The 121,896-nt window shown below is 45.4% G+C and overlaps 1 protein-coding gene across 3 annotated transcripts; it reads left to right on the top strand.

Annotated features, from left to right (window-relative positions):
* Positions 1–2,452: 2,452 nt before the first annotated feature.
* RASSF2 (Ras association domain family member 2) lies at positions 2,453–95,596 on the top strand. Of its 3 annotated transcripts, none has more exons than XM_077263033.1 (11): positions 2,453–2,711; positions 29,259–29,349; positions 47,491–47,566; positions 49,978–50,129; positions 56,515–56,603; positions 64,988–65,151; positions 84,666–84,767; positions 85,816–85,867; positions 86,021–86,142; positions 87,430–87,527; positions 92,997–95,596. In XM_077263033.1, the coding sequence occupies exons 2-11, from the start codon at positions 29,291–29,293 to the stop codon at positions 93,064–93,066; spliced, it is 984 nt and encodes a 327-aa protein (XP_077119148.1). In that variant the 5' UTR covers positions 2,453–2,711; positions 29,259–29,290; the 3' UTR covers positions 93,067–95,596. The 3 variants fall into 3 exon arrangements, with proteins under 3 accessions (XP_077119148.1, XP_077119150.1, XP_077119149.1); XM_077263035.1 differs by lacking the exon at positions 2,453–2,711 and adding an exon at positions 14,138–14,158 and having other exon boundaries at positions 92,997–93,536; XM_077263034.1 differs by lacking the exon at positions 2,453–2,711 and adding an exon at positions 23,021–23,119 and having other exon boundaries at positions 92,997–93,536.
* Positions 95,597–121,896: the final 26,300 nt, after the last annotated feature.

Genomic DNA, 121,896 nt, shown 5'->3' with positions numbered 1-121,896 from the left:
TTATATCAGTATAGCCAGGGTCACACTGTATACAGGCTCCGGAGCGATATAACAGATTACAGGTCAGGGGGAGGTGGTAACCTTATATCAGTATAGCTTGGGTCACATTGTACACAGACTCTGGAGCGATATAACATATAACAGGTCGGGGCGGAGGGTGATAACATGATATCAATATAGCCGTGGTCACACTGTAACATGCTCTGGAGTGATATAACATATTACAGGTCGGGATGGGGGGAGGTGATAACTTTATATTAGTATAGTTGGGGTCACACTGTACACAAGCTCTGGAGCGCTATAACATATTACAGGTGGGGATGTTACAACGTTATATCAGTATTGCCGGGGTCACACTCTACACAAGCACTGGAGCAACATAATATATTACAAGTCGGGGGGAGGTGATAATGTTATATTAGTATAGCCGGGGTTACACTGTATACAGGCTCCGGAGCGATATAATAGGTTACAAGTTTGATGGGAGGTGATAACGTTATATCAGTATAGCCGAGGTAACATATTACCGGTTGGGGGGGGAGTTGTTATAATGTTATATCAGTATAGCTGGGGTCACACTGTACACAGGCTCTGGAGTGATATAACATATTACCGGTTGGGGGGGGGAGTTGTTATAATGTTATATCAGTATAGCTGGGGTCACACTGTACACAGGCTCTGGATCGATATAACATATTACCGGTTGGGGGAGGAGTTGTTATAATGTTATATCAGTATAGCTGGGGTCACACTGTACACAGGCTCTGGAGTGATATAACATATTACTGGTTAGGGGGGGGGGGTTGTTATAATGTTATACCAGTATAGCTTGGGTCACACTGTACACAGGCTCTGGATCGATATAACATATTACCGGTTGGGGGGGGAGTTGTTATAATGTTATATCAGTATAGCTGGGGTCACACTGTACACAGGCTCTGGATCGATATAACATATTACTGGTTGGGGGGGTTGTTATAATGTTATACCAGTATAGCTTGGGTCACACTGTACACAGGCTCTGGATCGATATAACATATTACCGGTTGGGGGGGGAGTTGTTATAATGTTATATCAGTATAGCTGGGGTCACACTGTACACAGGCTCTGGAGTGATATAACATATTACCGGTTGGGGGGGGGGGGGTTTATAATGTTATACCAGTATAGCTGGGGTCACACTGTACACAGGCTCTGGATCGATATAACATATTACCGGTTGGGGGGGGGGGGGGGAGTTGTTATAATGGTATATCAGTATAGCTGGGGTCACACTGTACACAGGCTCTGGATCGATATAACATATTACCGGTTGGGGGGGGGGGAGTTGTTATAATGTTATATCAGTATAGCTGGGGTCACACTGTACGCAGGCTCTGGATCGATATAACATATTACCGGTTGGGGGGGGGGGGGGGTTATTATAATGTTATACCAGTAGAGCTGGGGTCACACTGTACACAGGCTCTGGATCGATATAACATTACCGGTTGGGGGGGGGGGAGTTGTTATAATGTTATATCAGTATAGCTGGGGTCACACTGTACGCAGGCTCTGGATCGATATAACATATTACCGGTTGGGGGGGGGGGTTATCATAATGTTATACCAGTAGAGCTGGGGTCACACTGTACACAGGCTCTGGATCGATATAACATATTACCGGTTGGGGGGGGGTTATTATAATGTTATACCAGTATAGCTGGGGTCACACTGTACGCAGGCTCTGGATCGATATAACATATTACCGGTTGGGGGGGGGTTGTTATAATGTTATACCAGTATAGCTGGGGTCACACTGTACGCAGGCTCTGGATCGATATAACATATTACCGGTTGGGGGGGGGGTTGTTATAATGTTATATCAGTATAGCTGGGGTCACACTGTACACAGGCTCTGGATCGATATAACATATTACCGGTTGGGGGGGGGTTGTTATAATGTTATACCAGTATAGCTGGGGTCACACTGTACACAGGCTCTGGATCGATATAACATATTACCGGTTGGGGGGGGGTTGTTATAATGTTATACCAGTATAGCTGGGGTCACACTGTACACAGGCTCTGGAGTGATATAACATATTACAGGTCGGGGGCAGGGAGGTGATAGCTGTAGTTTTTTTTTCCATGTGGGCAATTTTCGGGGGCATTCATGGCCGAGGGCTTTTTTCTGTGGGCATTTTCGTGTCACCGTGTGGATCAGCCCTTAGTAGGACACCATTAGCCATTTCTTTGATTCCATGGCTGCTCTAAGTCTGTATAATGGCATCTTCTGTGTGAGCTGCTGGTGGGCTTCACTTCTTGGCTGGGTCCATGTTTCTTGGACTCGCACCATATCGGATGGCCTGTGTATCACTTAGCAACTTTCCCACGTCCCTAGAAGTATGACAAAGGCGGTCGCCCCCTCCATCTCCTCCTGCCTTGCACCAGTATTTTGGGCTGCCTCCTCAGACAGATGCTGTGACCAGCACACCCCCTCCCTTTCTTAGCATTGTCTGGGAGAGTGTACGCCCAATTGAGGCCAGGCTCTCCAATGACTGCCAGGCCCAGGCACCACCACCAGCTGTCATTGGGCAGCAGGAGGGAGCACTGAGCCATCTATCACAGTGCTCTATACTCACTGCTCCACCATACACTCACTTCCCTATATTGATGGGGAGAGGGGCAGAGGCTGCACCCTGGGAGGTCACAGCGGAGGACACTATAAGGTGAGAATACACGAATTCTCCTAATTTCTCTGTTACCCCATGTTCTTATTGTCTGCCGTTAACCCTATTTTTTTTTTAACCTATTCCGCTCTATTATCTCCTATTATACTGTACAAACATACGGATGTAGCAGGGCTGAGTTTGTCACTTGCGCGTTTCACCGCTGCGATAATGCATTTGGTTTACCATCAATCTTCCATAAATCCGCCGATCACAAGCCACGACATAAGACGATTTGTGCTGTATGACGTGCCCAGATGCACTGCCGTATATATCACTGGTATACAGCCAGTTCTTTGCGTCAATCATTTTACCCCGATGCTGGTAGAAAGGGTTAAACTTGCTTCCTTGGCTCGCAGGCTGTGTATGTGAGCAAAATGCATTCTGCTGGCAGGACAGCAACTTTCCTACATTCCCCAGCACTGCTCATTCTACGTTAACCCCTGTATTGATGTCCGCTGGAAGCTGCATAAGCGTCCATAAATGACGTCTAGATGTAGCAGGGGTGAGTTCTTCATCTGACGCACATCACATCAGGATTGCACATAAATAAGACCTAGTTCACACCTCTAATCGGACAGCCCATTATTGATCTGCTCCTGTCTAAGAAACACAAACGGAATTAATGTCCAAAACCGATTTGTTGCATAACTGATGCAGAGGGGATCAGAGGGGCTCCACGGACTATTTTGGGGTACGCTCGGGCTCCGTTATGTGTCACATGTTTACAATGGAAGAAAAAGCGCATAAAACACTATTTTGTTCTCGGTGTTAAAATCTGACACATTGTGTAACCCAGATGGACCCCCAAAGTGATCAATGTGGCCCCCCTGGTTCAGTTATGCATCGGATCCATTAATTCTGTCTGTGACCCCAGCCTAAGTTATGCTGACACCGTGATCCCCCTACAAAACTAATGACAGATCCGACTCTGCTACATGTGGGGATGTGAGATGTGCACATTCATTCACTGTGCTTCATGGCGCATAGGTGTCTTGATTGAGCACAAACAGGTGGGCAGGAGAGTTATTAGGTTTGCTGTCAGGTGGGTGAATGACGGCCTTGTGAAGCAGGGGGAACGCTTCACAAATAACCAGCCTGTGATGTGCCGCGACAGCCACACCTCCATTATGCTCCTTCCTACAAATCCAGATGAAAATGGTGCTATTACCTAAAAAATACGGTGAATATGTCACCGTCTTATGACATAATAAGTCTGTTTACCATCCGTAGGCCAAATGCACACATCCATGTAAAACACGGACGTGGAAAACTGGAACCAATGACCTGTGTGTGTCCGTTTTATCATCAGTGTACGGTCTGAGTGTCCGTTGTTACCATCAGTGTACGGTCCGATGTTACCATCAGTGTACGGTCTGAGTGTCCGTTGTTACCATCAGTGTACGGTCTGAGTGTCCGTTGTTACCATCAGTGTACGGTCTGAGTGTCCGTTGTTACCATCAGTGTACGGTCTGAGTGTCCGTTGTTACCATCAGTGTACGGTCTGAGTGTCCGTTGTTACCATCAGTGTACGGTCTGTGTGTCAGTTGTTACCATCAGTGTACGGTCCGTGTGTCAGTTGTTACCATCAGTGTACGGTCCGTGTGTCAGTTGTTACCATCAGTGTACGGTCCGTGTGTCAGTTGTTACCATCAGTGTACGGTCCGTGTGTCAGTTGTTACCATCAGTGTACGGTCCGTTGTTACCATCAGTGTACGGTCTATGTGTCCGTTGTTACCATCAGTGTACGGTCTGTTGTTACCATCAGTGTACGGTCTGTGTGTCAGTTGTTACCATCAGTGTACGGTCCGTGTGTCAGTTGTTACCATCAGTGTACGGTCCGTGTGTCAGTTGTTACCATCAGTGTACGGTCCGTGTGTCAGTTGTTACCATCAGTGTGTAGAGACCGCAGGTAAAGAAGGATGCAGGGACAAATAGGAGCCAGAAAGCAAATAGCGTTTTTAACTTTCTTTTTTAACTTCCAACCAAAAAGATAACAAACGTTTTCCACGCAGGGAACTTATATACAAGAACACAATCTCGCAGTAAATCCCAATTATTATATGGCCGCCCTGAACTACACCCGTAGAACGCGGCAGCGCCTCACTAGTGACTCCCTACTAAGATAAAGTCAACAACGGTCACTTATCAGTGCTGGTTCAGCGATGTAGTCCTGACGGGGAGGCTCCGACAACGCCGTAGTCCTGATGGCGGAGGAAGGAGGTGTCTTCTGGCGACGGGCCCAGGCGTAGAGTCGAGTCCAGAATGTCTTTTGCGGTGCTGCGTTCCCTCCTGCAGGCGGACGTTGATCCGAGGTAACAGCCTCCCAGTCCAGAGAAGAGTCTTTTTGAGGAGGATTAGGAGAATAATCAGTATCAGTCACAGCTGAGACGAAACCATGCGAGTCTGTAGCACTCTCTGGCAAGGTGTTCTCAGGGAGCGCGGTAATACTGTCCCTGAGCTGGTCAGCACTACCCCTCTGCCTGGGGGGTCGCTGACGACGAATGCGTCTCTTTTTGGGGGCTCCAGTAATTGCCCGCAGTGTCTGTTGCACGTTTTCCCCCTGCTTCCTGCAAGTCTCACTGCGGCCTGCACACTCACAGCAACTGCGCTGCAGTTTCCTCTCCTCAGAGATTTCCCGCGCTTCTCTGCCCCTGCTTTCGCGCGTTTTGCTTTTTATCCTCTCCTCTCCCTGCGTCACTCTGCCTCCTGTCACATGAGCCTGGCTTCCCATGCACCCCTCAAATCCGTCCCCCGGAACCCCGACTCCCGGCAACAATGGTTCCACCCGTCTGCACAGCTCACCAGGTCCCTGTCCCCTACATTCCCCCACCCTGTATGCTCGCCAGTCCCTGGGCGAGGCCTTCGCACTGACAGGTCGCCCACCTGACGGATTGTTCCACACTTGGGTCTGTCTAGTGTGTAAGTCAGGACTGTAGCGAGTTGGGGGTCTACCGGCAGTAGAACGTTCAGAACGTCGTGGCTCGGGTCCTTGTGTAGGGGGTGTTGGGGGAATGTCGTCAGCGGAAGGGTGACTGGTCAGGGGTAGTGTAGTAGTCGAGATAGGGGGAGTATTTTGACGCCATTCTTCTTCTTCATCATCTTCTTCATCCCACCAATGGTTGTTGAGGGACTCAGTCGTAGGTGGCTCTTCCCTGATTGCGGATTCCGGGGTGTCCGAGTCAACAGAGCGACACAACCGGAGCATGTTGCGATGAAGAATGCGAGTACCTGTACTTCCGAGGGCCTCAGACTGCACTTCATATACAGGTCCATGCGGGTCTATACGGCGAAGCACCCGATAGGGTGTTTTTTCCCAACGATGGTCTAACTTGTTTTGCGGTCTTTGCTCTCGAACGAGTACTCGATCACCTGGCCGGAACTCTGGGGGTTTTGCTGTAGGGGTGCTCCGATGCTCCACTTCCCGAATTCGAGTGTGTACCAGTCGGTGTAAGGTCTGCAGCCGATGCCGATGATCACGCACCCACGAAGCCATCCCTGTTCGGGGGCCTTCTTCCTCCGAAGACAGTTCCAGATCTGTCATGCCTTTTCCTGGGCGCCCAAAGACCACTTCATACGGGGTGCGTCCTGTGACTTGATGAACTCTATTGTTGTAGACCCACACTAGGTCAGACACGTACTCCGGCCAGCGGGCCTTCTGATCTTGTTCTAGCGCACGCAGCATTTGAAGCAAAGTCCGGTTAAACCGCTCACAAGCCCCATTTCCCTGGGGATGATACGGTGTGGTGTGTGACTTATCAATGCCGTAGAGGCGATGCAGCTCTTCCATGACCTTGCCCAAGAAACAGGCGCCTTGATCCGAATGTATTCGCCTCGGACAGCCGTAAACTTGAATAAAGTTCTTACAGATAGCGCTCGCCGCCGACTCAGCTGTCTGATCACGGGTAGGGATGACTACCGCGAATTTTGAAAAATGATCTACCATAACGAGGCAGTGTTCGTAGCCTTGATGCGCTGCTCCAATGGTAATGTAGTCTATCATTAATACTTCAAAAGGGGCAGACGTCGTGATGCTCTGCACAGGCACCCTTTCCTCCGGTGACTTGGTTAGCTCACATTGTCGACATTGTCTACAGGCAGTTTGTACTTCCGCAAGCAGCCGAGGATGATAGAACCGAGTTTGCAGCCACTTAAACGTCCTCTTCACTCTGAAGTGTGCCCCGGACTCATGAGCTTCTTTAGCAACTGCGGCCACCACAGGCCCTGGTAAGACCATCTGCCAGGTCGGCTCAGAATCTGCCAGAGCCATGGTTAAGTGGCATAAGAGCCCGTCCTGAAGAGTTAGGCGCTCCCACTGCCGCAGAAGAAGGTTCAGATCTGACGGGAGAATTTGTCCAGGGGTTCTCACGGGCAATAGACCATTCGTTATCCACTGTCGCAATGGAGCTAGTTCCTGGTCTTCCTGTTGTAGCCGTATCCATTCGTCCCGACTCTGAACCAACAGTCCTGCAGCCGTTCCGTTCCCGGTCTGTTCCAGGCTCACAGCCGTCTGAGCAGCGCCCCCGATGGCGTAGGGGATTTCTTCTCCCTCCAGCTCCTCATCTCGGTTAGTTCTTGGGGGATTTTTCCGCAGACGAGATAATGCGTCAGCATGAACATTCTCCGCTCCTCGCTTGTAAAGGATACGGTATCTGTACTTGGCCATCCGGGCTACCCAGCGCTGTTCTAGGGCACCCAATTTCGCATTTTCCAGATGTGCCAATGGGTTGTTATCCGTGCGTATCAGCACCTCGGAACCGGCCAGGTACTCAGCGAACCGCTCCGTCATAGCCCACACCACGGCCAGCAGCTCCACCTTGAAAGAACTGTAATTGTCTGGGTTCAACTCAGAGTCATGAAGAGACCGACTCGCATAGGCGATCACTCTCTCCCGCCCATCCTGAACCTGAGACAACACAGCCCCCAATCCCTGAGAGCTGCCGTCGGTGTGTAGGATGAACGGTTGCGAAAAGTCCGCATAAGCCAACACCGGCGGCTCCATGAGAGCAGTCTTCAAGTCCCGGAACGCTGCTTCTTGTGGCTCCTGCCATTGTATCTTCTTTCCCCGTTCCTTGGGGGAGCTTCCTTTCAGCAGGACTTGTAGATTGTGAGAACGGCGAGCAAAATTCTTCACGAAGCGCCGGTAGTACCCAGCGAGGCCCAAGAACGCCCGTACATCTTTAGCGGTCTCCGGTGTGGGCCACTCCTGGATTGCAGCAATCTTCTCCTGCGATGGCCGGACTCCTTCGGCGGACACCACATGCCCCAGGTACTCGATCTGTTCCCGGAACAAGTGACACTTCTGGGGCTTCACCTTAAGCCCGTATTTCAGCAACCGGTCTAGTACCTGTTCCAGTCGGCACAGATGTTCCTCGAATGTTGGGGCGTAGATGATGATGTCATCCAGATAAATGAGAGTGGCCTCGAAGTTCAAATCCCCCAGACACCGCTCCATTAATCGTTGGAAGGTGCCTGGAGCGTTGGCCAGCCCAAACGGCATTCGATTGAACTCAAATAGTCCCATGGGAAGGATGAACGCTGTCTTAGGACGATCTGCTTCTGTCATCGGGACCTGCCAGTATCCGCTGGCTAGGTCTAAGGTGGAAAAATATTTGGCCCGACCCAGCACGGAGAGAGACTCCTCGATACGGGGAAGTGGATAAGAGTCTCGGACGGTGCATGCATTTAGCTTACGATAGTCCACACAGAACCGGAGCGTGCCGTCCTTTTTCCGCACCAGCACGATCGGGGCAGCCCACGGGCTCTGACTCTCGCGGATCACTCCCTTTTGTAGCATCTGGCTTAACAACGTCTTTACTTCCTGGTACATCTGCGGGGGAATCTGTCTGTACCGCTCCCTGATGGGCACTGTATCTCCGGTCGGAATTCCATGTTCGATGGCCGTGGTACAGCCAAAATCATCTTCATGTTGCGCAAACACTTCAGCATAGTGTCCAAGGAGCCGCTGCACTCGCGAGACTTGTGATGGATCCAGACCCGGTAATTCTGCTCGCATATGTTCCAGAATAGTTTGACCTTTTCGTAACGCTATCAGCTCAGGATCCTGTGTAGACCGGACACTGACCATCCAGGGATCAGGGGAATCCACCTTTAACTGTAAAGTATCTGGAGGAGGCATCACTTCTAACGGTCGTAACACTTTGGCCATCTCACTTCGGACCCGTAGCACGACATCGTGTTCGTCCACATTCACACATCGCACTGGTATGGCCCCATTTTTAACAGTAGCCAGAGATCGGGCCACCAGCAGTCCTGTGGGCAAAGGGGACGTAAAGGTGGGCTCAACCTGCACTTGCACTCCTTCCAGAGGGATGCGAGCTCGGATGGGCAGGGATATAACAGTCTGTCCTGGGGGAAACGTCACTTCTGCTGTCGGGGAGGTGATTACTTTCCCTAGTATGTCTCCCTCCTGAAAGGTCTCTTGCACACGGACTTCCCTCACTAACTGTCTGAACACGGAGCCTTGAGGTGTACTGGTCCCCCACTGATTGAGTGTCTCTTGTGTGGTCTCCCCTAACAGCAAACTGCCAAAGTCCTTCAATACATTCATCCCCAAAGTCACGATATGTTGTGGGCTGGGATCCCCCCGTGTCAACACAACCCCCCGGCGGCCCAGGTCTTTCCCACATAAAGATATTTGCATCCAGGTGACCCCTTCCACTGGGATGGGCAGCTGATTGGCGGCCTGCAACCGGATTACGGGGCCCCATTGGGGTCTGACTGACACAGGGAAGTGTTTTCTAAAATAGGCCTCGGGCATAGTCGTGACTTGAGATCCGGTGTCCACCAGACAACGTACAGCCCGCCCTTCAAACTCTGCCCAAACCAGGGGGCAGCTGGCAACCAAATTTTCGGGACTTTCACCACCCATCCGCGGGGATTCTGACTCCGAGCGTCGTCCCCTTAGCTCGGAGTCCTCTAGTTTAACGCCCGCCGTGACGAGGCCCTCCCTCTCCGGGGGCACTCCCGTGCGAAATGTCCTGCCTCCCCGCAACCATAGCAAGCACCGGAGACCGGATAATATCCTGAACGAACGCCACGAGCTGGACTCCCAGACCCTTGCCCCCGGGGTAGCTCCCTTGGGCTTCGCGCATTTTTTTTTACTTCGGCCAGTTCGTCTCGGATTTGTTTGAGCTCCTGCCGCATCTCCTGAACCCACGACGGCTCACCCCCTCCTGGTGCAGCGGTCTGGATAACCCGAGCCTCTCCTGTCAGGACCGTCACCCCCCTCTCTTGCTCCCGGGTGCGGGCCTCATTGCCTATGTCGGAGAAAGTCAGGCGCGGGTCGACCCGCACTCGTTCACGTAGAGCCTGTTTGGTCAACTCATCCCGCAGTCCCGTCACCAGTTGGTCGCGCAGGGTCACGTCGACATGTCCCATCCCCATACCATCTTTCCGCACGATTGCAAGGTTTAGCTCTTGCAGAGCATTCATGTACTGAGTGACAGTCTCGCCCTCTTTTTGTCGCCGTCCAAACACCCGGGCCCGCAGCTCTCCCACGTCGGTGGGATCCCCGTGCGTCCCCTCTAACACATGTAACACCCCGGTAAAAGTATTCCGCTCTGTGGGGGGTCTCAACATCACTGAATCTCAGGCCTCTCCGTCTAATGCCATAATGGCTACCTCAGCTTCCAGGGCCGGGGTCATAGGATGCATTCTCAACAGCCCCCTCATCCTCTCAGTCCAGCTCCACAACAACATGTTGCTCCCATTAAACTTGGGCAAATTGTTTAACATGGCCCCCAATGAGAGAGAAGCTCTAGGCCCAGCCCCATCCTCCGTATCTTCTGGCTCCTTCTTTGGATCCTGCATCCTGCCAACTACGCCAAATGTAGAGACCGCAGGTAAAGAAGGATGCAGGGACAAATAGGAGCCAGAAAGCAAATAGCGTTTTTAACTTTCTTTTTTAACTTCCAACCAAAAAGATAACAAACGTTTTCCACGCAGGGAACTTATATACAAGAACACAATCTCGCAGTAAATCCCAATTATTATATGGCCGCCCTGAACTACACCCGTAGAACGCGGCAGCGCCTCACTAGTGACTCCCTACTAAGATAAAGTCAACAACGGTCACTTATCAGTGCTGGTTCAGCGATGTAGTCCTGACGGGGAGGCTCCGACAACGCCGTAGTCCTGATGGCGGAGGAAGGAGGTGTCTTCTGGCGACGGGCCCAGGCGTAGAGTCGAGTCCAGAATGTCTTTTGCGGTGCTGCGTTCCCTCCTGCAGGCGGACGTTGATCCGAGGTAACAGCCTCCCAGTCCAGAGAAGAGTCTTTTTGAGGAGGATTAGGAGAATAATCAGTATCAGTCACAGCTGAGACGAAACCATGCGAGTCTGTAGCACTCTCTGGCAAGGTGTTCTCAGGGAGCGCGGTAATACTGTCCCTGAGCTGGTCAGCACTACCCCTCTGCCTGGGGGGTCGCTGACGACGAATGCGTCTCTTTTTGGGGGCTCCAGTAATTGCCCGCAGTGTCTGTTGCACGTTTTCCCCCTGCTTCCTGCAAGTCTCACTGCGGCCTGCACACTCACAGCAACTGCGCTGCAGTTTCCTCTCCTCAGAGATTTCCCGCGCTTCTCTGCCCCTGCTTTCGCGCGTTTTGCTTTTTATCCTCTCCTCTCCCTGCGTCACTCTGCCTCCTGTCACATGAGCCTGGCTTCCCATGCACCCCTCAAATCCGTCCCCCGGAACCCCGACTCCCGGCAACAATGGTTCCACCCGTCTGCACAGCTCACCAGGTCCCTGTCCCCTACAAGTGTACGGTCTGAGTGTCCGTTGTTACCATCAGTGTACGGTCTGTTATTACCATCAGTGTACGGTCCGTTGTTACCATCAGTGTACGGTCTGTTATTACCATCAGTGTACGGTCTGTTATTACCATCAGTGTACGGTCCGTGTGTCCGTTGTTACCATCAGTGTACGGTCTGTTATTACCATCAGTGTACGGTCCGTTGTTACCATCAGTGTATGGTCTATGTGTCCGTTGTTACCATCAGTGTACGGTCTGAGTGTCCGTTGTTACCATCAGTGTACGGTCTGTTATTACCATCAGTGTACGGTCCGTTGTTACCATCAGTGTACGGTCTGTTATTACCATCAGTGTACGGTCTGTTATTACCATCAGTGTACGGTCCGTGTGTCCGTTGTTACCATCAGTGTACGGTCTGTTATTACCATCAGTGTACGGTCTGTTATTACCATCAGTGTACGGTCTGTTATTACCATCAGTGTACGGTCCGTGTGTCCGTTGTTACCATCAGTGTACGGTCTGTTATTACCATCAGTGTACGGTCCGTTGTTACCATCAGTGTATGGTCTATGTGTCCGTTGTTACCATCAGTGTACGGTCCGTGTGTCAGTTGTTACCATCAGTGTACGGTCCGTGTGTCCGTTGTTACCATCAGTGTAGTGTCTGTTATTACCATCAGTGTACGGTCTATGCGTCTGTTGTTACCATCAGTGTACGGTCCGTTGTTACCATCAGTGTACGGTCCGTTGTTACCATCAGTGTACGGTCCGTTGTAACCATCAGTGTACGGTCCGTGTGTCAGTTGTTACCATCAGTGTAGTGTCTGTTATTACCATCAGTGTATGGTCTGTTGTTATGGAATGGGTGCAGAAACGCAGCAGATCTGCAAAAAGAATTGACATGGTCCTTCTTTGAATCTGCTGCGTTTTCTGTGCAGATTTTTCCTCACCAGTAGCACAGCATTTTTTATTTTTTTTGCCATTGATTTACATTGTACTGTAAATCACTTGCAGATCTGCAGCGTTTCTGCGCGGAAAAAAACACTGCGGATCCGCAGGAAATCTGCAACCTGTGCACATAGCCTCCCGTGTGTCATCAGTGTTTTTCCAGTATGGATAAATAAACAAATGGCAGATCTTCTCCTATACTGCGCAATGTTAAGCACGGATGCCATCATTGTACTGTACATATTTTTCACGGCCCCATAGACTTGCATTGGCCTTTATCATCCGTGCTGCTGGAAAAAAAAGACATGCGTGCGTCCTGCTAGTCCGTAAACACACGGATGTGTTCATAGACCCTAGCTATAATGGATAGGTGTTTCTACTCTTTCTACCATCAGAGTTTGATCAGTTTCCTCAGTTTTTCTGTGATGATAAAAAAATAAACTAATGGAGGTTTCTCAAGCTTCTCTTATCAAATAATCCATGAGAAATGGCCGGCACATGGATGGTATCCTAATGGTGTCCAATTTTCCCGAATCCACAGACTTACATTGGCAAGTTTGAGCTGACACCATTCAGGTCAATACTGGAGAAGGCTCCATGCTTTTCTGAGGACCACTGCGACCGAAGGGGAAAAAAGTTATGCATCTGAACTACGCCATAGACCAGTCAGTGGTAAATCTGTGAAAAACATGAATGGCAGTCATATGAGGGAAAGCTGAGGTGTGGATGACTCCTGATGATCATGTATAGATATACAGATGTGAAACCAGGCGTTATATGGGAAAATAATACTATGGGTTCAATGCATCAAGACCACCGCTATTCACGAGGGTCTTGATGAAGAGATGTGCTGCAGTAGGACGCTCTAGATTCATGAAGAGGCATACAGACGAGTGGTGTACACCTCCATCTGCGCCTCGAGCTCTTCATTTCTTCACCATATTTCATGTGATTTAGGGTACATTCACTTGAATATTTTAGTTTTTTCACATGCTTACAGATTTTTTAGCTCGTGTGCTAATATACATAGGCAAATTTCTACACCGATCATCGTCAAAAAAATGTCAGCATGCCGCTGGTGAGGACCAATTGATAGACTAGTGCACACATCCGCTATGGTGAGGAGCACACAGAGACAGTCACGTCTGCAGCTGTGACAGGTCCGCAAAGTCTGTGGCTCCTCTGAAGTTAAGGGTTCGTTCTGATGTCCAGGATTCATGTACGTGTTCTATCCCTGTTTTTTACAGATACAACAGATTCCCATTATAATTTATGGGGGCTGCTCATGTGTGTATATATATTTTTTGTGATCCAAGTGGTCTGCAAAAAGATCTGAAACTTGTCTATTTTTGAGCTGCGTCCCCAGTCAAAATTTCCCATTCAAATCTATGGGTTTGTAAATATCACAGCCCACAAAAAGTGTGCAATTCGTAATTAACATTGCAATAAATAGGCGAAGCTTTGCAGGATTGTGTTCTGAGTGTCATCCGATTTTCTCATACATGGAAAAAAGAAAAAAAAAGTTTTCCACTTTCTTCCCTTTGACAGTCCATGAAAGTTGGACCCCACTCGGATTTCATCTAAGTGAAGTCCAATTTTATTTTATTTTTTCACAGACCCATTCATTTGCATTGTCGATTTTGATCTGACGTGTCTCCGCAATTTTCTGCAGACCTCTCGATCCACCGTGAATCATGGACATGTGAATGACCCCGTAGATTATCACAGGTAAGAGTGCTATCCATGAAAATCACAGATAGCACTCGTATGCAAAAATTGGACATCTGACTTATGCCTTATTGTCAGTGTTTGTTCATTATTTCGTCCATTTTTAACTTTCTTGCCTACTATGTTCAAACCTGTAAGTGCACTGGCGGACATACCATTGGTGCAACCTAAGAGGTGACGTGGCGCATAATTATAAATTATAGGACTGAAAAGGGCACATACGCACATCTCACAGGGGTCCTTTTCTGCCTCTGTCCGCCCGTGAGCAGGGGCTCTGTAAATCGTCATGTAATGAGAAAGGTTGCCTTTCTGAAAATGTTAGCATGTAGAAAAACTACTGTATGAAAAAAATGCTAATTTTTGTCCTTATGCTTTCTTATAATTTTTTTGTTAAACCGTCTTTATTGAGCAATAAAGGATAAAGGGTACATAAATTGTTCATGATCATTAGAGAAGTTCTGACAATAGTCTTACAGTACTTTGAACATTGGACAGTGCATTATAACTATAACCAACTTCCCCTTTCCCCTCCCCCGGGCACACATCCACACCTTCATAACATATCATCAATTAAGCCCAACAGGAATTCTGCCGCCCATTTGCTCTCTCATGTACCAGTCTGTAAAGTGGAAGCAACCATGAATCGCCTGGCGTATCAATAATGTCTGGGCATTAATAAAAGAAGACCATGTAAGGAAAAACGATCAGTGTATTTTTCTTTATTCAGTATGGACTCTATCCAGTCCATCTTGAAGAGATAGGCTACCTTCGTGGTAATTAAGCTCAAAGAAGGAGTATCATCCTGTGCCCATAGATGAAGAATACTTTTGCGGGTGGCTGCCGCCCAGATGAATAAAATGCGGCGCTGCTGAACAGAAAGCCGCACCAACTTGAGGGAGAAGGCTGAATATGGCCCACTCCGGAGAAAGAGAGCTAGATACACCAAAGGTATTAGTGAGATGTTCCAAGAGTGAATCCAAGAATTTTTGGACAGTCCCAGAGACAATGAAAAATATCAGCTGGAGAATGTAAGCATTTAGGGCAGGGAAAATCACCTGAGGGGGACATTTTAGATTTAACCTCTGGGGAGAAATACGCTCTATGGAATATCATGAGTCATGGTTGTGTAACTATCCTACGATAACATAGAGTTAATACGTAATGTGGCTTTTACCTCACAGTCGGTTAGTTGAGATACCCAGTGAAGAGTCTGGCCACTGTATGGAAGGTTTCAGTGACTTGTATATAAAACTCAAAGAATAATTCCCCTCATGATCTTTAATGGAGATTAAGTTTAGAGGACTCTAACGTTGTCCGGTATATCCCGCAGTACCGAGCCTACATAATGTCTAACTTAAGTAATAGTAAAGTTATCTCCCACCAGGATTGGGTATTTAAAGACAGTGTCTTCCAAAGTAATAGGACATTGATTGTCCGCCAACATGTCACAAACCAGTCTAAATTCATAATTCCCAAGCACACGATAGATGGGAGGTGGCCTGCATTGCAGAAAGGAGGGAAGGGAAGAAACACTGAAATTTGGGGGTCAAGTCCACTAATTCGTCTAGCATGACGCCATCCCAAGATTACTGACCATAGTAGGGATTATCCCTAACCTCCACTGGGACCTCAGCTTGTCGTAGGTGGAGCAAAGCAGGGAGACTAAATGGTCTACACATCGCCTCATCTATTGGAGTGTTAGTGATTACTGCAGTGCGTAGGCGCCGGGAAAGGTCAGAGAGGCCTGCGCACTGCAGTACTTTTCTCTGCCCTCAACAGAGCAGACAAAGTACGCCTGCGCCGGAGCGGGGGCAAGAAGACAAGAAGAGGACGTCATCGTATGAAGATGGGAGGTATCGGACCCGAACCGAACCTTGACCGCCCCTGGGTGAGTATAATCTAACCTGTTTTTCTTATCTTTCAGGGTACATCGGGGGCTTATCTACAGCATTACAGAATGCTGTAGATAAGCCCCTGATGCCGGTGGGCTTAGCTCACCCTCGATTTTGGGGATGACAGGTTCCCTTTAAGTGAATCTGTCAGCAGGCTTTTGCTATGTAATATGAGAGCAGCATGAAGCAGGGACAGAGACCCTGATTCCAGTCATGTGTCACTTACTAAACTGTGTGTTGCTGTTTTAATAAAATCAGTGTTTTATCAGCAGGAGATTACCACTCCAGGACTAGCTGCCTTTTGCCTCCTGGTCAACTTCTCTTTGTAACCCCACCCCCTCCTCTGATTATCAGCTTTCTGTAAATGCACGGTATACACAGAAGGCTTCCAATCACTGGTGGTGGGGGGGGTGGGACTTCATTGCTGTGCAGTCTGTTGTGCATGCTTCCCGAAATATGTTCACGCAAACGCAGCCTAAGACCTTATTCACACATTAGTATTTGCAAAAACAGGGTCCCAGAAAAAGCAAAACTACAATGCGATGATTTTTACATTTTCTACGTTTTGGTTTGCAAAATAAAAAAAGTGTAAAGGTGGTATAAAGCTTCAAGCACGTGAGAAAATGGACTGATTTCCATCAGAATTCAACCGATAGGAAAGTCCAGCAGGGAATCTATGTCCTGAGCCTATAAATGTCAGAAACAGACAGTACACAAATGGCATCTGTGTACCGGGCATGATTGTCATGGTCCCATAGACTTGGATGGGTGATCTTATCCATGATAAAAATGGACGCATCTCCGTAAATTTTTTTGTGGCAACAGTCCACAAAAAAGATATGGAATTGTGGGGAACCACAGAAAAAATAAAGTGTACGTGTTCTATCCATGAAAACCAAAAGTCTGAAGGAGTTGTAAGGCCGTTGTAAACACTTTTAGAGAATGTGAACACTACTTCTTTTTAGATGATTCCATAAAAGCCCCCATAAAATGAACATAGTGCACAACAATGTAAAACCGACTGTGTGCGCGTACCCTAAGGGTATAATGATACAGAGATATTTAGAGACAGAAATAAGCACCATTTTTTGAACAGGATTCCACTCCAGGAAAATTCTGTTTTGTTTTTTTTTTGTTTTTTTTTCCCCAATAAAACTACAGATAAAGCAGGTATTGGAAATGCAGTGTTCATGAGGAATTGTCATCTACGTTCCAAGGCCTGAAACTGCCAATCTGCCTTCTTATGCACATCCTTCCTTCATCAACAATATAAAAGTACTGGTAACCAACATTCCTAGGCACATTTTTCTGCAGGTAATGTGGTGACTGTTCACTGTAGTCCTACATAGCACCACAAATAACTCACATTAATACCTCTTTGAGTACAGATTATGTAGTAGGTGTTATACAAGTTTGTCTTACAGAATTTAAAAATATATTAAAACATCTGCACAGCAAACCAAGGTTGGACTCCCCATCTTTCTGCCCCCACCAAATACAAAGGTTTAATGCCCCTTGCGTAAATGTAGATGTATTAGTCCCTAAGTTTTCAGACACCACACTATTTTATTAACATAGCAAGTCATCTCACAAGATAAGAATTCTTACATTTACCACAAAATAAAAACCAGTGCATGAATACAGCACCAGAATCACCATCAGCACACTAATACAGCACCAGAACCACCATTAGCTCATGGACACAGCACCAGAACCACCATCCGTGCACAAACATAACACAATAACCGCCATCAGCACATGAATACAACACCAGAACCACCATCAGCACATGAACACAGCACGAGATCCACCATCAGTGCACGAATACAGCACGAGATCCACCATCAGTGCACGAATACAGCACCTGGCATAGTACAGTAATGAATTACAATATCAGGTCAGCCTCTTCCATTTATTCCATTTGTATTGCATGAACTTATAGCTCCTAGCAAGATCTTAACAATGGTAAAGAGATGCTGGGAGTTGTTGCTACCAGCGAGCCTCATCAGACTGTGGACTATTAAACATTTACCTGCAGATACCTTATAGGAGACATCTTCTGTTATTAGAGTTATTCTCATCCCTTTCTTGTTCATCTTATCCAGACGCCATCATGCAGACTACTATCTTCTCCGGCCTTCTGCAGAACATCTCAAGATAGTGTCCTTAAAAAGTGTCACAGTGTCATTATAGTGGCCCAAGAAAAAAATATCTACCCATATTGTACTGTAAAGAAGTCCTAAGCTATGACCCTTACAGACATGGATACCCAGTGGGAAACCAAATTGGATTTTGTATCTCCCCTAGTTTCCTGAGCTGGTTGTTAATTTAACATTTGAGTCAGGAGAACCTGGGTGACCATGGCTGAATCCCACCCCCGATGAGGCCTGGTTCACATGACCGTATTTTAATTCAGAGTAATAATGTACAGCTCTCAGACCAAAGTTAATTAAAGAGGCATGCCCACAAGATTTTTTATGTAATAAATGTGCGTATATATTCATATAGTATAGTATGAGTGCAGTAATATACTCGCCTATCACCGGGATCCAGCGCCATTCTTCTCCGCCTCTCATTGACGTCACTGCTCTGCAGACTGGCCAGGGTCACGCTGTGCTCTGCATCACTCGGAACTCTCTTTTGAAATACGGCTCGTCAGAACGAGGCTCCGCAGGCTTTCAATGTAACTTTGACTTCCAGGTCACGCGGAACGCAAAGAAGGAGCCAACTAGTCAGAATAGCAGTGATGTCAGTGAGCAGCTGAGAAGAAAGGCGGTGGATGCCAGTGTCCGCGGCGATAGGGGAGAATATTACTAAACTCATACTGATTTATTTATTTTCTTTTTATTTTTAATATATATATTTTTCACGTACCTTATCAGTGCTGCATGCATTTCTTCCGTGGTCGGATGACACTCGCCCATTCAAGTCTGAGTAAACAAAAAAAAATAATCGGATCCCAATCTCGGCCACCATGTACCATCCACTTTTTACGGATCCATTGCAGTTCTGTAATGTAGGAAACTGTATTTATTTAGTCCTGTAAATTTTTAATTGCCGCTGCTGTATTTAAACGATTTGCATACGGGTGACAAATTAGGACAAAAAATCGTCTGAGTTTTCTGAATTTTTCTTTATACGCTCGTGAAAATAGCCTGATAGTGAGGGCTACAATGGCTTTATAAAATGTTTCAATGCTTGACATAAGTAGATAACTTAACGCTTTTGAACCGTTTCACATTACGTTCAGGACTTCATCAGGGGTTTAGTGAGATCATTACCATATTGAGGCAGACAGTCATTTTGGACCTTATTTGGTCTCCATTCTCGTAATGTCCTTTTTTTTTTTAAAGGTGTTTACAATAGTGTCCAAGAGTACTCCTTTGTGTCTGCCTAAAAAGCATCCTGATTTTCTGGGATTCAGAGGAAGTCATGTATGGCCCAAATGCGATGAGGACCTTACTGGTATTTTTTTTCAAGTTTTAGAGTAAAGTATAATTCAGACTTTCGAGGTCAAACCGCAATGCACAGATTGGCCATTGGTCTCCAGACCCGAGTGTGACAGCTTCATAGAAATCCATGCACTAGCGGTCCATTTTTGGACCCATTTGCATGGACATCTGCATGAGCCCTTTGGCCACACAAAGGGGCAGTGATGAAAGGGTGATGTGGCCGACATGTGCTGAGCTTTGTTTTTTTTTCTTAAAGGATCTTTGTTTTGCATGAGAACAGATGTTTCATCCACAAAACAATGTGGAACCGTTATTCATGTGCCAAATCAACCATGAATGTAAAAAGAACACAAAAATAAAATGCTGCAGAGGATAAGGATGAATTCACGTCATGGTGCATATTTGCAACTGTCCCATTTGTGTGAAGCGGCCTCGTCCAGATGAATGGAGCTGATTTTCACTCACTAAATTTCTGGCATAAAATTTGCATTTACCCTTTCTGAACAGGCTCTTCTTATTTTATTTTTTGCTTCCCCACAGTCCATGTGATGGACAATGTCGGGTATTGTATACCAATCTCTTTCCTTTTAAAGAGGCTGAGCAGCAATACCTGTCAAAACCCATGGTAAAGAGTGGTGCTGTCTTTTTGGGACTGACCCTCTTTTTTTTTTTTTTTTCTTTATTCTACATCTACAGTCATGGCCAAAAGTATTCACACCCCTGCAATTCTGTCAGATAATACTCAGTTTCTTCCTGAAAATGATTGCAAACACAAATTCTTTGGTATTATTTTCTTCATTTAATTTGTCTTAAATGAAAAAACACAAAAGAGAATGAAGCAAAAAGCAAAACATTGATCATTTCACACAAAACTCCAAAAATGGGCCAGACAAAAGTATTGGCACCCTCAGCTTAAGGGCTCATTTCCACATGCGAGGCACACGTCCGTATCTCGCATGTGGAAACCAAGCTCTGGCGCCGGCACTTTGGAGCGGAGCTGTGCAGCTCCATGTGTTCCTATGCGGCCGCACGCTCCGCTCTGGAGTGCCGGCTCCACAGCTTGGTTTCCACATGCGAGATACGGACGTGTGCCTCGCATGTGGAAATGAGCCCTTATACTTGGTTGCACAACCTTTAGCCAAAATAACTGCGACCATCCGCTTCCGGTAACCATCAATGAGTTTCTTACAATGCTCTGCTGGAATTTTAGACCATTCTTCTTTGGCAAACTGCTCCAGGTCCCTGATATTTGAAGGGTGCCTTCTCCAAACTGCCATTTTTAGATCTCTCCACAGGTGTTCTATGGGATTCAGGTCTGGACTCATTGCTGGCCACCTTAGAAGTCTCCAGTGCTTTCTCTCAAACCATTTTCTAGTGCTTTTTGAAGTTTGTTTTGGGTCATTGTCCTGCTGGAAGACCCATGACCTCTGAAGGAGACGCAGCTTTCTCACACTGGGCCCTACATTATGCTGCAAAATTTGTTGGTAGTCTTCAGACTTCATAATGCCATGCACATGGTCAAGCAGTCCAGAGCCAGAGGCAGCAAAGCAACCCCAAAACATCAGGGAACCTCCGCCATGTTTGACTGTAGGGACCGTGTTCTTTTCTTTGAATGCCTCTTTTTTCTCCTGTAAGCTCTATGTTGATGCCTTTGCCCAAAAAGCTCTACTTTTGTCTCTTCTGACCAGAGAACATTCTTCCAAAACGTTTTAGGCTTTTTCAGGTAAGTTTTGGCAAACTCCAGCCTGGATTTTTTATGTCTCGGGGTAAGAAGTGGAGTCTTCCTGGGTCTCCTACCATACAGTGCCTTTTCATTCAGACGCCGACGGATAGTACGGGTTGACACTGTTGTACCCTCGGACTGCAGGGCAGCTTGAACTTGTTTGGATGTTAGTCGAGGTTCTTTATCCAACATCCGCACAATCTTGCGTTGAAATCTCTTGTCAATTTTTCTTTTCCGTCCACATCTAGGGAGGTTAGCCACAGTGCCATGGGCTTTAAACTTCTTGATGACATTGCGCACGGTAGACACAGGAACATTCAGGTCTTTGGAGATGGACTTGTAGCCTTGAGATTGCTCATGCTTCCTCACAATTTGGTTTCTCAAGTCCTCAGACAGTTCTTTGGTCTTCTTTCTTTTCTCCATGCTCAATGTGGTACACACAAGGACACAGGACAGAGGTTGAGTCAACTTTAATCCATGTCAACTGGCTGCCAGTGTGATTTAGTTATTGCCAACACCTGTTAGGTGCCACAGGTAAGTTACATCTGCTGTTAATTACACAAATTAGAGAAGCATCACATGATTTTTCGAACAGTGTCAATACTTTTGTCCACCCCCTTTTTTATGTTTGGTGTGGAATTATATCCAATTTGGCTTTAGGACAATTCTTTTTGTGTTTTTTCATTTAAGGCAAATTAAATGAAGATAATAATACCAAAGAATATGTGTTTGCAATCATTTTCAGGAAGAAACTGAGTATTATCTGACAGAATTGCAGGGGTGTCAATACTTTTGGCCATGACTGTACATGCAAAAACTCATGATCTTCACTATATAATGGAGACCGGCAGCAACTGCACTAAGTGGAGTTTTGTGAACGCTTCCTTTTTTTGCTCGCTGTGTGATGTGGTTTCCTGTCGACAGTTCACCGCTCTTACTGTCACTCCATGTTGTAACTCTCATTTCTTACTTACATGTATGTACTGAGAAGTTTTTATTATAATGTTCCCTGGTGAGCGCCACACTCCCGGTCTATCTGATTCCCGGAAGGAAGATGGAATTCCACTGCATCTATGATGTCGCTAGGGACTACACGGTGTCCATGGTGATCATTGAGACGCCCACAATTATTAAAAGCCATGACGTCCCTGTGGTCCTGGACTTGCCATAGCCTCTCATAATAGGCCCGGACTTTTTGGGACTTGTGGGAGGAGGTAGTGGCCCCTGAGGTCGATAGTCCAGAGTTAGGGGTGACCAGAAGAAAGTGTGGGTCTGACCAACTATGGGACTTAGCAGAGGTGACCAACAGTGTGACCGTTGATTTCTTGAAACCCCATCCACTATGCTGTAACATCTGGCCTCTGCAGATGTACGCAGCATCCAACCGCAGCGTTCACTGACCGTGGGAACATACCCTAAGAGATAACCCGCCACCAGGGATGTCTAGCAGTGAAAAACAAAGGAGTTCTCGGCAGGGTGAGTGCTCCTGTACACGGCAGAGTGGAGGAGATAGTTGGTAACCATTGAAGGGTCAACAGGTATCTAAAGTGTATGGTGGGCTTAAATGTGCCTATACTGACCATGACTTTTTGTACGTCATCTTACCCAGGTGGAAGGTGAGATGATGACATTGTGACAACTAACAACATTTTCACCCTTTTCTCTGTCATTTGCATGTAAGAAAGGAAGCTCTGTGACTTTAGGAAGGAAGTGACTATCACAGGACTCGATGACAGGCCACATCTATAGTTTCATGTCTGAAAACAGGAAGTGTAATACAATTTAGAAAAAAAAAGTCCAGAAATTCTAACCTCGTCGCTACACACTGCAGTCCGCACATCTGCGGAGGGTATTAGACCAAGGCTTTCCAATCAGCCACATGATCTTGGGACAGGTAATTGCATTAGGATTTCTGGAAATTTCTACAATAGCATTGTTTTTTAGTTTATTAGTACTTTTTACATTTTTTCTATATCTATGGTACGTTAAAGCTTTGGAACTTTTGCAATATATTCTCTTTCATCTCCTTCCTATTCTTAAAGATGCTGCCTGGGACTAAACTATTGATGACTTATTTGTAGAATAATCAATATGAGATCGATGGGGATCAGCCGATATCTTCTCTGGCAGCGGCTAAATGTAAGCAAAGGACCGACTGATCATCGCAGCGCCATACATTGATGAGTATGGGAGATAAACTGCTGTGATCAGCAATAAATAATTTCTGGAGCTGCGCGATCTTCTCCATACCTTGCTAACTGCTGAAAACAATACGCAGAAAGGATTGTCCAGTTATTGGAATGTACGTTCGTGTCTTAAAATGTGTTGTAGAATCTGAATAAGGGGCTGAAACACATAGAAGCTTATTGGGACCAGTAAAGTTGGACATGCAGTCCTATCTTTGGTCAGTTTGCTCTATAGCAGAGGGAGATGAACAGAATGATATGTGAGTTTGTAATAAAAGGTTCGGTGAAATTTTTCATGTTAATTCCATCTCACTCTGGGTTTAGGAGTCCATTGGGTGGTCTTATTGGTGATATTACTGTGCAAATGTTGTAGGAAGGCGTGGAAAAGTAATTCTGCTTTACAAAAATGCAAGTGTAGAAAGTTCATTTTTATCTATTAACAGTATGCAAAGGGAATGAAGAAAAGAGAAAAATAAATCAAATCAATTTTTTGTGTGACCACCCATAGCCTTTAATTCTTCTAGGTAGGAATGCACAGAGTGTTTGAAAGAACTTGGCAGGAAGGTTGTTCCAAATATCTTTAAGAACTAACCACAGATCTTTTGTAGATATCGATTGTGCAAATCGTTCTTTCTCTACATGTAATCCTAGACAGACTCCATGATGAAGAGTTCAGGGCTGTGTGGGGTCCATATAATCACTTCCGGGACACCTTGTTCTTCTTTACACTGAAGATGGTTCTTATAAGATTAGCTGGATGTTTGGGGTCATTAATCTGCTGTAGAATAAAGCCAATCAGACACCTCCTTGATGGTATTGCATGAGGGATAAGTATATTTGCCTGTATTTCTTAGCCTTGAGGACTTTATTAATCTTAACCAAATCCTCAACTCAGTATGTGGAAATGCAACCCCAAACTTGCAAGGAACTTCCACCATGCTTCACTGTTCCTACAGACACTCATTATTATATCGCTCTTCAGAGAACAAGCGTCTTCTGTTACAGGCAGATATTTCAAATTTTGACCCATCAGTCTAGAGCTCCTATTGACATTTTTCTGCACCCAGTTGTTGTGTTATCATTGTGAAATAGCACTCACTAACGGGTTGGGGAATACTCGCTTGGCAGCAGGATAAACAGGCACGGTTTTTCACATAAACAGTCCGTGTGATTTATTATACTGTACACTCAGCATCAACCACTGTAGGTCATGTTGCACATCACAGACCTCACATAGTCCTTAGCACTTCATAGTATACGGCTTCATCTCACAGACACTAAACATGCTGGACCTTACTCTGTTCAGTTGCCATGAGTGACCGCATACCGCACAGTTCATTAGTTCAAAGCATGGCTCTGCTCCATCAGGACTGTGAGCATACACTCTTGGTAGAGTCCAATATTCAGGCTCGCTCTGGAGCCAAACACACACAGTCTGGATTACCTGCTTGTCAGCGTTGCAGGTTTTCACTGGCTCGCATAACACGGGTCCTGTCCACTGGAGAAGCTGCCTACGGGGACCACCAACTTGCCTGGCAGGCACACATTAGTCAGTTCCAGACCCTCCGAAGGATGGTAGCTTCCCCCACACAGTAGCCTTCACCAGCTTGGCAGATCCCTGGCCTCACCTCGTGCTCTACAGGGATCCGATCCACACACAGTACCTCCCAACACAGAGGCCACTCAGGATCACGGCCTCACTTGGTGCTCTTCATGTATCCAGTCCACACTCTAGACCTCCCAACACCCAGGCCTTTCCTCTCACAGGACCTTCCAGCCAAGATCCATTCAGGCCCATACACAGGAACCACTACCGACCCACACCCTGGTCACATTACATACCTGTAACCACTCCCATAGATGGGAGGTGTGTGTGTGGCTAGTTCGACCCGCCCAGCTCTCAAACTAGCCCTGCCAGCCTCAGTCTAAAACAACACAATTACTTGTGAGACTACAAGTCCCAGAACAACCTTACTTCAGGCTGACAGCACAGAGTATCTTCCTCTGCAACACATATACCGGCCATTCACAATAATGCCGGACTTTGTCTCATCACCATAGTTAAGCCTGCGACTGCCATGCATTCCTATGGCCTCAAAACGCCTCCATGCATATTCTGGGAAGACCATGCAGCTCCCCCTACCTGTAACAGGGGTCCCTGCATCACATCATGCATAGTTGAGTCGCTTGGCTTTATTTCCATGTTAAAGTTTTTTGGCTGAAAATCTTCCATGAAGAGTAGACAACTTCTGACCAGACTCATCTGAACCATGGATGTATGGATGGGTGTAGCTGGGTACCACTGATTGCTGCCAGTTTTGAGCTAGTGTTGCTGCTGGACAGCTTCAGATTTCCAAGACAAGTAAGCATAATGTGACTTTCATCAGCTGCACTGTTTACTTGTGCGAGCACTGCATCTACAGTCCTCTACACTGCCGACTTGTTGGTGTCCACTAGTGAAGGTGTTATCAGAGCACGCTCGGGTGCTAACAGAGTATCTTCGGCGTGCTTGAATAATATGTTCGTGTCTCTGCGCCTGCATGTCTCGCAGTCGGTCAACAGCTGCAACACATGCATGAATTCCCTGTTTGTTAGGCAATCCCTGCATGTATTGCAGCTGTCAAACAGCCGCGAGACATGCAGGTGCAGGGACACGAACATATTATTCGAGCACGCCGAAGATGCTCAGCACCCAAGCATGCTTATCCCGAGCATGTTCGCTCATCACTAGTGTCCACAATGCACAGAAATATATAGACGTTTACCATATATACTTGAGTATAAGCCGACCCGAGTGTAAGGCAAAGCACCTAATTTCACCACAAAAACTGGGAAAACGTTTTGACACGAATATAAGCAGAGTATGCATTGCCCTCCTCATCTCCATCCTGGTCTGCACGACCCCTCCTCATCCCCTTTCCGGTCTGCACTGCCCCCTCATTCTCATCCTGGTCTGCATGACTCCTCAACCCTATCCTGGTCTACATGGCCCCCATCAGAAAAACATTAAAAAAATAAACTATCTTAATTACCGTCCCTATGCTCCCTTGCAGCGTCTTGTTCCGGTGCCAGCTGCTACTGCGGTCGTGTGCCCACTGCCAAAGTGAAATGAATATTCACTGCACTAACAGTGAATATTCATTTATCTGTGATAGCGCACAAAGTGGCATCCCCTGGCTTCCTGCAGCCGCCAGGCCCATGTGCCCACTATTTAAGGGAATGAATATTCACTGCCCTCCATGCCTATGGGAGTGGAGAGAAGTGAACATTCATTTCTCTTTAGCAGCGAGCACAGGCTTTAGCCGCAGCAGCTAGCTCCTGCAACCCGAGGCTCCGCCGCTGCTGCTCCTCCTCTGTCGTCTGGGACCCTCACTCAAGTATAAGCCGAGGAGGGTGTTTTCAGCACAAAAAAAGGTGCTGAAAAACTCAGCTTATATTCAAGTATATAGGGAAAATGTCCATCATGCAATACCATCAATGAGGTTTCTGTTAAAAAAACAAAAAAAAAATATTCTGCAACACAACAATGACAGTTCTTAAGGACATTGACCCCATAAAACAATCTCCATTGTTCAGAAGAACAAGGGTTCCTGAAATTGATGATACGGCCCATACAGAGCTCTGACCTCAAGATCATCGAGTTTGTCCAGGATTCCATGGAGAAATTTGTGCAAGCGACATCCACAGTAGATCTGTGGTTGGTTCCCCAAGATGCTTGCAACAACCTTCCTTCAAAAACTGTGCAACTTATCAAATATTGATTTGATTTAGTTTATTTTTTTAATTCATTTTGCATTTTGTTTGTTAATAAAAATAAACTATTAACACTTCTATTTTTTTTTAAAGCATTCTTACTTTGCTTTTTTTTTTCCACACCTGCCTAAAACTTTTGTACAGTATTGTATGTTAGAGAGAAGATCACCCACTGAACTGCTCGAAGTCCAATATAAATATGGATTAAAGGAGGAATAAAACAAAAACAAAAAAAAACAATGTATACAGTATCGTCTCCCGCTATATATCCTATAACCTGCTGTCCTCAGATTGGTCTTCAGTACAAGAGACAATTAGGTTGTAATCCTCACTAGGTACAATGACTATGAGAAGACATTAAAAATAGATAAGAGCAATAGTTCAAAACTAGTGTATTTGGCAGACTAGTGCGCTGATGCTCACAGCAGGACAACCCTTTAAGCATTTTACACCCAGTTTACCAGTACTATGTATATACTGGAAGTTGAGTATTCCGCTTTTGTCAAGACTACAAATATGGCTGTTCTTAGAGGATTCTATCCCAGTTTCAGACAATTTCACTTCATCCTAACTAGATTTTTTTGTTATCAACACTTATGCAGATACAGGGGTTGGACAAAATAATGGAAACACCTAACGTTTTGGCATCATAATCTTCAAACATGTGATAAACATGCAAACCGTGACATATGGTAATGTTTTGTAGTTGATTATTTGTGTTATGTGATATGTGTATGTAAATTAACTGTTTGTTTTGCATAATTGTAAGAACATTGATGAGAACCTGATACCAATGGCAGACCTCTCAGATTTTCAAAGAGGCCAAATTGTTGGTGCTCGTATGGCAGGCGCTAGTGTAACAGAAAGTGCCTGAATGCTTGGCGAGTCAAGAGATACTGTCTCCAAAGTAATGACTGCATTTGAAAGAGAAGGAAAAACGTCCGCAGCAAAGCACAGGTCCGGCCAAAAGTCAAAGTTGACTGAGAGAGACCGTCGGACTCTAAAGCGAATTGTGAGAGAGAATCGCAAGACCACGGCTCCAAAAATCACTGCTGAGCTCAATGAACACCTACAGAACCCAGTTTCCACAAAAACTGTTTGTTGGGAGCTGCACAAATCTGGATTCCACGGAAGAGCTGCAATTAGAAAACCGCTGCAAGTGTTTCCAAGCATTTAGAGTGGTGTAGAAACCTCCAGAATTGGTCCATCGAGCAGTGGAAACATGTGATATTCTCAGACGAATCATTGTTTACCCAATTTACGACCGAGTGTATGTTTGGAGACAGCCGAAAGACGCAATCCATCCAGACTACCTTCTCCCAACCGTAAAACATGGTGGAGGTTCTGTGATGATCTGGGGTGCTATTTCGTGGAGATCCACCGGGCCAATGATATCCTTTCATGGAAGAATTAACAGCCGAGATTATTTAGGCATTTTGGGCGACCAAGCGCATCCAATGGTTCAAGCACTGTTCCCAGAGGGGAACGCCATCTTTCAGGATTATAATGCACCAATTCATACAGCTAGAATTGTTAAAGCATGGCACGAGGAATATTCTAATGAAGTTGAGCATCTCATCTTGCCCCCACAATCCCCAGACCTCAACATTATTGAGCATTTATGGTCGATTTTAGAGATTCAAGTTAGACGTTGATTTCCGCCGCCATCGTCGCTCAAAGAACTGGAGGGTGTTTTAACTGCAGAATGGACTAAAATTCCTTTGGAAACAATTCACACCTTGTATGAATCCATACCTCGGAGAATTGAGGCTGTAATAGCAGCAAAAGGTGGACCTACACCATATTAAACTAACTTTTGTTGATGTTTCCAGGTGTTTCCATTATTTTGTCCAACCCCTGTATACGTATACTCATATGATTCACATGTGTAATAATGGTTTTCCAGTACTGACTTGTTATGGGGGCACTATGGAGACTCTGATAAATTGGGCCTAAATGCTTGTATCATGCGGCCAAACGACCATGATCCCTTTTCCTTTAACATCACTTGATATTACCAGTCTCTAATGATGAATGTTCCTGACCTAGGTTATACTGGAGTATTCATGGCTACCTGATACTTTTCTCTTTCAGGCTCTCCCTCCCGTAAACCAAGGGATGAACACATGGAGCATTTGCTTGACACATCACTAGTTCCCTGCGGGAAGGACAAGTACATTTCCAAGTGAGTTTTTCCTATTGAAACCTTCCGGCCTCATCATCTAACCTCAGTGTACTCTATTAATGCGCTAATAAATATTTTTTATCTTTTGCCCTTGGATGTTGTGGACAACAACTAGTGAATAGTGAAAAAAGTAGCAGCTTCTTTACAAAAAAAAAAAAACTTTTCCATTTTAAAGAGTAAATTCAATGGAAAATCATCTACGGTCCTAGACACATCTTAGAACATAAAATGGGGGAAAACTGTAAGCTAGCACGTTATAAATGGAAGGAGCTGCAATGCATTAGGATTATGTACACCTCCTAGCCTTAGCGTTTGCCGATTAGAAATCTCACCTGTGTTGGGTTGGATCCACACCTCCATATTTCGGGGTCCTATTACGGCCCATGATGCATGAACCAGTACAGGTCTCCTCACCTGAACTCAACAGCTTCATAGGCATACATGACAGATGGCTGTATTTCATGGTCCATGTATAGACTGCAATTCCTGGCCAAATTTATGGCCTCATATTTGCATATTTCTCCTTCAATGGAAGTCTTTAAACAGAGGCTCTATAAACATCTGTCTGAGATGGTTTAGTGAATCCTGCATTGCGTTAGACACGATGACCCTGGAGGTCCCTTCCAACCCTAACATTCTATGATATATGAGGCTATAAGTTAGGGTCTGGGCATTATGGTCTGTATACGATTGCCTGAATCCGGCCTTAAGCTGGCCATAAAGATATTTGTATGCAGATCATTGGCAGATTTTGTCAAGATCTGTTGAAAATCTGATGTCTGCGATGGTCACACATATGGGGAGAGACTTGTCAGTCAAAGAAATGGGGCAAGGAGAAGCCATGGGAGATCTACCATGATCTGGTCACCCTGGCCTTGATTCATTAAAATGTTTTCACCAGAAATCGGGCATAAAACACTTAAGAGTCTAAAACACAACTGAGGGTTGTGCAAAAATCTTGTGACTTTTGGCCTTGTATGCCATTTTTGCCCAGCCTTGCCAATTTCAACAGAGCTGAGAAGAATGGGGCCTGAACCGGGGCATGATGCCACAGCTCGTCTAATTCATGATGAGCTGCGCTATGCCTTATGCTAGATATCTTATTGAAGTCCCTGACTGGAGTAAGATTGAGGTGAGGGTGGACAGGGGCGTATGCCACTTTTCACAAGCTCCAAATTCATTATGAATTACAGAATCTGGCACGTCTAATTCTAGTATTATGCATGCAGTAACAGCAGGTGAAAAAGATGATTCTTAGCAATGAGATGTTCAGAGGGGTACGTGAGAAACTGGACAAGAGGAAAAAGGGAGAAGCTACATGTATAAGAGCTGGACTGCAGGGAGAGGATGCATGCATAAGAGCTGGACTGCAGGAGAGGTTACATGCATAAGAGCTGGACTACAGGGAAAGGTTACATGCCTAAGAGCTGGACTACAGGGAGAGGTTACATGCATAAGAGCTGGACTACAGGGAGAGGTTGCATGCATAAGGGCTGGACAACAGGGAGAGGTTACATGCATAAGAGCTGGACTACAGGGAGAGGTTGCATGCGTAAGAGCTGGACTGCAGGGAGAGGTTGCATGCATAAGAGCTGGACTGCAGGGAGAGGTTACATGCATAAGAGCTGGACTACAGGGAGAGGTTGCATGCGTAAGAGCTGGACTGCAGGAGAGGTTACATGCATAAGAGCTGGACTACAGGGAGAGGTTACATGCATAAGAACTGGACTACAGGGAGAGGTTACATGCATAAGAGTAGGACTACAGGGAGAGGTTACATGCATAAGAGCTGGACTACAGGGAGAGGTTACATGCATAAGAGCTGGACTACAGGGAGAGGTTGCATGCATAAGAGCTGGACTGCAGGGAGAGGTTGCATGCATAAGAGCTGGACAACAGGGAGAGGTTACATGCATAAGAGCTGGACTGCAGGGAGAGGTTGCATGCATAAGAGCTGGACTGCAGGGAGAGGTTACATGCATAAAAGCTGGACTGCAGGGAGAGGTTACATGCATAAGAGCTGGACTACAGGGAGAGGTTACATGCCTAAGAGCTGGACTACAGGGAGAGGTTACATGCATAAGAGCTGGACTACAGGGAGAGGTTGCATGCATAAGAGCTGGACTGCAGGGAGAGGTTGCATGCATAAGAGCTGGACAACAGGGAGAGGTTACATGCATAAGAGCTGGACTGCAGGGAGAGGTTGCATGCATAAGAGCTGGACTGCAGGGAGAGGTTACATGCATAAAAGCTGGACTGCAGGGAGAGGTTACATGCATAAGAGCTGGACTGCAAGGAGAGGTTACATGCATAAGAGCTGGACTGCAGGGAGAGGTTGCATGCATAAGAGCTGGACTGCAGGGAGAGGTTGCATGCATAAGAGCTGGACTGCAGGGAGAGGTTACATGCATAAAAGCTGGACTGCAGGGAGAGGTTACATGCATAAGAGCTGGACTGCAAGGAGAGGTTACATGCATAAGAGCTGGACTGCAGGAGAGGTTACATGTATAAGAGTAGGACTACATGGAGAGGTTACATGCATAGGAGCTGGACTACAGGGAGAGACAAAGGACAAACTTGAAAAATACAAACCTGATTGCATAACAGAATATCAGCAATAATACAATTATAGTACAATAGTGTATAATTCCCAAGTGGTCGGACATGTCAATGCTCAATGCATCCGTCCTACATTCCTTGTCAGAGATATAGGTTGTGTACCTAGAGTGATAGCAAGCCCTTCTGTACAGTTCATAGCCAGCCATGTAAATCTGTATGGTGCGGATTCACAGCCAAGTATTGAGGCGCTCGCGTGGCTTTGCAGGATGAGTGTGATTTTTAGCTCATGATGTCTCCGTTTTCAAATATAGCTAATAACAATTATATTAAACCACTGGTCAATGGCAAATATTCCTCTAAAAGAGAAAAGATTTCTAATTAGTGTGTGGTTTTAGGTACTTATGTGGTTAGTATTTTCTGCATTTTTAATCAATAGGAGAAAATGCAGCAAAACCACAGCTTTGCCTGAAAACCATGTGGCTATTAATACAGTTGCGTGAACAGTTCTTGCAACTTTCAGCAGAATTATCAGCTCGCAGACATTGTGGGCAAAGGAATTGTTTACTTGGGACACATATCATCCATTATCTGTAATATTACAAAATAGAAGATACAAGAAAGAACTGAGACAAACAAGGCTGAGAGGTCATACGGTACAGTGTTCAAAGGAACTGCAAATTAATAGTGATGAGCGAGTGTACTCGTTGCTCGGGTTATGAGTCTGACTGCTCGGAGATTTAGCTTTCATCACGGCAGCTGAATGATTTACAGCTACTAGCCAGGGTGAGTACATGTGGGGGTTGCCTGGTTGCTAGGCAATCCCCACATGTAATCAAGCAGGCTAGTAGCTGTAAATCATTCAGCTGCCAATGAAAACTAAATCTCCGAGCAGTCATAAATACTCGGAGGTCACCCGAGCGTGCTTGGGAAAATACGAGCAATGAGTACACTCACTCATCACTACACATTAAACAACTCTTAACAGTTAACACAGCGCCATCGGCTGTCAGCTCAACACAGTCTATAGCATAAGCCTGCAGCTGTTGTATGGTCCAACAAATATCACTGTCACGGGGTCCTACTCTGGTATCACACAATCAACAGAGCGAGAGATGAGTGAACAGTCCCAAGAACCTTTTCTTCCATTCAAACCAAAAGGTCCAAAAAACAATACACCACACAGAAGATACAATAGTCCAGGAAAATGGATACAGTCCAGTAACAGAATAAATGCCGCAGGAGATGAGTCACAATCCTCCAGCAGTATTTTCCAGGGTAATCAGGGTTTCTCCAAGTCTCTCTGGGGTGCTGGCCTTAGCATCAGCATCCATCAAAGGATCTATCTTACTGGTCTCTATGTCCTCTTCAGGCTCCCTCCTTATATCCAGGGGTAGGTAGACCCCTAGGTAGATGGTTGGCAGGCCCCCTAAACCTGGGAACAGTGCCTCAGAGATCAAGGCACTACAGGGTATGATTTACGGCATTTGGAGAGCAGAGGGTTCATGAATAGACAGTTCGGAACAGTCAGCAGGGTTCATCAAGAGGCATGGGCACATTCAGGCTGAAGATGGTAACTGAGCTAATTCAATTATTGAACCTTTTGGAAGGTAATTAAGACACTAGACCAAATGGGGAATACACAAAATGAAATAGAGTAAGAAGACAACACTCCTAAAAATACAAATATGAGCATAGACAGGATGATTCCCCACACACCATATCACAATCACATCTGGCTACTGTAGCTTTAGCAAATGTTGCAGATCTTTGGTAAGGGATAGCGAGGTCTACCCATTGTGGGTGCAGACGTAGTAGTTGTGCTTGGGCACTGGAATAAGAGGGACCCAAAAAGCTTCTCTGCTATATAAGGGGACACCAGTTTTGGCAACGGTACATAGTATGTAAGGGTCTGTTTTCAAATTTTGCATTATGGCTTAGGAGCTTGCAGTTTCACCTCTGTTTTGCTAGTCGAATTCCTAAGATTCTGTAGGAATATTCTAAGATATCTTGCTTGGTCCAGACTTTGGATAAAATCAAAATAACTTGGACACAAAGTTATGTACACAATATAGTAATTTATCCTGGGGTCTGTTCATTCGCAGTCTGTGGATAGGAAGGATTTTTTTCCTCTTTTTTTTTTTTAATTATTTTCTTTGACATCGTACAATTATAGTGTGATTTTGTAGAACATTCTTTTACTTGCTACAATGAAAGACAAGAAATATGCAGAATATTGTACACTGATAGAGTGTAATGTAACCATCCTTCAAGTCTGTTGTCATTTGTCTACAGTAAGACTGATGTGACCTAGATACTTCAGTACCCACTGTACGATATACTCTGTATTATAGTCCCATTAGTGAGTATAATATATTGAAGGGTCCTTTGTATAAGCTGAGGTGATAGGTTTATAAGGACAGAGATGTAGACAGATGATCAAATGATTCCATAGTGAACAGAATAACCTGTCTTCAGAATTCGACAATATAAAATAGCATGTAAAAGTTTGGCCCCTCCTGGTCAAAATTCCTGTTATTGTGAACAGTTAAGCAAGTTGAAGATTAAATTATCTCTAATTGGCCTAAAGTTAAAGATTACTCATTTCCTTTGTATTTTAGGCAAAAAAAATGTCAGTTTTTTTATTTTAAAAATTACAAAAAGGGAATTGGGCCAATTCAAAAGTTTGGGCACCGTTGGAGATTTGCGTGCTCAGAAAACCTTGGCCTGTCAGTGAACAAGCCATAGCACAATCGTTATCAGGAAAGGCCAGGTGATGCAAATTTCCCAGCTGAATAAAAATCCATTCTCCTCTAACCTTGTGCCAAAAAACAGCAGCCGTCCGTTCTTCTAAGCAGCTGCCTAGCACTCTGAAAATGAAAATGGTGGAGGTTCACAAAGCAGGAGAAGGCTATGAGAAGATAGCAAAGTGTTTTCAAGTTGCCTTTTTCTCAGTTTGAAATTTAATTATGAAATGGCAGCAGTTAACAGGAACAGTGGAGGTCAAGATAAGGTCTGGAAGACCAAGCAAAATTTCAGAGAGAGCTGCTCGCAGGATTACTAGAGACGCAAACTAGAACCCCCACTTCACTACAAAAGACCTTCAAAAGATTTAGCAGACTCTGGAGTTGTAGTACATTGTTCTACTGTTAATAGACACCTGTGCAAACATGGCCTTCATGGAAGAGTCATTAGAAGAAAACCTTTCCTGCGTCCTCACCATAAAATTCAGCGTCCGAAGTATGCAAAAAAAAAATCTAAACAAGCCTGGTACATTTTGGAAACAAGTCCTGTGGACCAATGAGGTTAAAATGCAACTATTTGGTTAGTGCAAGCTGTGTCTGGGCAGGCAGGAGGTCAGGGTAATCTATTACAGCAGTCCACCCTGTGTCCTGGTAAGCTGAAGGCCAGTATGGAGGAGAGCTGCGGGGGAGGTGCGGGCTGAGGATGGAAGTCCCACAGGAGAGATACTGTAGTGTGCACTCACTCAGATGTGACAGGTCTTATCTCCTGGGAGTATACCAGTGTTATCTACCATGCAAGCATATATGTCATCACACCTTCACAGAGGTGTATCATGGACATAGACTATAGTTTCCTTACAGAAGCAGCGCTAACAGGCCAGGACTGTCTGGAATAGATGAACAGCTGAAAACAGTTTATTAATCCAGAAACAACTGTACATAGCTTATCACATTCTGCATTCCTTTAGTGCCTTCTGCTGATCTCTGCTGCATATTACAAGCTTCTGTCGATTTTTACCTTAAATTCTATCTCCCAATACACGGCCTGCTACTGATGTGAACTTTCTATCTGTTGTTTCCGCTGGTAAACACCACGCAGTGATTATTGCTTGTTTATAACGGCACCTGCCTACACGCACTTGGATAAATAACGGATAAAGCCCCTTCCCATCGGGGCTCGCCTTCCGTATTGTGGTTGACCCTGGCCCTACCTGGGATAAATTTGTGCCTGTTTCTTGCTTGGCCCTACCTATTGTTCATATTTACTAAACAATTTGGATCTAATCCTACCCGGCTTTCTCTGATGTCTAAACCTATTACATAGACTATGTAAGCTGCTTCAGCTAAATCTCGACTGTAGTATCCACCTCTCCTTTTACATACATACCTTGTGACTACTGTACATGCTCCTCTCCATCTCCCATGGATAAATTTATGAACCGTGATAGCTCTAAATCTGTTAAAACCAGAGCTCAGGTTGCCAAATCTCCTTAAACACCAGACTCTAATACCGCCATGTCTGAGGAATCTCTGGAAGCCATTGCCGCTTTTATTACGATGAAACTCATGCCGGCGATTGACGCCAGACTTCAGTCTTTCCAGTCCTCGCTGGAAACAATCACATCCCATTTGACTGAACACACCAGTAAAATCTCAGCGTCAGAGCAGCGGATTTCCGATTTGGAGGATACTATACAATCCTACACTGCTCAAGTAAAGGACAGAGACCATACAATAGAGCAGCTCCAGGAAAAAGTCGATGACTTGGAGAATTGGAGTCGTCGAAACAATCTCCGGATCATTGGCGTCCCAGAGTTTAGTGAAAGGCCATCATCACTTTACTTCCTCTTAGCTCCCGCGGGCACTCAATTTGCCTGACCTGCCTGGCTCCATGGTAGTGGAATGAGCCCACAGGACTGGACCTGAGCGTTCCAATCCAAAAGCCCACCCACGCCCTGTTATTTTTAAGTTGCTCAACTACCAGGACAAAATGCAACTGCTCTGGGCCGTTTTGAGACACCTTCTCGTTGAAGTATGAGGGTCACTTCTTTCTCATGTTTTAGGACTTCTCCACTTTGGTAACGGCCAAGTGCCATGCTTTTTCATCAGTTTGTAGACTGTTACATGACAGGGGCACACATTTTGCCCTTCTATGCCCTGCACTCCTCCAGGGGGTGCTTCATGGAAAGCCGGTGTTTTTTGACGATCCTGATGCAGCCTTGGAGGAAATAGAGCGTTCCTACTGGGCATCTTCTTCAGTTACTTGACTTTGGTTTGTGATCATATGCTCTCTTATCTTTGAGTATTGGGATATGGGTGATGATGTGGTCTTATTGCACAATTATTACGTATGCTTTTTTTTCTTAGTTTGCACAATGTTTGTTCTTATCTTGTAAATTTCCTTTCTAAGGGTACAGTCACACAGTGAAATTTCCATCGCTACGACGGTACGATCCGTGACGTTCTAGCGATATCCATACGATATCGCTGTGTCTGACACGCTACTGCGATCAGGGATCCTGCTGAGAATCGTACGTCGTAGCAGATCGTTTGGAACTTTCTTTCGTCGCTTGATCACCCGCTGACATCGCTGGATCGTTGTGTGTGACAGCGATCCAGCGATATGTTCGCTTGTAACCAGGGTAAACATCGGGTAACTAAGCGCAGGGCCGCGCTTAGTAACCCGATGTTTACCCTGGTTACAAGCGTAAACGTAAAAAAAACAAACAGTACATACTCACATTCCGGTGTCTGTCCTCCGGCGTCTCAGCTTCTCTGCACTGTGTGAGCGCCTGCCGGCCGGAAAGCGAGCACAGCGGTGACGCGGTGACGTCACCGCTCTGCTTTCCGGCTATGGCGCTTACACAGTGGAGAGAAGCAGAACGCCGGAGGACAGACACCGGAATGTAAGTATGTACAGTTTTTTTTTTTTACGTTAACGCTGGTAACCAGGGTAAACATCGGGTTACTAAGCGCGGCCCTGCGCTTAGTAACCCGATGTTTACCCTGGTTACCCGGGGACTTCGGCATCGCTCCAGCGCCGTGATTGCAAAGTGTGACCGCAGTCTACGACGCTGGAGCGATATTCATACGACGCTGCGACGTCACGAATCGTGCCGTCGCAGCGATGGAAATTTCACTGTGTGACGGTACCCTAAGGGATGCTATTAGTCGGGATAATTTAATCTGATGTTTAGTATTTTGGTTTATATGTTGTTTTTCAGTTCGTTTGGGGATTGGGAGGTGGGTTCCCCTTCCTTGGGCACACTCTGTACTAAGTCTTTTTGGTTAATTTGGGTATTAAGGTTTGCTTGCTGGGACGGACCTTTGCCCATATGTTCTTTTTTTACTATTTCTACTTTTTGGCCTCCGTGTGGGATAGGCTAACATGGCTACTTTCGATGATATAGCTTCCTTTATTAATATTGACTCTTTCAAACTTTTATCCTGGAATGTGGCTGATCTGAATTGGCCAGTAAAGTGCAGAAAAGTTTTAGACCATATTACCCGCTTATGCCCGCATATCATCTTTTTTACAAGAAACTCACTGGCTTTGCAGAGGTCACCCAGCGCTGCGTAATAGACATTTTTTGGAGTGCTTGGAGGCTTCCTTTTCACAGAAGAAGCGTGGGGTAACCATTTTGTTTCATAAGGACCTCGAATACTCTATACAAGATGTAGTGAAAGATAAAACAGGACGATATTTACTAGTCAGAGTCCTTATCGAACAGCGGGAATATTGCCTCATTAATGTTTATGCGCCCAACTCTCCCAACCCTTCCTTTTTTGCTAGACTCTTGGAAGTTGTTCATGGCTGGCATCCCACTAATATATTAGCTGGAGATTTAAATACCCTTCATGACATCTTCTTTGATAGATCTACACCTCTGCCTGCATCTCATTCTTCAACTGGAGAGATTTCTACCCTACTAGATAGGCTTCATCTAGTTGATGCTTGGAGATGCTGCCACCCTACGGAGAGAGAATACACCTTTTATTCTAGAGTACATGACGTTCATACTCGTATTGATTATTGGTCTCTGCTCCTCTTCTTTCCTTCTTAAAAACAGTTGATATCCTCTCATCGGTTATTTTGGACCACTCTCCGTTTTTTCTTACTTTGGAACTCCCCACTAGTAGAACTGTATCTTATCTATCTGTATGGAGGATAACCTGGAACACCTAGACGATATCAACTTATTATGTGCCACTGCTAAGACAGTGCTTAGGGGACATATTATCTCCTTTGTGTACAAGAAAAAAAAAGAAATTGTTGTCCTCCTTGTGGCCTCTCTTAGACCGGCTTACTCAATCATATAGAGATTTTAAATTACATAATACTCCCTCCTTCAGAGAGGCTTACCTTATGGCTAAACAAAACTTAAATACACTACTGCATAAACAGGCACACAATCAGTTAGCTCATCACCATAATCAGTTTTCGGTGGGGTAATAAACCAGGCCTTCTTTTGGCATCCCTAACGAAGCCATTCAAAGCGGTTACTAGAGTCCCTAATATTGCATTACCCGATGGCTCTATCACCCGTGACCCCACTCATCTGTGCAGTTTTTAGAGATTTTTACGCAGACCTTTATGGCCCATCCCTAGAGTCCTGGGAGGATGGATACAAATTTTTACATAAGGTTGATCTGCCAAAACTTTTCGCTCCCCAAAGGGAAAATTTAAATCGGTCATCAAGTCTTCAAAGTTGCTTAAAGCACCTGGCCCGGATGGCTTTTGGTTGAATTTCATAAAATGCTACAACCAGTGGCGTAACTACAAAGGTATGGGCCCGAGTGCAAACTTTCAAATGGGCTTCCCCCATGCCAAAATAGTTTCCACCCAAATTCACATTTTCCCTATTCATTTTGCACACTTTAGTTTTGTTGCAATGTTGTATAGTCTGACCTAATACTGTCCTGTAGTCTCTGAGAAATATGATGTTATAACTTACATGTCCCTATGCTAATTAGGGTGATGTCTTTGGAAGTGCAGACACTTTGGGCGTTCATGTCCTCCCTCGCTGCAACTCCAAGCGCACTCCGAGCGTTTGAAATTTGTGTGCTGTTTCTTCCTGGTATGACGCTGCAGCCTGCCATTTCCGGTCCTGTGCAGTGTGGGGGTGTATTGGGTGTACTGGTCGGCTCCGGAGCATACGAACTGCACATTCTGAAGTTGGCGAGTACACCCAATACTCCCCCACAATGCACAGGACGGGAAATGACGCGGAGGCGCATCATACCAGGAAGAAACAGCACACAGATTTCAAATGCCAGGAATTGGAGCAAGGGAGGACATGAACAGAGCTGTATCTAGGTTTTCTGGCCCTTGGGGCAAGAATTCAGTTTGGCGCCCTGTTGTGAAATTGGATTTTGGGCTCCCCCGGTGGCCACTGGTGGAATTGAACTGGTGTGCATCATCCTCTCTGTTCACCTGTTTCCATCAGGATGTGGGAGTCGCTATTTAGCCTTGCTCCTCTGTCACTTCCATGCCGGTCAACATTGTAATCAGAAGCCTTTCTGTGCATGTTCCTGCTGCTAGACAACTCCCAGCTAAGTTGGACTTAGTCCTTGTTTGTTTTTGCATTTTGTTCCAGTTCACAGCTGTAGTTTCGTTTCTGTGTCTGGAAAGCTCTTGTGATCTGAAATTGCCACTCTGATGTTATGAGTTAATACTAGAGTCTTAAAGTAATTTCAGGATGGTATTTTGATAGGGTTTTCAGCTGACCATGAAAGTGCCCTTTCTGTCTTCCTGCTATCTAGTAAGCGGACCTCAATTTTGCTAAACCTATTTTCATACTACGTTTGTCATTTCATCTAAAATCACCGCCAATATTTGTGGGGGCCTCTGTCTGCCTTTCGGGGAAATTTCTCTAGAGGTGAGCCAGGACTATATTTTCCTCTGCCAGGATTAGTTAGTCCTCCGGCCGGCGCTGGGCGTCTAGGGATAAAACGCAGGCTACGCTACCCGGCTACTGTTAGTTGTGCGGCAGGTTTAGTTCATGGTCAGTTTAGTTTCCATCCTTCCAAGAGCTAGTTCTTATGTTTGCTGGGCTATGTTCTCTTGCCATTGAGAACCATAACAGTTTGACCGGCCTAAAAGGGTTAAATTAATTGACAGAGAAAGGAGAGAAAAGAGAAGTCTGCTGAAGATTTTTTTTTTTTTTTCTCAGTTCTGAGTGTGCTTGTAATTGAATCTCTTGCAAGTCTGCCTATATTGCAGCCTTTCTCTCTCTCTCTCCTTCTAATCCTGGAATGGCTCTGTGTTCACCTGTTTAAGATGGATATTCAGAGTTTAGCTGCAGGTTTGAATAATCTCACCACGAAAGTTCAAAACTTACAAGATTTTGTTGTTCATGTTCCTATATCTGAACCTAGAATTCCTTTGCCTGAATTTTTCTCGGGGAATAGATCTTGCTTTCAAAATTTCAAAAATAATTGCAAGTTGTTTTTGTCCCTGAAATCTCGCTCTGCTGGAGATCCTGCTCAGCAGGTCAGGATTGTGATTTCTTTGCTCCGGGGCGACCCTCAGGATTGGGCTTTTGCATTGGCTCCAGGGGATCCTGCGTTGCTCAATGTGGATGCGTTTTTTCTGGCCTTGGGGTTGCTTTATGAGGAACCTCAGTTAGAACTTCAGGCGGAAAAGGCCTTGATGTCCCTATCTCAGGGGCAAGACGAAGCTGAAATATACTGCCAGAAATTCCGTAAATGGGCTGTGCTTACTCAGTGGAATGAGTGCGCCCTGGCGGCGAATTTCAGAGAGGGTCTCTCTGATGCCATTAAGGATGTTATGGTGGGGTTCCCTGTGCCTGCGGGTCTGAATGAGTCCATGACAATGGCTATCCAGATCGATAGGCGTCTGCGGGAGCGCAAACCTGTGCACCATTTGGCGGTGTCTACTGAGAAGACGCCAGAGAATATGCAATGTGATAGAATTCTGTCCAGAAGTGAACGGCAGAATTTTAGACGAAAAAATGGGTTGTGCTTCTATTGCGGTGATTCAACTCATGTTATATCAGCATGCTCTAAGCGTACTAAGAAGCTTGATAAGTCTGTTTCAATTGGCACTTTACAGTCTAAGTTTATTCTATCTGTGACCCTGATTTGTTCTTTATCATCTATTACCGCGGATGCCTATGTCGACTCTGGCGCCGCTTTGAGTCTTATGGATTGGTCCTTTGCCAAACGCTGTGGGTATGATTTGGAGCCTCTTGAAACTCCTATACCCCTGAAGGGGATTGACTCCACCCCATTGGCTAGCAATAAACCACAATACTGGACACAAGTAACTATGCGGATTAATCCGGATCACCAGGAGATTATTCGCTTTCTTGTGCTGTTTAACCTACATGATGTGTTGGTGCTTGGATTGCCATGGCTGCAATCTCATAACCCAGTCCTTGACTGGAAAGCTATGTCTGTGTTAAGCTAGGGATGTAAGGGGACGCATGGGGATGTACCTGTGGTTTCCATTTCATCATCTATTCCCTCTGAGATTCCTGAATTCTTGACTGAATATCGTGACGTTTTTGAAGAACCTAAGCTTGGTTCATTACCTCCGCACCGGGAGTGCGATTGTGCCATAGATTTGATTCCGGGTAGTAAATACCCTAAGGGTCGTTTATTTAATCTGTCTGTGCCTGAACATGCTGCTATGCGAGAATATATAAAGGAGTCCTTGGAAAAGGGACATATTCGTCCTTCGTCATCTCCCTTAGGAGCCGTTTTTTTCTTTGTGGCTAAGAAAGATGGCTCTTTGAGGCCGTGCATTGATTATCGGCTTTTGAATAAAATCACGGTTAAATATCAATATCCGTTGCCACTGCTGACTGATTTGTTTGCTCGCATAAAGGGGGCCAAGTGGTTCTCTAAGATAGATCTTCGTGGGGCGTATAATTTGGTGCGAATTAAGCAGGGGGATGAGTGGAAAACCGCATTTAATACGCCCGAGGGCCACTTTGAGTATTTGGTGATGCCTTTTGGTCTTTCAAATACCCCTTCAGTCTTTCAGTCCTTTATGCATGACATTTTCCATGATTATTTGGATAAATTTATGATTGTGTATCTGGATGATATTTTGATTTTTTCGGATGACTGGGACTCTCATGTCCAGCAGGTCAGGAGGGTTTTTCAGGTTTTGCGGTCTAATTCCTTGTGTGTGAAGGGTTCTAAGTGCGTTTTTGGGGTTCAAAAGATTTCCTTTTTGGGATATATTTTTTCCCCCTCTTCCATCGAGATGGATCCTGTCAAGGTTCAGGCTATTTGTGATTGGACGCAACCCTCTTCTCTTAAGAGTCTTCAGAAATTTTTGGGCTTTGCTAACTTTTATCGTCGATTTATTGCTGGTTTTTCTGATGTTGTTAAACCATTGACTGATTTGACTAAGAAGGGTGCTGATGTTGCTGATTGGTCCCCTGCTGCTGTGGAGGCCTTTCGGGAGCTTAAGCGCCGCTTTTCTTCCGCCCCTGTGTTGCGTCAGCCTGATGTTGCTCTTCCTTTTCAGGTTGAGGTCGACGCTTCTGAAATCGGAGCTGGGGCGGTTTTGTCGCAGAGAAGTTCCGATTGCTCCGTGATGAGACCTTGTGCTTTTTTCTCGCGTAAATTTTCGCCCGCCGAGCGGAATTATGATGTTGGGAATCGGGAGCTTTTGGCCATGAAGTGGGCTTTTGAGGAGTGGCGTCATTGGCTTGAGGGGGCTAGACATCAGGTGGTGGTATTGACTGACCACAAAAATCTAATTTATCTTGAGTCCGCCAGACGCCTGAATCCTAGACAGGCGCGCTGGTCGTTGTTTTTCTCTCGGTTTAATTTTGTGGTGTCCTACCTGCCGGGTTCTAAGAATGTTAAGGCGGATGCCCTTTCTAGGAGTTTTGAGCCTGACTCCCCTGGTAATTCTGAACCTACAGGTATCCTTAAGGATGGAGTGATATTGTCTGCCGTTTCTCCAGACCTGCGGCGGGCCTTGCAGGAGTTTCAGGCGGATAGACCTGATCGTTGCCCACCTGGTAGACTGTTTGTTCCTGATGATTGGACCAGTAAAGTCATTTCTGAGGTTCATTCTTCTGCGTTGGCAGGTCATCCTGGAATCTTTGGTACCAGGGATTTGGTGGCAAGGTCCTTCTGGTGGCCTTCCCTGTCTCGAGATGTGCGAGGCTTCGTGCAGTCTTGTGACATTTGTGCTCGGGCCAAGCCTTGTTGTTCTCGGGCTAGTGGATTGTTGTTGCCCTTGCCTATCCCGAAGAGGCCCTGGACGCACATCTCGATGGATTTTATTTCGGATCTTCCTGTTTCTCAGAAGATGTCTGTCATCTGGGTGGTGTGTGATCGTTTCTCTAAGATGGTCCATTTGGTTCCCCTGCCTAAGTTGCCTTCTTCTTCCGAGTTGGTTCCTCTGTTTTTTCAAAATGTGGTCCGTTTGCATGGTATTCCGGAGAATATCGTTTCTGACAGAGGTACCCAATTCGTGTCTAGATTTTGGCAAGCATTCTGTGCTAGGATGGGCATAGATTTGTCTTTCTCGTCTGCTTTCCATCCTCAGACTAATGGCCAGACCGAGCGGACGAATCAGACCTTGGAGACATATTTGAGGTGTTTTGTGTCTGCAGATCAGGATGATTGGGTTGCTTTTTTGCCTTTAGCGGAGTTTGCCCTCAATAATCGGGCCAGTTCTGCCACCTTGGTGTCTCCCTTTTTCTGTAATTCGGGGTTTCATCCTCGATTTTCTTCTGGTCAGGTGGAATCTTCGGATTGACCTGGAGTGGATGCTGTGGTGGAGAGGTTGCATCAGATTTGGGGGCAGGTAGTGGACAATTTGAAGTTGTCCCAGGAGAAGACTCAGCTTTTTGCCAACCGCCGGCGTCGGGTTGGTCCTCGGCTTTGTGTTGGGGACTTGGTGTGGTTGTCTTCTCGTTTTGTCCCTATGAGGGTTTCTTCTCCCAAGTTTAAGCCTCGGTTCATCGGCCCGTACAAGATATTGGAGATTCTTAACCCTGTGTCCTTCCGTTTGGACCTCCCTGCATCTTTTTCTATTCATAATGTTTTTCATCGGTCATTATTGCGCAGGTATGAGGTACCGGTTGTGCCTTCCGTTGAGCCTCCTGCTCCGGTGTTGGTTGAGGGCGAGTTGGAGTACGTTGTGGAAAAAATCTTGGACTCCCGTGTTTCCAGACGGAAACTCCAGTATCTGGTCAAATGGAAGGGATACGGTCAGGAGGATAATTCTTGGGTGACTGCCTCTGATGTTCATGCCTCCGATTTGGTCCGTGCCTTTCATAGGGCTCATCCTGATCGCCCTGGTGGTTCTGGTGAGGGTTCGGTGCCCCCTCCTTGAGGGGGGGGTACTGTTGTGAAATTGGATTTTGGGCTCCCCCGGTGGCCACTGGTGGAATTGAACTGGTGTGCATCATCCTCTCTGTTCACCTGTTTCCATCAGGATGTGGGAGTCGCTATTTAGCCTTGCTCCTCTGTCACTTCCATGCCGGTCAACATTGTAATCAGAAGCCTTTCTGTGCATGTTCCTGCTGCTAGACAACTCCCAGCTAAGTTGGACTTAGTCCTTGTTTGTTTTTGCATTTTGTTCCAGTTCACAGCTGTAGTTTCGTTTCTGTGTCTGGAAAGCTCTTGTGATCTGAAATTGCCACTCTGATGTTATGAGTTAATACTAGAGTCTTAAAGTAATTTCAGGATGGTATTTTGATAGGGTTTTCAGCTGACCATGAAAGTGCCCTTTCTGTCTTCCTGCTATCTAGTAAGCGGACCTCAATTTTGCTAAACCTATTTTCATACTACGTTTGTCATTTCATCTAAAATCACCGCCAATATTTGTGGGGGCCTCTGTCTGCCTTTCGGGGAAATTTCTCTAGAGGTGAGCCAGGACTATATTTTCCTCTACCAGGATTAGTTAGTCCTCCGGCCGGCGCTGGGCGTCTAGGGATAAAACGCAGGCTACGCTACCCGGCTACTGTTAGTTGTGCGGCAGGTTTAGTTCATGGTCAGTTTAGTTTCCATCCTTCCAAGAGCTAGTTCTTATGTTTGCTGGGCTATGTTCTCTTGCCATTGAGAACCATAACAGCGCCCCCCCCCCAGCACACATACAATTTGCACATTTAGGCCGGGGTCACGCGAGTATGATGCGAGAAACTCACGCATGAATACCCGGAACTGCCGCCGGCTCTCGGGACCGGAGTGTGCGGCTACATGTATTTCTACAGTGGTCCATACAGTGTTCAGACAGTTCACCGGGTCCGGGGAGATGGGTATGTCAACTAACTGACTGTGAGGTAAAAGACCTCCTGAAAGCCACATTACGTATTAACTCTGTTACTGTATGATATTTACATAACCATGACTCTCATGATATTCCATAGAGCATATATCTCCCCAGAAGTTAAATCTAAAATGTCCCCTTCAGGTCATTTTCACTGCCCTAAATGCTTACATTCTCCAACTGATATTTTTCATTGTCTCTGGGACTGTCCAAAAATACGGGAGGTTTGGGATGCACTCTTGGAACATCTCACTAATACCTTTGGTGGATCTACTGTATTTCTCTTTCTTCGGAGTGGGCCATATTCAACATTCTCCCACAGATCAGTTGGTGAGGCTTTCTGTTCAGCAGTGCCGTATTCTGTTCATCTGGGCGGCAGCCACCCGCAAAAGTATTCTTCATCTATGGGCACAGGATGATACTCCTTCTTTGAGATTAATTACTACGAAGGTAGCCTATCTCTTCAAGATGGACTGGATAGAGTCCATACTGAATAAAGAAAAATACACTGGACAGTTTTTCCTTCATGGTCTTCTTTTTTTAATTATCTATACGCCAGGCGATTCATGGTTGCTTCCACTTTACAGACTGGTACATGAGAGAGCAAATTGACGGCAGAACTCCTGTTGGGCTTGATTGATGATATGTTATGAAGGTGTGGATGTGTGCCCGGGGGGAGGGGAAAGGGGAAGTTGGTTATAGTTATAATGCACTGTCCAATGTTCAAAGTACTGTAATACTATTGTCAGAACTTCTCTAATTCTTCTGAACAATTTATGTACCCTTTATTTATTGTTTATTAAAGAGGGTTTTATTGAAAAAAAAAAAAGATAATAGAACTCTTTGGCCACAATGATCAAAGGTGTGTGTGGAGAAAAAAGGGCACAGAATTTCACTACAAGAGCATATCGACTACCGTTAAACATGGGGGTAGATCAATCATGCTTTTGGGTTGTGTTGCAGCTGTTTTGTAGTAGCCAGGGTCTATATTGTTTAGTTAGCACCTAGACAATGCTAGGGATTTTATGTTTATGGTTTTGTTTTTGGTACTGTAAAACCTGTGGAAATAAACATGATTCCATTTATGATATAAAACCCTGTGGCGTCGTGTTCCAAGCGGCTACCCGAGAGCGAGTCCCTACAATACCCATGTGGATGAGGGTATTGGTCGTGTAATGGGTCCACACCGGTATCTTAGTGCTCCTGTGTGCCTTCCTGGGGTCCTGGGCCAATTAGTGCTCTTCTTTACTCATCATTCCGTTATGAGGCCGAATTTTCCGAGCAGTGATTCTACTTCTATAGCAGTGGGCTCTCTTCCTCTCTTCACATGTTACGTCTGCACTGGGCATAGAGAGAAAATGATTTCATGAAAATGAGGATCTGAGACCATCTACTCTGCCCAATGCATGGAGGGGGCTTGTAGCCATGATGTACTTTCCTCCCTTCCTCCATTGAGGGTATGCACATGACAGATTGTTCTATATATAGTTCTCCCAGATTTGACTACAGAGATCTGGGGATTTGCAGTATTTGGTATGCTCACACATTTATTAATGCAAAATCTGTCTCCTCTAGGAATGAGTTGCTGGCACATCTGAAGAATTACAATTTTTATTATGAAGGACAGAACCTACAGCTCCGACATCGAGAGGTAAAGAAATAATACACTCTGAAATGGATGTGTCTTCAACTAGAACGAATAATTTACTGTTCGTTAGCCGATTTACATGTAGAGAAGCGCTCGGACTGTGAAGAGGTTTTTTGATCACCATCTCTCCGAGGATCGGCACACCATTGACTTGTCACACTTCTGTTTTAGTAGAGATTTGTAATCTATATAAAATACTGGGGAATCTTGTCAAAGAACTCAACATTGTGATCTACATCTGTTATTCCTCTGAGAAATGTATGCACAGAGTGACAACTGGGTGTTTCCATTCACATTGTCAATAGAGTGTGTCCGTTTTCGGTGTAGTCTTGTCTATTCAGTCTTCACAATGTGTAATACTTCATTATCAATTCAATCATACATTTCGAGGAGGAGTACATATACAAATATACATACATTATAAGGACAGAAGTATTGGACACGTCTTAATCACTGAATACATTTTTTATTTTATTCAGTCCCATTTTTCCCAGTGTATAAATACAGCCACTTGCCATATAGTCTCCCTTTTCTAACTCATTCTGAAGATCTCACTGATGCCAGTGTGATCCTGTAATGGGATGTCTTTGATGTAACAAGTGAGTTCATGAAATTTCTTCCTTTCTAAATTTCCACAATAAACTGTGAGTGATATTATACATAAGTGGAAGGCCTTGAAAATGAAAGAAACTCAACCACAAAGTGGAGACCGCTTAATGTTACAGAGCAGGGTCATCTAGTGAGGTGCATAGTGGGAAGTCACAAACGCCCTGCTAACTCCATAACTGGTGAGTCTAAACCTTCTGTAGCATTTACACCAGCTCAAAATATATGTACCAGGAGCTTCTAGGCATGAGTTTCCTTTGCTGAGCAGCTGCATGTAAGCCTTACATCACCAAGCACAATGCCAAATGTAGGATGGAGCGGTATCGGACACACTTCACTTTCTGTCAGTCTGTTGGGCCAGTTTGAGTTTGAAGAATGCAAGGAAAAAGTTATCTAGCTGTCTGCATTGTGCCAACTGTAAAGTTTGGTGGAGGAGGAATAACAATATTGGGGTTGTTTTTTTCAGCCTCAAAATCTTAATGCTTCAGCATAATACCAAGACATTTTAGAAAAATACATTTAGAAAAATACATTGTGCCTACAGTGAAGCATGGTGGTGGCAGTGTCCTTATGTTGGGCTGCATGAGTGCTGCTGGTGTCAGGGAGCTACATTTCATTGATGGTATCATGAACTCACATACAGTATGTACTGCTCTATATATCGAAAGAGAAGAAGCCGTCATCACTCACTGTCCTGACGTGCATTTTTCCAACATGACTGATCCAAAACACACATCTGTTGCATTTCTGAAGAAAAGGGTTAGAGTGATTTAGTGGCAAAGTGTCTCCTGATCTGAACTCAATAAAACACCTATGTAGAAATCCAAATAGAAAAGATGACTATCACCTTCCATCCAGCATCCAGGCTCTAAAACAGTTCGTTCCTGAAGAGCAGGAAAAGACAGATGTTGTAATATGTTGCCAACTTCTTCATTTTATGCCTAGAAGACTTGGTGCTGTCCTTAAAAATCATGAAGATCATACATGTACTAGTTTTTGATGCGGGCTGTATTCATTTTTGCATCAACTAAAACTGAAGATTTTGTAAGGTAAGTTACGGTATATTATTAAGTTTACTTACATGTGTTAGGTTAAAAATGTTCTGCAAAACTTAGTCTTGAACAGTTTCCAAAAATTTTGACTTGTGTTCATTGATCTATTGATTAAAATCTTACTTTTCAAAGGAGCACTGTATATTAGTGTCAAATGGCCATCTTAGTTCGATCTTGGGGTTGTATAGATGCTTCATGTTGGGAATCACCAAGTTGCTTCCCTAATAAAGTTGAAGATTGTATTCCTGGAGCTCCAGAATCACTAGAAGTAATTTACAATGAAGTCATTTATATAGGAGGGAGGGTCGTCCACACCTCATGTCTACACTTTGTTAGAACTCTGCATTGTGTTGTTTTTTTTTATTCCTCCTAAACATCTCTATTTTTCCAAATCTACCATAGATGCTAATGGAAAGTAACCCTGATCCTAATGCCCTGACATATAAACATATTGTTCACGCCAGTCTGTGCAGACAAGGATATGTATTGCTCAGTGTGTGCTTTCTTCTGGACTGTATAGAATACAGGCAGCTTTACTTTTCCTGCACTGTTTCAATCAAGATTATAGCTTGGTCTGATGACTTAGGAGCCCATTGCAACATCCTTCTTCCTTTGCCAATGACAGTTGCTAAAGTTAGATCTTGGTCCATAAATCTGATTGTATGGCATCATGCTGTTTGACTGAATAGTAGATTATAAGGATTTTGCTGTATATTTCTATATATCCATAAATTTATGGGGTGATTACTTTCACAGGAAGAGGAGGAGTTGATCGTGGAAGGATTGCTAAATATCTTCTGGGGCTTGAGACGACCGATTCGGCTTCAGATGCAAGATGACAATGAACGAATTCGCCCTCCTCCGTCGTCTACATCTTGGCATTCAGGCTGTAACCTGCTCAGTCAAGGGTCAGTATAGCTTTATAGTCTGTTGTGCGTGTATAATAAGGGTATGAGGCTAGTTATCTGTATGTACACTGCTCAAAAAAAATAAAGGGAACACTTAAACAAAAGAATATCACTCCAAGTAAATCAAACTTCTGTGAAATCAAACTGTCCCTATAGGAAGCAACACTGTTTGACAATCAATTTCACATGCTGTTGTGCAAATGGAATAGACAACAGATGGAAATTATTGGCAATTATGAAGACACACTCAATAAAGGAGTGGTTCTGCAGGTGGGGACCACAGACCACATCTCCGTACCAATGGTTTCTGGCTGATGTTTTGGTCACTTTTTAATGTTGGTTGTGCTTTCACACTCGTGGTAGCATGAGACGGACTCTACAACCCACACAAGTGGCTCAGGTAGTGTAGCTCATCCAGGATGGCACATCAATGTGAGCTGTGGCAAGAAGGTTTGCTGTGTCTGTCAGCATTGTGTCCAGAGGCTGGAGCCACTACCAGGAGACAGGCCAGTACACCAGGAGATGTGGAGGGGGCCGTAGGAGGGCAACAACCCAGCAGGAGGACCGCTACATCAGTCTTTGTGCAAGGAGGAACAGGAGGAGCACTGCAAAATGACCTCCAGCAGGCCACAAATGTGCCTGTGTCTGCACAAATGGTTAGAAACCGACTCCATGAGGATGGTCTGAGTACCTGATGTCCACAGCCCAACACAATGCAGGATGCTCGGCACTTGCCACAGAACATCAGGATTGGCAAAATCGCCACTAGTGCCCTGTGGTCATCACAGATGAAGCAGGTTCACACTGAGAACATGTGACAGATGTGACAGAGTCTGGAGACGTCGTGGAGAGCGATCTGCCTGCAACATGTTTCAGCATGACGGGTTTGGAAGTGGGTCAGTAATGGTGTGGGGTGGCATTTTTTTGGAGGGCCGCACAGCCCTCCATGTGCTCGCCGGAGGTAGCCTGACTGCCATTAGGTACCGAGACATCAGACCCCTTGTGAGACCATATGCTGGTGCAGTTGGCCCTGGGTTCCTCCTAATGCAGGACAATGCCAGACCTCATGTGGCTGGAGTGTGTCAGCAGTTCCTGCAAGATGAAGGCATTGAAGCTATGGACTAGTCTGCCCATTCCCCAGACCTGAATCCGATTGAACCCATCTGGGACATCATGTGTCGCACCATCCACCAAAGTCACGTTGCACCACAGACTGTCCAGGAGTTAGCGGATGCTTTAGTCCCGGTCAGGGAGGAGATCCCTCAAGACACCATCCGCCGCCTCATCAGGAGCATGCCCAGGCTTTGTAGGGAGGTCATGAAGGCATGTGGAGGCCACACACACTACTGAGCATCATTTCCTTGTCTTGAGGCATTTCCACTGAAGTTGGATCAGCCTGTAACTTCATTTTCCACTTTGATTTTGAGTATCATTCCAACTCCAGACTTCCGTGGGATATTAGTTGTGATTTACGTTGTTAATTTTAGGTTTTATTGTTCTCAACACATTCCACTATGTAATGAATAAAGATTTACAACTGGAATATTCCATTCAGTGATATCTAGGATGTGGGATTTTAGTGTTCCCTTTATTTATTTGAGCAGTGTATATATTACAAGTCATGAAGTAATGCCCTTGTAGAAGCTTTATGGTGACTGCTTTACTCAGTCATGATAAATGTAAGATATTCCTATTTTTTGCCCATGTTTATTGCTGTTATTTTTCTAATGGCAGCAAAAATAATGTGCAAAGAACTTTGGTAAATGAGTCGTCAGTCTGGTTTTGTTAATCTGAATGAACATTTATAATGCTTCGTAGGTTAGGAGAGACGTTCCATGATTCTTTACTGCCATAAATTAACCTGAATGGTGAATCTATGAAGCTCGTCATCAACAGTGTGACATTTTAGGGACTTGTTACAGGAACCGTGTAACAATTAGGAACTAGTGACCACATAGAAAATGTTGGCCACTTCCATTTTTTCCTATTTGGTGAACATCAACATAAATCCTCCAGATTTTATGTTCTGCTTTGCGATGAAACTATAAGGCATATTTGTGACTACTCGTGGCCAAACTTGCTTATGTTTGTGTGTATATAGCAATTTTTAACTGAAAACTTTTCTGGTGTTTTGAAGTAGTTTCTTACATGCCGTTCAGCACAGTAATCGTACAGGATAATAATCTAAGAAGACCAAGGCCGCCATTACTGGATTGATTACTTAGATGCTTACACATGAATGCATACACATGACTGCATATTTATAGCATTTATGTTCTGATAAGTTAATGATGAAATGTGGTTCAAGACATCCAGTAAGTTTCCTCCAGACACTAAGCTCCCAGTTCATAAAATATCTGTCTGATTTCTACCTGAAGCGTCCTCTTCCTTTAACCAAGGGATTTGGCAAAAGCACACTTGCTGTTCTATGGCCGTACCGGGACAAAAAGTTAAAAGTACATGGTTTCCAAGCTTCTGTCAGTGGCCCAGATTGGCTATGTGGACATATCTTTTGCAAATTTCGATATGTATTTATAACCCATTAAATTTCACAGACTTATAAACATGTCGGGGAGGTGGGGGGGGGGGGCAAACTGAGGCGTTTACAGACAGATTGGTATCAACTGATGAGGGACCCTGTAACAATGACCCTTCTGGATGTTATGAAAGATTATGTTTTTATTTGCAAACCATGATTGTTCTTCCAAATGTTCTGAGTAAATGCCTTCTAAAATGTTACTTGAAAAAGGGCTCAGGATTTCTTCCACAAACTATGCCATGCACAGGGGCTGACATACCATTGGTCCAACCTGTGCCAAGAGGTAATGGGGCCCACTACCACCTCCAAAGCAATAAGCAGCTTCTGTCTCAAATGTATTATTGGACCTCAAAGGGTGAAAATATTGTTCTAGCACAGGGGCCCTCTTCTGTCTTTGTCTGCCCTTGGTCACACATGTGTAAAATGGCAAACAAAAATTACTACACCCTCTGCAGTCTGGCAGATTAACTTCTCTACAACAAGAGCCCAGTACAACCTGTAAGCTCCATAACTTCTGCATTATGTACAGTGTTACAATATCACAGTATTTTAGCTCATAATGTTTGAGCTACAGACTGTTCTTCTAACACACCTGGACTTGTGTTGTCACTGGGTAAAGCACCCACTCTGTCACAGGTAATGACCCGTCTCAAGTACCCATGAGGCCCGCACTCACGCCAGTCACTAAGGCAGCTGTACAATTATGAGTTAGGCCCTTGGCCTCTCTTGTGCCACTCGCGCACCTCATTGCTTGATGGTCCCCTCCTGAACATTCTGTCACCAGGCCCTCACCCACTTATTGCTCTAATATTTATGGAGTAACCTCCTGGTTCCCTGGCCTTGCACTTGTTGTAGCCTTTTATTCTTCCAACTAATGTATCCTGACGCTCCCTTTCTCCTGCCTGTACTTGACCCCCTCCAGCCGGTAGCAGTAGAGTGTAGTCATAGAAGAGCAGCTCCTCAGATGAGTGTTCATTGCTGGCTGGAGAATCGGGTCTGCGGCCTGTGGAGAGGGACAGACCAGCTCTCGATAACATTAGCAAGCAGAAGTTGCAGCACCAGCAACCTCTCCGGTGCCAGTATGGCTATAAAATAGAAAGTGTACTTTTGCCGTATTCCTTGATTAAAGGAAGACACTGCTTCTTACAGTAATGCACCCCACGTTCTACCCCTCTGTGTATTCATGAGACATTCACAGAGTTACAGTGGTAAAAGTCCTGGAAGTTGTTTTGGACTCACAGATCTAAGACTTTTGGCAAAAACTTTGCTGTATTCCAGATGCTTCCTCCAAACACAACAAAGAATAAGACCACGTGTTAGAAAACCTCTGAAGCATTGTCCATATTATTGTTCTTAGGAATGTCTTCCCGTGATCAGTTTAAGCTGAACAATGCACAAATCTCAAAGAACTAAAGCAAGTTTAGTACTTTTCATGTTGTTTAGCGGTATCCTGGCACTATATCGCTAGTAGTCGCTGGTGAGCAAGGACATGTTCCTTTTTGCTTTAGCTGCATTGTCCCTACGCGGTTAGTGCAGGATGAATCATTTTGTTTCTTAGTACATACCATTCTCATCAGATTCTCGCGTCAGATTCTCATCACGCGTCATGAATCACATTAGAATAGAATTTTAATTATGTGGCTGTGAGCGGGTTGCAGGATGCAGTGACGGACAGGAGGCAGAGCAAGGGTTAACAATTTTAATTAACACTGGATTACTCCTCCCAGGGAGATAAACGATTAACAGGGGGTAGACAGTTAAAAACGTGAATAGTATGCAGGGTTAAAGAACAGTGGAAAAGGTATTAACAGTTCTTGTTGGTTCTTCTTACCCTGTCAGTCATTTCCTAGGATGTGATGGAGCACAGAGCAGGTGTTGGCAATCCCAACGGCTGGAGCGGTGCTTGTCCGATGAAATCCTGAAGACAACGATGATCCGTCTTCTGGCGGCAGCGGTTGGTCTCCGGTACCTTCCGCTGAGCCCCTAGTCCATATACTGATGTGGCCGGGGAAGCGTGGGCCACTGCACTGTCTGAGCTCACCGTGGTCCGGCAGATATACACTGTATAGGGCACAGATGGCGGTCCTGCACTCGGTCTCTCTTAGGTGGCGCACGCACAGTATTTACGGGCCCGGAGCGTTTGGCACCTCGCTTCGTGGTGGCCAACGGGCACACTGCACGCCTCACCTCACAGTCTCTGTCAGACGGCCATGTTCGGGTGTGGGCCTGCGCTGTACCGATACTCGCAGGCTGGAGCACGCACTTGTCCCTGCTGTGCTCTGTCTGTTCCCGCCAAATCTGCCTGTTTCTGCGCGTGCTGAGGCTGTGTATCCTTAGCCACACCCCCTGCTCCCGCCTGCAAGGATTGATCCAGTCCCTTAAGCTTTCCCCCGGACAACAGAGGAGACGGCCCCGGTTCCTGGACCGATATGGAACAGGTATCCACGGCACGGTCCCTCTTCTTACATGGAATCACGAACTTATTGTCAAGTAATAAAAGCGCCATTGACCACCAGCTCTTAAGGGGAAGGACTTCGCCTAACAACATCTTCTCTGCTCTCAGTAAGATGTGGTCGAGAATTGGGCCTCTGAAGTAAATTGCAGTGACAAATAAATATTCAGGTTTTAGGAACATGGAGTCAGAGGAGTTCTAGGGTGTGGTGTGACATCCGGAAAGCAGATAACCCAGTACACCGGGCACGGGTTTGATCCTTCTTGCTGTCACATGGAGTGGGAGGAGTGGCCATACCCGTTGCCTGGTGCTCCGGTGCATTGAAACCGTGGCACATTACTGTGGATGCGCAGGGGGTTAATGCCGGCATTACAGTTCCCTCTTTAGTTGTGGTGGTTGGTGGTGTTTGTGTTGTGGAGGGAGACAGGAGAGTCAGGAGGCTGTTTAACAGTAAAATCAGTTGAACTTTACTATAATAGTAGCCAGACAGGTACACAGACAAAAAGGGCAAAGTCTCTTAAAGATTCATGGGACTGCTGTCTTTTCCCAAAGAACCGCATCTTTAACTCTGACATGGTTCTTGTTTTAAATGTAGCTCTTAACCCATCTAGTATGTGTTCAGCAGTTTTCTTTACACCAAGAGGCCAAGATTTATCTTCCCTTAGCGCAGCCTCATTGATAGCAGCCAAGTTGTGTAAGTGCCTGTATTTCTGCACGTGGCGTTCATTCTTGACACTGAATAAATCGAGATGCTTTTTAAAACTGTTGTTTCCATTTTTCATCATTTCCATACTATTAACACGTCTATTGCTCCTGTGATTTCTATCATTCCAACAAGTTCTCTTTCTCCGTGTTGCAGTTTAAGTGTTGAGGAGTGTATATCTAAAGATAACTCTTGGCCTACAGCTACTCCTCCCGACTCTCCATCATTCTTGGCCAAGTGAACATGTTTTTCTTCAGTGGGTAGAGAAAAATAAGCCTCTGCCAAATCATGCAGAAATAAAGGACCATTCTTTACGTTGACATCTGCTGTCGGGAGTCAATTAAGAGAACAGCATAGACATTTGGCAAAAAATTTGGTGAATTTGACCATCTGTCACACATGATATTCGTGGCTGATAGTAAAAGTTCAGATACAATATCTCTTGTGATATTCCTCTATGAAAATTTAGTGATAAGATGTGAAAAACTCCTGATTTGATTTTTTGGGACATGGGTTCTTTTCAGAGTGTATAAAATTAGAGATGCTACACCGACAAAATAAAAGTGAGTTGGGCTAAATGATATACTCAGCTAATGCTGCATTAATGGACTCTATAGTTTATAATTCTGTTTCCGGGAGTTTTATGCATTGCATATCGGCAATAAATTTGTTTACATTTGTTTTCTTCCAGAAAAGTCGCTCAGCCAGCCACCATCCCTGATATCCAGGTGACAGAGGTGGAGGACATCCAGGTGACAGAGGTGGACACCCCAACTGTTGGTAAGTTGAACATCCATGTGATGGGTGGCCAATATGCATCTCAAGATTTTACTAGGAGTCTAACTGTCTAGGGGGTCTAGAGGTTGAAATGTGTCCAAAGGGGCACCAGCTCGTTAAAGGGAACCTGTCACCCCCAAAATGGAAGTTGAGCTAAGCCCACCGGCATCAGGGGCTTATCTACAGCATTCTGTAATGCTGTAGATAAGCCCCCAATGTAACCTGAAAGATGAGAAAAAGAGGTTAGATTATACTCACCCAGGGGTGGTGCTGCTGCGGTGGGCGTCACGGTCCAGTCCGGGGCCTCCCATCTTCTTGTCTTCACGCTGCGGCTCCGGCGCAGGCATACTTTGTCTGCCCTGTTGATGGCAGAGCAAAGTACTGCAGTGCGCAGGCACTGGGCCTCTCTGACCTTTCCCGGCGCCTGCGCACTGCAGTACTTTGCTGCTGTCAATAGTGACAGTGACATCGAGGTGCTCCCTCTGTGCTCCCATCGGCACAATGCAATTGCGATCGCGTTGTGCCGATGCTCTCCATTGTGACCTCGGCCCGAAAGATAGCCGCTGTGTCCCCCAGGGATTGTGGCCTGAAAGCTCCCGCTCAGAGCAGGAGCTCACAATCCTTTTCCCTGCCTGTGATGCACTGTTCTAATACCCTGCAATGCAAACGCATTGCAGAGTATTACATATTCTTGAAAAAATGAAAAAAATTGGTGCTAAAACTTAATTTTTGTGGGAAAAATATGTATTTTTTTAATTTACACAGATCAACGTTGTAAAATTCTGAAATTCTGTGAACCACCTGTGTGTTTAAGGTGATCACCACACATGTAGATAAATTCCTTGCGGGGTCTAGTTTCCAAAATGGTGTCACCTGTGGGGTTTTTTCACTGTTTAGGCACATCAGGGGCTCTCCAAACGCAACATGGCATCCACTCATCATTCCAGCAAATTTTGCATTCAAAAAGTTAAATGGCGGCCCATCCCTTCTGAGTTCTGCTGTGCGCCCAAACAGTTTTCCTCCACATGTTTGGTATCGGCGTGCTCAGGAGAAATTGCACAACCAATTGTGTCGTGTACTTTCTCCTGTTACCCTTGTGAAAATAAAAAAAAAGAAAGTTAAATGTTATTTTTTTTCCTTCCACATTCCTTTAATTCCTGTGAAGCACCAGAAGGGTTAATCAACTTCTTGGATGTGGTTTTGAACACCTTGAGGGGTGCAGTTTTTAAAATTGTGTAACTTTTGGGTATTTTCTGTCAAAGTCACTTAAATTGTGAGGTGGTCCCTAAAAAAAATGGTTTTGTAAATTTTGTTGCAAAAAATGAGAAATCACTGGTGAACTTTTAACCCTTTTAACTCCCTAACAAAAAAAATATGTTTAAAAAATGTAAAGATAATGTAAAGTAGACATGTTTTGCGTGTTATAACTCCCCGATTTAAGGGAATAAAACTGAAAAGTTTTTGAAAATTGCAAATTTTTTTTTTTGCCAAATTTCTGATATTTTCACAAATAAATGCGAGTCCTATCGATCAAAGTTTTACCACTATGATGAAGTACAAAATGTCACGAGAAAAGAATCTCAGAATCGGTTATAATAATAAAATAATAATAATCTTTATTTTTATATAGCGCCAACATATTCCGCAGCGCTTTACACACATTATCATCGCTGTCCCCGATGGGGCTCACAATCTAAATTCCCTATCAGTATGTCTTTGGAATGTGAGAGGAAACCGGAGAACCCGGAGGAAACCCACGCAAACACAGGGAGAACATACAAACTCCTTGCAGATTATTACCTCATAAAGTGACACTGGTCAGAATTGAAAAAAATGGCCTGGAAGGTGAAAACCGGCTTTGAAATGAAGGGGTTTAAAAGCCAAATGGTGCAATTGTTTATGAAATCCAATTTAAAAAATTATTGTAGCCCAAAATACATTGCATATCATTGCCCCAGAAAATATCCAAGTCTTTTAACCAATATCGAGAGGGTCGGAATGCTATTAGCAGGTTTATCATGTGGAATATAACTGTGCACTATGTCTTTTTAGATCTTTTTTTGCAGACCAAGCCCAATTGTCTCACTTGCCAAATGCAGCAAACAAACTTAAGGCTGCAATCACATCCAGCAGTCATGCTGTTCCTTTTAACAACAGCAACTCTGTACCACTGTGTTTTCTTTTTTATGGTTCCCTTTACAATCACTTAATCATGCAGGGAAATGGCTGTATCACTTGAAAGACTATGGGCCTGATCATAATTGTTTTATGAAGTCACTCTGATCTTACTGAATATGATATCCCAATTTTTTGGGCTTGGGAAATTTGGTAGTTATTTGAAATCTTTTGAATGATGCAATTTAGTGTGCAATTCCTTGTACATCTTTTTTTATATTCCTCTGCATATTTATAGGCATTTACTATCTTTCCAATTGTCAAAAGAAAAGTTTAATAGAAACACATCACCACTTCTGTATTTATCACCCACTCCTGGTTTTGGCTTACAAATCCTGAGGTAAAAAAACTAACCAAATACTGAACGTGTGAACTTGGCCTTTAAAGCGAACCTTTTAGGTGATTCATTTCAGGCAGGCAGTGTCGCAGCCTGGTTGCGATTGCATCCAGGAATATTATTCTCCGAAATGCTACAGCGTTTCGAGAAAATCTACTTTGAAGATCAGTCTGGAACCCATAGCGAGAGAGGAGAGTAGTCCGACTCTGCCTCTGGCTGGCTCTTCCCAGCGCCGCTGCAGGTGATTGACAGGTCTCTTTTTATGTACATGTAGCGCCCCCACCGCCGCAGGGCCGAGGGGTACCCGGTACCGGGCCTCTGAGTCTCTGTTCTGGGGTAGTCACGGTGGCTAGACCCGGACCGTGACCCCGCTGAGGGGCGTACAATGTAGGTAGAGATATAGGAGGGTGTTATCGTGCAGGACGCAATCAATCACAAGGACACAGGGGTGCAGTCTCTTTACCTCTTTACTGAAGGTCTCAAAGTCCTCAATCCGGAATACGGTTAACCAGGCTACGCAAGTTCGGCCAGTCTGATGGCACCTCCAGAATTCCCTTTGCAGGTGGAAATCAGTGTCTACCTGCTAGCGCTTGTGTGTTGCGGTCCTCCCCTGCTGTGCTTACGGGATAGTCCCCACAACTGTTGTGTCTGTTTCTCGTGTTCCCTCACAACTCGATCGGATGATGTTCTTCTCCTCCGTCCCTTCCTGATGTTCTGGTTAGGATGCACCCGTATGACGGGTAGGCTCGGAGCTCTTCCGGGACCCTAGAGTCCCCCTCTCCTAGTGTGCCCCCTATGTCTGCTTAGGTGATGTAGGTGAGACAGCCCGCCTGTAACTGACTGTCCTGCCATAGGTTTGAAGTATGGCCTGGAGTTCTATACTTCCTCGACGTTCCGGCCACCGGTAAATTGCGCCTCAGTAGGATGTTGCCTCGGTCTAACAGCACGACTCCCACTGGTATTTCTCCTTCTTGGTTTGATATCGTTTCTCACTCAGCACAATAAATCTCGCTTCTTATCCTTTCTTGGGGCACCGCCGCAATGTCGTGCAGGCACGGTCCCGTAACGTTCTCTCTCGTTGCCAGGCCTCTGTCAGGATCCCACCCCTGACAGGGACCCTACCGAATCTTCCCCTGCAACACCCTCTGCCACAAGGTGTTGCTTGGTTCCAACCCAGTCAGCGTTCTCCCTAACTTCCTGCCAGACCCCCAGTTTTACCAAAGTGTGAGGAGTGGCCTAATGAATAGCGCCCTTAGCTCCCCCTGGAGGCCCGACTGTGAAATGTATTGGTGTATGTGATACCTGGTCAGATGAATCCCTTCAGTGCCATCAGACGTACCATAGCCCCCCATAGTGGCGGAGCAACAGTACTGCAACGACCAGGACTCTGGGGCGCTGCATACACACCAGGAGAGATCGGTCATTCACCTGGAGCAACGCTGGGAAGAGACGGCTGGGGGCGTAGTCAGAATAGTCTAGTCTTCGGCTATGGTCTTTTGCTGGATCTTCAAAGTATGTATTTTTCTGAAAAGCTTTTCAGAAAATTATATTTCTGGGTGCAATCTTTCAGCCAGGCTGTGATTTATGCTGCCTGTGGTTTGGGCTGTATGAATCGCCTGACAGGTTATTTTTTAAACATTCACTGGATTTTGTGGAGGAAGAGCTGATGTCCACAAAAACAAGTGCCACTAATTGTTTAAGGAGCAAATAAAAAACATTTCAGCTGATGGCTTCTGATTTCAGCTGCTTCGCAGCTTCTCCACCACTGCCGCTACATTTGGCCTCACTCTAACTCCAAAGCAATGGTCCCCAAAATTTCTGACCTCAAGAGCCATATTTAGCTCTGAGAGAAAGTCATGAGCCACATTCAGAGTCTCCGATTAGTGACACCCAGCTCCTGCCTCCTCCACAGTAGTGACACCCAGAGCCCCCAATACTGGCTTAATGATAGCCAAAGCTTCCTCATAGAAATTACATCTAGGCAGTATACTTATATCCATGGGTTCACACCTTGCCCCCATTTTGGTATTTGCACATTAGACCCTCCCACCATACTATCGCATCCAGCCTCAAGCACCCTTCTTTCTGGCAAAATTATCATATCTCCAAAAACATCATACCATATCTCTCTATCCCCGGAGCAAGAATATTCCCATCCAGATCTGCTCTTCTGTGTGGGGCTACTCACAAAAGTCACCACCTGGAGATCTGCTCTTCTGTGTGGGGCTACTCACAAAAGTCACCACCTGGAGATCAGCTCTTCTGTGTGGGGCTACTCACAAAAGTCACCATCTGGAGATCTACTCTTCTGTGTGGGGCTACTCACAAAAGTCACCCTCTAGAGATCTGCTCTTCTGTGTGGGGCTACTCACAAAAGGCACCATCTGGAGATCTGCTCTTCTGTGTGGGGCTACTCCCAAAAGTTACCACCTGGAGATCTGCTCTTCTGTGTGAGGCTACTCACAAAAGTCACCATCTAGAGATCTGCTCTTCTGTGTGGGGCTACTCACAAAAGTCACCATCTAGAGATCTGCTCTTCTGTGTGGGGCTACTCACAAAAGTCACCATCTAGAGATCTGCTCTTCTGTGTGGGGCTACTCACAAAAGTCAACACCTGGAAATCTGCTCATAACTGTTTGTTAGACCTGTTGCTAATGTACTAAGCTGCCACACATCATGGACCCGTAAGCCACATGTGTATCCAGAGCCATAGTTTGGGGACCCCTGGTCTAAGGTATTGAGAAATGTATTTACTTTTAGGAAATGGACCATCTGTGATTTTTTTTTTTTATTTAATAGAAATTTTATGAATACTATATACCGTATTTTTTATCCTATTTACGGCATATAAATTATGTATTTTAACTTAACTGTATATTCCAAATTGCAACAGACGAAACTAATACATTTTAAACTACAATTAAGTGGCTTGTCTAGTCTGCCAAGGCCGGCGGCAGTCAGGCAGTGTTGCTGTCACATGACACAAGCATTACTGGGATAACTCGTTCATTAGAAGGTCACACTGACAGCTGGGCCTTCTCATGAATTATGCATGGTATCAGCTGGTCATATCCTGGGCATGTGAATAATTCAGCAATGTGTTCTAGCATTGGCGCTGCTTGTCTGCTGAACCTGTGTGCTGATAGCAGCCTGAGGACATTCTCTAGACCTGGGACACGAATACAAAGTACACAAATGATGCCACGATCTGACACTGTCACTGCTTAGCTGCTGGTAGCCATACGCCCAGAATCCAGGGATAGGTTTAAGGTGGACACAGTACCAGGATACACCTCTAGTCCAATATGATCTCCGTGTCAGGCTGGGGTGCCAAGGGCCCACCAGTAACATCAACTCCAGGGCCCGACTTTTCAGCTACATGCAAATATGACTATCTTCATTCACAATTTTCTATAGCAATAAAATGAGTTGATTGTTGAATAAAAAAGATCCTGCTTTTGTCTGTACATAGTAAATCAAGTATATTAGGCTAAGTACTGCTCATATAAGAGGGTGGTGGCCACTCCTGCACAGGGGCAGCCCACTGGAGAATTCTCCTGTGGGCCAGTCCGAGCCTGGCAACAGCTTTGATTTTTAGAGCAACGTCTTGTCTGGATGTTACTGCTCAGGGTTAACTTAAATCTTGTTATATCAGTGAGGACATCCGAATATTAGCCAAAACCGAGAAATGTTGTTAAAGGGAACCTGTCACCCCCCCAGGTGTGATTGCTTTGTGTAAGAGTATTTTCTGTGGCACACTACACTGGTGGCACCCGTGGTCATGTTTGTTTAAAGGGAACCTTTCACCCCCCCAGGTGTTTGTAACTAAAAGAGCCACCTTGTGCTGCACTAATGCTGCATTTTGACAAGGTGGCTCTTTTAGTTCGGGTCCCTGGCACTGCTGAAAGAATCGTTTTTGAAATTTGTCCCTCATACCTTGAAATTGCCACGGGGGCAGGTCTTTCCCCTCTAATCCAAACGCCTCACATCCGTCACTCATGGCCTCTGCGCGCCGGGCGCCGCCTCCTCTTCCTTGTTGCTCCTCTTCATGTTGCTCTGTAGCAACCATACAAGGTGAGTGAATCCATTTCCTTGGCACCTTTTTTGTTACCGGTTAAGACCCTATTGCGCTTTCTTTCCTTCCCAGTTTAGTTGTTGGTTCAGCATCTTGACCGTGAAGGCTACTAGTCATGCAGGGTGGCAACTTCTTTTCCTCTTTGGTTTGGCCCTGATTCATCTACCCAAGACAGTCCAGAAATACTATCTCCTCTCTTTAAAGCTAGGACAACACACCAGTGGCAAATGTGCCTGTTTCACTACTAGTTGCAGAGTCTACCAAGCAGCATAACCCCTTAACGAACGCCAATATGCCTTTTAACAGCCACAGTTAAGGGCAGTTAAGCGCCGCTGAGAGATAAGTCAATAGCGCCCCCCCCAGCGTCTGAAAGTCTTCAGTGTTTCTGCTACCGGGGGTTGCTGAGACCCTGGAGAACATGATCAGGGCTGTTTTTTTTTCAGTCCTCTGTCATGTGATTGCCGCTATTTGCTGAATAATGGCAATTTTGTTAAAAAAAGGAAATTACGATTTAAAAATAATCTCTCTCTCCTCTGACATGATCTAACATGTCAGAGGATAGAGTAATGATGTCCCCAGGCCCCCAAAGGTAACTGAAGCAAAATAGCGGGTGCATGCGCAGTGCACCTGCCGAGATCTGCCGGCAAGGATTTTTTCTATTGGTCTCTGACTTTTGATCACTGTGATAGAATTTATTTAAAAAATCGCAATGAAACCCAATACCCATGGATAAAATCCTTGAGGGGTGTAGTTTCAAAAATGAGGTCAGCTGTGGGGGATTTCTGCCTCTTAGGCACTTTAGGGGCCCTGCAAACGCGACTTGATGCCCCCCATCTCTTTCAGCCAACTTTGTGTTCCAAAATTTCAAATATTGCTCCTTCCACTCTGAGCCATGCCGTTTGTCCAAAGAGAACTTTTTGACTACGACTACATGTTGGGTATTGCCCCATTTGTAAGAAAGTGGGTAACAAATGGTGGGGTCCGCTTTTGGAGTTTCCACTTGGAAAATTGAGAAATCTGGGGCTAAAACAATATTTTAAAGGTAAAATTTAATTTTTTTTTTGTTCTTTCCACTTTGCATTAATTTCTCTGTACCACTTGAAGGGTTAAAAAAATTCCCGACTGCAGCTGCAGCTTTGAAGTATTTGAGGGGTACAGGTTTTAAAATGGTATCACATGGTATCAGGTTGACACTTGCACTATATGTTTGTTTGTTGTCTTTGTGCCCAAGCTTGGGCTCTTTTTAAGAAGTATTTAATAAAAATTATTGTAATTTTAAACTAATCACACCCTGCTTAAATATCAGAATTCTAGTTTGGTGGTCATTGCTTTTTTTTGTTGCTTTTTACAGTACCAGCAAAGCCTATGAGATTTCAGAAATCTCATGCACACAAATTGTTTTTTTGTGTGATCAGTATTTTGTGCTTTGCTGCTTTTTTTGGACATAGAGCATGTCACTTCTTTCAGCGTTTTTGCTGTGTTTTTTCACCCATTGTTGAAAAGAACGCAGCAAAAAACGCACCAAATACGCAACAAAAAACGCACCTAATACGCAACAAAAAACGCACCTAAACCTGTGTTTTTGACACAGCTTCTTTCCTGCCAAGATGATCAGGTTTTGCTGCAGAAAAAAAAGCAGCAAAAACGCCCTGTGTGAACTTACCCTTATACTGAAAAATGTATGTGTATTTTTAATATACAAGGTATAAATTAAGCTTGATGATACTTGTGCAACCATTAAAGAACGAAGTCTACGCAGCAAGGTTGTGAGTGTAATCAAAACTTCATTTTACGTTCCAGATGATGAAGACGAAGACAAAGCCTCTCAGGAAGAAACTCCTCAGCTAATGCGCACAAGAAGTGATGTTGGGGTACGACGCAGGGGTAATCTCCGCACCCCAGGAGAGCAGAGACGGATCAAACGTCACAGGTTTTCAATAAATGGACACTTTTACAACCACAAGGTACAAGGTTAACTTTAATCTTTCATAAAACTTGATCTAATTTGATAGCTAATGTTTAATAGACAAATTAATATATCTTAAAATTGTTTTCTTACCCACAAAAAATCACTCGAAAGTCATCATGGCCATTAGGCGTCTTTTTCTTCTATTATTTGCTCTCCACTGCCTGTTGTCTAGATTAATCCATCTCTATAAGCAGAGAAGCCAAGATACATTTCAGAAAATGGGAGCGGAGCTTTGTCTCTGCTCCTGGTCTCCTGTCTGTCAGATTGTATATAAGGGTAAGAGTGGTAGGCTTTCACTTTATAACAGGCATGCCATTGAACAAGTGCAATGCGTCATGGGAAATGAAGAACAGGAAGTTACAGTTCACATAGTGCTGGCAGGATAATGATGGATTGGAACTGCTCACTGAAAAAAACTTAATGCCAAGTTACAGACCAGGAGAGATAAGACATATGTATCATATTAGACTGGTATGTGTGGATCGCCCCCAGGCGAAGGGCAGTGGGGTACTCGGTACCGGGTCTGTCTCTCTCAGTTCTGGGGATGTCACGGTGGCCCGACCCAGTTCGTGGCCCTTCTGAGGGGCGCCCAATTAAAGGTGTAGTTGTTTGTATGGTGTTCGTGACGCCACCTGTGGTATTCGGTCAGGATGACCGACGCTGCTAGGGGTCCGCTGGGGTGATGGAATGGCAGCTAGATGATGTACCTTCCCACAGGTGAAGTATGTCCCCAGGGCTTCCCAGATGTGTAGGTGGTGATGGTGGACGTCGTAAGGCGCAATGAATAACGAGGACACAAGGGTTGCAGTCTCTTTACCTTTTACTGAAGACTTCAGCGTCCACAGTCCAAAGTACCGCTCACAGGGCTGGCTGAGACCGGCCGGTCTGAAGGCACATCCAGAGTTCCCTTTGCAGGTGGAAATCAGTAGCCTTCCTACTAGCGCCTGTGTGTTGTAGTACCTCCCTGCTGAGCACCACAGGAAAGTCCTCACAACCATTGTAGATGTTTCTGATGTTCTCTCTCTCTGTCCCCCAGATGATATGGATAGGATGCACCCGTATGACGGGGTAGGCCTGGAGCTATTTTATAGGGACCCTAGAGACGCCCCTCTCCCACAATTTGCGTCCGTTGTCTTCATAGGTATTAAGGTTGGGCAGCCAACTTGGAATCGACTGTCCTGCCGGTCTCTGAAGTAATGCGTAGAGCCTATTACTCCCTCGGTGTTCCGGCCACCGGCTACGCGCCTCGGAAGGATGTTGCTGGTCTTAAGACAGAACTCCTCCCGGTGTTATCTGTTATGGTTTCCAATGGCAAGGAAACATCAGAAGCATAGAATAAACGGACAAGCTCTCGGGTGATGGAAACTAGAGCTGACCGCGATGCTAAACCTACACACCACACTAGAAGTAGCCAGGGGGCATTCCTGCGTTGTCTCTAGATGCCGCGCGCCAGCCGGAGAACTAACTACCCCTGGTAGAAGAAAACACAGTCCTGGCTTGCCTCCAGAGAATGTTCCCACAGGAGATAGCAGCCCCCCACATATAATAACGGTGAGAGCAGATGAAAAGACACACGTAGTATGAAAGCAGATTTAGCACAGAGAGGCCCGCTAACTAAATAGCAGAAAGATACAACAGAGGACTTCGCGGTCAGCTGCAAAACCCTTCAAAACACCATCCTGAAATTACCTTAACTCATGTGACAACTCATGCCACTGGAGTGGTAATTTCAGCCCAACAAGAGCTTCCAGCTGCAGAGATTCACATAAGTGCAAACTGGACAAAACATACAAAAATAGACTTAAGGACTAAAGTGTCCAACTTAGCTGAGCAGAAAACTGGGAGCAGGAACATGCAACAGAATCACTCTGGATACATTGATGGCCAGCATTAGAATGACTGAGGAGCAAGGTTAAATAGGATACTCCCACATCCTGATAGGAACAGGTGAACTGAGAAGGCAAAGCTTGCAGGACACCAGTACCACAAGAGACCACCGGGGGAGCCCACGAACCGAATCACAACAGTACCCCCCCATAAGGAGGGGGCACCGAACCCTCACAAGAACCACCAGGGCGATCTGGATGAGCCCTATGAAAGGCACGGACCAAATCAGAAGCATGAACATCAGAAGCTGTAACCCAAGAATTATCCTCTTGACCGTAGCCCTTCCATTTCACCAGATATTGAAGTCTCCGTCTGGAAACACGGGAGTCCAAGATTTTCTCCACCACGTACTCCAATTCACCCTCAACCAGCACAGGAGCAGGAGGCTCAACAGAAGGCACAAGTGGTACCTCATACCTCCGCAATAATGACCGATGGAAGACATTATGGATAGCAAAGGATGCTGGGAGGTCCAAACGAAAAGACACAGGGTTAAGAATTTCCAAAATCTTATAAGGACCGATGAACCGAGGCTTAAACTTAGGAGAAGAGACCCTCATAGGGACAAAACGGGAGGACAACCACACCCAGTCCCCAACACGAAGACGAGGACCAACACGACGATGGCGATTAGCAAAACGTTGAGTCCTCTCCTGGGACAACTCCAAATTGTCCACCACCTGCCCCCAAATACGATGCAACCTATCCACCATGGTATCCACTCCAGGACAATCCGAAGACTCCACCTGACCAGATGAAAAACGAGGATGGAACCCTGAATTGCAAAAGAAAGGGGAGACCAAAGTGGCAGAACTGGCCCGATTATTAAGGGCAAACTCAGCCAACGGCAAAAAGGAGACCCAGTCATCCTGATCAGCAGACACGAAACACCTCAAATAAGTCTCCAAGGTCTGATTAGTACGTTCCGTCTGGCCATTTGTCTGGGGATGAAATGCAGACGAAAAAGACAAATCAATGCCCATCCTGGCACAAAACGCCCGCCAAAATCTGGACACAAACTGGGATCCCCTGTCGGAAACGATATTCTCCGGAATACCATGCAGCCGAACCACATTCTGAAAAAACAGGGGCACCAACTCAGATGAGGAAGGCAGCTTGGGCAAGGGCACCAAATGAACCATCTTAGAAAAGCGGTCACACACCACCCAAATGACGGACATCTTCTGAGAAACAGGGAGATCAGAAATAAAATCCATAGAGATGTGTGTCCAAGGCCTCTTAGGAACAGGCAAGGGCAACAACAACCCACTAGCCCGAGAACAACAAGGCTTGGCCCGAGCACAAACATCGCAAGACTGCACAAAAGTACGCATGTCCCGAGACAGGGAAGGCCACCAGAAGGACCTAGCCACCAAATCTCTCGTACCAAAAATTCCCGGATGACCTGCCAACGCAGAAGAATGAACCTCCGAGATGACTCTATTGGTCCACTCATCCGGCACAAACAATCTACCAGGCGGACAACGATCAGGCCGATCCGCCTGAAACTCTTGTAAAGCACGTCGCAGGTCTGGGAAGACAGCAGACAATATCACCCCATCCTTAAGTATACCCGTAGGTTTAGAATCACCAGGGGAATCAGGTTCAAAACTCCTAGAAAGGGCATCCGCCTTCACATTCTTAGTACCTGGCAGATACGAAACCACAAAATTAAACCGGGAGAAAAACAACGACCAGCGCGCCTGTCTAGGATTCAGACGTCTGGCCGACTCAAGATAAATCAAATTTTTGTGATCAGTCAAGACCACCACCTGATGTTTAGCACCCTCAAGCCAATGACGCCACTCCTCGAATGCCCACTTCATCGCCAAAAGCTCCCGATTACCGACGTCATAATTTCGCTCGGCGGGCGAAAATTTTCGAGAAAAGAACGCACAAGGTCTCATCACAGAACAATCTGAACTTTTCTGCGACAAAACCGCCCCCGCTCCGATCTCGGAAGCATCAACTTCCACCTGAAAAGGAAGAGAAACATCAGGCTGGCACAACACCGGAGCAGAAGAAAAACGGCGCTTAAGCTCCCGAAAGGCCTCCACAGCAGCAGGAGACCAATCTGCAACATCAGCACCCTTTTTAGTCAAATCAGTCAAAGGCCTGACAACGCTAGAAAAACCAGTTATGAATCGACGATAAAAGTTAGCAAAGCCCAAAAATTTCTGAAGGCCCTTAAGAGAAGTCGGTTGCGTCCAGTCACAAATAGCCCGAACCTTCACAGGATCCATCTCAATAGAAGAGGGGGAAAAAATGTACCCCAAAAAAGAAATCTTCTGAACCCCAAAAACACACTTTGAACCTTTAACAAACAGAGAATTGGTCCGCAAAACCTGAAAAACCCTCCTAACTTGTTGAACATGAGATTCCCAGTCATCCGAAAAAATCAAGATATCGTCCAAATACACAATCATAAATTTATCCAGATATTCACGGAAAATATTGTGCATAAAAGACTGAAAGACCGAAGGGGCATTTGACAGACCAAAAGGCATCACCAAATACTCAAAATGGCCCTCGGGCGTATTAAATGTGGTTTTCCACTCATCCCCCTGCTTAATTCGCACCAAATTATACGCACCGCGAAGATCAATCTTAGAGAACCACTTCGCCCCCTCAATGCGAGCAAATAAATCTGTCAGCAATGGCAAAGGATACTGATACTTGACTGTGATCTTATTCAAGAGTCTATAATCAATACAAGGTCTCAAAGAACCATCGCTTTTAGCTACGAAAAAGAACCCCGCTCCAAGAGGAGACGAAGAAGGACGAATATGTCCCTTTTCCAAGGACTCCCTAATATACTCTCGCATGGCAGCATGTTCAGGTACAGACAGATTGAATAGACGACCCTTAGGAAATTTACTGCCAGGGATCAAATCTATGGCGCAATCGCAATCTCTGTGAGGAGGAAGAGAATTAAGAGTAGATTCCTCAAAAACCGGTTTTTACGTACCGGTAATAGGATTTTACAGAGTCCACGACAGCACCCACAACGAGAGAGAGGGGATCCGCCCACCTTCCGGACAGGAACCTACAGGTTAAAAAAGGGCGGCCCCCCCTCGCCCTCCAGTTTGTGTTCCAGAGTACAAGGGATACCGCCAATGAATCAGTACATGACAATATTATCTTAAACACTACTAAATACCACCACCTCTATAGAGTGATCTCTAAAGCACACCCTCAACAGAGTGCAGGAATAAGTAACTAATTACAGGGGGGGAATGTATGGGTGCTGTCGTGGACTCTGTAAAATCCTATTACCGGTACGTAAAAACCGGTTTTCCTATCGCCACGACAGCACCCACAACGAGAGACTTTCAAAGACTATTAACTGGGAGGGACCACAGCACTAAGCACTGAGCGGCCAAACTGTAAGGTGGAATTAGCAGATAGATCAAGGCGATAGTGCTTATAAAAGGTGGAAGGTGATGACCAAGTTGCCGCCTTACATATCATTTCAATGGGGACATCTGCCTTCTCCGCCCAGGATGATGCCATGGCCCGAGTGGAGTGCGCCCTGATGCCTTCAGGTGGTGTTACTCCCTTGGCAGAGTAGGCAAGACATATTGCTTCTCTAATCCATCTGGCGATAGAGCTTTTCGTGACACCAGAACCTTTTTTCCGATTCTGGAAAGAAATAAACAGAGCCCTACTCTGCCTCCAGCTTTGTGTCCTATTCAGGTATTCTAATATTACCCTCTTAACATCTAGTGTGTGATATTTTTTCTCCTCATCTGAACCCGGATTTTCATAGAAAGATGGTAAATAAATCTCCTGACTCCTATGAAATTTAGTTGCCACTTTTGGCAAGTACGCAGGATCAGGTTTTAAGACAATTTTATCTTGGAGAATTATCAAGTAGGGAGGATCTACTGACAAGGCATGAATATCACTGACCCTTCTGGCAGATGTTAACGCTAAGAGCAGGACTGTTTTTAAAGTGAGATTTTTAATCGAAATAGATTCTAAGGGCTCAAAGGGGGGTTCAGTCAATGCCTCAAGCACCAAGTTGAGGTCCCAAGGAGGTACCCTGGCAATATGGATTGGGTTAGAACGCTGACATGCTTTAATAAATCTAGCCACCCATCTATTACCAGCTATGTCACTGTTGTACAGAGCTCCTAGGGCTGATACATGAACTCTTAGAGTGTTGACCGCTAGACCCAACTCCCAGCCCTTTTGAAGGAATTCTAAAATGGCTGAGATCGGAGCATTATTCCCCAATGGTTTTTGGTAGAACATAAGGAATCTTTTCCAAATCTTTGAATAGATTTTTGTTGTAACCTCCTTCCTGCTTTTTAACAAGGTATTTACTAAAGCTTCGGAGAACCCCCTCTCCTTCAGAAGCTCCCTCTCAAGTTCCACGCTGTTAAGTGAAGAGTCTCCAAATCTGGATGACGGAATGGACCTTGAGAGAGGAGATCTGGAACTACTGGTAATACCCAGGGATCGGTGACAGACATTGTTTTGAGGAGAGAGAACCAAGGCCTCCTGGGCCAGAAGGGGGCGATTAAGATTACTCTGGCTCCTTCCTCCCGGATCTTCCTGAGAACTATCGGAATTAGACACATAGGAGGGAATGCATACGCTAGTCGGAAGTTCCAACGGACACGAAGGGAGTCTACTATGAGAGGATGGTCTGCCCTGTGTAAGGATGCGAACCTCCTGGTTTTCTTGTTCTCCCTCGTAGCAAACAGATCTATTGTCGGTGATCCCCATAGATTGACTATCTGATTGAATATGTGCTGGTTTAGGGACCACTCTCCCTGACGAAGGGAATGGCGACTGAGGTAGTCTGCTTCTATATTGAGTTTCCCTTCTATGTGAACCGCTGTCAGAGATTGTAAGTGATCTTCGGCCAGAGACAATATCTGTGCTGCAGTGGTCATTAGGGAACGTGACCTTGTCCCTCCCTGATGATTGATGTAGGATACTACAGTCATATTGTCTGACTGTATTTGAACATGTGAACTCTCCAGGGAAGGTAGCAGGGAAAGAAGAGCCTGGTTGACTGCTGACAGCTCTCTTAGGTTTGAAGAGTTCTGGGACTCTAGACTTGACCAACGCCCTTGGGTTAGAATATCTCCCATATGGGCTCCCCAACCGAACGGACTGGCATCTGTCGTGACTACGTTGTCCGGGGTGATGGTCCAGAGGACTCCTTTCGACAAATTTACTGGATTGAGCCACCATCTGAGATCGTGAAGAGTGGCAGGCGTTATACTGAACTTCTTGCTTAGAGCTCCGTGAAGATCTTTCTCTGCCTGAAGCACCTCGTACTGAAGCATTCGGGTGTGAGATTGAGCCCATCTCACCGCCGATATGCATGCCGTCAAAGAACCTAAAAGAGACATTGCGTCTCTTAAACTTAAGTTTGGAGCTTTCCTTACGGCCTTGATCTTCTGAATGATCCTTTGTTTCTTTTCTTCTGGTAGGAAGGATGCCTGCTTTTCTGAGTCTAAAAGAACTCCCAAGAATGATTGATGTCTTGTTGGTTCTAGTCTTGACTTTTTCCAGTTGATTATCCACCCGAGACCCTGTAGGGATGATATTATGGCATTTACCCTAGATGTACACTGAGCGATAGAATTTCCAATTATTAAAAAATCGTCTAGATAGGGCACCACCAGGGTTTCTCTTTCCCTGACATGGGCCATTGCTTCTGACACAACCTTTGTAAAAATTCTAGGAGCCATGGATAGGCCAAAGGGCATTGCTAAGAACTGGAAATGCTTAATCTGATGGTTTACCCATACAGCCATCCTGAGGAATTGCCGATGATCCCGGTGAACTGGAAGATGGTAATACGCATCTTTTAGATCCAACACAGACATGTAGCACCTAGGAAACAAAAGCTTAGTTGTTGATCTGATGGATTCCATTTTAAAGGCGCGGTACTGAAGATATTCATTCAATCTGCGTAAATTTATAATGGTCCTAAAGGACCCATCAGGCTTAGAGATTAAGAACAGCGGAGAATAAAAGCCAGTCTTCTCCTGATCTCTTGGTACTTCTTCAATGACTCGCTTTGTCAGTAATTGTTGAATCTCTAACTCTAAGGCCTGTTGTTGGGCCAGAGTATCTAGTGATGTTACAATAAAACGATCTGGGGGAGTCTTCAGAAATTCTAATCTTAAGCCTGCCCCGACTACCCCCATTATCCAGGCACTAGATGTTATCTTCTGCCACTCTGCTGAGAAGAACTTTAATCTTCCACCTACTGGCAGACCTGCTTTATCTGCGTCTCCGTCTTGAGAAAGATGAAGGGTTTTTATAGTATCCACCTTTCTTTTTCTGATCCGACGACTCCCAGTCACGATTATATCCCTGCTGGTCTGACTGGAACTTCCTGAAGGGCATGCGTCTCCGGAAGGCGTTCCTAAAAGTGGGATTAAATGCTTTAGGAAATCCCTTCTTTCTATCTTCCGCCTTTGCAAGTATGTCATCCAGCACCGAGCCGAACAGGTACTCACCCCTACACGGAATAGAGCACAACTTGGCTTTAGCCTGGGCATCTCCCTTCCAAGACTTTAGCCAAAGCGCCCTTCGGGCTGCGTTTGAGAGCCCCGCCGATCTCGCAGCTAATTTCAGGGAGTCGATTGAGGCATCTGCAAGGTAAGCCGCTCCTTCTCTGACCTGAGACAGGGAGTTCAACAACTTATCCCTAGGTGTTTTGATTTAAGTTGTTCTTCTAGCTGCGTCACCCAGACCATGATTGACCTTGCCGTACAGGTGCCTGCGATTGCAGGTTTAAAGGCTCCTGATGATGCTTCCCACACTTTTTTAAGAAGCATGTCAGCCTTTCTATCTGAGGGATCCTTAAGGAGTCCCACATCTTCTAATGGTAGTGAGGCAGTTTTTGAAGTAGAGGCTACTGCCGCATCCACTTTCGGGATTTTTACCCACTGAGACAAGGTGTCATCTTCAAAGGGATACCTCCTTTTTGCAGCCGAAGGTAAGAACCCCTTATCCAGTTTGTCCCATTCCCGTCTGACTAAATCTTTAATGGTCTCAACCACGGGGAAGGCTTTACGATTCCTCTGGTTTAGTCCTGCAAACATGATCTCCTGGGTGGTTTTTGGCTCTTTGCTCTCTGCCACCCCCATCGTTGTACGGACTGCTTTAATTAAAGCGTCCATATTTTCTGTGGAGAAACAAGGTCTTCCTTCCTCGTCCGAGGAGGCTGATGATGAGGTGTCCGAGCACTCGCCCTCTTGTAATGAAGGGCTGGAATCAGATATCACCTCCATGCTAATTTTCTCATGCCGCTTGGTTTTAAGGGATGATTTTATTTCCTCCCTAATTACTTCCCTTAAATCTGATACACGGAGGGGAGCTTCTTCCTCTAACGTGCGGCATATACACAACTGACATAGCTTTTTTAGATAGGTGTCAGGTAGTGGCTCCGTGCATAGCGCACATTGCTTATGTTTGGATTTTGAGGTCTTTTTTCCCTATAAGAAAACATAGTACAGGGGACAATCTGTATCAGTCAATGGTTCAATATAAAAACTCACCACTGCTGATGAAACAATAAAGTACCGGTTTTTGAGGGGGTGAGATGCGACGTGACGTGCCAGGGTCCTGCTGCCCGCGTGCCACATCTCCTGCGTGAGATCTGCTGCTGCTCCTTTGCTCACCTAACGGTCGGTGTTCGGCGTCTCCTGTAGAAGACATGCTGCCGCACACTACTCACCAAGCGCTGCCTTCTTTTCAAAGGTCCCGCGCTCTTCCTCCCGGCCTCCTCCGGAAGTCATTCATCTACTTCCGGGTCACAAGCGCCGACATGTTTCCAGCGTCCTGCGCGCGTGGTCGACCCGGGGCGGCGTGCCTTCCCCCGGGAACGCCACTACGACCGCTCTCTCCACCGAGCCGGTCCCTGCCAGACGAGGGGGGAGGCTGAACACAGAACCTCCCCCGACGCTGCTTCCAGGCCCCCGACTCTGCCGTTCTCACCCGGACACCGCACAGAGGCTTGGCGGACCTGGGTAAGCTGACCTGTAGGCTCCCGCCGTCCGGACAGGAACCCAAACTGGAGGGCGAGGGGGGGCCGCCCTTTTTTAACCTGTAGGTTCCTGTCCGGAAGGTGGGCGGATCCCCTCTCTCTCGTTGTGGGTGCTGTCGTGGCGATAGGAAAACCTCACGATAATCAGACAAAAACTCAGGAATTTCAGAGGGAATAGATGAAGCAATGGAGACCAAAGATGTGTCCCCATGATTTCCCTGACATCCCCAGCTTAGTACAGACATTGTTTTCCAGTCAAGGACTGGGTTATGAGTTTGCAACCATGGCAATCCCAGCACCAACACATCATGTAGATTATACAGTACAAGGAAGCAAATCACCTCTTGATGGTCTGGAGTCATACGCATAGTCACTTGTGTCCAGTATTGTGGTTTATTACTAGCCAATGGTGTAGAATCAATACCCTTTAAAGGTATAGGAACTTCAAGAGGCTCTAGATCAAACCCACAGCGCCTGGCAAAGGACCAATCCATAAGACTCAAAGCGGCGCCAGAATCCACATACGCATCCGCAACAATAGAAGATAACGAACAAATTAGAGTTACAGACAAAATAAACTTGGACTGCAAAGTGCCAATAGCAGAGGATTTATCAACTTTCTTTGTTCGTTTAGAGCATGCTGATATGACATGAGTAGAATTTCCACAATAGAAGCACAAATGATTTTTGCGCCTATAAATCTGTCGTTCGCTTCTGGACAGAAAGCTATCACATTGCATACTCTGTGGTGCCTCTTCAGAAGACACCGCCAACAGGTGCACAGGTTTGCGTTCCCGTAAACGCCGATCAATCTGAATTGCCATTGTCATGGACTCATTCAGACCAGTAGGCGCAGGAAACCCCACCATGACGTCTTTTACAGCATCAGAGAGACCTTCTCTGAAAATTGCCGCCAGAGCGCACTCATTCCACTGAGTAAGCACAGACCATTTTCGAAATTTTTGGCAATATATTTCGGCTTCATCTTGCCCCTGAGAGAGGGCTATTAGGGCTTTCTCAGCCTGAATCTCCAAATTTGGTTCCTCATAAAGCAACCCCAAAGCCAGAAAAAACGCATCCACATTGAGCAACGCAGGATCCCCTGGTGCCAATGAAAATGCCCAATTTTGGGGGTCACCCCGCAGTAAAGAAATAACAATTTTTACTTGCTGGGCAGGATCTCCAGCAGAATGAGATCTCAGCGAAAGAAACAATTTACAATTGTATTTAAAATTTAGAAAACAAGATCGATCTCCAGAAAAAAACTCCGGTATAGGAATTTTAGGTTCAGACCGAGGAGCATGTAACAAAAAATCTTGTATATTCTGAACTTTAGAGGCAAGATTATTCAAATTGGTAGCCAGACTCTGGGGATCCATATTTCAACAGATAAAGTCTGAGCCATTCAGGGGTTAAGAGGAGAGGAAAACAGGAGACTGCAATTAGAGCTGGAGTGCAACTTCAGAGGAAGGAAAAAAAAAAAAAAAAGGTTTCACACAGTTCCTTTTCTCTCCTGCTTCAGCCTATAGATTAAACATTTAGGCTGGCCATACTATTATGGTTTCCAATGGCAAGGAAACATCAGAAGCATAGAATAAACGGACAAGCTCTCGGGTGATGGAAACTAGAGCTGACCGCGATGCTAAACCTACACACCACACTAGAAGTAGCCAGGGGGCATTCCTGCGTTGTCTCTAGATGCCGCGCGCCAGCCGGAGAACTAACTACCCCTGGTAGAAGAAAACACAGTCCTGGCTTGCCTCCAGAGAATGTCCCCACAGGAGATAGCAGCCCCCCACATATAATAACGGTGAGAGCAGATGAAAAGACACACGTAGTATGAAAGCAGATTTAGCACAGAGAGGCCCGCTAACTAAATAGCAGAAAGATACAACAGAGGACTTCGCGGTCAGCTGCAAAACCCTTCAAAACACCATCCTGAAATTACCTTAACTCATGTGACAACTCATGCCACTGGAGTGGTAATTTCAGCCCAACAGGAGCTTCCAGCTGCAGAGATTCACATAAGTGCAAACTGGACAAAACTGTTATGACCCCAATGGCGAGGGTCTCAGAGGAACGTGGAAGTCTGCAGAATACAAAAATCCAGCTCATAGGGCAGTGGTAACTGGGTTGACCATATATCTACTCCTAACGCCAACACTAGAAGTAGCCGGGGATCATTCCTACGTTGATTCTAGATGACACGCGCCAGCCGGAGAATCTAGCTACCCCTAGTAGAGGAAAACAAAGACCTTTCTTGCCTCCAGAGAAGGGGACCCCAAAGCTGGATAGAAGCCTCCCACAAATAATGACGGTGAGGTAAGAGGAAATGACAAACACAGAAATGAACCAGGTTTAGCACAGAGAGGCCCGCTTACTGATAGCAGAATAAAGAAAGGTCACTTATATGGTCAACAAAAACCCTATCAAAATCCACACTGGAAATTCAAGAACCCCCGAACCGTCTAACGGTCCGGGGGGAGAACACCAGCCCCCTAGAGCTTCCAGCAAAGGTCAGGATATAGATTTGGAACAAGCTGGACAAAAATACAAAACCAAAACAAATAGCAAAAAGCAAAAGGCAGACTTAGCTGATATAACTGGAACCAGGATCAGTAGACAAGAGCACAGCAGACTAGCTCTGATAACTACGTTGCCAGGCATTGAACTGAAGGTCCAGGGAGCTTATATAGCAACACCCCTAACTAACGACCCAGGTGCGGATAAAAGGAATGACAGAAAAACCAGAGTCAAAAAACTAGTAACCACTAGAGGGAGCAAAAAGCAAATTCACAACAGTACCCCCCCCTTAGTGAGGGGTCACCGAACCCTCACCACGACCACCAGGGCGATCAGGATGAGCGGCATGAAAGGCACGAACTAAATCGGCCGCATGAACATCAGAGGCGACCACCCAGGAATTATCCTCCTGACCATAGCCCTTCCACTTGACCAGGTACTGAAGCCTCCGCCTGGAGAGGCGAGAATCCAAGATCTTCTCCACCACGTACTCCAACTCGCCCTCAACCAACACCGGAGCAGGAGGCTCAGCAGAAGGAACTACAGGCACAATGTACCGCCGCAACAAGGACCTATGAAATACATTGTGAATAGCAAACGACACAGGAAGATCCAGACGAAAAGATACAGGATTAAGGATTTCCAATATCTTGTAAGGCCCAATAAAACGAGGTTTAAATTTGGGAGAGGAGACCTTCATAGGAACAAAGCGGGAAGAAAGCCACACCAAATCCCCAACGCGTAGTCGGGGACCCACACCGCGGCGGCGGTTGGCAAAGCGCTGAGCCTTCTCCTGTGACAACTTCAAGTTGTCCACCACATGATTCCAGATCTGCTGCAACCTATCCACCACAGAATCCACCCCAGGACAGTCAGAAGGCTCCACATGACCCGAAGAAAAGCGAGGATGGAAACCAGAGTTGCAGAAAAAAGGCGAAACCAAGGTGGCGGAACTAGCCCGATTATTAAGGGCAAACTCAGCCAACGGCAAGAATGTCACCCAATCGTCCTGATCAGCAGAGACAAAACACCTCAAATAAGCCTCCAAAGTCTGATTGGTTCGCTCCGTCTGTCCATTAGTCTGAGGATGGAAAGCAGACGAAAACGACAAATCAATGCCCATCCTACTACAAAAGGATCGCCAGAACCTGGAAACGAACTGGGATCCTCTGTCTGACACAATATTCTCAGGGATGCCGTGCAAACGAACCACGTTCTGGAAAAACACAGGAACCAGATCGGAAGAGGAAGGCAGCTTAGGCAAAGGAACCAAATGGACCATCTTGGAGAAGCGATCACATATCACCCAGATAACGGACATGCCCTGAGATAGCGGAAGATCAGAAATGAAATCCATGGAGATATGTGTCCAAGGTCTCTTCGGGACAGGCAAGGGCAAGAGCAAACCGCTGGCACGAGAACAGCAAGGCTTAGCTCGAGCACAAGTCCCACAGGACTGCACAAATGACCGCACATCCCTTGACAAGGAAGGCCACCAAAAGGACCTGGCCACCAGATCTCTGGTGCCAAAAATTCCCGGGTGACCTGCCAACACCGAGGAATGAACCTCGGAAATGACTCTGCTGGTCCACTTATCCGGGACAAACAGTCTGTCAGGTGGACAAGACTCAGGCCTATCAGCCTGAAATCTCTGCAACACACGTCGCAGATCCGGAGAAATAGCTGACAAGATAACTCCATCTTTAAGAATACCAACAGGATCAGCGACTCCAGGAGCATCAGGCACAAAGCTCCTAGAAAGAGCATCGGCCTTCACATTCTTTGAACCTGGTAAATACGAGACAACAAAATCAAAGCGGGAGAAAAACAATGACCAGCGGGCCTGTCTCGGATTAAGGCGTTTAGCAGACTCGAGATACATCAGATTTTTGTGATCAGTCAAGACCACCACACGATGCTTAGCACCCTCGAGCCAATGACGCCACTCCTCAAATGCCCATTTCATGGCCAACAACTCCCGATTGCCCACATCATAATTTCGCTCGGCAGGCGAAAACTTCCTAGAGAAAAAGGCACAAGGTTTCATAACAGAGCAACCAGGGCCTCTCTGCGACAAAACGGCCCCTGCCCCAATCTCCGAAGCATCCACCTCAACCTGAAAGGGAAGTGAGACGTCAGGCTGGCACAAAACAGGCGCCGAAGTAAACCGGCGTTTCAACTCCTGGAAAGCCTCCACGGCAGCAGGAGCCCAGTTAGCTACATCGGAGCCCTTCTTGGTCATATCCGTCAAAGGTTTCACAATGCTAGAAAAATTAGCGATAAAACGACGGTAGAAGTTAGCGAAGCCCAAGAACTTCTGAAGACTCTTAACTGACGAGGGCTGAGTCCAATCAAGAATAGCTCGGACCTTGACTGGGTCCATCTCCACAGCAGAAGGGGAAAAAATGAACCCCAAAAAGGGAACCTTCTGTACACCAAAGAGACACTTTGAGCCCTTGACAAACAAAGAATTTTCACGCAAAATTTTAAAGACCAACCTGACCTGCTCCACATGCGAATCCCAATTATCAGAAAAAACCAAAATATCATCCAGATAAACAATCAAAAATTTATCCAGATACTTCCGGAAAATGTCATGCATAAAGGACTGAAAAACTGAAGGCGCATTGGAGAGCCCAAAAGGCATCACCAAGTACTCAAAATGACCTTCGGGCGTATTGAATGCGGTTTTCCATTCATCACCTTGCTTAATGCGCACAAGGTTGTACGCACCACGAAGGTCTATCTTGGTGAACCACTTGGCACCCTTAATCCGGGCAAACAAGTCAGACAACAGCGGTAAAGGATACTGAAATTTGACAGTGATCTTATTTAAAAGCCGATAATCAATACAAGGTCTCAAAGATCCGTCCTTTTTTGCCACAAAAAAGAATCCCGCACCAAGAGGGGAAGAAGACGGACGAATATGTCCTTTTTCCAGAGACTCCTTGATATATGAACGCATAGCGGTATGTTCAGGTACCGACAGATTAAACAGTCTTCCCTTAGGAAATTTACTGCCTGGGATCAAATCTATAGCACAGTCACAGTCCCTATGAGGAGGCAGTGCACTGGACTCAGACTCACTGAAGACATCCTGATAATCAGACAAATACTCCGGAACTTCCGAAGGCGTAGAAGAAGCAATAGACACAGGCAGGGAATCCTCATGAATACCACGACAGCCCCAACTTGAGACTGACATAGCCTTCCAGTCCAGGACTGGATTATGGGTCTGTAACCATGGCAGCCCTAAAACGACCAAATCATGCATTTTATGTAAAACCAGGAAACGTATCACCTCGCGGTGTTCAGGAGTCATGCACATGGTAACCTGAGTCCAATACTGCGGTTTATTTGCTGCCAATGGTGTAGCATCAATACCCCTAAGAGGAATAGGATTTTCTAATGGTTCAAGAGTAAATCCACAGCGCTTAGCAAATGAGAGATCCATGAGACTCAGGGCAGCACCTGAATCTACAAACGCCATGACAGGATAAGATGACAGTGAGCAAATCAAAGTTACAGACAGAATAAATGTAGGTTGCAAATTACCAACGGTGACAGGACTAACAACCTTAGCTATACGTTTAGAGCATGCTGAGATAACGTGTAGAATCACCACAGTAGTAGCACAAGCCATTCCGGCGTCTATGAATTTTCCGCTCATTTCTAGTCAGGATTCTATCACATTGCATTAAATCAGGTGTCTGTTCAGACAACACCATGAGGGAATTTGCGGTTTTTCTATCACATTGCACCGAATTAGGTGTCTGTTCAGACAACACCATGAGGGAATTTGCGGTTTTGCGCTCCCGCAACCGCCGGTCAATTTGAATAGCCAGTGCCATAGTATCATTCAGACCTGCGGGAATGGGAAAACCCACCATAACATTCTTAATGGTTTCAGAAAGGCCATTTCTAAAATTAGCGGCCAGTGCACACTCGTTCCAATGTGTCAGCACGGACCATTTCCGAAATTTTTGGCAATACACTTCAGCCTCGTCCTGCCCCTGAGACATAGACAGCAAGGCCTTTTCTGCCTGAATCTCAAGATTGGGTTCCTCATAAAGTAAACCGAGCGCCAGAAAAAACGCATCAAGATCAGCCAATGCCGGATCTCCTGGCGCCAGCGAAAAAGCCCAATCCTGAGGGTCGCCCCGTAAGAACGAAATAACAATTTTTACTTGCTGAGCAGAATCTCCTGATGAACAGGGTCTCAGAGACAAAAACAATTTACAATTATTCACGAAATTCCTAAACTTAAACCTGTCTCCGGAAAACAGTTCAGGAATCGGTATTTTAGGTTCTGACCTAGGATTTCTGATAACATAGTCTTGTATGCCCTGCACACGAGTAGCCAGCTGGTCCACACTTGTAATCAAGGTCTGGACATTCATGTCTGCAGCAAGCATAGCCACTCTGAGGTAAAGGGGAAGGAGAGAAAAAAAAAAACTCAGAATCTTCTTTCTTATAATCCCTCTTCTGCAATGCATTAAACATTTAATACTGGCCTGGCAAACTGTTATGACCCCAATGGCGAGGGTCTCAGAGGAACGTGGAAGTCTGCAGAATACAAAAATCCAGCTCATAGGGCAGTGGTAACTGGGTTGACCATATATCTACTCCTAACGCCAACACTAGAAGTAGCCGGGGATCATTCCTACGTTGATTCTAGATGACACGCGCCAGCCGGAGAATCTAGCTACCCCTAGTAGAGGAAAACAAAGACCTTTCTTGCCTCCAGAGAAGGGGACCCCAAAGCTGGATAGAAGCCTCCCACAAATAATGACGGTGAGGTAAGAGGAAATGACAAACACAGAAATGAACCAGGTTTAGCACAGAGAGGCCCGCTTACTGATAGCAGAATAAAGAAAGGTCACTTATATGGTCAACAAAAACCCTATCAAAATCCACACTGGAAATTCAAGAACCCCCGAACCGTCTAACGGTCCGGGGGGAGAACACCAGCCCCCTAGAGCTTCCAGCAAAGGTCAGGATATAGATTTGGAACAAGCTGGACAAAAATACAAAACCAAAACAAATAGCAAAAAGCAAAAGGCAGACTTAGCTGATATAACTGGAACCAGGATCAGTAGACAAGAGCACAGCAGACTAGCTCTGATAACTACGTTGCCAGGCATTGAACTGAAGGTCCAGGGAGCTTATATAGCAACACCCCTAACTAACGACCCAGGTGCGGATAAAAGGAATGACAGAAAAACCAGAGTCAAAAAACTAGTAACCACTAGAGGGAGCAAAAAGCAAATTCACAACACAAAACATACAAAAATAGACTTAAGGACTAAAGTGTCCAACTTAGCTGAGCAGAAAACTGGGAGCAGGAACATGCAACAGAATCACTCTGGATACATTGATGGCCAGCATTAGAATGACTGAGGAGCAAGGTTAAATAGGATACTCCCACATCCTGATAGGAACAGGTGAACTGAGAAGGCAAAGCTTGCAGGACACCAGTACCACAAGAGACCACCGGGGGAGCCCACGAACCGAATAACAACAGTTATCTCCTTGTGCTTTGATCTCATTTCTCACTCTCCACAATATACTTCGCTTCGTGTCCTTTCTTAGGATGCTGCCGCAATGAAGTGCAGGCGCAGCTCCGTAACGTTCTATCTCGTCAGGATCCCACCCCTGACAGGGACCCTCTGTCTGCAGCTCAGATGTTCCTCCTTCTCCCCCTGTCTGCCTGACAGGCCTTCTCTGGGTCAAACCCAGGCAGCTTCTGTCTAACTTCCTATCCAACCCCCAGTTTTACCCATCTGTGAGGAGTGGCCTAGTAAATAGAACCTTTGCTCCCCCTGGTGGACTGGAGTGTGAAGTGTAGTGTGTGACTGTGATACCTGGTCAGGTGAACTCCTTTAGTACCATCAGACGTACCATCACTCCCCCTGGTGGGAGAGCGACATTACTGCAACGACCAGGACTCTGGGGCGCTGCATGTGCACTAGAAGAGGTTTAACGTATGGTGGAAAGGGGGGGGAGGAAAGACCATGCAAAACAATAATGCAAAACCTATAGGTCTGTAATAGAGTGAAAGTGAGAGGTTAGATCTGTAAATTATATGGCATGTTCCTTTTTCTATTGGATAAGGCTGTGAAGCACACTAGATTTGGGTCACTTATTTTATCTGGGACATTATCACTTGTGCATTTAAATCCAAGCACAGAGATACAGAAATGTCAGCCATTTGTGAAGCCAGATTAGTTGTCCCCTTTTGAATTAACCTCTCAATGATTTGTTCCTTCAGTCATCAGCATGTTCAATCAGTACAGATAATGTAATGAGTTTCCTAAAAACTAATTATAAAATGAAATGAGTGATCTTCCTGTACAATTCTTTTTACCTATGAACATTTCAACAAAGTTGAAAAAAAACAAAACAAAAAAAAGTAAATGGCCCCGATTCCTTAAGACCATTATTGATCATAGCCTTGTTGAGGTGTGATGATAGGCACAGGAGCCCTCAGACGGCTCTTGGCTGTCATAGTACCATGCCATAGCGTTCCCAGGGGAGCAGTAGGTGCCCAAGCAGATGGTCTGGCCAGATTGGTGGGCTTAAATACCGCTGTCTGTTACTGACATTGAATTTAAGAGGTTGACGGCTGCAGTCGGCAGTAGCGCCTGTGTAACATGGCCGACATCTGCCCCATGTGGAGTGCTCTGCTCCTGAGCCTACTCCAAGGACCCTGACGGGCTCTGCGATGGGATAGTATTTCATAGTGCATTAAGGGGTTAACAACCTGATCTTAACAATGGGTAATGTTTTCCTTTAAGGATCTAGCATGAGGAGGGCCCAATACCCATTACCAGCACACAGCGAATGTCCCACTGCCCACGGTGTACGCCATTATATGACCGACACTCCACCAGACCTGGAATATGTCGGGGCCACTGGCGCCTGTAGTTTTATGGATTTCTTACACATTTTTGGCTTCTGTAATAAATAGAAGCCACAATGCAGATGTGAACGGAGCCGTACACTCGGCATTTCTTGAGATAGAGCTCTATTCCATAATATTTCTAGACCCGCTGACCTCTCAATCTTTTTCCTTGTAGACATCAGTGTTCACTCCAGCTTACGGCTCTGTAACAAATGTTCGGATAAACAGCACCATGTCCACCCCACAGGTCCTGAAACTGCTTCTCAACAAGTTCAAGGTGAGCCGCTCGGTGTCCCAATACTTGCTTGTTGGGGGGGGTGCGCTCCTGATTGATTGACAGCTCGGTCCGGTGGTATGGACACTGAGCTGAACTTTACACTGAAGATAGCTGGATCTATAGAAAGGAGTAAGTGAGCGCTGAGCTCCTGGCCTTGGAGCCCAACCACCGCTGATAGACTGCACAGGTGGCCGCTAATCTCAGCAATGGGCAGTAACATTAAAAATCTCTCCGTTCTTGAGAACGAAGAGGATAGTATATGAGAAGTAAATTGCAAGGTTGCTTGATTATACAAGCACTGTGAAATTTTACACTTTAGAAAACTTAAGAATAACCCTTTAAATGTCTTCTATTTGTCTTCTGCTGTCAGCCTCTGCTCAGATCTATGCTTCTTCCCGATTCCAAGATGGTTACTCATGTGGCCTTGGGAAGTTCAGTGGTAAGTCCAAACCACTCCTTCTTGCCATTCCTGCCCCACAGCACACAAAAGACAGGAGGGGCTTTATTCAGGCTTTACCACTGCGCCTCCCATGCCCCCGTGGTGGTCATTATGGAAGCAGGAAGAACGGAACGCTTATCTGAGGGTATCGGGCAGCAGGAGTCAAAGGGAAGACACCAGAAGGCGGCTCGATGTAAACATGAGAAATGTATAGTCATTGTATGGTCCATGATGGTTGATTGCTTTAAAGAAAAACTACTCCTCTTTCAAGATTGACTGCATGTTCAATCATGAACCACATGGTGGCGCCATTGTTTTCAAAATTGAATTTGAACAGTCAGCCTATTCTTTTATTAGGGATTCTTGTAGAGCCGTGCAGTATTCAGGTGATTGACATATTGACATTTACTTGCAAAATATTGTTCTACTGCACAGATAAATCTTAAAGCACATTGCGTAATTCCTGCAGCGTTGTCTTGTGTTTCAGCCATTTTTAAACTAAAAAAAAAAAAAAATGTGTGTGTGTATATAAATTTTGAGTTTATATCCAAAACATTTCTGGATATGACTGTTTCCTTGGTTAATCTTACCTTTTTCATTGAATTCTAGATTGAGAATTCTTCCTCGGAGTTTTCCCTGTATATAGTGCACACAAGTGGAGGTAAGAGATGGTTGCCCCATCTGCTCTAAGTGGCCGCAGATATAAAGTGGAGGTTCTGAAACCCACATGCAAAAATTATTTTTCGCTTATAATCCAAGAATGCGTCAAAATCTTTTAACAATGCTTATTCTTTCTGTCATCTTCCCCCTACAGAGAAAAGCAAACTGAAAGACTCAGATTATCCACTCATCGCCCGGATTCTACAAGGTCCATGTGAGCAAGTATCCAAAGTGTTTCTTATGGAGAAGGATCAAATAGAAGAAATCACCTATGATGTAAGACTCTGTACTGAGCCATATATGCAGCCAGTAAATGTGTATGGGGGTTGAAATAGAAGCACGATTTGCCCCTTTTATGTCCCACATCCTAAATATGCCTATCAGTCATTCAATATGGACAAGCATATCTTGTATAGAAGCAAAGGCAGAGCATGCGGCAGCCATTTTGTAGTGAATCTGGATAGTGAGAGGTTGTCACAGGCTGCAGGTCTGACATACAGATATGGAGAGGAAACTATAAACAGTGAATAATCAATACAGATGGCTTGAGACCTGTTACCATCAACTTTCCCATAGCCATAAATATTGAGGTGACTTGTAGATTACTAAAGCTGTGTTTGCCTTAAATAGATTCTCAGAGAATATGATAAAAATGGCCACTTTGGCTTATTCCAAGCTCTAGGTTGCGGTCTAAAAAAAAATGCTGCTTGAGATGTGTCTCAACTGTCAGAAGAGCAGCATCATGATCTACTCACTCAGCTACGAATCAGGGCTGTAGCAAGAGAAAAACAGAAGTGTTTCTGCAGGACAGGCTCAGTTTCCCCAGCCTCAGTACTCCTCCTTGCTCGTTTGTAAACCCGTTCTTTTCAATTAGTCAGGTTTATAGCAAAGCATGGAGGCGAAGTACGTATACGTATATGTCATAGCCCATTCTGCTCATTCAGCTGTTGTCAAGTAATTGTTTTTTGTGTTTCCTTGCTTCAGCCCTGCTTCATGGCTGAGTGAGCAGATCAGCTCATGATGCTGCTCCTCTGGTAGTTGAGACACATGTCTCAGCTGTGAACTCAAATTTCAATAGATTCTCTCATCTCTTGTCCTCATTATACATTATATACAGTCTGTATACATTCTAGTCAATGTTTTCACATCCACTATCAGAGATTGAGATAATAAGGTGGTAGGAAATGCTAATTCAGGTCCTTTCATTTCTGCCCACCATTTTTTGTATTTTGTTTTTATTTCCTATGCCAGGGTAATTATTATAGGATATAAGGCATATAAAGGCCATCAAACACATTAGATAAAAGTGGTCCAGACCCTCCATTTTTGGCGTGATTGGTTGATAGTCTAACGTTTATAGGCCGGGTTGTCCTGACTCTCTCCCGACAGATGATGTTGAGGGAGAGAAGGATCCAGAGTAGCGGATGTCAGTGGTCGTTCCTTTTGCTCGGCTGGTCACTCTTGTGTATGGAGAAATCAGGGGAGGAGGCAATCAACTAATCGCGTGTATGGTCAGCTTTAGAATATACCTAATTTCCTTATATGTGACTCTGCATTTCTCAGGTGGCGCAGTATATAAAGTTTGAGATGCCTGTTCTGAGCAGCTTTATTGAAAAACTGAAGGAAGAGGAAGATCGAGAAATCTCCAAACTGATGAGAAGGTAATTCTAGTTCTGCCAACATGAAAATGAGAGGATGAAATTCCTTTCCTTTTACCTGACAAATTAGTGTTGTAACACATTAACATTTACATGGTTTTATGTGGACCCCAGGCACATGAATGTTATTGCATCTATTAGCACGGGCCGTTCTAGTGTACAGGGCTTTATTTTACCTCACTTGGCTATGATTTCTTAAAAGGCTATTCACAGCATTATAAATGGTTAAAAGTGCTTGTAAATACCAGAAACCTTTTCAATGTACCATAATTGTTAGTAAAAGTTCTTTCCATGCTCCAGAAAGGAGAAAATTGTAATTTTATTTTTTACTGCTTGCGTCCTAGACTGCAGAGGTGGCCGGTCTCCTAGGCATTGAGCATAGTGGATTGCCCCCCAAGGGCCGTGGGGTACTCGGTTCCGGGTCCTGTGGTTCACTGGGGGATGTCACGGTGGCTGACCCGGTCCGTGGCCCTGGGACGTCCGTATAAAAGGGAAAGGTCTTTTAAAGGGATAAAGTTCATGTTCGTGACACCACCTGTGGTATTCGGTCAGGGTAACTGACGCTGCTTTAAGGGGTCCGCTGGGGTGATGTTATGGCAGCTAGATGGTATACCTTCCCACAGGTGCAGTGTATCCCCAGGGCTTCCCGGTGTGTAGATGGTGGTATGGTAATAGGCGCAGAGAAGAACGAGGACACAAGGTTGCAGTCTCTTTACCTTTACTGAAGACTTCAGCATCCACAGTCCAGGGCACCAGATCACAGGGCAGGCAGAGTCCGGCTGGTTTGGAGGCAAGTCCAGAGTTCCCTTGTCCAGGTGGAAATCAGTAGCCTTCCCTTGCGCTGCTGTGGTGTAGTCTCTTACTGCCTATGGCTTCACATAAGGGTCTCACAGATGTGCTCTCTCTGTCCCCCATTTAGGATAGGACAAAACCTGTATGACTGGTGACTTGAGCCTGTTTAAAGGTTCTCTTAGATAACCCGGCTCTGTAGGTGTCACCGTGCCTCCTGGGTGTAGGTGCGGACAGGTAACCTGCAATTAGCTGTCCTGCCGGTCTCTGAAATAAGGAGTAGAGGTCCTTACTCCCTCGGTGTTCCGGCTACCGGGATTCTGCCCCTCAGAAGGAGGCAGCCTGAGTGGGGCTGGTCCCCTTCTGATATCCTCTCCTTTGCTTCAACTTCCTTCACGCTCGCTGCAATGCAATTTTGCCTTTCAATGTCTCTTTCTGGGAGCTGCAGCTCTGAGGGCATGCACAGCTCCGTTATCCTTTCTTGCCTCCAAACGTCGCATCACTCTCCCCGAGAGGAAAGCAATACCACTGTGATGACAACCAGGACCCTGGGGCGCCACAATAGCGCTTATGAGCTCTTTGCTATATAGCTTGCAAGCGCTGCTCTGAAGCTGTCCTAATCTCAAGAAGCAGCCAGCTTCAGTCTCCTTATGCACCTTCAATGCTACAAAGCTACCTCTGCTTACAGCATCAGAGAGTGCACAGTTTGGGCCAGGATCATGATCATGTCGCTCCTTGACCAGCAGGAAGCCATGAGGCAGGAGAGCAGTGAGCTCCTGATTACAAACATGGGTTAAACAGACTGACTTCCACTGATCTTGTTTTGCTGACCTATCCGATGGAGACCCTTTATTTTGCTGAATTGTTGGTGTCCTGGGGTGAGACCCCCAGTGATCATTAACTGATGGGATATCCTAGTGATCTACATTCACTTACAGAGGTTAGAGTACTCCTTTAAAGGAAATCTGGCCCTGAATTTGGCAGGCTATGTAAATGCTCTGTTTTCGGTCCAATGGGCGGTGTTTCTTCTTTTTTCATCCACCCCATCCTTCCCCGCTGTTCACAATATTTTCTGGAAAAGCATTACTGCGGAAGTATTTCTTTGTGTTCTGGGACATAGTGCGCTGGCTCATGCGCAGTAATGCTTTTCGGCTTTGCCCGCAGATGGGCAAAGCATACTGCGCGTGCGCGAGACAAGATTGCATTACGCATGCGCGAACTATGGAAGACATCTACTCCAATTACGGAAAATATTGTGGACAGCTGGGAAGGATGGGGTGGAGGAAAAAAGAAGTAACACTGCCCATCGGACCGAAAACAGGGCATTTACATAGCCTGCCAAATTCAGGTGACAGATTCCCTTTAACAAAGCAATCATGAAACGCAAAAGAGGCCGCTTCAAAGAGATAAAGTAAAGTATTTGTACCCAGATGAAACATCAGTATTTTTCTCCTCGTTGCTGCCTGATTGCTTTGTGTTAGGCCACATTCACACTAGCAGTATTTGGTCAGTATTTCATATCAGTATTTGTAAGCCAAGATCAGGAGAGGAACAATCAGAGAAAAAGTAAAATAGAAACACATCACCACTTCTGTATTTTCCATCCATTCCTGGTTTCGACTCCTAAATACTGATGTAAAATACTGAACATGTGAATGTGGCCTTTAAAGAAGTATTCTCATTTCTGTAACTGATGGCATAACACTTGAGATATCCATCACTTAATAATCACAAGGGGTCCCATCCCAGGACACCAACTGATCTACAAAATGAAGGGGCTGCAGTGCTTCTTCCGCGATGCTCCTGATTTGCCCACATGAGAGTAAACATGGGGGTGAAGGATCTAACTGAGAAAAAACTGCATGAATCCCACCTGGTTCCTGTACAGACTAAAGTATCCAGAAGCACGGACCATAGCGGTTCCAGCGTGACCTGGATAAAACCTTAGAGTAAGGGTACTGTCACACAGTGAAATTTCCATCGCTGCGACGGCACGATTCGTGACGTCGCAGCGTCGTATGATTATCGCTCCAGCGTCGTAGACTGCGGTCACACTTTGCAATCACGGCGCTGGAGCGATGCCGAAGTCCCCGGGTAACCAGGGTAAACATCGGGTTACTAAGCGCAGGGCCGCGCTTAGTAACCCGATGTTTACCCTGGTTACCAGCGTTAACGTAAAAAAAACAAACAGTACATACTTACATTCCGGTGTCTGTCCCCCGGCGTTCTGCTTCTCTCCACTGTGTAAGCACCATAGCCGGAAAGCAGAGCGGTGACGTCACCGCGTCACCACTGTGCTCGCTTTCCGGCCGTCAGGCGCTCACAGTGCAGAGAAGCTGAGACGCCGGAGGACAGACACCGGAATGTAAGTATGTACTGTTTGTTTTTTTTACGTTTACGCTTGTAACCAGGGTAAACATCGGGTTACTAAGCGCGGCCCTGCGCTTAGTTACCCGATGTTTACCCTGGTTACAAGCGAACACATCGCTGGATCGCTGTCACACACAACGATCCAGCGATGTCAGCGGGTGATCAAGCGACGAAAGAAAGTTCCAAACGATCTGCTACGACGTACGATTCTCAGCGTGATGTCTGATCGCAGTAGCGTGTCAGACACAGCGATATCGTAACGATATCGCTAGAACGTCACGAATCGTGCCGTCGTAGCGATGGAAATTTCACTGTGTGACGGTACCCTAAGACTAGAAAAGACAACTCAGACCTGGCTCCCTGAAAGGCCGTCGAGTGTTTCACGTACCTCCTTAGGAACAGGAGGAGAACTCAGCGCCAGAGAGAAACCCAGAAGTACACTTATCTGGCTAGCCTGGATACTCAGCAGTAGTACTAGAACTCTAATCAGGATCCACTAAAGACTATCACCAGCAAAGAAAAAAAGAAGGGAGGAAGCTAAAATAGTAGCACCTGCAATGAGATAGGACAGGCTAGATGACAAATGACAAACACCTGCTGTCTGAAAAGAATGGACAAAGGCAAAAGGTAATCAGCACCCAGACAGTGACAGAACTTGCTGTGGCTCAGCAGACCCGGGCACCGACAACAAAGGTCAGGATCGCTGAATCGAATACAGAGGCATGCCCGCTCCTCCATCACAATTTTCCTTCTGCACTGAGGTGTTTCCGGTCACAGCTTCATTCCAATAAATGTTGGGTGCATTTTGTTATCAGTGGTTACTGCAGGTTGTAGGCTTGTTGGAAGAGGTAGGTCTTCAGGTTCTTTTTGAAGGATTCCACGGTAGGTGAGAGTCTGATATGTTGTGGTTGAGAGTTCCAGAGGAGGGGGAATGCGCGGGAGAAATCTTGTATGCAATCATGGGAAGAAGAGATAAGAGGGGAGTAGAGAAGGAGATCTTGTGAGGATCGGAGGTTGCGTGCTGGTAGGTACCGGAAGACTAGGTCACAGATGTATGGAGGAGACAGGCTGTGGATGGCTTTGTATGTCATGGTTAGGGTTTTGAACTGGAGTCGTTGGGTAATGGGGAGCTAGTGCAGGGATTGACAGAGGGGAGAGGCCGGGGAATAGCAGGGGGACAGGTGGATTAGTCGGGCAGTCGAGTTTAGAATAGATTGGAGGGGTGCGAGAGTGTTCGAGGGGAGGCCATAGAGCAGGAGGTTGCAGTAGTCAAGGCGGGAGATGATGAGGGCATGGACTAGAGTATTTGCAAATTCTTGGCTGAAGAATGTACGGAACCCTGAAATATTTTTGAGTTTTAGTCGGCAGGAAGTGGAAAGGGCTTGGATATGTGGCTTGAAGGAGAGATCAGTATCAAGGATTACACCGAGGCAGCAGGCTTGTGGGACTGGGGAGAGTGGGCAGCCGTTTACTGTAATGGATAGGTCTGTTGGGGGAGTCAAGTGAGATGGGGGAAAGACGATGAATTCTGTTTTGTCCATATTAAGTTTTAGAAATCTAGCAGAGAAGAAGGATGAAATAGCGGACAGACATTGTGGGATTTTGGTTAGTAGAGTGGTGATATCTGGTCCAGAGATGTAGATCTGTGTGTCGATGGCATAGAGATGATACTGGAAGCCGTGAGATTCTATTAGCTGTCTCAGGCCAAAGGTGTAAATGGAAAAGAGCAGGGGCCCTAGGACTGAACCTTGCGGGACTCCGACAGATAGGGGACGAGGTGAGGAGGTGGTGTGTGATTGGGAGACGCTGAATGTTCGGTCAGTTAGGTATGATGAGATCCAGGATAGGGCCAAGTCTGTGATGCCAAGAGATGAGAGGGTCTGTAATAATAGGGAATGGTCCATGGTGACAAAGGACAGGTCCAGGAGGAGGAGGATAGAGTAGTGTCGCTTGGCCTTGGCGGTTAATAGGTCATTGGTGACTTTAGTTTCCCTGCACATCTGGGTGGCCTGGGAATCCTTCTGCATCCTCAATGTCGGGATTGCTGGAAATCCAAGAGGTCGGACCCCAGTGATCAATAAGTAATACAATAGTAGAATAGTTAAGCAATAATACCCTTTTCAGATATTAATACAGTCCCAAGTACAGACACACATTAACACATAGTGCCCATTTTACAAACTCTACCCAGCAGTATTGGAGAAACGCTGCTCAAATTTCAGTTACTGTTTCTCATTTCCTAAAGGACTCCGCTATGTGTGACATTGGTTGTGGGATCTGCAGCATGTATACTCATGTTTTTCTATCTTTTAGGTACACATCGGTCCGTCTGCTTATTGAACAACGACTCCATGACATGGCCGACATTCCTGCAACCATGTAGACCACAGACCATTGTGATTTGTGAATGAGCTGAGATTAAATACGCTAGATTCTTCCTCCACTTGGCCTGACACCAAGGAAGGACTAAAATATTAATACGATGAAGTTTCATTCTGCTTAACCCTTCTACTGCAGAGGAGCCACACTGCATTGTAAGCCTTCTGGTTATACCGTCATCCAGGGAGTACCGGCTATTCCTTCCAGGCTAGAACAGGTGACCTCTGTATAATTTATGGGAAGGTTATGGGACGCCATATTTTTCTTAGGCCAGTAGCAATACAGAAATGGACCAAGATTTTCTATGCTGAAAACATTTGACCAAATCATGGAAAGGTTTGTAAAAGCCACTTGAATGTATGTGGAGCCCATGGCTTCCTATCCCTACAGATATCGCCTTTAAGACACACAGGTAATTTTTTTGGATGCCTCAATTTAGAAGCACAAGGTGTAAAATAAAGTTTTGCTTTTGTCTTTCTGACAGTGTGCTCCAGTATGTAAGGAGCAGTCCTATCGATGGAGGTTCTTTATAGATTGTAGAAGGGAATTACTTTCAGTTCCACTAAAGGGAACCTGTCACCCCCAAAATCGATGGTGAGCTAAGCCCACCAGCATCAGGGGCTTATCTATAGCATTCTGGAATGCTGTAGATAAGCCCCCGATGTATCCTGAAAGAGGAGAAAAAGAGGTTAGATTATACTCACCCAGGGGCTGTCCCGGTCCGATGGGCATCGCGGTCCGGGGTCTCCCATCTTCATAGGATGACGTCCTCTTCTTGTCTTCACGCTGCGGCTCCGGCGCTGGTGTACTTGATGCTAGTGGGCTTGGCTCACTTCGATTTTGGGGGTGACAGTTTCCCTTTAAAGGGTTATCCAGAACGAAGTTATTAATCAGTGGGGGTCCTACAGCAGGCACCCCCATGATCAGCTGTGTCAAGGTGTCACAGCCATTGAAAGCACATGGTATTTGGCGTCCTAACATCACAGCTCCATACACTGGCCAGTTTGGGGTACTGCAACTCCTATCCTAATGTAGTGAATAGCTGTTGAGCTGCAGTACCCCAAAACAGCCACTACACAGTGTGCAGAGGGGAACCCCAATAGTACGTACACCGAGCTGCGAGACCTGATAGCTGCAGATCAGTGGAGGTTCTGTTTGTCAGATTCCCATGAGTTTGATATTGGTTATCTATATTATATAAGTAAAGTTTATCAGTATCTTTTCCTGCACAACCTCCTTGAACAGGACTTGTAACGTTTCCTGACTTGTCTCTTTTTAGAACATGGTTGCATTTCCAAAGAAATAATAATTTTCAAACACTTTTTCTTAAAACTATTTTGTGCTACTCCTCTATTATTTTTCCTAGAAAATAACAAAAAAAAAGACAAAAAAATGGAGGCAGCACACCAGTTTGAAAAGGTGAAAAATAGCCCATAATGGCGACGTTTTGGTTCTACTGAGAACCTGTCTCATGGCTTGTGAAAGTTCACAGTAGAATCAAAACCTTTCCATTATGGGCTATTAAATAGCACAAGATTTTTGACCTTTTCAAACCAGTGTGCTGCTTCCATTCTTCTTTGTTTTATACTGAAGGTTTGGTCTTTGCCTGGGGGACTTGGTACCCTGATGTTTTGCTTTTTTGACATATATTAACAGCTAGGTTCTACCATTCTCCCTGTGCATAACTTGGGTCAGTACTAAGTGGATTGAGAAGTAGAACACCCAGTTGACAATATTTTTTTTCTACATTTCCAGGACAAAGATCAGAGGAACATTGTTCGAACATCTAAAAAATAAGTAAAGGAAAAGAGCTTCAACATTCTTATTTTCTGGGGAATAGAAGTAGACGTGTCAGGAGAACTACTGGGTCCTATTTGCAGGGTATTTGGGATTTACAGGACTGCTCTGATATATAATCAGTCTGTTCATATTTTTTGATGGAAGTGATTTCTTTGAAACCTTAATATTACGGAATATACGCCGATTAAGTAATTTCCTTATACCTTTTAAAGGTCTTTTAATATATGCAAATCAAGCACAAAATATCTGGTGTCTACAGCAGTAAAGGACCTGATGGTACTTATCATTTCAATGCAAGGGAATAAACCAGGTATTGCGTGCGGTTATGATATAATCCGAGAATAACAATACTGTAAAGCCAATGTCATAACTGTTGTATTAATCCCAGCGGCATAAAGCTCCCCAAGTTATACTCCTATTCAGGGGAAACTATGATGGGAATTTGGGGGGTCACTGCTGGCACCTCTCGGAGCACCAGACATTGTAGTAAGTCCTAGGGGACACATTACCAGATTGATGTTGAGGTCATTAGGGCTATGGGGTGAATAGTGGATCCATTCATTGATGGCTGATGTTTTGTGTTTTGTACTGCTATATGTGCTGACCTTCTGATCTCTATGTCGAGTCTATTTGGTTTTCTAACAAATGTGAATTTTTTTTGCAGCAGGGAATGCTGATGTTATTTTCCCAGTGTCCCTTTCCTTTGAAATAAAGCACTTTTGCAATAAAATATATATATAGTGTTTCATTGTACTGTTTTCTATCACACTTGTTATTGGTGCTGTTAGGGTACGACAAGGATCCTTGCCTAGGGGAGAACGTGGTTATTGTATGGCTGGGGTCACACAAGCGTTTTTCTCTTATCCGAGAAAATCTGTGTAATTATGCTAATCATAATCTCATCAGAGTTTGATTATAGTTTTATCAGAACGTGATCTGATATTTTTTTTGGCTGTGGAGAAGAAAAAAAAAGTCTCCATCTTCTCCAGTCAGTCCATGAAAATCGTATCGCACTTGGAAGTCATCCGAGTGCAGAACAATTTTTCTTTTTTCCCCATGGACTCTATGGGTGCGAGAAAAACTCGCACACCACACGGACCATCAGTGTGACTTGCGAGAAATACGCACCGGTGTCCTTTAGAAAAGCCGGCAATTCAGTGCGGTGTACAGTAAAATCACACTGACAGGTTAGAATTGAATAGATAAAATAAATGTCTGCACATAGTATAGGTACATACCGGTCCGCTGTACAGTCAAGTCCCATGCTTGAGATGGATCTCAAGGGGTTAAATAGTTTACAACCCAGAGTGCTGCTAATGCTACCGCCGGGCTGTAAACCAGGGAGGAATGAATGGAAAGCTGCCTGCGCAGCCTTCCCGCCTGACTGGACATGAACTCATTAGCGTGGGAAAGTTTCTGAACATTTTCCCACGCTGTCAAGTTCACCGCGTCAGGCGAGCTTTTCATTCATTCCTCCCTGGTTTACAGCCCGGCGGGTAGCATTAGCACCGCTCCGGGATGTAAATTATTTAACCCCTTGAGATGGATTTCAGCGTTGGACTTGACTGTACAGGGTGCAGGTATGGGATATTGTTGCTTTTTTATTTTGGATTTTTTTTTACAGAAGAACGAGGACTTCGCTTGGATTGAGAGTGTAATAAAGATGATAAACCTGTGTGTTTAATTACTTATTTAAAAGACTTTATTGTTAATGTGTGTGTGTGTGTGTGTGTGTGTGTGTATTTTTAACCATTTCATACTATTGCATTAATAATGGATAGGTGTCTTATTGACACCTCTCCATTATTAACCAGGCTTAATGTCACCTTACAATAGCAAGGTGACATTAACCCCTTATTACCCCATATGCCAACGCTACAGGGCAATGGGAAGAGAGTGGCCAAGTGCCAGAATAGGCGCATCTTACAGATGTGCCTTTTCTGGGGTGGCTGGGGGCAGATGTTTTTAGCCAGGGGGGCCAATAACTATGGTCCCTCTCTAGGCTATTAATATCTGCCCTCAGTCACTGGCTTTCCCTCTCTGGTGGAGAAAATTGCGCGGGAGCCCACGCCAGTTTTTTTTTAATCCTTTAAGTTAACACCTACAACTCCACACACTACAAACATTATTAGTGAGGGATATATAAAAATCTAACGGATATGCAATGGTTTACTGTATGTAAACCATGTCTCATATCCTGTTGGGGTTCGGTAATGATTTAGCAAAAGCCGACAAATGAATCACCATCTATTCTGCTATCTAGCTCTGTATGAAATATAAAGAGATATATGTGTCTCACTATATAAAATATATGTGTTAGGTGTCGAGTTTGCACCACTGCACAGGGGGAATCTCGAACCATGTCCACTGCAGTCTCCCATTCTCCTTCAGCCACAGTGGAGCCTGCTCAGCAGAGATGTTGATCCCAGCATCTGGCTCAGGCAGATACTGTGCGTTTGGTGACAGCTGCCATTCCAGGCTCAGCCTTTGTAACGAGCATTGATCAGAGGTGAGCAGACGTTCCAGGGACTAAGTCCTGCTTTTCTTCTACTGAGCATGTCCACGGGACGACCTCTCATTGGTGTTTGGGGGTCACATGCTCAGGTCCTGTAGCGGCTCCGATTGGAGCACTAGGAAGGTCCTGGACGGCTACAGATATAAAAGGTTTGCATGGCCGCTTGGCCATGTGCACGCGTGTGCGCTGGTGAAAGCTCCGAATCATTCCCATCCTTTGTGTTGATGAATGCTCACGAATGTTGGAGCTGTCTAGAGCCAGTTAGTGCCATCCAGCCCCAGGCACAATCTATAGCGTCTTAAGAGCAGCGTTAGCCAGTGCGGCACCGTGCACAACCAGTGCGCTTACCTGTACCTAGTTAGGGCGGTTAGTGGTGTTCGCCAGAGCGGCTCTGCACACACTCAGTGCGGTAAATCATTTAGGTTTTTCCCTGGCACCGCAGTTGTGGCACCGAATGCTAGTGGTCTAGAGGGACTCTAACCCCGTGTCCTTGGGGCAGAGTCCTGTGACCCAATACTAGCGTTCACTCTGCGGTATTGCGGCCCTGTGACGCAACAGGGTTCGCTTCCTTACATACTGCGTGAAGCTAACCCCCGTGTGTTCACATTATCCTGCCATATACTGTCCGCCATTACTGAGCAGCAGGTGTCATCTCTGCACGGTGGACCCCGGACTGCGAACGCACCTTATACCATCCCTATAATTATTTGGTGCATTCCGCCAGCCCTAACAATATATATTTGAGTTTTGAGTTCACGGCTACTCTGTGAAGTAACAGAGGTAGCTCATACCGCCATTTAGTTCTGCCATTTGCTAGCAGCAGGTTCTCCTGCACGGTGGACCCCGGGCTGCGAACGCATATATTATAATAAAGTCTCTATATCCATTTGGTGCGTTCCGCTAGCCCTAACAGTGCTTGATGCGAGAATACCAAATTTAGGCTGTGTGCACATGTTGCGTTTTAATTCGCATTTTTTCGCTATAAAAACGCATACATATGCATCCAATCAATTATAATGCATTCTGCAATTTTCGTGCACATGATGCATTTTTTTCCTCAAAAAAAACGCATCGCTGTAAAAAACGCATCATGTTCATTCATTTTGCGGATTATTTGCATTTTTCCCGCTATTTAATGCATTGGGAAGCTCCGGAAAAAAACGCACAAAAAACGCGTCAAAAACGATTTCTTGCAGAAAATGTCTGGTTTTCTTCAGGAATTTTCTGCAAGAAATCCTGATGTGTGCACATACCCATAGGGTACGTTGGGAACCCCTAGATATATGTCACGGATTTACTGTGACAGAGGAGACAGAAGACTGCAGCCTCTGATTTCTCCTACTACGACACTGTTTAGAGCATTTCATCTTCATATTAAACGCTGCAGGTTTTTTAGCAGTTGTGAGATAGCGCTTTCTGCATGTGTTGGGAGACACTCGCTTGGCACAGGATTAAAGCACACAGGAGCGGTTTTCTCACAAAAACAGTCTATTCCAGTTTATTTAAACATCATAAACCGCACCATAGGCCATGTTGTACATCACAGAGCTAACACATAGTCCATAGCATTTCATATTATACGGCTTTAACTCGCAGTCATTAAACACGCCAGACCTCTGTCCAGTTACCATGGGCGACCGCACGCCGAACAGTTCATGAATGTCCACTGAACACAATAGGCACCAACAGACGACATTAAGTTGCAGTCTCTAACATGATGGACCTTACTCCATCCAGTTACCATGGGTGACCGCACAGTTCATTAACTGACCCTCGTCAGTGCACACAGTCCCCCAACTCTGGGTTACCTTCCTGGAGCTCCTGCTCCACACTCTGACTCCTTGTCAGTCCTCACTCCTGGGAAAACTGCCTTACTGGGATCACCATCCGGACCATGCCTTGCTCACCAGGCCACCCGACAGTCCAGACCCGCAGAAGGAACGGTAGCTTCCCCAACGCAGTGCCATCACAGACTCTACACATACGGCATCTCCATATGCTATCCAGGAAGTCCATCCCTTGGACCTTCCAACACACATGCTTTCAGATCCACGGCCTCACCATGTGCTTTTCCAGGAATCCGATCCTACTCCCAGGATCTTCCAACACAGGCCATCCAGGACGTCACATTCTGACCATTCAGGTCCATACACTCTGATCACAGAGTCCATATGACCCAAACTCTGGTTACCTTATGTAGCTGTAACCACCCCCATAGGTGGGAGGTGTGTGTAGTTATTCAGACCCGACCAGCCTTCCGACTAACCCTTTAAACCTCCATTTAAACTAAACAAATACTTGTGGGACTACATACAGGTCCAAGAGCAACAGCATTACTGGCTTACAGCACAGAGGACCTCCTCCATGACACATACCGGCCATTTACAATAATGCCGGTCACTGTCTTACCATCACAGTTACGCCTGCGACTGCCATGCACTTCCATGGCCTCAGTAAGCCTCCGTGCATATTCTGGGGAGAACATACAGTGCCCTCTAGCTGTAACAGGGGTCACCGCATCACACAGTGCAGGGGTTAATCTGCTCAGCTGAGAGCTTTTGGAAGCTTTTCTGCATTAAGGCTCTCAGCTGTTCACTGTTAGCCACTCTGATCTGTTACATAATCTGGGTCCTGGTTAGCACTCATTGCCAGAGCTAGCTTATGCTGCATGGTTAGGATAAGGTGGTTTGTGGTTGTTATTTGAGAAGGTGTATGATGGATTTGTCTGAGACTGTTGCTAGGCTTTGGGTGTGTGGTAATTCCCCTCCTTCTCTTACTTTTGTTTTACCCCATCCTCCACTCCCCGGTGTATACATATGTTGTTTGTGTGAGCATATTGTGGTGTAGTGACCAATGTTACAGCCAGGGGGCACTGTGTGTGCTCTTCAAGATGCACTTGGAGGCAGGGTTATGATGAAACAGTGACTGGTAGTGTGGTGAATGGCCGATATGTGTCGCAGAGGGAGTCTGCGTGGTAAGTCTGATGTAATGTGGTTGTTCTGGGACCTGTAGTCCCTCGAGTTTGTGTAATGGTGTATAGTTAGTATGGGAGACTTACTAGGCTAGTTGTGTGAGATGGGCGGGACAACCTAGCCACACATCCACACTCCCATCCAGGGTCCAGGGGTGTGGTTTCAGGGTATATAATGTGACCAGGGTGTGGGTCACATGGTCTCTGAAGGTCCTGAACTATGTGTTGGATTTCCTGGGAGTAGGATTCCTGAATAGCACATTGGGCTAGCTGTGTTGGATTTCCTGGGAGTAGGAATCCTGAATAGCACACGGTGGGACTTTGCTACTGGTGACCTGGGTATTGGACGGTCTCAGCTGGGGATGGACGTCCTGAATAGTACCCGGACTGGCCACCTGTGTGATCCTGTGTAACCTGCGTGTTGGGAGGTCCTGGGAGTAGGACCGGATCCCTGAATAGCACGAGGTGAGGACCGGGATCTGCAGAGCCAGTGATAGCTACTGTGTGGGGAAGCTACAGTCCTTCGGTGGGTCTGGACTGACTAATGTGTGCCGGCCAGGCAAGTTGGTGATCCCTGTGAGGCAGCTTACCCGGAGGAGTGGACTGACAAGGAGTCAGCAGGTGGAGCAGGAGCTCCCGTCAGGTACTATACAGTCTATGAGTGCTTGTAATGTTCTATGAACTGTGTGGTCTCCCACGGTGACTGAACGGACTGTGGGTCGTGATAAGCTCATGAAATATAACGCAATGGACTGTACGTCATGTGGTTTATGATGTGTAATAAACCAAATAAGACTGTTATGTGTGAGATATCGTGCCTGAAGTGTTTATCCTGCTGCCAAGCGAGTATTCCCCAACCCACTCAGGTAGCGTATTCCCACAATATATACAGTTGTGCTCAAAAGTTTACATACCCTGCAGAATTTTTGCTTTCTTGGCCTTTTTAAGAGAATATGAATGATAACACCAAAACTTTTTCTCCACTCATGGTTATTGGTTGGGTGAAGCCATTTATTGTCAAACTACTGTGTTTTCTCTTTTTAAATCATAATGACAACCCAAAACATCCAAATGACCCTGATCAAAAGTTCACATACCCTGGTGATTTTGGCCTGTTAACATGCACAGAAGTTGACACAAATTGGTTTGAATGGCAGCTGCGTGGTGTGCCGCTATTAGCAACATGCCACTGGTTTGGAGCCCCTGGAGGCAGCTGCTGGCCCTGTATGCCAGCAGGTGTCAGTGCCTGGGCCCACCGGTTCCCCGGTGGCCCAGTCCGACCCTGTTTTCATATTCCTGTTTGTATTACCTTGTTAGTCTGGTTGATGTATTATGGTACACTACTACTCCCCTCTTGCCTGGGTGGGGGAAGGGTTCAGACTGAGAGCAGATTCAGGAGCTAAGTCAAGGTACGTGGCCCCGGCGTCTTCACCATCAGAAGTAATCCGGGTCACAGGGCGGACTAGGGTGTACCTAGTGTTAAGGACAGGGAAGGAGCCCCTTGTCCTGGGACACCCAACAACAGTCGTGGCAATATAAGTATGCTTCTTTTAAGGGAGGAGGGCACGAGGTTTTGATGTGCCTCCTGTAGGAAAGCTTTGGTTGTCATCATACCTTAATGAGGGACTCTGGGTGTCACTACTGGAGGTAAGAAAGGTTTGGGACCACTGCCATAGATAAATATCGTGAGGGAACCTCCCCAAATTAAATGAATTCTTACTACACCCTAGATAAACACTGTAGGGAACCCACCCCCATGTGAAAAAGTTAATTTTCACCACTCCCCTAGATGAATACCATGAGAGATGAATACCATGAGAGATGAATCTAAATTTTTATGAAATGCCATACTTGGTTTAATGGACATATTTATTTTTCCCCAGTTATTGTGCCTCTGCCATCTCTTTCTACTGTTAGGTGATATAGACATGGTGGATTTTCATTTGTAGGGTCCCTAGTACACGAGCTGTTCCTGGTCTATACAGAATGGACTTTCTTATAGTTTCACTTGTTGTTCTCCCTGATTAATCCTGTCTCCAACTCTGGATGTTCTTTTATTTTGTGAACTTTCTCAGTTTTACAACACTGTTGATTTTCCTTTTCATTTTAATACACGTCACCTTTCACTTCATTTTTACTGACAAATGTGCTGGGACAAGTCTCCTTTATAAGCACAGGTGATCCTCATATTTTTTTTTTCACTAGTACGCTCCAGATTTCTTACCATATGATTAACAGAGAAATCACATTATTTCGAAGATTAAAACTTTCCTTTTAAATCGGACAGTAAACCCACAGATGAATTCCTTGAGGATGTCAATTTTAAAATGGGGTCACTTCTGGGTGTGATGCATCCGTTTGCCACCTATAATTAGTAGAGCAGTACTTCTATGTGCAGGAGATGTATTAGGCTATGTGCACACGTAGGTCGGGTCCTCTGCGGGTTCTCCCCGCTGCGGTTATCCCTGCAGATTTATCGCGGTTTGTTTTGCGGTTTCTGCTGCGGGTTTACTCCTATACTATTGATGCTGCATATGCAGCAGTATGCAGCATCAATAGTAATGTTAAAAATAATTTTAAAAATGGTTTATACTTACCCTCTGACATCCCGATCTCCTCAGGCGCTGCACAGGGCGGTCCGGTTCCAAAGATGCTGTGCGAGAAGGACCTTCGTGACATCACGGTCATGTGACCGCGACGTCACCACAGGTCCTGCTCGCACAGCAACCCTGCAGCGCTGAGAGGTGAGTATATCATTATTTTTTTATTTTAATTCTTTTTTTTTACACAAATATGGTTCCCAGGGCCTGGAGGAGAGTCTCCTCTCCTCCACCCCGGGTACCATCTGCACATTATCCGCTTACTTCCCGCATCGTGGGCACAGCCCCCTGCGGGAAGTTAGCGGATCAATGCATTCCTATGTGTGCAGAATTGCAGCGATTCTGCACAAAGAAGTGACATGCTGCGGGTTTTAAACCGCTGCGTTTCTGCACGGTTTTTCCCGCAGCATGTGCACAGCGGATTGCGGTTTCCATAGGTTTTACATGTAAATGTAGACGCAATGGAAACTGCTGCGGACCCGCAGCTGCAGAAACGCTGCGAATCCGCGGTAAAACCCGCAAAGTGTGAACATGGCCTTAGAGTTTTAACATGAAAAACAGAAAACATTTACAATACTGTGCAAAAGTTTTAGGCAGGTAGAAAAAATGCTGCAAAATAAGAAGCATCAATGGTTTTATTTTTTTATCAATTAGCAAAATGCAAAGTGAATGAAGAAAAGAGATATCTAAATCAAATCATTATTTGTTGTGACCGCCCTATGCCTTCATCAGTCCTCCTAGGTACTTGTCACTTGCTCACAGTTTTTGAAGGAACTTGGCAGGGAGGTTGTACCAAACATCTTGGAGAATTAACCTTATATCTTCTGTGGATGTTTCTCGTGCAAATCCTTCTGTTTCTTCATATAAATCCAAAATAGACAGGATGATGCTGAGATCAGGGCTCCAGGACTTCTTGTTCTCCTTTATGTTAAAGATACTTCTTAATGGTGGGGTATGACAATACAGAATTTATTCTTAATTATGCCAGACATATTTTACAGTAGGTCGAGACATAGGTCATTGTTCATATGAGCCTTAACGTTGACTCTTGAATTGATGGTTGTTGAAGCTTATTGTGCTGCTATCCTTGGAGGACAGGGATGCAAGGTCATTGAACAATCAATGCTTGCTAATAAGTTGATTACCCAGTGTGTCAGTCCATGCAGCTTGTTGACCTGCAAACATTGAAGGATACTTCAATTGGTTGAATACTCGGTCAATGATAGTTGACTTCATCCCACATTCCCTCTGACCTGTGGATGATGGCCTGAAGGACAGTAGTGAACTATATAAAGGGGATCTCCTTCTGTTTCCAGAGAGACTCTTCATGACAGTAGCCAATGCACCATGGCTCCAACCAGAAGAATACAGATTTGAGACACTCTACAGGATGCCAGCTTGAGCACCCATGGCCCTAGCTGGAGAGATACAGATTTGCTCCATTGACCATCAGTGAAACGATGGAGACATTTGGAGATGCCAGATTGGGATAATCAGGTCAGCTGGCCACATAACTCAATGGACTGTCAGCTTCCTAAGCTTGCCAATACCTTTTCTCTGTGAGTGCCCGCCGAAAACAGGGTGCCACTTGTTGGGGTAGTTGGCTCTGGAAGCACTGAAGTCACAGATGTTCTAATTCCCGGCGAGCCAGCGAGAGGGTGAGGCTCTGTCATTTGCACCATATTATGTACTTGATGGGACTGTACTATAATGTTATTGACTGCATTTGATCCAATAAATTATTACCATAGTGTGTTACCCTCACCCCGTGTTGTTTGAGTAGTACTCTGAGCACAGGGAAGGAGTGCTTGCATTCAGCGGGATGACCCCTGGTCCATGCCGTCTTTCTAAAGACAGACAGGCCGAGAGCACCCACTGACCCTTGTGTCTCCACATGGGGGTCTGTGGTTTACAAAAATAAGTGATGGAACATTTTGAAAGCACAGATAGCTAAGAGCAGTACCTTCCTGTGGATATGACTGGGTCTCTTTCCCTCTGAGCCAAGTCTCAATCACATACCTGTGACCTCGATCGTTACACCACAGAGTGAATCATTGTCTGATGATAGGGGGATAGCGGGCAGTATATGGATGTGTTCAGCATACACAGTTTATGTGCCATATGTCGTCTTAGGCTATTTTCACACTAGCGTCGTGCACTGCACGTCGCAATGCGACGTTGCGGCGCACCGACGCAAACTGTGAAAGCGCCGCACAACGGGGGCAGCGGATGCAGTTTTACAACGCATCCGCTGCCCCATTGTGATGTGCGGGGAGGCGGGGGCGGAGTTCCGGCCGCGCATGCGCGGTCGGAAATGCTGCACACGATGCACCAAAAAACGTTACATGCAACTTTTTTGGTGGCGACGGTCCGACGCAACACGATGCAACCGTCGCACGATGGTTGTGACGTGTGGCAATGCGTCGCACTGCGTCGCTAATAAAAGTCTATGGAGAAAAAACGCATCCTGCAAGCACTTTTGCAGGATGCATTTTTTCTGCAAAACGACGCATAGCGACGTGCAGTGCACGACGCTAGTGTGAAAGTAGCCTTATGCTGAACCGGAGAGACCAGATCTGTGCATATAACTCCATATAAGACCTCTGCGCGGCAAAGGCCATATCCCGGAAAATGGAAAGACCCTGCTTATTACATTTACACAGTATACAGTATATACAACCTGGGCGTCTAATGTCATCCTAAATGGAGCATTATGTTACCGGAGGACACACAAAAAACACAGTATGGGGAACGGCTCTGCCTTCATTTATTCAGAACTTTCCATGATGGTTATGACCTGTTTAGGATGTGAATATGATGGCCCATGTCGGCGTCTGACACACAGTATGGCCGCTGTATTGGTTGTTATCCTAAATAAAAAAAATGGGTTTGGGTTCCAGCTCCTTAAAATTCTTCAATCTTTATTAATCCATAATAAAATACAATGGTGAAAACTCCTCTAAAAGTGTGGACAAGAGGGAATTAAGCAACGTGTTTCGATCTCTTAATTCCCTCTTGTCCGCACTTTTAGAGGAGTTTTCATCATTGTACTTTATTATTTTTTTCGTGCAACTGTCATGTCCCATCTAGACGGAGTTCCGTGCACCTGCGGGGGTTGTCGGTGAGCTGGCTGTGGTTTTCAACCACTTCTCTCCTTGTCTTACCTATGGTATCCTGCATTCCCAGAAACAGATCACCAGAAAATGACACAATAACGGTTCCTATTGTGTCTCTCCCTATGGACACCTCACATCCTTCTTCATGAATGTTCTCTGGAGGATCTGATAACAGGAGCATCCATGATATGGGGTCCTGACTGCAGGGGGCAGCATTGTAGCAGATTCTCCATCCCTCCTGGAGCAGTATCCAGTGTAACCAGTCCAGGCAATCCTCCTGAGCTGATACACTGTGACACAGCCTCTCCTCTAATACATGACCATTGCAATTATTGTCTAGTTTAGAAAATCCATTCTTCTATGTCATTTTAGGAAATTCTGAGGAAATAGAGGGGATTCAGTGTTCTCTTTTTCTGAAGTCCAATATAAAAGAAGAGGCTGGCGTCACCAGAAAAAAAAAACAACTCACTTTATTAAACTTCCATATAAAAGATAATCATGGGAGGATTATATTTCGGATGTTGACACTTTTCGACTTCCACAGTATTAATCGGAACATGTTCCTTTTATGTTATCTCAACATTTACAAAAACATGAATCACGCCTCTCTTCCACGATGACTTCTTACAATTAATTACGTACAACATATGTATGACAGATCAAGATATTTAACCGCTTCACCCTGAAGCCTGTTTTCACCATCCTGACTAGGGTTGAGTGAAACGGATCGGACAATTTCAAAAGTCGCCAACTTTTGGCAAAGTCGGGTTTCGTGAAACCCGACCCGATCCCAGCGTGGGGTCGGCCATGCGGTCAGCGATCTGTGCGCCAAAGTCGCGTTTGGAATGACGCTTTAAGCGCCATTTCTCAGCCAATGAGGGTGCACGCAGAGTGTGGGCAGCATGATGACATAGGTCTCGGTCCCCACCATCTTAGAGAAGGGCATTGCAGTGATTGGCTTGCTTTCTGCGGTGTCACAGGGGCTATAAAGGGGCGTGCACGCCGACCGCCATCTTACTTCTGCCGATCGTAGCATAGGGAGAGGTTGCTGCAGCTTCGTCAGAAGCAGGGATAGCGTTAGGGAGGGAAGATTAACCCCCAAACCGCTTGTGCTGTAGCGATTTCCACTGTCCAACACCACCTTTTCTTTGCAGGGACAGTGGAGGCTCGATTTCTGTGCATCAGCTCTGTAGCTTATAAGGCTCCCTGATAGCTGCATTGCTGTGTGTACGCCACTGTGCAAACCAACTGCTTTTTTAAGGAGCAGGGGTCTGCAGCCGAGGAGGAGGGAAGCCTAGATGACAGTCGGCCATTGTCTGCTCAGGGAACTCTCCTGGACGAGGTGGAGGACGAAGAGGTGGAGGAGGAGGATGATGGGGATGAATATTTATGGGAGGAGGATGCTTCTCAGGGGGCAATAGAAACTGGTGGCGTTGCAAGGTCAGGTACAGGGTTTGTGCGGGACACAAGTGATGTTAATTTGCAAGAAAGTGCTCCTCAACCCAGCACAAGCAGTGAATTGACACCTGGAACATTGGCCCACATGGCTGAATATGCCTTGGGTATCCTAAAAAGAGACCTCCGCATTATCAAAATGATGACCGATGACGAGTACTGGTTGGCCTGCCTCCTGGATCCACGATATAAAGGAAAATTACAAAATATCATGCCACATGAGAACCTTGAGCAAATATTGGCTACCAAACAAGCAACTCTTGTAGACTGTTTGGTTCAGGCATTTCCAGCACACAGCAGCGGTGATGGTTCTCACACGAGCCGTAGGGGGCAACATGGCAGAGGTGTTAGAGGTGCACAAATCAGAAGTGGCGTTGGACAGAGGGGTTTTATGACCAGGTTGTGGAGTGATTTTGCAATGACCGCTGACACGACAGGTACTGCTGCATTGATTCAAAGTAACAGGAGACAGCATTTCTCCAGTATGGTTACGTACTACTTTTCCTTCCTTATGGATATTCTCCCTCACAGGTCATTCCCCTTTGATTACTGGGCATCTAAAATAGACACCTGGCCTGAATTGTCAGAATATGCATTACAGGAGCTCGCTTGCCCTGCTGCTAGTGTGCTATCAAAAAGAGTCTTCAGTGCTGCTGGTTCAATACTGACCGCAAAAAGGACACGTCTGGCTACCCGAAATGTTGATGATCTAACCTTCATTAAAATGAACCAATTATGGATTTCAAATTATTTGGCCCCACCTTCCCCTGCTGACACGTAGCTTGCCTGAAAAATGTCTTGCTTTTGGCCTCCTCTTACTGACTGCTCCAATGCCTACATTTGCAGCTGCTGAATGTCCACCATAGGCCATTTTTATACCTCCCTAAATGGGCTGACTCCCCCCACAGGGCCGTGGTCACCACCTGGTGCAAGCACCCGTGCGAGTGGCATTTGCCTGGACAGGTGGGTGTGCCCACTCTTGGGCGACGGCACTGGCATAGGGTCCCTCATAGTACAATTAAGTGTTTCTGACGGTGGTGGTGCACAACCAACGTCAGACACACTGTCGTAATATGAGGGGCCCTGTGCCAGTACCGCCGCCCACGAGAGAGTGTTCCCCCCCAGCTCGAACAGTGCTCTACCACTTGGAATACTTACCTCTCCCTGCTCCACCACTGTGTAGTCTGGGCTGTTAAATCCTTCAATGGCACTGCCAATACAAATTTGTTGAAATGATAGATGATAGTTAAAATATACAGGGGCCCTGGCCTCCATTTAGACCAGTTAATACTTTGTGCCTACTACCACTGTCTGCTACTCAGCAGAGGAGCCCACCCCGGTACCTAGCTATGCCACCTGTTTATTTATGAACAATTTTTTGGCAGACATTTAGCCCACTTTATTATTTGGGCCTACTAACTGTGTCTGCCCCTCATTCCAGTTGCCCTCCACTGAACAAAGCAATGCCGCCAGTTTAGTCCTGTTACCAATTTTGAACTGCATTTAGCCCACTTTATTATTTGGGCCTACTAACTGTGTCTGCCACTCCTTACAGTTGTCCTCCGCTGAACAAAGCAATGCCGCCTGTTTAGTCCTGTTACCAATTTTGAACTGCATTTAGCTCACTTTATTTTTTGGGCCTACTAACTGTGTCTGCCACTCCTTACAGTTGTTCTCCACTGAACAAAGCAATGCCGCCTGTTTAGTCCTGTTACCAATTTTGAACTGCATTTAGCCTACTTTATTATTTGGGCCTACTAACTGTGTTTCCTCCTCATCCTGCCCATTGCCCAGCCACTGCTAGATGAGTCTGCTGGTACATTGACCCAGACCACTACATTCCCCTTGCACTCTACACAGCCAGAATCTTACCCTGCTGAAAGTCTGGTTCCCCTTCCCGCATACTATACCACCTTACACGGGGACAAAGAGGAAGGTGCAGATGAAAGTGCAGGTTCCTTCATCAGGTGGGGGCGCATACTCGTTGGCGACGTCACTGGCACAGGGCCCCTCATAGTACGCAAAAGTGTCTCTGCCGGTGGGAGGCGCCACCCGCCATCAAACACACCGCCGTACTATGAGGGGCCCTGTGCCAGTGCCAATGCCAATGACTGGGCCCCCCCTGCTTGCTCAGGATCACAGCACTTGCAAAGTTGAAATACTTACCTCTCCCTGCTCCACCGCCGTGACGTATTCCGCGTTTCCTGGGCCCACGAAAATCTTGAGCCAGCCCTAACCCCCACAACTTTATCCAAATGACCTAACTATTATTATAAAGTAAATTAAGATTGACAAGCTTCAGTAATAAGAATTGATGTTTTTGGCATTAAAATGGGCACTGTAGGTGTTTTCCTGTCCTCCACTCACTGCCGACTTTGATTCCCCATTGACTTGCATTGGGTTTCGTGTTTCGGTCGATCCCCGACTTTTAGCGATAGTCGGCCGATTTGACAAAGTCGGGTTTCGCGAAACCCCACTCGATCCGAAAAAAGTAAAAGTCGCTCAACTCTAGTTGGGGGATGTGGCCACTGGGTCTTAGCGTCAGAAGGACCAGGCAGAAGTCTGCAAAGCAAACTGCTTAAACAATCTCTGCATCAAGATGCAGTGCAATGGTCTGCAGCCTCTGACGCATCAGTGACAAGCTAGGCCACTCCAGGACCTTGAAATGATTCTTATGGAGCCACACCTAAGTTGCCTTTGTTGTGTGTTTTGGGTCACATCTTCAATACACTTACTGATGGAAGGAGGTTGTTGGCCAAAATCTCGTGATACATGATCCCATCCATCCTACCTTTAAGCACCACCAAAGTATACTGTTCCCCCCCTCCATGCTTCATGGTTGGGATGGTGTTCTTGGGGTTGTACTGATCCTTCTTCCTCCAAACACGGCGAGTGGAGATGATACCAAAAAAGTTCTATTTTGGTGTCATCTGACCGCATGACCATCTACCATGCATTCTCTGGATCATCCAGATGGTCATTGGTGAACTTTAAACGGGCCTGGACATCTGCTGACTTGATCAGGGGTACCTTGCAGGATTTTAATCCATGACGGCGTAGTGTTCTAATAATGGAAATGTTTGAGACTGTGGTCCCAGTTTTCTTCCGGTCATTGACCAGGTCCTCCCATGTACTGTAGTTCTGGACTGATTCCTGACCTTTCTCAGAATTATCCTTACCCTATTAGGCGAGAGCTTGCATGGAGCCTCAGACTGCGGAAGACTGACAGTCATCTTGTGTTTATTCCATTTTCTAATAATTGTGCCAAGAGTTGTTACCTTCTCACCAAGCTGCTTGCCTTTTGTCCTGTAGCCCATCTTAGCCTTGTGCAGGTCTACAATTTTGTCCTTGGTGTCTTTAGGCAGCTCTTTGGTCTTGGCCATGGTGGAGAGTGGAGAGATTGGAGTGTAATTGAGTGTGGGGACAGGTGTCTTTTACACAAGTAATGAGTTCAAACAGGTGCAATTAATACAAGCAATGAGTGAAGAGGAGGAGGGTTTCATAAAGAAAACCTAACAGGTCTGTGTGACACAGAATTCTTGCTGGTTGGTAGGTGATCCACTGATGCTGCTACCATGAGGCGAGTTGAGCTCTTTGGCTCAGGCGGCAGAAGAGAGGGGGCGGCAGATTCTGTAGTAACTGGATTTGCGCTGCTAGGTTTTTTTTTTTAAATAAAACTCTGGGTGCCCTCCTTCCTCCTCCCTCCCTCCTTCCCACCCCCCTCCCTGAAGACGTAATACTCACCTTCCTCCAGCGGTGGCTGCAACTGCGTCTCAGCGCCGGCAGCGTGTCCTGTCTTCAGCGGTCACATGGTACCGCTCATTAAGGACATGAATATGCGCTTATTCATCACCTTAATTACCGCTACCACGTGACCGCTCACACAGGAAGGAAGACGCTGCAGAGATGCCAGGAAGTTCTGCGCCGCGCGGTGAGAGGTGAGTATGACAGGGAAAAAGGATGGGAAGCCATGCACGCAGGGTGGGAGGATAGGGGAGCCATGCATGCAGGGTGGGAGGATAGGGGAGCCATGCATGCAGGGTGGGAGGATAGGGGAGCCATGCACGCAGGGTGGGAGCATAGAGGAGCCATGCATGCAGGGGAGAAGGATTGGGGAGCCATGCACGCAGGGGAGAAGGATGGGGGAGCCATGCACACAAGGGTGGGAGCATAGAGGAGCCATGCATGCAGGGGAGAAGGATGGGGGAGCCATGCACGCAGGGGAGAAGGATGGGGGAGCCATGCATGCAGGGGAGAAGGATGGGGGAGCCATGCACACAGGGTGGGAGCATAGAGGAGCCATGCGCACAGGGGAGAAGGATGGGGGAGCCATGCACGCAGTGGAGAAGGATGGGGGAGCCATGCACGCAGTGGAGAAGGATGGGGGAGCTATGCATGCAGGGGAGGAGGATGGGGGAGCCATGCACGCAGGGGAGGAGGATGGGGGAGCCATGCACGCAGGGGAGAAGGATGGGGGGAGCCATGCACGCAAGGGAGAAGAATGGGGGAGCCATGCACGCAGGGGAGAAGGATGGGGGAGCCATGCACGCAGGGTGGGAGCACAGAGGAGCCATGCGCGCAGGGGAGAAGGATGGGGGAGCCATGCACGCAGGGGAGAAGGATGGGGGAGCTATGCATGCAGGGGAGAAGGATGGGGAGCCATGCACGCAGGGGAGGAGGATGGGGAGCTATGCACGCAGGGGAGAAGGATGGGGGAGCCATGCACGCAGGGGAGAAGGATGGGGGAGCCATGCACGCAGGGGAGAAGGATGGGGGAGCCATGCACGCAGGGGAGAAGGATGGGGGAGCCATGCACGCAGGGGAGGAGGATGGGGGAGCCATGCACACAGGGTGGGAGGATGGAGTATAAATATGGAGTATAAATACTAGGCCCTATAGGGGGGACACAGTGTGAGAGGACAGTGTGAAGAGGGGGCCGGTATAGAAAGGAGAGGTCAGTGTGAAGAGCATGTACCATAAGAGGGACAGTGTGGGGGTCATATTTTGTGCAGACAATATAGTGAGGGCAATTTTTTATTCAGGAGCATTATAATGACACTTCTATTTTTACGGGCGTCTTGTGGAGACTTTCTGCAAAAGAGCGGAGAAGATGGAAGTCTGCAGAGACGGCTGTGGCTGAGAAAACTCATCATGGGGTCTGGACAAGATGAATTAAAGAAGAACGGCTCCAGAGGTGACGTCATCTATAAGGTACCTGGATGTAAATGTTATTTGTGATGCTAACTCTCATGTTTTTATTTATGTTAGGAGCATTAAAGGGGATGTCCAGGTTTGTGATGAGTCTGCAGTCATTCTTTGTGACTGCAGACATCTGAGTTCTCACAGTGCACACTGCACGCTGTCAGGATTCTCTCATGCTGGAGATTTACATTAATGCGGTCACATGCTGACTAGACATGTGTGGACCCACTCTATGAAAATGAACTGAGTGAGGCCGGGCACATCTAGTTGGACTGTGGTCAGAAGTATACAAATCACATGCTTGTGCTGACATGACCAAAAACCAAACTGCTATAACGCGGAATCCTAGAACCAAGAACTAACCTAAACCAAACAAGGATCCCTAAAATATAACCTTTATTAGGGTACTTTTAAAATGGACTTTATTAATCAAAAATTATATAGAATTAAAAAGGCATCAAATGTACCTAAATAGCCCTGTATGGTACTCTAATACACCCTACCTAGCTGTGGAGGTAGGCTCCCTACTTTACCGCGGTAGGCGCCCCCACTCGTCGAAGACTGGCCCTGTTGTTGCCCTAGGGCTCCCTTTGGTACTGGAAACCTGATAGGCTCTACAACAGACTCCTATAGTGACCACTACCTGACAGTGGAGGTAGGCACCCTAAGTTGTCACGGTAGGCGCCCCCACTCCGCGGCGGCTGACCCTGGGGTCCCTTACTCACCCTACAATCAGGAAAGATGAAAGATGTATGTCCCAATACATCCCACCGACCCGTGAAAAAAGAAACAAAACAGAATAGACAAAATAACCAGAAAAAATTAGCAAAACTAAACCAAAAAATGTGTAAAAAACTTGCCAGACTATTGTTGACCGAAAGGGTGATTTAAAGTGCTGGTTAGATAAACAATAGACTGGTACGTCCCAAATGGGATCACAGGTCACTGGAGTGTAATGATATACCTTGATCCGAACAAATGATTCTTTACAGTTGCAGCACTTGGATGTTTTCCATAATGCTCCTCTATTGTTTTAGAGAGGTATGGCCTAATCCTGCCATATAGTGCCCAATCAATGCAAGGCTGAGAATTATACACCACATAAAACTCTAATAATATGGTAGTTCTACTGGCTCAATGGCCAAACTCCAATCAGTCAGCTCTGGACAGGGGTAAACATACTTTAGCGAAAAGCATTACAGTTGGGACATATTGGTAACTATCAGCAACACATTATTGAAACTTGATGTTGTAAATTAGATTAGAGCGCTCACTCATATTGCTAAGGTATGCTAATAGCGAGAAAAATTATTATAAGCAATTGAGACATATTAGTAACCTTTAGCCACACCTTATTAGAGCTTAATATTAATGGCTCAGTTCGAGCCCTCACTCATATTTCTGAGGTATAATAATAGGTGCTATTGCACAAAAAATACTTATCAGCGTTTTGAAAGTTCATCTCGCTTCTGCCCCAGGATACAATGATCAACTCTCGCAAGTAGTCCCCAAATAGCGTCCAGAGGTGGATGTCTCAGTGGTCAATTCTCACACATAGTCCCCATCCAATGTACGACGCGTTTCCCCCCCTTTTTTTGGGGGTATAGCGGGGGTTCATCAGGGATAGCACAGCCACATAAGATAGAGGAGCTGTATCTTATGTGGCTGTGCTATCCCTGATGAACCATTGGAGTTTGGCCATTGAGCCAGTAGAACTACCATATTATTAGAGTTTTATGTGGTGTATAATTCTCAGCCTTGCATTGATTGGGCACTATATGGCAGGATTAGGCCATACCTCTCTAAAACAATAGAGGAGCATTATGGAAAACATCCAAGTGCTGCAACTGTAAAGAATCATTTGTTCGGATCAAGGTATATCATTACACTCCAGTGACCTGTGATCCCATTTGGGACGTACCAGTCTATTGTTTATCTAACCAGCACTTTAAATCACCCTTTCGGTCAACAATAGTCTGGCAAGTTTTTTACACATTTTTTGGTTTAGTTTTGCTAATTTTTTCTGGTTATTTTGTCTATTCTGTTTTGTTTCTTTTTTCACGGGTCGGTGGGATGTATTGGGACATACATCTTTCATCTTTCCTGATTGTAGGGTGAGTAAGGGACCCCAGGGTCAGCCGCCGCGGAGTGGGGGCGCCTACCGTGACAACTTATGGTGCCTACCTCCACTGTCAGGTAGTGGTCACTATAGGAGTCTGTTGTAGTGCCTATCAGGTTTCCAGTACCAAAGGGAGCCCTAGGGCAACAACAGGGCCAGTCTTCGACGAGTGGGGGCGCCTACCGCGGTAAAGTAGGGTGCCTACCTCCACAGCTAGGTAGGGTGTATTAGAGTACCATACAGGGCTATTTAGGTACATTTGATGCCTTTTTAATTCTATATAATTTTTGATTAATAAAGTCCATTTTAAAAGTACCCTAATAAAGGTTATATTTTAGGGATCCTTGTTTGGTTTAGGTTAGTTCTTGTGCTGACATGACCATCCACCGGCAAGGGAGAATCCTAAAAGTGTGCAGCGCATTAGTTGTGAGAATTCAGAAACCTGCGATGTCCGGATTCAGCTCTGCAGGTTCCAGTCGTCGTCACATGGACACTTCACTCATATGCGACTTTCACACTTATGGTCCTGTGACACCGAGCTTCTCTTCTGCTTCTCTCAGTTTTTCACTGAACATTGAGAGCATTAGGGAAAGGAGCTCGTCGGTACATGACTGAGTGTGCAAATCGCATATGTCCTTGGCGGAGGGGGGGCACCAAAATGAATTCTTGCCCCTGGTGCCGGAAACCCTAGATACACCTCTGCTGGTATGCTACTGCGAGCGGCGATTACCGGGTCCAGTGAAGGGATGTGTGTGCACAGGCAGTGAGGCAGGGACTGTGTGGGGGGGGCGCCATTTTTCCGTTCGCCTCAGGCAGCAGAGAGGCTAGGTTCACCCCTGTTGGTGATCAAATACTTATTTCATGCAATAAAATGCAATTTAACTATTTAAAAATTATACAATGTGATTTTCTGTTTTGTTTTTTATTTTTAGATTTGTTTCTCACCGTTGAAGTGTATCTAAGATAAAAATTACAGACCCCTCCATTCTTTGACCAGTGTAAAGAAAAAAAAAAAAATGCAACGCCATGGAAGAAAAGGAAAAGGCAGCACTCACCTATGGAAACTTCTGTTGATTGAGTAGCTTTTAATCCATAAAGTTCAAAATTTTACAGACAGATGCGGTATAGGCTGAGGCATGGGTGTGAAGAGGGAGTGGTGGAGACAAAACAGACGACGGCCGTTTCGCTCTTACGAGCTTCTACGGGTCCATGTGTGCTGTGCCGGTAACGTCATTTCCTTTATCAGGTAAGGGACGTACCACATGTGAAGTAAATACATACATAATTAAAATCAACAACACATTATTTACAATTTAATTCGGATTTAAATAAAGATGGCCATATCTAATTTGTCGTTTAACCCCCAAGGTCCTTGGGCATTGGTATTAAGGATCCACCTTGCTTCGCGCTGGAGGAGTAATTTATTGTGGTCTCCTCCATGCTGTGGGAAGTTAACTACTTCCAGCCCCGCAAACATTAATTGGTTAGGATCCCCTCCATGCATTTCTTGGATATGTTTAATTAAACGGACACGTCCCTTCCCTGTGAGCACTGAGTTATAGTGCTCACGGAAGCGGACCATTAGTGGCCTGATAGTTTTCCCTATATAGAACTTATAGCAAGGGCAGAAAATCACATAAACGACAAATTTCGTTTTGCATGTGATAAAATCTTTGACCAAATGACTTATAGTACCTATTTTTAGAGGATTTTTTGTATTATGTAGATGGCACATGCTACAATTTCCGCATTTGAAGTTTCCCTGTGGACGTGATTTTTGTATCCAATTGGTATTTTTGACCATGATTTTGTTATGCACTTTTATGTCGCCTATATTTTTTGTGCGTTTATAGGCGAATCGCGGGCGGCAATCAGGCAAGCCTCTGAAATCAGAATCGTTTTGTATGATATGCCAGTTTTTGCGTATTGTTGAATATATTTCGTTGTCTAGCGGGCTGTGTTTGAAAATAAAAGTGAATATTCCATCTTTCTTTCCATTATTATTTCCCCTTTTATTTTTTCCTTTTTTACCTTTTTTTAAAAGATCTATTTGGGACAAATTTGCTGCCCGTAGTTCAGCTTTTTGTAGAATATGTTTAGAATAACCTCTATCAATGAATCGGGATTTTAATGCCTGTACTTGATTAACGTAGCTTTCATCATTGCTATTCAGTTTTCGTAAGCGTACCATTTGACTGTACGGGATGCTACTTTTTGTGTGATGGGGATGTGCACTTTGGTAATGTAGCACATTATTTGTAGCTGTTTCTTTTCTGTGGGCTTTGGTAGTAATTGTGCCATCCTGTACTTCAATTTTTACATCTAAGAATTCTAGCGAATTGCCTCCATAAACGGCTGTAAATAGCATATTATCATCATTAGTATTGTTTAGGAACATCACAAATTCGTGGAAGCTCGATTCAGTGCCATCCCACACCATAAATACATCGTCTGCGAATCGCAGGAACATACGTATATGGGACAAATATGGATTCTGGGGACCGGTGATGTGCCTCTCCTCGAACACTGCAAGGAACAGATTCGCGAAGACGCACGCCACCGGCGTACCCATAGCGGTACCAACCCGCTGAGCGTACCATTTATTTAAGAATTTGAAAGTGTTGTGGGTTAGCACGAAATCGAGCCCCTCCACAATGAATGAGATAAAATTTTCGTCCTTTTCTGTATTCATCAAGATGCATTTTATGGCATCTAAACCCTTTTGGTGTGGTATTCGGGTGTATAGGTTTACAATATCTATTGAAACCAATGCAAAGGTAGGTTGCCAGATTAATTCTTTAAGCGTCAGTAAAAAGTCCCCTGAATCTTTTATAAAGGAGGGAATCTCCATAAGCAGTGGCTTTAAAAGCCAATCTAGGAACTGAGAGAGTGGTTCAGTGATGGAATTTTTGCCGGATACTATTGGGCGGCCTGGGGGCTTTTTCGCATTTTTGTGAATTTTTGGGATGCTATACCAGTTAGCATAGTGAGGAAATTCCGGGATCAATTTTTCTGCCTTTGCTTTTGTTAGTGTGCCCTTTTCTACATATCTGCGCAAGAACGTTCTCAGCTTTATTTTGATGTCGTTAGTAGGATTATGTTCCAACATTGTGTATGTGTTGGAATCATTAAGCTGGGATAAGGCTTCTTCTATATAATATTTTTTATCTAGAATCACGACGTTGCCACCTTTGTCCGCTCTGCGGATGACGACGTCGTCCCATTTTTGTATATTTTTTAAAGCTATAAGTTCCTGCGGAGATATATTTTGGTGGGCTTGCACATATATTAAGGCTTCTATGTCTTTTATGACCATATCATAAAATAGGTCTATATTATTCCCTGGGGATATTGGAGGCATCCAATTAGATTTTACTCCCCCTGTAAAAGGACCCGAAATGTATTGGGACTTAACATTCGTGCCTTTATCTGCTTCCTCCTGATTGGATTTATCTAGACTGGCTAACAAGTTAGTAACATCTATATCTCTTTGGTCCCATTCCGGGTTTACCATAAATCCAAGGGGTCCCACTTCTGTTGGGACATCAGTAGCGGCAGATGTAACATTACGCTCTTTGCCTTTAGAAAAAAATTTATGGAGGTGCAATTTTCTGACGCCTCTAAATAAATCAATTTTAAATTCACTTAAATCAAAATTCTCAGGTAAACAAAAATTGATCCCCCGTGATAGTAGTCTAATCTCATTTTCCATCAGAGTCCTGCTAGACAAGTTCAATATTTGTGATGAGTTATCTTCTTGAGTTTCATTCATTGAAGCAGTTAACGCCTCCAGGATACCTGCTTGCGTTTTCTTGGCATGCTTCCTTCTCCCTCCCCGCCTTGTTTTCTTCCCCCTAAAGGGATCTGTGAATCAGTAGGTACAGTTGTTCCTGTATTATTATGGGGAGTTTTTGAGTGATCTTCACTGGTATCTTCTGTGGCACTGGAATCAGAGTCCGTGATCCATCCATCGCGATAATTTTTTTGATATTTGGAAGGTTTGCGTGAACGGTTTTTCATGAAGGTTTTTCTCATGTTGGTATTTTTATTCCATGTGAAAATTTGACCCAGATCAAAGTCTCGTTTGTCTCTAAGGAATTTTTCTTTCTTTTTTTCCTTAGTATCCATTTGCACTATAATTAATTTTTTTTCAAGTTTTTTCTCAAAGTTTTTATATGCTTCACCATTAATCCGTGAGGATAATTCACATTTAGATTTTTCCAGTTGCTCGCATAATTGTGCATAATCTTTTTCATTTTGGGAAATAACTAATTTAAGCAGCTCTTGGGAACATTGCAGATGTATTTGTTCCCAGGCTTTTTGAAAAGCCGCGTCTTCCTTGAATTGTGAGATATCTTTAAAGACTCTCAAACCTCGTGGTACTCGATTACATTCTATGTAAGATTTTAATGACTTTATGGTCCAGAATAATCGAATTTCTTTTTCTGCTAGCGTTTGCACTTTCATTTCCAGGGATTTAGTGCTTATAAGTTCTAGTTCGTCTTTATGGTTACAATCCGAAAAAAATTCTCCTGCTCCCTCTCTGCCTGCCATTAAACCGCTCAGCATTTCCCCATTAGATGCAGATTCCTCCATTATTTCAACTTGCATCATGCGGTGCAATATAAGCTTGGTCTAGTAGTTCGTGCTCAAACCTGAGAAAAATACATAAATGTCGATGACCAGTGTAAAGAAAAAAGATGGTTGGCACTGAACGTACTATAATAGTCCATATGCAGCTGCTACGTCTGTGGAGTGGTAATGCTTAGGGGATAATGCTTCCGTTGGAAGTTCCGGTGGTGCTCAGCCTTAGAAGATGATACATATAAAATGCAACGCCATGGAAGAAAAGGAAAAGGCAGCACTCACCTATGGAAACTTCTGTTGATTGAGTAGCTTTTAATCCATAAAGTTCAAAATTTTACAGACAGATGCGGTATAGGCTGAGGCATGGGTGTGAAGAGGGAGTGGTGGAGACAAAACAGACGACGGCCGTTTCGCTCTTACGAGCTTCTACGGGTCCATGTGTGCTGTGCCGGTAACGTCATTTCCTTTATCAGGTAAGGGACGTACCACATGTGAAGTAAATACATACATAATTAAAATCAACAACACATTATTTACAATTTAATTCGGATTTAAATAAAGATGGCCATATCTAATTTGTCGTTTAACCCCCAAGGTCCTTGGGCATTGGTATTAAGGATCCACCTTGCTTCGCGCTGGAGGAGTAATTTATTGTGGTCTCCTCCATGCTGTGGGAAGTTAACTACTTCCAGCCCCGCAAACATTAATTGGTTAGGATCCCCTCCATGCATTTCTTGGATATGTTTAATTAAACGGACACGTCCCTTCCCTGTGAGCACTGAGTTATAGTGCTCACGGAAGCGGACCATTAGTGGCCTGATAGTTTTCCCTATATAGAACTTATAGCAAGGGCAGAAAATCACATAAACGACAAATTTCGTTTTGCATGTGATAAAATCTTTGACCAAATGACTTATAGTACCTATTTTTAGAGGATTTTTTGTATTATGTAGATGGCACATGCTACAATTTCCGCATTTGAAGTTTCCCTGTGGACGTGATTTTTGTATCCAATTGGTATTTTTGACCATGATTTTGTTATGCACTATTATGTCGCCTATATTTTTTGTGCGTTTATAGGCGAATCGCGGGCGGCAATCAGGCAAGCCTCTGAAATCAGAATCGTTTTGTATGATATGCCAGTTTTTGCGTATTGTTGAATATATTTCGTTGTCTAGCGGGCTGTGTTTGAAAATAAAAGTGAATATTCCATCTTTCTTTCCATTATTATTTCCCCTTTTATTTTTTCCTTTTTTACCTTTTTTTAAAAGATCTATTTGGGACAAATTTGCTGCCCGTAGTTCAGCTTTTTGTAGAATATGTTTAGAATAACCTCTATCAATGAATCGGGATTTTAATGCCTGTACTTGATTAACGTAGCTTTCATCATTGCTATTCAGTTTTCGTAAGCGTACCATTTGACTGTACGGGATGCTACTTTTTGTGTGATGGGGATGTGCACTTTGGTAATGTAGCACATTATTTGTAGCTGTTTCTTTTCTGTGGGCTTTGGTAGTAATTGTGCCATCCTGTACTTCAATTTTTACATCTAAGAATTCTAGCGAATTGCCTCCATAAACGGCTGTAAATAGCATATTATCATCATTAGTATTGTTTAGGAACATCACAAATTCGTGGAAGCTCGATTCAGTGCCATCCCACACCATAAATACATCGTCTGCGAATCGCAGGAACATACGTATATGGGACAAATATGGATTCTGGGGACCGGTGATGTGCCTCTCCTCGAACACTGCAAGGAACAGATTCGCGAAGACGCACGCCACCGGCGTACCCATAGCGGTACCAACCCGCTGAGCGTACCATTTATTTAAGAATTTGAAAGTGTTGTGGGTTAGCACGAAATCGAGCCCCTCCACAATGAATGAGATAAAATTTTCGTCCTTTTCTGTATTCATCAAGATGCATTTTATGGCATCTAAACCCTTTTGGTGTGGTATTCGGGTGTATAGGTTTACAATATCTATTGAAACCAATGCAAAGGTAGGTTGCCAGATTAATTCTTTAAGCGTCAGTAAAAAGTCCCCTGAATCTTTTATAAAGGAGGGAATCTCCATAAGCAGTGGCTTTAAAAGCCAATCTAGGAACTGAGAGAGTGGTTCAGTGATGGAATTTTTGCCGGATACTATTGGGCGGCCTGGGGGCTTTTTCGCATTTTTGTGAATTTTTGGGATGCTATACCAGTTAGCATAGTGAGGAAATTCCGGGATCAATTTTTCTGCCTTTGCTTTTGTTAGTGTGCCCTTTTCTACATATCTGCGCAAGAACGTTCTCAGCTTTATTTTGATGTCGTTAGTAGGATTATGTTCCAACATTGTGTATGTGTTGGAATCATTAAGCTGGGATAAGGCTTCTTCTATATAATATTTTTTATCTAGAATCACGACGTTGCCACCTTTGTCCGCTCTGCGGATGACGACGTCGTCCCATTTTTGTATATTTTTTAAA

Source organism: Ranitomeya variabilis, chromosome 5, assembly GCF_051348905.1.
Source record: "Ranitomeya variabilis isolate aRanVar5 chromosome 5, aRanVar5.hap1, whole genome shotgun sequence".
Taxonomy (NCBI): domain Eukaryota; kingdom Metazoa; phylum Chordata; class Amphibia; order Anura; family Dendrobatidae; genus Ranitomeya; species Ranitomeya variabilis.
Note: the sequence above shows the minus strand (reverse complement) of the source record. Positions and strands in the feature narration are given on the sequence as shown.

Bases quoted from the DNA above. Each gene is read 5' to 3' on its own strand.
- RASSF2 (XM_077263033.1), top strand. From the start codon at position 29,291: ATGGAGCATTTGCTTGACACATCACTAGTTCCCTGCGGGAAGGACAAG. The intron at 85,868-86,020 runs GTAAGAGATGGT...TTCCCCCTACAG, and splicing joins TATAGTGCACACAAGTGGAG to AGAAAAGCAAACTGAAAGAC. The intron at 86,143-87,429 runs GTAAGACTCTGT...TGCATTTCTCAG, and splicing joins TAGAAGAAATCACCTATGAT to GTGGCGCAGTATATAAAGTT.